Source organism: Fistularia commersonii, chromosome 28 (genome assembly GCF_037954325.1).
Source record: "Fistularia commersonii isolate RoL2024-O1a breed Wild chromosome 28, RoL_Fcom_v1.0, whole genome shotgun sequence".
Taxonomy (NCBI): domain Eukaryota; kingdom Metazoa; phylum Chordata; class Actinopteri; order Syngnathiformes; family Fistulariidae; genus Fistularia; species Fistularia commersonii.
In genome coordinates this window covers 9836132-9976073 of record NC_141311.1, presented here as the reverse complement: position 1 = coordinate 9976073, position 139942 = coordinate 9836132, and the positions used below count along the sequence as shown (strand labels likewise).

Genomic DNA, 139942 nt, shown 5'->3' with positions numbered 1-139942 from the left:
AATCACCTCCGCCTCACTCCTCGCCGCTTTGTCTCACCCCACATGACAGCTAAGGGGGGGGGGGGGGCGTTGGAGATTTCCGAAATGTGTAATAGTTACCTCAGGTGATTGTTCGCGACGTGTTGTAAGCAAAATGCGCCCTAAGACGATGTGACAGAATGATATTTATGCAGTGAATAACGTAAGAAACTGATTTGACAGCGAAGTTCATTGAGAATATTTCAACGACTTTATCGATTTGAAAAAATACGCTGATTTTGAAAATTGGACCGAACCATCTCGATGGGTGGACGGGGGTTGTAGTGAGGAATATTTCCACGCAGTAAAGTACAACCGCAAGGACACGTACTTACTTTCTGAGGTAATAAGGACCCGGGAACAAGACGCAGCTCAGACTTGCATTCTTTAAATGTCCAGCAGGGGGTGGGGTGGGTTCCCCGGTCTGGTGGGGTTTAGACATAAGGCTAAAGTCGTAACTTTCGTGGGTCTTTTTTGTCCCAGTTCGTGCCTTCGTCCGCGAGTGAAGCCATGAAATCGTTATTGTGTCAGCTTTTATTTTGAAAATCCAGAATTCCGCACCTTTGAAATCCTACCGGTAACATTTAAGGTTGAAAATCAGGAACTAGGAGGTTTTCTGTCCTGTGTTTCGGCCGCCAGCATCAGGATTTGCTGGGTTTTTCTGCGTTTGTTTTTATTTTTAATAGCATAACTTAAATCCCCACTGCTGTGAAGCGGCAGGCGACCCAGGTTTGCTCTCTGCTATATTTTTTCCACACATTCTGCCAGGACTTTCGAACCATAAAGCTGCGGGCCGGCAGTAAAAACCCTCCTTACCTTTTAATTGAGGTACTTAGTGCAACTGTATAAACCCCATTCTGCACTATATTAAATAACACTGTGGTTCTGTGTCCCCCCCCCCCCCCCCCCTCCTGCTGTCACGCACCAGCTGATACGCCCTGGGAGTGATGCACTGGCTTCCCCTGGTTGCCATGGTGATTGCCTCGGCCCTGCCCTTCCCTCACAGCCCCGCGTCCAGGATCGCGACGAAGGAGTCCGGCTCGGACGGCCAGCATGGCCCGCGCCCCCGCCTCGCAGCTCCTAGCGGTTCCCCCGGATTTTCCCCGCAGGCGGAACGCAGCACGGCCGCCGCTCCCGGTCATCGCGAAGGAACGGGACGTCTCCAGACCCGCAGGGATTACGTGAACTCCTCCGCCGACTATGAGACTTCAGCGTTCAGAGTGGAGACTAAAAGAACCTCCTCATCGAACCGCAGGCCGGACGGAGGAGGAACCTTTAGGACTGAGGGCACTTTCGGGACGAGTCCCCTATCGGAGGGCCTGGAGGACAACGGCCGCCAACGAAACTCCCCGATGGAAGTTCCTGATAGGAGCCAAGTTCAGGATCCTCTTCTTAGACCTTTCCAGGTTCTCGCCGCGGAACCCCTCAGAACTGCCGATTCGCAAGGAACGAAGGACGTGGAAGGGACGGCTCGCTCTGAGCGCTTAAGGGACGGCACGCGGGTCGCGAGCGTGGAAGCCGGGCTGGACATCCCGGGAGCGGAAGAGATGTTCCTGGACGTCCATCCGCGGGTTCTTTTCTCCCCCTCGCCGTCCCCCCCCGAGCACCCCCCGCTCCTGCTCATGTCGGAGAGCGGCCCGCCGGAGGACGAGGGGGACGGGGAGGAGCAGGAGGACGCGGACGGACGCTTCGAGGGCCACGGGGACCGGGCCATCGACAGGACCGCGGCCCCGGGCTGGGCCGAGCCGTCGGGTCACGGCGACCCCCGCGGCAGACGGGACAAACGCTCGCAATCCCTGGACAAACGGCGAGGGGAGAAGTCGGTGTGCGAGTCGGAGAGCTACTGGGTCAACGACAAGAAGACGGCCATCGACTCTCACGGGAAGACCGTCACCATCGTGCAGGAGATCCAGACCCAGATCGGCCCGCTCAAGCAGTACTTCTACGAGACGCGCTGCCGTCAGGCCGAGCGGCCCAGCGGCCCGCAGGGGGATCCTCCCAGGTCCCCCGCCATGGGCGTGGATGGCGCGAGCTGCCTAGGCGTGGACAAAAAGCAGTGGGTGAGCGAGTGCAAGGTGAAGCAGTCGTACGTTCGCGCGCTCACCAAGGACAGCAACAACAGGGCGGGCTGGAGGTGGATCCGCATCGACTCGTCGTGCGTCTGCGTGCTGCTGTCGCGGGCCAGTCAGACGTTCCCCCGGGAGGTCCTGATGAGGCGGGGGCGATCGGGGGGGACGTAGGGAGCCAAAGTCCGAGGGGGAGGTTCGGACTGCTAGGAGCGGGGCGAGGGGGGGGGCCTCCTGTTCGTCAAAAAAAAAGATTCTTCCGAAAGCCCGTTTCTACCTTACAACTACAGCTAATGTGAGGTTTAAATAAATATACATATATAAGAAAGTTTATGATGACTGAAAAAACCTCCGTCTTTAAATCCTGGATCCTGGAAACCCCTCCCCTTTGCCTCCTCACTCATCGACTCCGGACCTCTCAACAAAAAAAAAGACACAAACACACGTAAACCTCAGTTGAAGACCCAAAAAGGGAAAAAAAAAGGACAGTAATAGAGATTTTACATTAAGAAATGCTGTTTTTTTTTATGGTTTAGCTTTCATAATCTAAATTATTTTGATTAGTATGTCAGCATGTTGGACTGATATTAATATATTCCTTTATCTTCCATATGACTCCACTATAGGTTCATATATGAAGCTCTGTGTATCTGCCTCTATAGAAGATGCCCTCCTCTCTGCGTCTCTCCGACCCGTTGCTGGCAGAGGGAGGGGGAGGAGGCGCCGCATGGCGTCCCGGCATCGGGACACGATTTTTGTTAACCGTGTGTTTTGTACGAACCTTTCGTCCGCCCTTGAGACCGTCGTTTATGTAAGGCGCGCTGAAACACCTGCGGGTTTCAAACTTTATATTTCGATGAGTTCAGTTTCCGTCTGAACGGAGGGACATTTAAATCCCCGTCCTTGAAAATAAAGAGATATTAATACAGTCGCGCCTCTGTTTCTGAAAGTGTCGCTCTTAAGCCCCGCCTTCTCACGTCAATCGCAATCCGAAAAGCGCTACGAATATTTCTCGGAAACCTGCTCGTAGCGCTAAGCGTTGGGTTTGTCGTCTTTCGACAAATCCAGTGATTTACAGGTGACTTGTTCAGCAGACCCGTCACCCTGAGGGCAGGATCAGCGGTTTAAACAATAAATGAATATACGTAATAATTCCAGACGGACGAAGCCAAGTTAACGACCCTCGTCTCACGTGTCGAAGCTCCGGGCACTTTCTCTTGAGAACCTCAAGAAAAATCTCAATAAAAGAACCGGCAAAGTCAAAGGAGCTGAACCAGGGATCAGAGTTCACCCAATGGGAGGTTCTCATCCGTGCACGCCACACTGGGCCGAGGGGCGGGGCATAACCCCGGCTGTCAATCACACACGTCCAACCATTCCCCTTCTCATTCATATCTGGCGGGAACCAAAAATCGCCGCGTGCAGAAACCCTTCCTGTCTCGGCCCGATCACAGCAACATGGCTACCACAGCAGGCGTAAACATCCGCGATGGCGAGCAATCGAGTATTTGTATGGATTAATGATGATGTGGACGCTCACTCTTCAAGTGACCCTGAACTCCAAGGGGGCAGGGGGTCAATTCTAAGAGACCGGGACTTCTCCAGACCACAGTGGAAGCGCTCTGGAGTCGGCCATTGTTGTTTTGGTCGATCGCAACCTTCGTAAGCATGCCTGTTTCCAAAGTGTCACTTTTTCAAATCTTTCCACTCTGGAGCCCATTTCTGTATTTTCTTGCTTCCAAGCACGTTCTCGTGTAGATGGACGACCGCGATGGCTTTTTCCCCCCCAAAAACGTGGTCACGGAAACATGCCTTTAGGCTCATTGTTGCTCGCTTAAAGTACGTAAACAGGTACATCCGTTTCGACTGCTTCAAACGTCACCGCCCACGTACTTCCCAAATGTTACATTGTCATGGCTGCTTTGCGATACACCCACTAGAGGGCAGTGCAGAGTTCGGCGTTCACTTCCAACGTAAAGCGACAGAGCGACAGTCTGAGCATCGAGTTCTCCTGTCTACCAATGCCATGTTTTCTTCCCTGTTTGAACATACGACGCAACACTGCCCCCTCACCGCTTCCGGTGGTGCACAGGGAATTACGCACGTAGGGGAAAAACACGGGAATTTTCTCGCCGTTGCGGCCCCCGTCCAACAACATCCCTTCCCTTCCCCCAAATATTTTGTTAAGTTCCTCACAGAAACGATAATCACGTCTGACAATATGAAGGGTTTTCTCCTCGACCCGCCGCGGAATCCCTCGCCGTACCGGATCCAGATCCGGATTACATGTCCATTATTGTTTGTATAATCCAGCCGGCGGACAGGATCGCAGCAGAACGGCTTAATTGACCTCGGAGGGCAATTAAAGGATGGGGGGGCAAATAAAGACAGGCGGCCGTGATCCGCAGCGGATCCACACGGAACGCTTTATTTTATTGATTTAACATCACCATTCTCAGCATCATCGTCAGTACTGTTCATTATCCATACAGTATTATTTTTTCTTTTGTAGTACTATCACTTCATCATGGAAATCTGTTGAGTTGTTGCAGTTTAGTTCTCAAAATGTACACACACGCATCCACATACACACACACACACGCACGCACGCACGCACACACACAGATCAGCGCGTTGACCGGGTTTTCATGTTTTCACTCTTTTTTTAAAACTGAAATCAGGATCCGTTTTTTTTTTTTGTTTGTTTGTTTGTTTGTTTTTGTCTTTTTTTTTTTTAACGCACATTTATCCGACACGTACTTAAAGAAAAATAAATAGTTATCGTAAAAAATAAAAAAATACAACTGAAAAAAATACACACGTTTTACAAATTGATGCCCTCCCCTCCCTCCCTCCTCCCCCGCCCGCCCCCCATAGGTTTATCATACAGATACATGTTTTTTTTTTTTTTTTAATCATTTTAATTTTTTTAACAACACCTCATAGCTTCACCACCAGGAAGGAAAGAAAGAATTAAGAGAATTAAAAAAAAAAAAAATTAAAAAAAAAAAAAAGACTCGGGTTGTTGTCGCTTGTTTGACATGCATCGTAAACACAGAGGCTAAAGGTTGGTTTCCTGGGGCTCCTTCCTCCTCCTCCCCCCTGCACTCACCCCGGAGAGCTCTTGGTTTTGTTATGGCTTGTTTGTGCGGTAGAATGACCAGGTTCTGCCCACCCGTCGACCCCCCCGATGCCCCTCGAGTGGCTGTTTTGTCTCTCTGACACCCCCCACCAGGTAAAAAGTGGCGAGCGCTCCAGGACTTTCGTTCGGTCTGGCTTCAATTACCGGTCGCTCTCTTTTTTTCATGCGTATTTCTGACCTTGTGGCGTCGCGTGTGTCCCAGCATCCCATTCATGCTTTATAGATCAGTAATAAGTGCCTTTTACCAAACTCAGGAAGAAGTCATTCTTAAAATGAACTCACAATTAACAGAAAACCAGGGAGATAAAACTCACTAAAATATATATATCATATATCTGTCAATGTATTTGATTTGATCCATTTTTATACGAAAGCTATGAGAACCCCCCTTTGTTAAGTGCTGACTGGTTTCAATAAAATCTTTAAAGTTATTTTTATGATCATGAATCACTTCAAGACCAAGATCTGGGGGTTCATGTTCATTCATGTGCTCACTGGCGTTAATAACGGGGTGTCAGAACGGCAGTCTGCCGGAACGAGCCTTTCCTGTACGTGACGCACATTTTCAACCTCAATGAGAGGCTCCGCCCACTTCCGACTGGCTCCGCCCACAATGGGTCCCTTCAGAATAGACAGCGTCAAACGGCGACTTTGCTAACCTTCCTGTTGCTATGGTTACACCCTTGTTAAACACACCTGTCAGACGGAGGGGGGGGGCCGTTCCCGTCGCTTTTGTCGACGTGGCCGCTTGACGGGACGAGGGGACGACAGAGAGAGAAAAAAAAGCCGATCCCGCTCCTGTTCCGCCTTTCTCAAAGTACATTCTTCACCCTCCCCTCCCATTCTCCCCGGTTATTGCAGGATGGTCAGAACGATTTATTTAAATTGTAAAGTTAAATGTTTTGTCCATTGCTTCTTTCTCCGCGGATGAGCGAGAGGGTCCTCTAGTCCCGATCCAGTTTCTGTCCTGGGGGGGGTGAGACAGTGTTATTCCTGCACCACCGGCTCCGTCGCCCACACCAGACCCGATTTTAAACGACGACGACGACAAACAGTGGCTGGCAGGGGCGGGGCGGCGGTCTCACCTGGGCCCCTTCAACAGGAGTACGTCCTCACTGAGGCCGATTCACCACGGGAACCGGCTGGGGAGACACAGAGGGTATTTTAGCGTTAATGCGACCGTCCCGTGAAAAAAAAAAATTCCTCCCCTCCACTTTGAAGTGTCCGCTCCTTGTTATTTCCAGTTCCTCCACCAAAGGAAACACTAAATTCCAAACCAAAAATACTAGCAGAGTAGTGCGCTAAGTAGGGCTAAGCAGCCAGACGGTCTGAACGGCACGGCTTTGACCGAGGCTTTACAAAATACAGAGCGGCGCGGCGCAGAAAAAAATCCCTTATTTAGTCATCTGACCGGCAGACTCGGATTTCGGTGGTTCCACGCAGGGGGTAACGTGAAAAGAGTTCCTCGTAAAGTGGCCTCTGGGGGGGCGGGTTGGGAAGACGGACCGAGCGCGGCCAGATGTGGCGGGCGGCGCCGCCAGGGAAATCGGTTCTCGGCATCTGGAGGCGAATCAAATAAGACTTTTATATCGTGTCTTTGATAGGTTGGATTTCGTAACGCGGAACACGTGTTCCACCTGGACCTGGACGTCTTCCCGATTTGGACGGATCCCGCCCGTCGAAACGCGAGAAACCGATCGGCGGCGGCGGCTTCGTGAAACAGGGAAGCCAAAAGGAACGTCTTGTATTTAACGCCTCGAGAATATGAGGTCGGAGGTCGCGGGCGAGGGCGAGGACTCACCATCACTCTGGACCTTTCTTAGCGTAACAGAGGGCGTGGCGATGGCTGAGGCACGGAAGTTTGCGGGCAGGGTCTCGGCGGAGTCGGAGGTCACGCCCCGGAGGTCCTTCTCCCGGAACATCTTCCTCCAGGAGGGCGAGCGGGTGAAGGTCTTTGCTCCGTCCTGGGCGGAGAGGAGGAAGGGAGGAAGAGAGGATGACAAAGTGAAAACACCACGCGGTGCAATCGTGTCTCCGCTCTCCTCCCACTGTCCGGCCTGCTGACCTCATCGGGTCGTCTCTCGGTTCCCAAAGAGATGAGGGAGTTGTACTCTTGCTCCAGGAGCTGTCGGGCCTGGAGGGGGGGGGGCAGAGGGTGGCAGTGAGTTTGGAAATTTTTCCGGCACAGGTCTGTTCATGTTTGCAGGCATTAAATCGGGATTAAAAAAATAAATCGACGGGATCCGGTGAACCCTTCAGTTAAAGCCAACGTAATGACTATGTAATAACAAGTAATAACACAGTTATTATAAGGGATGTTTTAGCTTCAGTTTCCAACGATATATTAAATGGTTTGCATGATTTAGTGTGTGTTTGAGGATTTAAGACTTTAAACACCTTTGTCAAACGGAAGTTTCTGCTGCAGCACCACCAGCAGCAGAAGCGTGTACGGTCGAAGTGCAGGATTACTACCGGCAAGAAATACCGGAGTAATAAAGTACACAAAATGATGAAGGCCCGGGTTTTAGCTTTATTTCAGTCACCTTTGACTTGGGAACAGGAAGGGAACAATGGTGCGAGAACATAAATCAAAAACGTATCAACTCCTGTTCCACGGGTAATACCCAATAATAACCCTGTAATTAACCCAGTATGACGCTGAACTTTATGGAATTGAGCAGGGGAGGCCAAACAGGTTCCCGGTTTGCCGTTGGAGATGTGAAGATCCGAACTCCCGCTCACTCACTCTCACTCGGGTGAGAAAAGCACCAAAGCGTTCGAGACTTTTAATTAGCGGGTTTTATTTCTCAGCTACAGTGTAAAAGTAGCGTGTCTGGCACCCCCATCTGGTCAGCAAGGATGGGGGCATGGGGGGGGGGGGGGGGGGGGGGGGGGGGGATGCAGGTGGAGGTCGTTTTTTTTGTTTTGTTTTTATAAAGCAGAGAAGGAGGAGGATAAAATAAAACGATAAAAAAAAAAAGATAAATAAATAAACGGTAATAATCCATTTTATTAAAGTCGCTTACTCGACACTCAGTGTCACCGCACAGACATAGAGCCCATACAAAATACAGATTTAAAAGAAACAATGAAATTGACAAAATGTTAAAAAAAAAATAAATCAGAGAATAAAAGTTACGCACGAGTTGGCGTCAGATGGAATAGGATATAAATACGAGGGATATTTTTTTTTGGGGGGGGGGGGGCGCGTACCTGCGTGTTCTGGTTGGGGATCTGCAGCAGCAGGGCCAGGTCGGTGTAGTCGAAGGTGTCGTCCAGGGCCAGCAGGGCGCCGTGCACGCCGCTCTCCCGCAGGTTGTCGGCGTACTCCTTCAGCCCGACGGTCTGCACCCAGCACATCACGCGCTCGTTGGACCACACCATCACATCTAAGGGGGAAGGAGGGAGGGAGGGAGGGGTGAGAGAGTCCGCGGGTCGTCCGCTCGCAGGGTTTTCCGAGGTGGCTCCCGCGTCCCCGGGAGAACCCCGGGGGGAAAGCGAAAGCCACAAACCGCGGCGAGGAAGACGACGGTAAATACGCTCCATGTGTGTCCCCTGAGGCGAGGGCTTGTTTAACAGCCGCGCTGACATTTATTTTGTTATTACCCGGCCAAAAGTTGGACAGAAAAGTGGCTTGTAACGTCCTGTGCGGCTCGGGGTGGTCTGGAACCTCTTCCAGAAATGTGGGAGACATCAGGACTCGGAGGAGATGAAGGGAAGTTGTTTTTTCTTTACCATTGTTTTTTTTTTTTTTTTCTTTTTTCTTTTTTTTTTTTTCTTTTTACAAAGCCGGAGTCGCATATTTCTTTTATGCTCGACTATTAGCTGAGCACGATTCCCAGGGGTGTTTCATTAGGCTTTCAGCTTTGCCATTATAAACACTATTAAAAAAAAAAAAAATCAAAATAAAATCACATTTCCTCAAAGGCTTGTTGCGCCCTGCGTTTAGGCTCCTCTCGCTGGCCCAGGAAATATAAATCTTCCTTTTTTCCAAAAAAAAAAGCCCTTTTTAACTATTTTGAGATATTCGTGCTATTTTGGTCCAAATTTACTGAAAAAATATACAGGTTGCAGGAACTTACGAAAAAAGCAACGATCTTTATAAATATTTGACTGATCCATTACTTCACAGATTTTTTAAAGTGTCAGGTCAGTGACAGGGTTCATCATTCATTGATAAAACACGATGATGAGGGGTAATAGGGGGGTAAATCCTTAGAGTCAATATCTGTGTAATAACAGTGTAATTATTACCGCCACAGCTGGAGGTGATGTCAAGCCTGGCTTCGGACCCAGCACGAATGAGGCACACCTCGGGGGAGGCCGGGGATACGACAGAACAGGGGTGGGGGGTCGAGGCCGGGGTCGGCAGAGGTGACATCACACCTCCAGCAGGTAAACGCTCACCTTTGTTGTGATGGGCGCTCTCCTCTCTCCTCCGCTCCAGCTCCTTACGGTCATAGTTCAGGCGCTTCAGGCACATGATGCCATAGTGGAGGCTGACCCTGCGGGAAGGAGGGGAGGACAGCAGGGCAGGTCAGCAAAAACCATTGTCCAACACACACACACACACACACTAACATCAAGTCTTTTCAGAGCTAACTGAGGGCATGGCGCTGTGAGGGTCATGACTCCTAACACCTTCATAACTCACCCCAAAACACACACACACACACACACACACACACACACACACACACACACACACACACACACACACACACACACACACACACACACACACACACACACACACACACACACACACACAGAGTGGAGAAGATTAACAGGCCTGATAGAGGCAAGCCCGAGTACGTGCACGGAAACCTCCAGCAGGGAACGCTTCTGTGAGATCCCGGGTAAACAGATAAATAGATCCTTCCTAATCTATGAAAATATGAATAGTATGATGATTTATATAGTGTGTGTGTGTGTGTACCGATGGAAGCTGTCCACCATTTTGAGCTGTCCTCGCAGCTCCTTCTTGGTCAGGTGGTCCAGCATGCGCGCGTCCACCAGCGACTCCATGAAGTAGCTACGGTACTGAGGCAGCCCCAGGCTGGGGAGCCAGTCGTTGCCCACCCACTCGTGGTTCATGTCGCCGTAGGCCAGGATCTGGATGGGGGGGGGAGGGGGGGGGGCGGAGCGGAGACGACTCACCGCCGGTTCCGTCCGCAAACGTCTGGACGGAAAAGGCGGGGGCGGAGACTCACCTGATCCCAGCTGAACTCCTTTAGCTCCTGGAAGAGCGAGAGAAGAGAGGAGGGCAGGAAGAGACAGAGCGAGCGACGCGGGGGCGGCCGGGGGAAAGGAAGGCCGGAGCGGAGGTCAGGAGCGGGAGGTTCGGGCGACGGGGGAGGCGGGGAGGAGGGAGAAGCGGAGGAGCCGGGTGCAGCGGTAACAGCGGTGAGAGAGGACAAAGGGTGGAAGAGTGTGTTAGTGAACGGGTCATTAGTTGGAAGCAGTTCACACCGAAACAGCAACCGGAGGGAGAGAAGAAGATGGTGGAGGCTACGGCCTGGACCCACACACAAATACCATATATACAGAGACGGGAGTACAGAGGGAGACAGCGAGGGAGGAGGAGGAGGAGGAGGAGGGGGAGGAAGGGGAGAGACTCATCAACGTGATTCGGACCGGGCCGGACGCAGTTATAAATAAAGTAAACTGAGTGAAAAAGAGACAGAGGCGGGACGTCCCGGTACTGACCGGAGGCTTGGTGGCGGCGTTCAAGGACTCCATCTCGGCGTGGGTCATCCAGACGTTACTGGTGGACTGGGGGAAAGGGAGGAAGGTGAAAGGTAAACGTGTGAATCGTCCGCTGGTGTGATTGACAGATCGGCGGCTGACCCGCCTCCGACCCCTCCCATTACACCCCACATGGTACGGTCCCGATCGCACCGAACATCAAAATAATAAATTTTGTAATTTGGTCAAACTGCTTCACTTCAATCCATTCCCCATGTGTTTGACTTATGTTGTTATTTCATCCTCTTGTTTATCCAACACTTACATTTTTTAGATTATTGTTGTTTATGTTTTCCAGTGACCTCCTGCCTTCACAAAGAAGTTTCCCCCTCCGAGGGGAAAACAAGGGGAAATCTCCTCTTCCCTTACCTTAATTATTAATACAAGTTTTCTTAACATGAATAAAATGTTGTTTTTTTTTGTTGCGCAGTGTTGATGATTTTGTTTTCCTCTCGCTGTTCGATCGTCATTTCGCACCAGGCCATCACCAGCTGAGTAGCACACGGCCATTTCGTTTATTTTGACATTTATTTGACTTGATTGGCGTGTGTGATATCATGGGCCTTTCAACACACACACACACACACACACACACACACCAGTACCCAGCGCGTCAGAATGATGGAACCTGGTTACTTCACTTCCTGCACTGGATCCTAGTCCGGTTCAGTCAAAATAATTACACTTAATAGGAGGAATTACAGGAGTTAGCGCAAGTGTGTTAAATGGTGTCTGTGTGTGTGTGTGTGTGGGGGGGGGGGGGGGGTGCCACTCACCGAGCGCGTGCTCGCCGGTGCTGAGGGACTTGTGAGGGACACCATCTCCTGGATGGCGAGCCGCAGCTTGAGGCGGTGCAGCGGGTTACTGATGCCGATCTCCCTCTGGATCTCCGTGTCCGACAGGTTGGCCATGATGGCGCCGCTCTTCACGTTGGCGCGGCAGGCCGCCACGTACCAGGCCGGCATTCCCACCCACAGCTGGAGGTGGAGAGGGGGGGGTTAAAAAAAAATCTTTACTTATTTTTTAAAGAATGCGATTGCCTGGGAACACGGACACGGCTCCGTGACACGCTCCTCTCCCGAACCGGTCTGAGAAGGTTTATCCTCTGGATCCAATTTGGTTTCTTTCCGAGAAGCGCAGCCTTAACTGGGAGCATGAACAGCAGCTCTGCATCTTTCTCCCCGATGCTCTCATTAAATCCAGGGGTATTTGGAGCGACGTGGCGTCCGGGTCACATGACTCCTCGCATTAAGGCAACCCGTCCGAGTGCCTCAAATGTGGGGTTCGGACTCCTCGCTCGAGCTAAAGCCCTCAGAAATGAACTTTCTGCATCCTGACAACTTGCCAGGCTACAGCAGGGGTCTCGGACTCGCGGCCCGCGGGCCAATTGCGGCCCACGGAGCAATATTTTGTGGCCCCCTGCCTGAAATCTAATCAAATTTCCTGAAATCAAATCCAAAACCGGGCAAGGAAAAAATGAAAAATTAACTTTGCAATGTATTTTTTGCTTCAAAATTTGAAAACAAAATTATTTTTTTAATGAAAAAAACATTTTAACAAGTGACATCGCTAAAAACAATCTTTTCTGTTCTTATTTCTATAAAAAACACAAAAAAAAATAGCAAAAAAAAAAAAAAATACAGACAAAATCAAAAAATAAGATTTAATAACCAGAATAGCCACCATTGTAAATATCATACTTCTAACAATCAATTTTCTACTAAATTCTAGTGCTGAATTTTCCCACAGTGGCAAGATTTTCTCTTTTAACTCAACAATATTTTTAGGGTGTCATCAATTCTTCTCTAATATTCATTTTGAATATTAATTTGTCCTTTTTTTTTTAGAGGAACAGTTCATTACATATAAAGATTTTTATAATTTACCTGTTTACCCCCTTAACACTTAAAAAAAAGGAAAAATTTGGACTTAGTGTTACTTCTAGGAAATGATTTTACTGGTGAGTTTGACACCCCTGACTTACAGGTTTAATGCCTTTACTTTAGCAATAATATAATAATTTAATAATAATACTGATTGTATGTAAATGAAAAATGATTTATAGTAATAGTAATACATAATAAAAGGAAATGTAAAGAAAATATATAATAAGTCTATTTACCTTGAAGATCGAACATGTATTGCTAAATTTAACTTGCACATTATGCCACAACTAATTGCTAAATTTAGCTTTCCACTTTCACGCTCTCAGTCACGGTATCTCACCGACAGCGATTTCTCCATCCCTAAATGGACACGCGCACTTCAAAGATGTTTTTTTGTCCAACTTCTTTTTCAACAACACCACTTCAGTGAGATAAAAAAAAAAAAAAAAAATCAATAAATCGACCGTGCGACCGCTTATATCTCGAAAAATCTGTATGTTGATGCACTGGAAAGTTAATGTTTCGCGGTATTTTGAATTTGGTTCTGAGGCTTAAATTTTGTTTCCTTTTTTTTTTTTTTTTAAGTTTTTTTAAATGTCATGTTACCTCCAGCCAAGACACGACGGTGGGTCCGTCCCAGGAGGCGAAGGGAAGTCCCTGGCGACAGGCTTCCTCCAGCAGCTCGTGTCTGGATGGGCAGAAGAAGAGTTTTTTTTTCTTTTAATTGATTTGAAAAATGTGAGAAATAAAATAAAAAAAATAAAAATAAGCATCCTCTGGACGCCCACTTCTTCTTGCTGCGACGGTCCTTGTCTGCTGGACCCAAGGTCCCGGTCTTGTTCATCCCCATGGCGTCTCCGGAGGCCAGGTCTTCGGAGGGCGTGGAAGCTGCGGGAGACACACCGAGGGATGAGAACCACAGGACAGCGGCGCTGCGGAGCATCGGATCAGGCGGGTTCGGGACGTTCACCCAGGGAGGCGGCTCCGTCCCGCCCGGGCTGACCCATCCTGCCCTTCTCCTTCTTCCCGAAGAGCCGGCCGATGGAAGACTTGATGCTCTTCTTCTTGCTGGATTTGTGGAGAGAATCCTGGCTGCTGTTGGAGCTGCTGCCATCTGCTGACAGGCTGCAGGAGGCAGGCGGTCAGCGACGGGCGGGGGAGGGGGGGGGGGGGGGCGAATCAGTTTGAATCGAGATTCTACCTGCGGAACTCCCGGGGGTCGTCCAGCATGGCCCCCGGGTGGGTGAGGGTCATCCTGTCCAGTCGCAAGGCTCGAGGAGTCGGAGGAGGCGTGGCGTCGAGGAGAGCGAGGGAGCGGTCGTCTTCTTTGTTGTTCTGAAGTGCGGAGCGGATGATGAAACGCTACAACGGCACTCCTTGTTTTCACCAAGAGATGTATTTTTGTTTTGTTTTTTTCCCCTTGGAACCTTCGGGACCTCGACCTTGTAATCCTACCTCTTAGCGAGTGGGAGTGCGGCTATTACACATCTATTAAAGATCTATTACACATGTATTACATTGTAATCAAGGTACTGTGACGAGGGTGGAGCTGGGCTCCAGAGAACCAAACATCTGTTCTGACAAGGAATTTCAGCCTATTCCCTTTTTTTTTTTTAATTGCAGCAGAATGGTGGCTATATTTGGATGGGAGAATGGAGCCGACCCCCCCCCCCCCCCCCCCCCCTTCTCCCCAAAAACAGCGGCGGACAATTCGTCGCCGATGAGGTCACCGTTCAATTTAAAAACATTAACAATTAAAGATGCTCCATTATGGCCCCAATTCTTATCAGCGTGTTCCCTCGGGATTTATAAATACTTATTACTGCTTGATTACACGTCTGGTTGATTGCACGCAATAACAGCTCTCTGTGGTTTACCTGTCTGTCGGTCTCGCGGGCCGGGGAGTGGGGCAGCCGAGGGGTGGAGTGCCCGGAGCTGGGGGGCGAGGGGGAGGCCAGGGTGGAGGAGGTGATGGAGGAGGGGATGAAGCCTCGCCCGGTGCCGTCTCTGCCCAGGGAGGAGGGAGGGACCGGCGGGCTGTCCAGCGCCACGCTGCTGACCCGACTCTCGATCTCCTCCGCCCGCAGCTCCGTGTTCTCCTTCTCCTCCTGAATCAACCTGATGGGAGAGAGGGCCGGAGGACGTCATCGGGCCGGACCGGAGAGGTGCGGCTTCTGGAAGGGGAAATGTCCGAGAACCTCCGGGCCTCTTACTTGATCTCCTTGTTGATGGCCTCCAGCTGCTCCTGCAACATGATGGCCAGGGTCTGGACGTCGGTCTGGCCGCTGGGGGAGAGCAGCTCCGAGCCGAAGCGGTGGTCGCCTTCGTCCTCTTCGTCGGAGCAGCCCACGTCCACGCTCCGGTCGAACCCGGTCCCCAGCAGGGCCCCGCTCTCCCAGTCTGGGTACTGCACGCAGGGGCAACGCCCAGATGAAGCCGCGGCCATCACAGATTTTAAATGGCCTACAGAAAACTCTCACCTTGGTGGAATCCTCGCGGGCTGAGCTCCAGCGGGCCCGGTGGCTCCGCCTGACCACGCCCCCGGCGGAGGCGTTGCCGAAAGGATCCAGGTGAGTGGTGGAGCCCGCCGAGAGAGAGCAGCCCCCGTGGGAGTACCTGAGCTCCAAGGCGCTGCCTGGCAGGGAGCGGCTGCGCGAGGGACCGAGAGATGAGATAAGAGATGGGGTGGAGAGGACAGCATCCCGGAGGCCCGGCCCCGAGGCGGTACCACCAAAAGTACATACTCAGACAGGAGGGAAGTACAAATGAGGCTGTCGGGCCACGTGTGTGTAAGGGGGGGGGTCCAGTACAGGAATGTTGACATGTACGGCATGTACGGTTTGGTTGGTGTGAGTTTGAATCATGTCCGACACACAGCCGGCAGCAGGAAAGTCCCTGAAGGCAACACGGGGAGCCCACGTGGGGAACCGCAACCCACCTGGAGTAAGAGCCGCCGGGCCTGGCTCTCAGCTGATCCAGCTCCAGCTGAAGCCTCTCCAGCTCTGCTATCAGCTGGTCCTGCAGACACACACACACACATACACACACGCAACATGAGCGTCACATTACCCCCCACCCCAGTCTGACAGAGGCATGGTAGGAAGAGGTTGGGTCACCTTGTTAGCCAGCAGGTCATCCTGGAGCTTCTTCATGTTGGACAGCTCCTCGGACAAAGCGTTCTGTGTGAGGGGGACGTGAGAGGGGGGTGAGACGCACTCGTGCACGCTATTTACGAACACGTATAGTGCACATACATACCCCAAAAAATTTTAAATAAAATAAATATACCCTTGCCACAAAATAAAAATCCTGTAAATAAGTGAATCAATTATAATAGTATTAATCATTAAATAATACAAAGTTATTGATTAGCAGGAGGGGGGCTATTTGCTGTTATCATTTGTAGTATTATTAATAGGGCATTGCTTTACATTCGAATCAATGGGAGCTCATTAAGACAATCAATTAAGATAATCATATGAAGGTGAATTTTTTTTTTCTATTTCGGATCGGCCAGCTCCGTGCACGTCTGATACTAGGCGAAGGCTCAGCCTGTGCACTACAGGTGGAGCACCACGGGAATACAACCTTCTCCTCCAGCGCGGCCATCCTCTCCTTCAGGTGGAGCTGCAGCCTCTCGTTGGACTCGGACAGCAGCTTGTCCACCGTGTCGGAGAGACGCTTGTTGTGTTCATCGTTCATCCGCTCCCTCTGCCTCGCCTGCCGGGGGGGGCGACCGGAGGAGGAACCACAGGAGAGTTGGATCGCGCGACGATCGGGGGAACAAAAACGACGGGGGAGCCGACGTGACTCACTCTCTGCAGCTCCTGGTTCTTCTCCTCCAGTTGCGCCTCCATCTGCCGCAGCCGCTCCTCGAAGTTGCCGTGGCGCTCCTCGGCCTGGTTGAGGGCACGGGAGGAGCGGGGTTAGTGTGTGTCAGGGAAGCCGTTCTTGGACAGGAAGACGCCCTGCCCCGACACGCAGCCCCGGCCGAGATGCTCCGAAAACCCCGCAGGGGCCCTGAAAGCAGAGTGTGTCAGATTCTGGCGCCGAGCGGAGAGTGCTCGCCGAACCGCCGAACCAGCGTTCGGTTCTCGACGTGTCGGAGGGCCTGAGGGGTCCCGGGGCTGTTACCAATCAGCCAGAGGATCCGGTTTTTCACCCTCTTGTGCGGGTGTTTTTGAAGACGCCAAAAGACACACACACACACACATACACGTCTGTACCGCAGTTGTTTTCTTCAAAGTTGGATCCGGGCATTTATCTCGGCGTGGGACGAGGTGTTTGTTCGACGGAACAGGATCAACAACAACAGCCACTTCGCTGGAATTAATTTGCACATTCATGTACCAGATGTTCTGACACTGAGGAAAGGGGCGGGGCTTCACCTGGACGGGTAAGCTGCCAATCATTCGCTCTCTCTCATTCACACCTGTGGACATTTTAGGGTCTTCGATGAACCTTTTGACTGTTTTTGGACTGTGGGAGGCAGACGGAGAACCTGGAGAAAACCCGGGCAGGAGAAAGCGCAGAGAATGGAGGCTCTATACAGAGAGTACACACACACACACGCACACACACACACCTTATTGAGCGCTGCCACTCTCTGGGCGAGCTGCGCCTCGATCTCTGGCAGCGTCTCGGCCCGCTGCAGGGTCTGCTGCAGCTTCTGCTTGGCGTCGTCCAGCCGCTCCTGAAGCTGCCGGTTCTTCTCCTCACTCTGGTTGGGGGGTTGGGAAGGGTCATGATCAGAAATCAACAGTGTGTGTTTCACACCGGAGGGTGTCGAGGAGAAGCACTCCCACCTGTCTGTGCAGAGACTCCTTGCTGGCCAGCTCATTCTCCAGCTTATCCTTAATGTCGTGGAGAGACGTTGCCTCCCGCTGGGCGCTGAGGTACCTGAACACAACACGGCCCTCAAAAACACGCAGCAAAGCGTCTCTCTGCAATGCGTTTTGGTTGGACCATTGACCGACTTTGGTAAAGTTTCAGCCAAGGAAGTCGGATTTCATCCATTTTCTTCGTCGAATCGGGGCGTTAGAGACGACAAACCTGCGCTCCAAGGTGGTGATCCTCTCCTCCATGTCCTCCCGCTGGCACAGCGCCTGGATGAGTCACGGGAGAAAGAAAACGTTGGAGATCGGGAGTGCTCCTCCGCTCACAGGGAGGAAGATCGAGACCAGGGTGGGCGCGCTGATCAAAGAAGACGCTCTTAACCTGGTAATAACTAGTTAACATATGAGGGGAGGGGGTCATCTCAGGGGTGCCCCTGAGGTTCAATAGGTGAAAGAGAAAAGGTCAAATTAACTGGGATGTAGCCAGGCGTGGATTAGCGATCAGGGCCTCCGGGGTGAGGGGCCCCGGGGGTCTCCAGCGCCGCCACCGCCTCACCCTTTCATCTACCCATATTCAAAACAAAAAAAAAAAAAAGGCCTCTTTAAATGAATATGTTGTGTATTTTCTTCTTTCTGGTGATTTCCAATCCAGCCTCCATTCATGTGTATTTATATTCATCAATCATCATAATTTCATTTAAACGTCCTCATCCTTTAAGGCATCGTTTTGTTTTCTTCTTTGTTTTCTTGACATTTACTATGATTACGACAAGTAAATACTTAAAACAATGTGTGTGTGTGTTTGCACGCAGAGGCAACTCTGTGCTTCTCAAAACTCCATCCCTGCCTCATCCATGTGAAAATGGCCCCGTCGTCATGGCTACAGTCTGTGCTGCCAAGTAGGCGAATCACTTTGTTTCCACAGCAGAGCGTGACATAGTTTTGTCATTTAGAGCCAAATGCAGTCCAGGCACGCACGCACGCACACACACACACACACACACGCACACAGGCGCTCACGCTCACACACCCAGCCTCACCTCCTTTACGTCCCTCTGTAGTTTCTGGTTTGCCTCCTCGGATCGGGCCAGCTCTCTCCGGGCCGATGTCAGCTGCTCCTCGATCTCGCCGACCTGCGAGTCAGGACCTCAGTCAGTAGTGCAGGCGTCGCGTTCTGTCCGAAAACTGCGTCCCGCGCATGTGTTTGCGCGTGTGTTTTTATTTTTTCCCGATGACGACGGTACCTGTCTGCACATGAGGGCCAGTCTCTCCTTCAGCTGTCCCAGCTCCGACCTCTGGCGCTCAATCTCGCCCTCCCGCTGCCTGTCCACCTCGCCGTCATTCAGGACCGACGACGGCCCGTTGGGGAGACGCTGAACACAGAACCGCCAGAGTCAAAATGGCCGGCGTCACGTCAGAACAGAAATCTCAATCGTCCCGCTGTCGGGGCAGACGGGTTTGACCTGGATGGGACAGCTGTCAATCACGGGGCCACATACATATAGAAGAGACATTCCTAAGGCTTCCAAGTATGTGTGTGTGTGTGTGTGTTCTCCCGGCTTGGTTCTCTCCTGGTTCTCCATCTTCCTCCCACAGTCCAAAATGGTCAGTGGTTCACTGAGGACTGGAAATTGTCCGTAAAAAGAGAGGCCAGATGGTTGGAATGTCTCTATATGTGGCCCTGTGATTGACAGCGCCTCCGGGTTAAGCCCCGCCTCCCGCCCCAGTGTCGGCCATGATTGGCTCCAGCCCCTTGCCGATCTATGAGAATGATTAGTGTAAATACATCTGCAGGGGCAGCTGGGGCTACATTGCTAGAGCCAGGCGTCCCCTCCAATTCTAAGGTTGAGGAGTTCAATTCCTAGCCACTTTGTCCCCACGAGCCCTTGTGCATGACACTAGAAGATCCTGGAACAACTGCTTATTTCAGAACATCCTGGTTTCACCTCCGTAGCTGCAAACTGAACTAAAATCCCAGCGTCACCCTCAATCGTGAGAAAAGCTCAGGCGGGGATACCTCCTTCCCGGCGTCGAGCCCGAGCTGCCGCCGCTTGATTTGCTCCCGTAGAGACAAAACCTAAGAGAACGGAGAGAAGAGGGATGAGGAAACAACAGTGATTCCAGAGATCACTTTGAGGAGCCGCGGCAGAAACAGACGTTCCACAAAACCTTTTTCATCGGGAGTTAGAACCCGAATTGACTCCCATAGGAACCCTGCGGCTGAGACTCACCTCCTGAGAGGACGACTGCAGCTCCTCCTCCAGCACCCCCACGCGCTCCAGGGCCACCCGCAGCCGCTCACGCACCTTCTCGTCCAGCGCTTTGTGGTGCTCGAACAGCGATTTGAGGGCTTTCAGGACCTCCACCTCGCTGGACACGCCGGCCGGGGACTGGGCCTGCCTCTTCACCACCGTCATCCTCAGGCTGCGCTCGTGACGGGACACCAGGCACTCCAGATGTTCCAGCAGCAGCTGGGAGACACGGTTATCCGTTACAAATGTCCTCGGAGCGAGTGAACGGCGATGAATGTGGAGACGGAGAGCACCACTGACTCGCGTGTTGTTCCGCTCGGCCTTGAGCTCCGCGATCTCCTCCTCCCTCTCCAGCAGCTGCTCCCGGCAAAGGTTCAGCTCCTTGGTCAGGACCGCAAACTCCTGCAGGGCCACGAGAGGGCGGTGTGATCGACTTCTGTCGTCGCATAAGACTTTCTTTCCTGTTCCATCCCTCCAGGTTAACAGTCAAATAAGTGTCGCCATTTTTCGGTTGACATTTCATTTTTTTATTCTTTCTAATGGGCTTTTATGTCATTTATGCATTTTTCCCATTTAAAAATATACAGATATGATATACATAAATATGTGTGTGTACATATACATTCATATAGAATAAGAATTCACCTCTGATGTTATCAATATTTTGATGTTTATATTCATTCAATTATCAAATTTTTATTTGAATCTGTATCTTTTAATCCAACTAAAAATTCAAACATTCAGCAAACCTTGTGCTCAATCGATTTTATAATGAAGCCCCAAATTTTCCTGCCGTTCTTTAAAACTCCCAGATCCAGGTTGTTCGTCCCATTTTCACTGAATTTTGTGATCAATATATTTATTCTATTTTCTGCTCCTTTGTCTTTAAACTCTGCTAGCATTTAGCCGTTCGCCCATTGGATCTGTGTTGTTTATTTGCCCCTGCATCCCCCCAGTCACCACCAGAACGGTTCGGTCCAGACTCACATCACAAGTGTGACCGAAACCTTTCAAATTTGTCCTTGAGGTTTTGATCGGGGTCCGTTTTACTTCCAGCTCCTCAGACTGGGTTCTTCGCTTCCCATTTCAGGTGAAAGAGATGCTACAGTACCCGGTCACACCACCGGGGGGCGCTGCAATTCCAGCAGCCCAGGTTCAGTCCTGAGCAGATCAGGCTTCACATGAACTACATTTGGTTTTATCTGACGGAGCTTTCTTCCACAGGTTTTTTGTTTGACTTGACTTTGTCCTTGTTAGGCCACATAGCCGGGGGTCACTATCACCGGAGGAGAAAAATAAAAAAAGGCTGCATTTAAAAGAGAACTTAAATTAGCATTGTTTAGGGTTGAGGGGGCACTTTGTGCCCGAAGGCCATGAAAGTTCTTGTTCCGCACCTGCTACCTCCAGAAAGCCCAAAAAGCAACAACAGTCTTCTCGAATATTTTCTTCCATAGAAACCAGCCCTGAAATATCTGGGGATGATGTAATGTCTCCCGACTCTGGCGCCAGTCCAACTGATATTACATAAAACCTCTGCCGCCGCCGGCGACTCCCACGACCCCCCCATGGAACTGCCGAACCGCCGCGCACAGCTTGAACAAAAGCTGAGCTCATTAGCACAACCTGCGCGAGTCAAGCCCCGCCCCCCTCCCCTTCCCGCCCGCCACAAGAGGAGACGACTTGGTAAAATACATTTGTACCCAGGCGATGCCCTCCACGGCTTCAGGTTGCAACCGCCGCTGGGGCCCTTAGATAAAACCTGAGCAGTCAGCTTCGCTTGCACACCTCGCACCTGAAATTGGTTTAATTGCTCGATGAGCGAGACGAACCCTCACCCGCCCGCCGCGAGGAAGAAAACGCCCGCAGGTTAAAACATCAGGAGTGTGCGAGGAAGCGGGGCGGCGTGGAAGAACGTCTCCGGTCTCCAGCGGCGGTTCTACCCCACTGTTGTGATTTTCTGTAATTTTCCCCAATTATGTGCAATTGTGGGGTTTGATGTCTGATGGGAAACGACTGGGATCGGCTGCCTTGACGTTGAATGGTATCCATAGCAACAGATCAACAAAGACAGAACGGCCGACGCTGAGCGCGGGTCGAACGTTTCTCGTCCGACTGGCTTGCGTTACTAGAACCCGACCGAAGGCCCAGGACCCCCCGGGGGAAGAGACACAGACTTTAAGAACAATCTCGTCATTTTGTTTGTTTGGATTTCGGCGGCTTGGAGAAACGCCGGGGTCTGAGGTCAAACATACGATCAAGCCAGGAAAAATATGAGCGGGACCTGAGCAAACTCAGATTATCCACAGATTAACTCTGAAATCTGCTAGAGATTTCGAATAAAATCAATCTGGGATTGTTTGTTTAAAAGCAAAAACAATCAATGAACCCAAATGATCTCATCCATTCCAGGAGGAGAGTGAGGAACCTTTGAGGAACCTATGCAGAACCTGGAGGGAAACCAAGCAGGCAGGGGGACAACATGGAGACTCCACAAAGAGAGAACCAAGGAGTACCAAGGCAGGAGAACATGGAACATCCAAACATAGAAGACCTCTGAGTCAGACCCTAGAACCCTCCTGGTCTGAGGTGTTGGACCTTCTAAAGGTCCCTTCTGAAAGTCTTCCCGACTCATCTGAGGATTCAAACTGCCGCTGTTGGACAGCTTTGAGGGGGTCCCTGTCCAGGAAGAAAGGTGCTCTTCACCCCGAGGATGTCACAATCCACTGATCAATTCAAGTGAAAGATGTTGGAAGTGTTGGAGCTCCAGGTCAGATGCTGGGCCTCCTGCATGCTGGACCGGTGACGGCTCCCTGTGAGGAAGCTGAAGGAAGCAAATGGCCTGGATTTCTCAGACTGTGTGTTTCTCTGTGTTGCCATGTTTGTCACTCTGTCTTCTCTCTGCCTCCCGTCTATCTCTCCTGGCAACGTCCACACACACACATAAACTCGGTGAACTCCTCCGTCGTAGGCTGTATCACAACCCTGCGTGTTCCTCTTCCTGTACAATACTTGAATCCAACCCGTTTATTTCCCCCTGCACCCCCCAGTCACCACCAGAACGGTTCGGTCCAGACTCACATCACAAGTGTGACCGAAACCTTTCAAATTTGTCCGTGAGGTTTCGATCGGGGTCCGTTTTACTTCCAGCTCCTCAGACTGGGTTCTCCGCTTCCCATTTCAGGTGAAAGAGATGCTGCAGTACCCGGTCACACCACCGGGGGGCGCTGCAATTCCAGCAGCTCAGGTTCAGTCCTGAGCAGATCAGGCTTCACATGAACTACATTTGGTTTTATCTGACGGAGCTTCGAGCAAATTTGAGCAGACAAATCAAATCTCCACTCTCTGATAACCCAAACCAGGTTCTACTGGACAACCACACTTGAGGAATCATAACCAATCAATCAGGACTAGTATCGACAAAAGGAAAAGAAAAAAAATCAATCTCACCTTCAACTTGGTTCAAGTTGAAGGTGTGATTGATTTGTTTTTTTTCCTTGTTCATTTTGTTAACCTCTTATCCTGCAAACAGACCCAGGGGGCGGGGCGTAACCTGAACAGATCACCTGTCAATCATTCAGCCACTCACGCTCTCATTCACATCCACAGAAAACCCTTAGTGGAGCTGCTGTTTTTGGACTGCAGAAAGAAGACAGGGAACCTGGAGAGAACCCAGGCAGGGGAACATGTAGAGAACCCACAGAAAAAAACAGACAGGAATAAGGAAACTGTGACCCCCCCTTGACAAAATGAGCCAGTCACACTCAGGAAGGCTTCCCTTACATGTCTCTTAAAGCAAATATCACCTGATCAAAATCACCTGTCAATAAAATCAAGTGGATGACAATCAGCTGCTCTTGAACCACCACAGCAGAAATCCGGTGCGAACAATTCAGAAGTGAGAAAGCTAAAAAACCTCATATATATTCAATTAAATCTAGAAAAGAAAGGATCGGGGACGGGAAACATCAAACTCGGTTCTATCATCTGGTCCCCGAGCCAACCAGATTGGTGTTCTAGATCATCAAAAGTCAAGAAGAACAAATCTGGAGATGATGAAAATGAAGCGAGAAAGTACCGGGAAATATTAATCCTAATGTTTCAGCAAGTGGGTTCCGTGTTGCCGCGTAGAAACTGAGCGGGCCGCCTCCGCCGGACCTGCTAACCGGTTGCAGGCATCAATAATTCAGCATTTCCTGCGCCGCCGCGTCCGGCCGACCATGACTCAGGTCCGACGCCGTGCCTCCCGCTACTCCTGCAGAAGACTCCTACGTTCTGTTCTGAGGGAGGTTCTACTTGAACCCACCTGCTGGATGTTACCGAACCCGGGTTCTCCGCGTCGCAAAGTCATTTTCCAAAGTTTTGCTTATCGAGTTGTTATCTAGATGTTGTTCTGCTTATTTATCTGGATTTTTTTTTACGTGAGAATGATAAAGCCGTTATTCAAACTGAGACGGACACGTTCTTGTCGACAGGACAACAGGAGCCAGACGGAGAACCGGCGGAACCGACCGGAGAACGTTTCCAGCTGTTATGACCCCCAGAGGGACGGGGGTATTCGCTTCCTTCACATCGACACCGTGACAGATTGGGTGTCCTACAGCAATCCTGAAGACCATTACCCAGGCGTTCTCAATAGAACCCGGTGGTTCTCCTCATGGATCTTTTAAAGCGAGCCTTGCCTACAGCTAACAGTCAGTGTTTGGCCGCAGGCAAAACAGGCTTTAAAAAACTGCAAATAAGAACAAAATAATAATAAATCAAGAGCCCGGGGCGGGGAAGGTGGGGATACTTGGATGAAGATAATAACTATCAGTTTTTTTTTCACCCTGCCTTCAGATGAATCTGTTTCCTGTCACAAAACTCAAACCTCCAAGTTTGATGTTTTATCATTGACATTCGGGACTTTTTCTTGCAGTCATTCCTCTGAAGCCTGAGTCATTCCAAGTCCTTCCGGGTCACTTCCCGTTACGGTCCTCATCGTTCTAGCAACTTCTTAATTTAGAATGCGGGGGTGGACGGTAAGTCCAGATTCCGCTCACACTAAATGACCTGTTGGTTTACTTGGAGCGGAGGCGGAGCCTGAAAACCTCCTTCCCCGCTCCGCTCCCACCTGAATCAGACCTTCAGGTTCCCTCCGACCCCGGCGGGCCTACCTGCGGCAGGGCGATGGATAACTGCCTCTGGAGGGACTCCTTCTCGTGGCCGAGCTCCCGTAGGCGGAGGTGGGCGGTGCCCAGGCTGTCCTGCGTCTCCCTCAGGCTCTCCAGGAGCCGCTCCCTCTCGGTCAGCATGTTCACCATCAGCGACTCCAGGTTGCCCGTGCTGCCGCCTTCGTCGCCGCCGCCGCGGAGGTCCCTGTAGCCCCCGACGCCGCCCATTCCTCCGGCCATTCCACCGCCGCCCCCCGCCGGGGAGGATGAGCCGCCTCCTCCGCCTCGCCCATCTTCGGAGATCGTGGGCATCACCTCGCACATCATCTTGACGCTACAGGACGGATGCTCTGCTTCTCGTGTAAGGGTCGCCCGTGGGTTTTTTGGAGTGAGGAGGGGGAAGTGCAGGTGTGGCGGGTGACCTTTGACCCCCGGACACACGCTTCACCGTGACCAGAGAGGAACCTGGAGAGATGAAGGCGGCGGGTGGGGGGGGGGTCAGTTCAGGTGATGGTCCTTATGAGAAATGAAGACACCCGCGCAGCAAGCTCACGCCTGGTATCGCGATACTTGTAAAATAACGATCCGTCAGAGTAGCGACCTCACGCGTGCGTGCGTGCGTGCGTGTGCCCGCGACGGTGCCGCCGGTGAATGCGGAAATGACACCGAGCGAAGGAGAGAGAGAAAAAAAAAAAGAAAAGGGAGGAAAAAAAAAAGGGACAATTAGCGGGGCTGCGGGTTTACGGCAGGAAGATGCGGCGCTGTTTCCTCCGTGTGCGTGACGAGGAAGAAGAGGGTGTCATCGTGAATTGTAATCGCGTGTCGTTTCCACGGGGCTCGTCGTTAAAAACACTCACACCGGGAGCCTTTTTTTATGAACGTTATTCGACCGTTAAGGCCGAACCGGAGGAGGCGGGAGGGGGGGGGGGAGGCTGACGCTGCCCCTGACAGCTGTCAATCATCCCGCGGGCCGCGAGGACCTTCATTAGCACATTTCACGCATCCGCGTGTTTATACGTTATTTCACGTGGAAGCTGGAAAAAAAAAACGACGCGTCTCTCCGGCTTGATTCCGTCGCCGACCCCCCCCCCCCCCCTTTCCCTCCACCCCTCCATCAACACTCCACTGCCCCCCCCCTCCTCCAGCTTCCCCATCCACCCATTAAAAACAGCTGGACGCTCCAGATCCGCGGCAGATCCGTGTCGTCGCGGATGCTTACCCGAACCATCGCCGGCGGAGAGTGGGACGTGACCGCGCACCGACGCCCGGTTCACTCCATGGGAGCGCCGGAGAGGCGGAGGCTGCAGGTTATCCCCGTTCCAGCCCGGTTGCCAGCCGCCCCATCCCCTCCCTCCGTCCGCGGTGGAAGAGACGCTCCGGCTCTGCCGCTGCTGCCTCAAAGCCGTGCGTGCTGAGCGCGTCCCACTTCCGCTCCACACTTTCATAATAAAAGCCGAGCCGGTTTACGAACTAAAAAGCTACACCCCAAATTCGGTGATACCTTGATTTACGAGTGTCATTCGTCCCGTGACCGAGCTCGTAACTCAGTTTGCTGGTACATCAAGTTCAATTCCCCCATTAAAATGAATGGAAGGGCTACTAATCCATCATCCCCCATGTTTGTTTTAAATAAGAATAATGTATTTAGAAATAAGTAATGTAGAATTTTAGTCAGGGAAACACCAGTGTGACGGTAAAACGTCTGTTTAATGAGTTTTACAGTATTACAGCCTGTAATATAACTAACTGTTCCCACTCAATTCCAGGGAATAAAACAGAATTCATTGTACCCCAAACCAGACACAAAATTCCAGCAACCCTAAAGTCACACAGAAAACAAGCAAACCCCAACATTCGTGACTCGCTAGAGTATAAAAAAAATACTTAAAGAGAATGTAAAAAAAAAAGTGGTTCATTTTAAGGATATTTACCTTCCGGACGATGGTTTTTTTTTTCATTTCATGATCCATCGCTTAATTTAATATTTACTCTTAATGCTGCAATGTATTGCTAAATTTAACTTCCATACTATACTATGCCTCATTGCTAAACTTCATTTTGCAACACCAGGTCTCTTGTTATAATGATCAGACCATCCCTGACTGGCTTTGAGTAACTCTTCCAATGCTTCATCTGTTGATTTTCCCACTGTCTGTAGCGCCAAATCCCTCTGAGTGTGTCGTGCCTTCCCATATATGATACTCTCCATCACGATATCTCAACTTCCCCCCCCCGCTCGGCTGTAACTTTGTCTAAACTGAACAATGGTTCATGTTTTGAAAATTAAAAAGTTAAGGCACTCGGAAGTCAAGGTTCCACCAGCTTGCATGGTTGCAGAGTGAGTTCAACAATGTTCCAAGAATATTTATGCCAATTACTGAAGCACTTGTATTACTTTTTGCCAGTTTCCTCACCAAGGAACCATCTCTGGGGTGGGGTGGTCTTCAACACAACCGCTCAGCCACATACCGTTCAGATCTCAGTTCAGTCCTCAGGTGAACAGCTACCGACCTCTGGAAACACAGGTGAACTTAGAAAGCCACATGATGGGGACAGGTCAACCAACTCACAGGTGATCCTGAAAATCCCCATTCAAATCCATCAGTCTGTTAGAAACTCTCAGCTGGGAAATTTACATTTGATGGCATCTTTTTTAAGGTTACACATTCTGAATGATGTTGTCTCTACCTCCACCAATATAATCGATAGCTGATATCCAGAGTGAGGCACATAAAATAAATGAGTCATGGTTTAAAAAAGTACATCTCTAAACACGCCTCAGTGAGTGTCATTTGTACCTTGGACCTTTATTTTGAAGGGAGAGACAGATACTTCCGAATCTCCTTCCATGCATCCGTGCAATTTCGCGACTTGCCATAGTTTATCTTCCTTCATCTCCGCCGCTGAAAGATGCTGCCTCTTAAAGAAACAAGACTCCCTCCCCCTCCCCCTCCTTCCGGCGCCCACCCCTACCCTTCAGTCCTTTTGGATCAATTCGGCCCCCCATCCACGAAATAATAATAACAATAATAACGGGAAAAAGTAAAGCGCACCGTGCTCACGGGAGACAGACGGAACTGCACGAAGAGGGGCAATGGCGCCCTCTAGTGTCCACCGAGGGGAACTACAGCGACTGGTGACGCGGAGACGTCAGTCATCTAGCGGTGAGACTTCAAGATGCTGCAGAATCAGAACCCTCTACTTAGTCTTTTCATTTTAAAGCCAAATACCTCTTGTTTCGCGTAGAAGACGAATTCGAGTGTTTCCCAAAATAATCAAATAAATTTAAGAACGACCGAATCAATAGCCGTCGTCTCGAGTCGACAGACGCCAGTAAATCTGAGGAGTCACCAGGTGTAGAAAAGTTCAATCAGCCAATCGTAGAAAAGTTCGATCAGCCAATCAGAGCCGATGGAAGGCGGAGCTTAAGGTTCAGGTCTGGGAGGGGGGATGAGGAGGAGGAGGTGATGTAATGTCCTCTTCAACCCAGACCCACAGTGTATCATTATTAAATTCTCCTCATTATTATTGTTGCTGTTGTTTTTGTTATTAGGTAAATGAATTGTTCTTGTTCCTGCAGCGAGATGTGAACATTTTCTGGTTTTGACCCATTTCAGCATGGTAATGTTGACTTGTTTCAGAAACAAAGTTTTGGATTAAGACTAATTCATGTATGTTAAGATTATTTGATTTTTTTTTTCTTTTTTTCTTTTTTGGCAAAGAGACATTCTCAGTTCGGCGACTGTTTATTTTGATTTTGCAAGGTCAAGGTGAAGATCGGGGAAATATCTCATGAACGTCCAAAAGTTCTTGTTCAAAAAGATGTCGGCCATTGGTGATGTTACCACAGCCAAAGGGAGAAGGTTCCAGGTTCCATCCCCATGGCTACCTGGGTTCTCTGTGTGGTTCTCTTCTCGCCCACTTCCACTCCACGGTCCAAAATAGTCAGTAGGTCGGATGGTTCTATATTATTGACATCTGAACCGTCCAGGTTAAACCCCACCTTTTGGCCCATCCCCTTCCCTGTATGCAGGATAAGCAGTGTAGAATATGAATGAGTGAATCTTCATTCAGGTCCCAGGGTTCAGGCCCGTATTTGTTGAGAACATACATTTTGTGTTTGAATACTGAAGAACCAGGTTGTTTGTTCGTCATCTGGACACCAAGCGTGACAGACGGCTCCATTGGGCAATGATGACAGGATGACAGACAGGAGGCAGCTGCTGTGACACCAGGAGGGGCCGCCACAGGTCAGCGGCTCGGAGGAATGCCGATAGGAATGTCAGAGGGGGAGGCACTTCGCACATGGGGGTCCCCAAGGAGCTGCTGAGGTGACAGGGGGCCGACTGACCCCTGAGCCCCCCCGGCATGAAAAGCAGACAGGTTCATACCAGTGTTTTATGCAGAATTCAAAGGAGCAAAATAGATCTTCATTACAAAATTGAACTGAATAAAGGAAAACATAATTTTTACCTGATGTAGTCATATTTATATTATACAATTAATGTTTTTGTATATGTACATTTTCCTCTATATTTACACCACAAAGTCAACATTCATGTAAGCACAGCATTATCAACATGTAATAATGGCCTCCACTTAGATGTTTTATATTTTCATTCATATTGTGATGACTTCATAACCAGAAAGCATCTGGAAATAAACATCTTGATTTCACCACTTTAAAAAAAACAACAACATGCAACTCAACACTGAGGCCCATTATATGTAGCTATTTAATAATTCCACTGAAATTAATAGACATTCCTGTCATCGGCTGCTGCTGTCAGTCTCCGCGGCGGTTCCACCGCTTTTCCCCTGCAACAAGACCAGTCATCCGTTCTCTTGAGATCCACTCATCCGTTTGGATTTTTTCTTTCCGTCAAGAACAAACACCGGTGATTTTTCTTTATAAAAGTCTTGGTGACGTTTTCCAAGATAAATGTCTGAAATGTTGGCTTCCAGCTCTTTATGACAAATAACATTTAAAAAAAGACAAAAAAGGAAATATACTAAAAGATATCCTTCCCCAGTCCGGACCTGAGCCCCTCGGTTCTCCAGTGAATTTGGGTGAAAGCCCATCTGTAAACTGTTGGCGGAAAGACGAACAGGAACTGCTGATGAGGAAAACTTCCAAAATAAGAGTGAAGGAGAACCTCACTCCAAGGTCCGAGCCTTTCAGTCTCAAGCTGAGGAACACGGGACTAGACGTCCTGCAGCAGACCCCAACCCCCCGTGCACGCACGCACACACACACACGCACGCACGCACGCACACACGCACACACAAACACACACACACACCACAAATCAGTGTGAAAAACCTGTCCGGACGTCGGTGCCAGTGCAAATCAGTGTGTGTGTGTGTGCATTTCAAGGCGATCTGGTTGTGCTGTGTCTAAGTGTGTGAAGGCAGGTTCTGCGGAGGCTCGGCAGGCAGGTTACTGGGTGCTCCTGCTTGATGTTGGTCCGGGGCCTTGCCTTCTGCGGGGAGGGGGGGAGAGGATGAGGAGTCACTCTGGGCGAAAACGATAAATGGAGAGGCGCGACGCTCCGTTGCCCTGCAGCAGTCTTACCTTCCTCCACCTGCTTCTGTGCCGCCGGCTGAAACTGCAGTTCCCCATTTGGCCCTGCGGGGGGCGGCGCCCCGTCAGCCGGCTGCTCCTGCCTTTGGGACATCTCTAACACAGCCTACAAGCAGGACAACCACCGGAGGTCTCGTCAGATAATTGGGTTGAAGAGAGAGTGAGAGAGAGAGCACCCAACAGGCCAGACACTTCATAATGAGTTGATTACTTTGACATTACAAAGTCCAGCCTCGGGTTCTTCATCCTGTCGGGATTTTATTCCATCTCTCAGCTGCTTACTGACATATTTTGAAGTTTTAAACTGGGAGATGACAACTACCCTCACACAACCCCGAGCTGGAGGACCCTAAACTGTAGCTCCCCTGCAGGGGGATGTGATTGTTACATGGTGATACCGCTTCCGTATTATAAGCACTCAGGGAGGCAGAGCTACCTGCTGGTACTCCCTCCTCTGGGCCTCCAGGGCTTTGCCCCGCTCCTTCAGCAGCTCCTGTTCCTGGCGCAGGGTCTCCGCCCTCCTCTTCAGCTCCTCCTCTTTGTCCCGCAACTCGGCCTCGAAGCGCTGCAGCTCCTCCTCCGTGTACACGGGCTTGGTGTCCAGAGTCTAGGGGCGGCAGCGGAACGTTACTGAGGTTCAGGAGGCGAAGAGGGTGGAGAACCTCTGTTCTTGAACAGAGGTTCTGATCTCCCGCTGGCTAATTTTGAAGTATTACTCCCAGAATTTAAGAGGACAGCGGGGCGTCAGTTGCCTATGGTCTTCTCCTAAACTTTACCTCCCACTCCTTAGGGTTGTTGAACTCCTTCTTCTCAGTGGACTTGAGGAACTCCTCCAGGCTGACCAGGCGGTCCTTGTTGGCATCGACCTTCAGTGCAGGGGGAGGGGGACATCCGCCAGTCAGAGAACATCAGAGGGACGTCTCACTTAAAAAAAAAAAGAAAAGAAAGGAGAGCAAAACTCACGTTCTTCATGACATGCTCTCTCATCCTCAGCCGCTCTTCTTCCATCTCAACCATGTCGTCCTCTTCATTCTTCGGGTCGTAAACCTTCTCCAGCTGGAAGAGAAGATCCTCATGTCATCTGGGTACGAAAGAAGGAAGGAACATCTGGGTCTTTTACCTCTTTAGTAAAAAGCGACTCCAGCTCCTGCTCGTCCAAAACCCCATCTTCATTGGTATCTAGGGAGAAAAGACGAGGGGGGGGGGGGAATACATGGCAAGTCACATAAGTCATTAGTTTTAATCATTATCTCTGACAAGAGGCAAGCGTCTCTCCTCCTGGAAGCTCTGCTGTTCTCATGCTGAAAATCCCGCCTCTTGAGAGGCCGTGAAAGCATCGGTGTCGCCTGTGTCACTTGTGAAAACGGGTCATCTCCCCGGTAACTGGGCTATCTGTGGTGTTGTCATGACAACCCCACACCTGGATGCTTCTACCCCCGCCACCACTCTGACGACACAGACTCCAGACTCACCGTGGAGCTTGAAGAAGGTTTTGGGGTTAAACTCCTGAGGATCCAGCCCGTCCGTCTCCTCCCACACTTCACGCAGCTGGGCCACACTTCCCTGCGTCAGGAGAGACAGCGGAGTGAGAGCTGAGACCTCCTCCCTCCGGGTACCACCACACAGCACCATAGAGGAGCGGTCACTTACAGGAGCGTTGACCTTGGGGTGCTGCCGGTGTTTCTCCTTCAGCTCTTGCAGTCTCCGCTCCTCACGCTCCCTCTTCTCCTGGTCCAGGCCCTTCAGGTACTCCCGCCGCTCGTGCTCCTTCAGCATCTCGTAGCGCTTGAACTCCTCGTGCCTCTCGGCGTCATAGTTCTCCAGGTCCTTGGTGGCCTGCACAGAGACAGCGGGGTCACGCCCAGCGGCTCGGAGGAGCCTGGGAGTGGATCGCAAACAGTCCTACCGTGGAGATGAGCAGCTCCAGGTCTTTGGCCTCAAAGGTGTTCTGATTATGTGGATCCAGGTGTTCAAACTGCTTCAGTAGTGAGGCGTGGTCCATCTGCAGACCTGAAAAGCGCATGTGTATGCACACACACACACACACACTCTTAAGTATTGGCATTTGATGGAAAAATGTTCTAGCAGACATTCAATTAGCCCACTGCTGCTCACAACAATCCATTAGATGTTTGGGGGGTAAATATCAGTTATCAAAACATGTTTTTTTTTCCAGGAATTTGATATTTTTCTGGTTAACACGCCACTAAAATTTCCCAAAGAATTAAGGAGGAAAAGATTCTTGAAGAAATAAAGACATTATTTCAAAGCTGCAGTGAGTGTTTTCCTTGGTTGATTATATTCAGTGTATTTAATTACGAGTGTACGTGTATGCCTGTGAATCAGGAGGAGGAGTCTAAGGCGGTTGTGGGACATGAGAACTGTCCACAGATGAACCCAACATCCTGGGTCTAGCAGTCAGCAGAATTGAACCCCCGTTGCACTCACTCTGTGTGTTGGTGCTGTCCAGCTTGGCCTTCAGCAGCATCCTGAGGCGAGAGACCTCCTGCCGCTTCAGCTCGTCCAGCCGGGTTCTGACGTTGTGGCCAACCAGGTCCAGCTCTTTGCTCAGACGGCCATTCTGGGCAGAGAAGGAGGGGCGAGTCAGGGGGTCGCCAGGTAGATATATGAGGCTGAGTCAGACAAGAAGACATTACGGCTCACCTTGATGTCCTCTGTGTTTGCTGTCTGCAGCTTCTCCCTGAAGTGAGGGTCGGTCTCTAGAACCTCGATCACCTCCCGCAGATAGCGGTCATAGTACAGCCCAGTGTCCTGTGATCCCGTTTCACACAAAATCTAAATAACCACTCTCAAGAGGCAGCAGAGTCAAGCAGTCCAACAGGTGACTCAAGATGTTACCATGTTCTCCTCCTGTGCCTCATCCTTCACCTCCGGCTGGACTTCGTTGCGATCAATTGGCACCGACCAGGCGCCAGTGGCGAGCAACACCAGGAACAGCCACCAGGTCATCAGCGCCATCCTCTTTCAGCACTGACAAGAAGCACCACACAGACTAAAAGACAGACCGCCTGAGACAGGGCGGCATATCAGCCCCCCAGAGGTTCAATGGGTTTATATATATATATACACACACACACACACACACACACACACACACACACAAGCGATCCATTGGGTCTTTCACATTATTCAGGAGTTTGTGATTTGTTGATGGAAGGTAATTTTAAGTATAATCACAGACGCGTTTCTATAACAGAACAGGTTTGGACTATTAATCTGACAACGAACTGAAAACCTTATCCTTGTTTTGAATGACATTCATATCTATAATTAACGTTTCGTACAATAATAAACGGACTAATTTAGCCGCTGAGTGGGACTATGACAGGAACGCTAATCAGACATCTGGTGGAGCTGGACTCTCGAGGCAAAACACTATTTTTCATTGTAAATAAAAAAAGTGAATTAATACAGAACCTGAATGTTCCTCTTAATTCTGACAACATGTGAGGTTGTTTAAATTTATAGAGGAACCGCTTTTGTCCCGTCGCTACCATTAGCTCCCGTTAGCCGGCTAGCTTGAGTAGCGGAGACGCGGGGACGAGCTGAGGGTGTCCCGGGCAACGGTGCCGGGATTTCCGCTCTAAAATGTTTCCTCCACACAGAAAGCGAAGCCGTTCAAATGTCTAAAACACTCTTAGAACAATTTCCTTTCTCTTTCCTTTCTCTTACCGTGGGTGAGCTGTTGCTGTCAGTGCCGAGACGCAGACATCCGTCTGTGTCACGGGTACTATGACGTCACCAGACTGCGGCAGTGTTTCCGCAAGCTGCCTTCAGGGACTATTGGAAATATTAGCTCCCGACCGCATGTCTCGTTATTAAAGGATATTATAACAAAAATAAAGCATAAAACCCAATACTTTTGATTCTGGTCCTTGTTAAATCATTTAATATCTGTTTCGTAATTCATCTTGTAAGAATGTTTAGGCTCACAAGTAACTATATGACATGTTGCTGATTTATTTTATTACTTATAAATAATTATAATTCATTTAGACAGAACTGAGATTTCCCTCAGCTGTTTTTATTTTTATTTTTTGAAGATTTTTGAATTTTTTTCACGACCCGAAGTCATTTTAAAAAAGAATCAGAAATGGTGAAAAATTTGATTAACAAATGACAGAAAACAAAATGAATTAAATAACACATTTATTCAATAAAAGATAACACAAAGTACTTGTGAATGTTTTTATTGCTTTTAAAAATAGATTTCTGGCATATTATATTCAGTAAACAAACAGGATGGCACAGCAGATTGGAATAAATAAATATTAAGTGTTAAAATTGCACACGATAATAAATAAAAAGTATAAATATTGAGGATAAAAATAAAATTTAAACCTACAAATAATATCGAATAAAATAGGTAATAAAATATGGCACATATAGGAAAAAGTACAGGCTTAGAAAATGGCTCTTAATAAATAAAATCGAAAATAAATTAACATGCAATTTCAAGATATAAAAATATGTGGGATCCCTCTGAGGTCGGTTTCATGCCAGTTTGACTGACGAGCTTTGAGAGTCCGGACCCTGTCTGGAGAACCGGAATCGGTTCCGTGCTCAGAAGTCCACGTCCCTCATGTCGGTGGGTGTCCCGGCCCTCTCACTCTCCACTTCCTCCCCTTTCTCCGCGGGGCCCTGCTGGAGCCCTTCCCTCAGCCGCTGCTGGAGGGCCCGCTCCATCAGCTCACTGTAGAACTCCAGCACCACCTGCAAGGGAGAGGAAGCATCAACACACACACATTGTCTTATGCATATGTATCCTAAAAAGCATCTGGAGATAACAGTGTAAGGGGATGTGGGTCATGATGAAGATCGCAAAGAGGAACTGCTAGGAAGAGTTTATATCTTGCGAGTTCCCCCCAGAAGAGACCCGAACCAGGGAGGGATGCCCACTCACCGGGTCAGCGTGGCAGAGGTCGGCCAGCGCCTGACTGGTGCGGGTCAGCTCTGCGGGGTTCCTGCTGGCCAGGCCCCGCAGCGCACAGTCCAGTGACGCCGCGGCGACGAGCGACGGCGGTGCACCCAGGAAGCGGGAGTCGCACACGCACATGGCGGCCAGCGTGTCGCAGTGTCGCCGCAGCGTGGACAGCAGCTCCGCGGAGTCTCCCCTTTCCTCCACGGATGCCACGAGGTGCGGGAGGAAGTCCTGAGGGGTCACCGCCGCCGTGTCCCAGCGCAGCGTGGCGAGGATGATGCGTTCCACGTCCTGATGAAGCCACGGGAGAGGAAGGGGAGGAATTAGTACCGAGAGGCAGTGGAGCACTGAGTCTGCCCCACGAAAGTTCAGAAAGTGTTTCCACGCGGGTCTGTTTCCACTGGTTCTTCTATGAATTAAAGCCTGATAGAGGGAAAAAGTTCTTAAATCATTGTTTACGAGCTGTTTGTAGTATTTTTCTTCTTTTTATTGTTATTATCATTATCATTATTATTATTGTTATTATTATTATTATTATTATTATTATTAGTAGTAGTAGTAGTAGTATAATTAGTATTGTAGTTCTTTATTATTACATTATCATCATCATACATTTAATAAGTTAAAGGATATTCAAAATATATGGTTTAATCACTTTTCGTAAGTCGCTTTGGATAAAAGCGTCTGCCAAATTATTGTAATGTAATGTAATGTAATGTAATTTTATGTAAGATTCACGTATTTAACAAAATAATAGTAGCATGTCTACTTCGTCTCCTACTAGTACCCATAATAATAATAAGAAGAAGAATGATAATGCTTTTCTCGACATCACATAATATAAAGGACAGTAATAATAGAAGTACTGCTGCTACTACTACTACTACTACTACTGCTACTACTTCTACAAATAATAATAGTAATAATAATAATAATAATAATAATAAATGATCGCCATCATTTTATTTTATTTTATTTTATTTTATTTTATTTTATTTTATTTTCCCAAGTTTTTCCCCAACGTCCGAGTCTGTCGGCCGACTCACCCGCAGGTCACACGGCTGGAAGCAGTAGTCCGCGGCGGCGCAGAGCGAGTCGGCGCTCACCGTGTCGCACTCGGCGAGCTTGGAGGCGATGAGGACGCAGGAGGCGGCCAGGCAGCGCGGGGGGGCCGGCGTGGCGAGCGAGGCGGACAGGAACCGGTCCAGCAGGGACATGGCGAGTGGGAAGACGGCTTCGGCGCAGCCGCAGTCACAGCACACCTGAAGGAGGATGGAGAGGATAAGACATCTGCGTGTGTGTGTGTGTGTGTGTGTGTGTGTGTGTGTGTGTGTGTGTGTGTGTGTGTGTGTGTGTGTGTGTGTGTGTGTGTGCATGGGGGGGGCCTACCTCCAGGGTCCACTTGGCGAGCTCCTCCCGGCGCGCCGGTTCCCGCTGGATGAGCGCAACATAGAGCGGCGATGGCGCGTAGCGTTCCTGCAGCTGCAGCAACCTCCGGACCACGCGGAGCCCGGACACCGAGGGGTCCCAGGCGGCGCGCACCGGGGACGAGCCCCCCTCAGCGGCGTCCGTGAGCGGCGGCTCCCCTTCCACCTCCTCACACCAAAGGGATTCGACCCCCCCTCTGTTCATCTCTTATGTAGTAAACAGAGAGACGCAGCAACCGGTGCGGCCCCTCCCCTCCTCTCACCTGAGGCCTCTTGCGAGCGTTTGCATCCGCTGACCGCTCTCTGCTCGACTTATATACCCCCTGGAGGAGGAGGATGGGTGGGGGGGGTCACATAAAAATAATAAGACAATACGGCTGCACGACAATTGATTCAACAGGTGGGAACGGGGAGGGAGAAGGGGGGCGCAGGGGAGGAGCGGAGCGGGGTAGACAAGAGAGGGAGTGGCTCAATGGGACGGAGCAACAGCTTGTGATCGACAGTGAAAAGGAGGTAAGGGGTGGAGGGAGAGGGGGGAGAGAGAGAAAAGGTCATCTCCACACTCTGACAATGGGAATGGATGACAATAAGAGGAGGGTGTTTGTTTACAACGGCGGGGTTTGTCTAAATAAGTGCAGGAGAGGCGGATCCTGCAGGGCAAGGCCCGTATCTTGTTTTTTTTTGTCATTTTATATACAATTACACATACATATATAAATATTTATCAAAGTCAGCATTATCTTCCATTTCTCCACGTGTAGCAGACATACAGATGAATCTAGAAAACATTTCTCATGTTCCCACGGTGACATGAAATAAAAAATAAAAAAAAACAAAGTGCACAGTAAATATGAATCTATAAAGTGCATGAAGATACCATATTTTTATTTTTATATTTATCTTTATTATTAGAATTACACATAGCTCTGCTCTCCATAGACCTCTTTTCATTAATTCATTCATTCATTCATTTATTCATTCATTCATTCACTCATCCATCCATCCAAAGGTGTTGCTGCTGTTAGCATCTTTTTATGCTGCCAGTTGCTGCTTTTGCACATTCTTATACTGTTCTCATTCTTTAATGTTATTTATTTTTTATTTATTTATCTTCGTATTTTTCAGATATTTATATATTTTAGTGGTTGTACATCATTAGTTATTAAAATAATTTAAATTTCCCTACTATGGGATGATTAACAGAGTATTTTATTCTCTTCTATTTGTGTATTTTCGAGACACGAGCACTGAGGAAAAGATTTAAAGAGTGGCATTGAGGAAAAAATACAGGAAGCAGAGCTGAAGGTAGCAAAGATGATGATGTTGAGGTTCTCTTTAGGAGTCAGGAGGATGGATAAGATCAGGAATAAGTTCATCAGAGGGGCAGTACATTTTAGATGTTTTCGGAGATAAGGTCATATACAGAGGCGGGATAATGAAAATATTGGTAGACTGACACTAGTGTTGGAACTACTGGACAGGGGGACCAGAGAAAGTCTGAAGAGAAGATTTATGGATGTAGTGAAAAAGGACCTGAAGTTAGTTGACGTGAGAGAAGAAGATACAGAAAACAGAATTACATGGATGAGGTTGATTCACTCCGGTGAAAGGAAAAGAAGACAAAGATATATATTTATATATGTTCTTCAAAGGTTTCTTTTATGTATATTTTTCTTATGTATATTCATATACATATTCATGTACATATGTACAGGACTGTCTCAGAAAATTTGAATATTGTGATAAAGTTCTTTATCTTCTGTAACGCAATTAAAAAAAAAAAAAATTTTCATGATAGCAATATTTTGAGATAGGATTTTTGAGTTTTCTTGAGATGTAAGCCATAATCAGCAATATTAAAATAATAAAAGGCTTGCAATATTTCAGTTGATTTGTAATGAATCCAGAATGTATGACATTTTTGTTTTTGTAATTGTATTGCAGATGATAAAGAACTTTATCAAAATATTTTATTTTCTGAGACAGTCCTGTATATACATATATATATATATGTTCTATTTTGAATTAAAATAATTGAAAAATCAGAGCGTGTGAGCTTTAACGCCCTCCTCAGGCAAACTCATATAACGACAACCGAGAGCCTCCCAGCCCGTGAAACGCTCAGAAAACTTAATTCAGACTATCAGGCCAAGAATAATGAATTTTGATATATTCTAATAAAATCGGAGGGATTTTGTTGGTCATTACTAATGGATCAGGGCTCCATTAATCGCTTTAATGAGATTAAAATGTTTCAAAGATGACACACATTTTGAGTTATAATAATTAGAAGGATTATAAAAGTTGACATTTCCAGTGTTTTTCTATTGGGCTGATCCTGTTTTGTGTTTTTCCTCTGGGGCTTAAACTGTGGCAGATTAAATGTGCTCACACTAAAGAGAGATAATCCGAGATTATCGGAATAAAAGCCAAAATATTGCACAGAAAACTTTCACTTTTTTCCTCTGTCTTTTCTTGTTCTTTTCAGTTGCACACCAGCACAATTTCCACTTCTTCAAGAAGTGCTTGATGTAACGATGACCCGACGTCAGTCACAGAGACAGGAAATTTGAAAAAGAATTAGAAATCAAGAAAAAATTTATATCAGGTTTTGTGGTCAATTTCTCTCTTTTTTTAACCTTTATTGAACTGATAGTATAAATAAACAAACATATGAACGAACAAACATGGCTAAATTCAATCGTACATCAATAACATTTAACAGGCATGAGGAAACGTAAAGGCATTTATTTTGTATATAATCAATTAACTGTAAGAGTAAACAAGAGTAGAGCTGTGTGAGAAACAATGCATAATTTGAGAAACAAAAAATACAATGTGTATTTAGCTCAATGGATCTAAGGGAATATCGTTAATATTTTTGGGTTTGGGGATTCTTATATATTTCAAAATTGTTTTTAGAGAAGGTAAAAAATGTTTGCATTCTGTGTTTGTTTACGAAGAACTTGACTAAGCCTAAAATAACATTGACACAGAGTTCATCTCTTTCGTTTCCTAAAAGTAAACCAAACGTTATATCATCTCTTGAGAAACTGGTAATGATAGAATTTTTTCTTTAATCCATTTTAGAGTTTTAGCCCAAAAACAAAGTACTTTTTCACATGAAAAAAATATATTTTGGTCAAATTCCCATCAGAGCTCCTCTCAGGGGATTCTCATTGTCAAAGCAGCCCCCCCTCAGGGGTCAAGCTGCTGCTCGTGTGTGTGTCACGGGTGTGTGTGTGTGTGTGTGTGTGTGTGTGTGTGTGTGTGTGTGTAGCAGACAGTGGAGCCTCGGCAGGTCAATGAGCCGGATTCCACCCCCTTTACAAATCAGTGTCAGACAGCAGCCTTCTGCCTGCTCCGCACTCACGCGCACACACACACACGAGCACTTCACACATTGATGCGGGCAGACACACTGTTATTCTCCGGGGACCCCTCGGATGGTCACAATGGGGTCGCCGTCACCGGTGGGTTGGGGTTGAGGGATGGGGAGGCGTGGGGGTCGGATTGTATTTGACAGTCATTACAGGTGGCGTTCACGCCTCGCGCCCGTGGCGGGATCTCACGTTTCACACGGGACTTGAAATGGGCACGCGACCATCGCGAGATTTGACCGGAGAAAGAAAGAGAAGGTCGTGGATCCGAGTGGAGATTCTGGCTCATGGAGAAACAAGAATTTAATAGTAGAAATCAATTATCGATCAATAAATCAGTCATCCATTGGTTTTCAAACAGTGGGGTAGACCATTTAATATTTCATCAGACAAGTATTACGGCTGCCAAAAAACAGCTACTACACTTAGAGTAGTGTTTTTTCTTGGTTTCTCTGCGACGATTGCGTTATTTTTGTGTTTTACTGAACAAAGGCCCCAGCACACAGCACAGCTAAATGTCGCAGTAAAAGACCACTACCACGTGTATTGTCTTTGTAATTGCAGTGTAATGCTGCAATTAATTACACAGTGTAACCTCGCCTTAATGTAATTACAGCCGGCCCCCTCAGTTCGGCTGTAACCGCACTGAAACACAGTAGATTGCCGAGGGGGGGTCACAGTTCAAACCTGGCTGAAGGGAATGGGAGCTCCACACCCACACACTAACACACACACACACCAGCTGATCTTCGGTGCATCGGTGTCACTTCCCATCTCCTTGATCTGCCATAAGCCGCTGTAAAATGACCCAAAAAGCTGTCTGATCTGGTGTTCTCTTGTCCTGCTACTGAAAACTTGTTAAGAAGGAGGATTTCAGAGGAACTAATCATGATCAATATATATTCTTTGGAGCGGCGGGTCAGTCTTAAACCTTGTTATTTAATTATATTTAGTGATCCAGGGCTCAAGGGTCCAGGATTGTGGGGTCCAGGACCCAGAGCCCCCCATCCCCACCCCATGTAGAGAACGGTTCAGACTCGTGGCCTGATGTGAAACTAACGAGAAAAGAATCCTCCGCTGATTGCAGATTTAGGGAGGGAATCCAAAGGTTAAAGACCCCCAACCCACCCGTCAAGTGAGGTCGCTTTGGGGGTGGGGGGGGCCCGATCGGTGACAGACCGCCAGGCTGTTTAAGTGCACCACTACATTCATACATTGCAGCTGTATTCAAACAACACAGACGAGTGTGTGTGTGTGTGTTATGTGTGTGAATGCAGGGGACAGCGACCATCCAGAAAGTGGGGTCCAAGAGGGAGGCGTGGCTCCCCGCCCCTCATTTTCCACCTCATTTCCCGGGACAGTGAGGAACAGAGGTCCTATTTTCCTCACCGCCATTCACCTCACACAGACACCTGCTAACCATGGGAGGGGAGGGCGGGTGTGTTGGGGGGGAATTGAGGGTGTGGTGGAGGACTGGGGCAAAGTTTAACCAGTTCACAAGGGCAGACGCGACATTAACAAGTGATTTTTGTTGTGCCAGGATGGGGGACAAGGAGCAGCGGAAGGATAGTCAGGTCTGGGCAGACGGACGGTTTAATAAAGATAAAAAAGAAGGTGTAAAATAAACAAAATATTTAAGATTCTAGTTGTGCCTCCACCATATTAATCCAACTTTGCTAAATCAATTACAGATGATGGGTTTTTAAGTAATTTTCATTAAAAAAGCTACAACACCAAAGTAGTAATTTTGAGAGATTTGACAAAATCCCATGTTTAAATAAATGTCTGATATAAGAATTTCCCCTTTGGGGATCCATTAAGTTTACGTTATCTTATTATGAAAGTATGTTTTTTTCTGTAATTCAAAAAAATGCTCAGAACTGAAAAAAAAAGCCGACTGAGTGGAAAGTGACATAGTTCCGTTAAATGACATCAGAACCGGGTCAGGGGCCACCGGTCCCCATCACATCAGGTTTCAGGAGCCACTCTGGACCCTGTTCTGTCCCCCCCTTGCAGAACGAGTTTCAAAAAACCTGAGAACCAAGAGGGTTCCCCCGTGTGGACGAGAAGCACATTTCGCTCCCTGCACTGCTCATGGTCGTGAGCTCTCAAATCTATCGAAACACGGACAACTCTGAACCACTTCCTGCGGACCTTTATGGTGAAAATAATTTTTGTTGCGGTTCAGTAACCACCCTCTTATTTGTCTCAAGGAATTAATAATATTGAGACTTTCAAAAACAGTGCCAGCAGGTGTGAATGATCGGATGTCACTGCCTGACGCCTTGATTGACAGCGGAGTGGTTAAACCCCGCCTCTCAAACCAATGACAGCTGTGGTTGGCTCCAGTCCCCTACCAAACCTGAAAGCAGGTTAAAGTTCAGATGACGAATGGATGTGTGAATGAGTTCCATGTCCATGTGAATAAAATGTATGTAAACGACATTAGATGAATACAATCTGAAGGGGTAAAATGCGAAACCATCGAGGCCTGCTTTGCCCGCCGCATTATTAATTTATTTGGTAATGATCAGTTATCGGACATGATACAGAAAATTACAAACCGTTAACGCTGAAGAATGAGGAGACATGCAGAAACCTCAGACAAGGCTGTGTGTAGTCCAACGGTGGGGAGAGTCCACTGCTGGCGAGAAAGGGTATCGTCACCTTATCCCTTTTATCAGTAATGGTTTCCCTCGGCGACAAAGGTCACGGCCCCCCGAGTCCACGGGGAACACCGGTGGAGACACTCAGCTGTGCAATGGCGGTCAGGCGATTGTAAGAAACAGCAGCAGATATGGGAAGAGGGATGGAGGGTGGGCAGCGTGAGCAGGCGTGCAAACATACACACACCAGATGTGAACTCTCCCATGAAAGTCTAAAAGGTGCCGTCTGGTCCAACGAGGGATTAAAACTGGTTTGAAGGCTGCACGGCGGCTGCGGGGGGAGTAGACCGACAGATTCAGGCGTCCTTGATTATTTGGGGGGTGAGGTGTGCCAACATACACACAGGAACACACGGCAGCACACTTTCCCTGGTCCATGTAATTGCCACCACTGAAGAGTCAGTGGTTGTCATCTTGTCCGTAAGGGATGGGATTGAAGGGTGGCGAGTCCGACGGGAAAGAGAGGACTCCAGGGGAGCCACCTGTATTACCCGTCTCTTCGGGGAAACAGGGAGATGACAATCTGATGGCATCCATGTTAAACCCGAACACACCTCCGCTTAAAGGCTAGCGGCAGCCCCGGAGTACAGTGCCTCCTGTCCAGATTTGCCACTGTGTGAGTGAGTGGAAAAAAATTCAACACGCCCCAAAAGGCACTTGTGCCGTGTTCGCCGTGGATCCGCAGGCCGGGGCTCACATCATGGTGTGACGGGAAAGGACAGGCTGTGGTGTGGCCGTGGGCAATAATACTAAGGAGGATTCATTAAAAGAAAAAAGACCCGACACCACCACCTAATGCTAATATACCGTAGTGGCAGTAAAAATCTCTTACAGCGTGATTTACAGTTTTTGTTCCTTTTCAGGTGGAGAGAACCTTCATGGTCTCCTCTGACACTCGCTGGCCTTCATTTTTTTTGAGAAAAGGTGGGAGAGGGGCAACAGGCACTGGCGGGGGCGGCGGCTCCTGCCTGGGACTGCTCCCAGGGGCGCTGTGTCTCTACAGCCGGGTGGAGCTCGGGGCTCTCGTCTTCAGAGCTGGACGGGACATAAAGGCCCAGGACCTCCTGCACCTTGAGGGGGAGGTCCTGGGGAAGGAAGGGGAGAGGAGGACATCAGTTTAAACACCCACTGTCTAAATGTCAATGACTTTGGAGTTAGAGTTAATGTTTAATGCGAATCATCAATAACAATAACAATAAAAGAGCTGGAAGACAGATTTGGAGTCAGCGGTTCTTACTTGGCAGAGGGCAAGCTGCTGGTAGATGGCTTCTGCCCCTTTCAGAACACTCTGAAGGTCCAACTTCATCGTCAGTTCGTTAATGTGCTGCAAACAAATCGGGGAGGGGGGTGTCATGATCGGATGACGGGCATGTTTACCGATTTCCTGTCTGACATGTGCACAGACACCAACCTTCAAGATGGTGTTGAAGTCGTGGTCAGAGCCGATCAGCTCTCCGCGCTGTGACTGGAGGATGGAGCAGGCGATCAGCAGGTGGAAGTTCTCACAGGGGAGGCGAGTCCAGAGGACCTGGGGAGGCGGCAGGACTCGGTCAGAAACACCATTTCCCTCAAATCCTGAGCTTTTATTTTCTGTCAGCAACACCAATGACAGGAACCCATTTCGATCACCCAACCATTCACTCTCATTCATAACTGAGGACCATTCAGTCTTCAATGAACGTAGGATTGAATGTTTTTGTGGACTGTGGGAGTGGGATAGAGAACCCAGAGGAAACCCAGGCTTGAGAACATGAAGACAGAGAGCCCTGTCCACCACTAGTTGAGTCACTAATACATGTACATGTGGCAATTTTGCGGTGATCCCACGGGGAATTCAGAACCTCCTGGATGGAGATCGGAGACATCGGTCATAACGAAGGATGCTTTGCACTCACCTCCCATAGGATCAGGATGTCCTCAAAAGAGAACTCCCTCTTGAACCAGATGAGTAGCCAGCGAAAGCAGAAGCACAGAGAGCCGCTGTCCTGGGAGTCTATCAGAAAAGAATATCTACTCAGTGACTGGTTCGGCTGGAGACACACGCCCGTATCTGTCATTACAGTTCACACTAAGGAAAGCTGGCCTTTTCATTTTCAGAGCCACAGCTCCCGTTCTCATTTTGTTCAGTCAAATGGAGAGAAAAATTTAAAATGCCCCACCCAGGAAGTCACATAGCTCCGGGTCCAGAGCCCTCAGCAGCACACTGAGCTGCAGGAGCTGCTGCTTCATGGCCTCCTGAGACTCCTCAAAGTTCTGATGCTGCAGCAGGAGAAAGTACGACACTGAGAATCCTACTAATCCACCCCTACCTCCATACTGATGACAGATGGGGGGAAAAAAAACGAGTCTTTCAACCGGAGGGGGCGCTCCTTCTTACCACTAGCTCCATGAAGCCGGTCAGACACCAGAAAGACTCCACCTCGTTCTGAGTGACGAAGAGCAGTGGGGAGAGCAGGTCACTCATTCCCTGGACGTAACCTGTGGGGAGGAGAGGAAACATGTCAGAGGGGGGCACCTTTGGGAGAAGGCCTGAGAAGGGGAGGAGCAAAAAGCAAGGAAAAGAAAGCTGAGGAGGGAAACTGGTATCTGATGGAAAAGTCGGGGTGAAATAAACCGTACCCAGATCAAAGTTGTACATGCAGTACGTCATCAAGACATCGTGAAGGAGCGTCAGTCCCGGGTTGTCATTCCCAGAGAAGAAGGTGTTGTGCCGGTCTGTCCGGCTGACATCCCGCTCTGTCACGGCACAACAAAGACCATTTCAGAGTCAAACACCGAAGGCGAGGGTGGATCTTCTGTTAGCGCACTGACCAATCAGACTTCTGTATCCTCTGAGGAGAGAGTTTCTCATCTCCTGCTCCTCGCTGACGGACTTCCACTGGACCTTCATCCTGAAGTACTGGTCCCTGCAGACAGAGTGGGGCGGTGAGGACGTGTCTGCAAAGATCTGCTGTCTGGCTCTATATTTTTAAAATTTTAAATTTGTCCATTTTCGTAACTCCTTGAATGTCTTTTGCAAACAAATTTTTGCATTCAGAGCAAATAATGCAAGTTTTGTTGATACATTCAAGCATAATCCCTAGGGATTTGTGGTTGCCGAGCAGGAATATCCACCAGTCTGTCTTCTGAGTTTTATACAGCCAGACCTGAACTGAGGGAGAGCGGTGGTGAGGCTGGCATACTCACGTTTTCATCCGCAATATCTCCTCCCTCTCTGTGGTGGTGCTGTTCCACGGATAGAAGCCTAGCAGAAACTTCCACACCTCCTTCCTCAGTGGGGGCGCGATGCCCTGCAACCAGGTAAGAAAAGAAACGGGCTGGTTTAGAGAGACGAGTCTGAGAGTCTTCCCTGCGTGACTTGAACTGAGTTCCTACCCCTCGGAACACCAGTTCCTTGACTCTGTCTGGGTTTTTCACCCGTCCCTCAGAGTCCAGGAACTTCTCCCAGTCATCCATAATGGGTCCCCTTGTGACCTCTGGCCTGGGGCCCAGCTCCACGCCCTTCATGGAGTGAATAAAAATAATCAGCGTGCACACAGCACACACGTACCCCTACACCAGACAGCACCGCCGAGTCTTACACAGGTGATGAGCTCAAAGCCAGGCTCCTCGTCCAGCTGGTGGGGCAAGCTGGGGTCTCGAGCGGAACGTGAGTGGAGGGGGCTGTCTGGCGGGCGGAGAGCAGCCTTGAAGAAGTTAGTGACTTTTGAGAACCCGCCAAACGTGGTTGCATAGGGGTCCTGGATGAATCTCTGCAGGAACAGACAGAAAACAGGGCTTGGAGTCGAAATAGAGCAGGCCGCATTTTAGCTTTGACGTTCAAGGTGCACCCGCTGCATCAAGCGACGCTGCCGGGCTTCGTCTGCTAATTGGAGCATTTCTTACAGTAAACTAACAAAGGCAGGACCAGAGGAGCCTTAAGACAGGAATGCATCAACAATAGGAGAGATGACAGCTATGTCCTACACACCCATGGGTCCTTATTGGGTAGCACTGACACAGTCATACTAAGAATCTGGGTGTGAAAATGACGTCAGCACAAAACGACCAAACTCATTGTGCTGAGCATCATCACTAAGTGGATGAAATGAGCAGTAGCTCTGATTAGCAGGAATTTGTTGTGCGCTTTTAATCCAAAACAGAATGCAGATGAAGATCCCCTGACTTTACTGATGAAAGAAAGACTCCATTACCAATTTATGAGACTGATTATAATAAAACACGATCACTTTTTATTCATAAACACAAATATATGATAATTGTTTAGATAAATAGCAATTTTACAGAGTTTAATCACTGGTTTATAACAATCCTGATAGCTTCTTTTGAGGTCAAAAGTGCTGCAATTGTAAATATATATTGCAGGAAACAGAGGACTAACTATCACATGAACATCGTTTTTTATTGAGTGTTAAAATTCCATTACCGAAAATATGTCAGCGCCTCCGTCTTCCAGGAGCTGCAGCCTGTCAAAGGATTCGGACAGAGCCCCAGAGTCATGTGGGTAGGCCAGGAAGAGTCGCCCATCCACAGGTGACCTGATCAGAAGGAGACATGTGATGTTTTGTTCCAAATGTGTGTTGCGTCAACAAAGGCTTGGAGGGGAGCAGGGCGGGGGTCAGCAGGACACAGCGGATCAATCGCAGTCATGAGATTCACCATCATCACCACGTCAGAGAGAAAGTTGACATGAGGTCAAGATCCTTACGGGACCAGGCTTATGTAACGACTCAGCGCTCGGAGCAGCTCCCTGGTCCCTCCACGATGAAAGTGCAGGGGGGGTAGGGGGTGGCCTCCGCGACTAGTCAACACCAGAAAGTTCCGACCCAGGGAGAAGCGGGCCCTCCGAAGGGAGTACAGCTCGGAGAGTGGCAGTGAAAAGGACCACTGGCCTGAGGGGGACGAACAGGGATGTTTGTGCTTTTGTTAATTACATTTGTAGGGTATGCACGTTAAGTGACAGAAAATACAAGCCGTACCTGAATCCTTGACGGGCACGTGCTCCCGATCTTTGGCAACTGTGCTGATGACTGCCCAGTCTGGTTCGTAGCCAGGATCAAAGTTTGTGTCCTCCTCCCCTCCTTCCCCATCCTAGGAAAACGATGGGTGCTTGATGAGATATCTGTCTATATAACTGCATCCTATACAAGTATATGCATGAAAGGACCAATCATTTTTACATCCTTGAGAGTTACGACAATAATACCTCCCTTACTCAGAAATACAGATGAGATGTTTTCAAAAACTTTCATCAGAATTCCCTATTTTTTAGTTGAAACAGATGCAGAGCCTTTGGGTGAAATAAAATGATTAATGATCACAGACCTTTTTAGAAAAGAGCACCGTGGGTGCACTGCGGCCCTGGTCTTCCAGGGGGCTCCACTCTAAAGCTGCCACTCCAGCCTGCAATGAATTCATGATTGAACATCTACAATTTTTTTTAGATTCTTCACACTCCTGACCCACACAGGCCGTCCTACCCGCTCCACGATACGTATGAAGCCTGGGATGGTGGTGTCCTGGTTACTCCTCTTGGCATTGGTGTGCAGATAAACCCCCTCCTTCTCAAAAATCAGCTGAAGAGAAACAAAAAACAGAATAATACAAGTGATGAAATTAGTAAACACTAATATCAAGCTACATGCTGTATTTCTGTTCATGACCACAAACGATTGAGGAGCAAACAGAAATGGCTTCATGGTGCAAAGACAGTGAAAATCACAATCATGATGATTTGGATTGGTCATTAGATATCCAGCATTTATTGTACTTTTAATTACAAGAGGTAAACAATGGTAATTTACCATGCCTCGACACGCCAACAGAGAAGCAGCTTGGTAAGAGCTGTAGCTCGTCTTGAATTTTGTGATTGGTAGAAGAAAATATCTGAAAACTGAAATGCCGCATTGGCGGCCCTGCAGAGGTCCCCTTTTAGGGGAGCAGTTCTGGTCAAGAAGTGGCTGATGCAACTGCAGCCAATCTGGGATGTAATATTTTCACCTTCACAAAAGTCAACATATATTGCAGTTACTTCTGCTTTATTTTCGCTCAGGGTAAATAGGCACCTTGGGAGGGAAAAATTATACTTTGGCGTTTTGCAAAACGTTCCATTGAAACTTTAAGCTGATTTTTCAAACTATGCAGTAGCTATACTCCTCAGTATTAGACACTTCGTTTCCCCAAACATCTGAATTCTTTCACTGTCTTTACAGGGTGAGTAGGCCTTCCAAAAGCTCTTTTTCTGTGACTTTCCACTTCAATCGAAACGAGTTAAGGAACCGACCTCGGGCTTGTATGCCGGTGGCCTCGGGCGTCACGTGACCTCGGAACCGACCGGAAGACATTGGCCACAAATTGGCCGAACCTTTATTTTTGTCCGCCTAAGTTTGCCAACTAGTTCGCTTTTATGGTAACAGAGTTAAGTGTCCGCTCGCAAAAAGACACCGGAGCTCAGAGTGTAACTTTCATGGACTCTCGTTCGACCCATTCGCTTTCGTCCGAAATGACGCGACGACTAGCTTGACCTGTTCGCGTAAGCTAGCACGACTGTAGCACGACGCCAAGCTAACGTTGTATTTTTTAGCTCCTGCGACGTCACAGCAAATCGTTGGTGTTCACTCTCCCGGGGTTCACAACGCGTCCGTTACCCGCAATGAGAAAGGAAAATTCGAATACTTACCTTTGAATCTTCATCGCTCGGCTCCATCCTGTCGTCGCTGCGTATCTCCATCGCTGCTCCAAAACAAACGTTACGTCACACTTCCTGCTTGCGGAAGCCCCGCCTCTACATGTTGACGTCATAAAAACCAGCAGGTCGGATTAACAACAGAATATTAATCACTCAAATACTCCAAGACATTTTTGTGCCGTGTATTAGTAAGATGTGTTTACTTCGCGAAAGTGCACTTTACTGGGATTAACTAGTTACTAAAATAACTGATTTATGAGAACATGACCAGTCTTTTTAATGTATTTCGGAAAATAACTCAGAAACACTAATGTCCCAAGGGGAAATTGAGTCATCCCATTTATAGTAAAGAAATAAAAATAAATGATATAAAATGATCAGAAATTAATAAATAAGGGCAATAAAATGTAACTTATGTAAAGAAGACAGATAATAACATTTAAATAAGATAAGATTAGATTCTTTTGGGAAAACATTCAGCCTTTGTGTACCACAGACAGGTGGTATGCAGGTCAGATGGTGATGTCATGTCCGTCTGGTTAGTCCTATTTTGGTTTTCCCATAGTCACGATGCACACCTCCGGATTGTACCAGCATTGAGAAGGCGCCAAGGGCTTTTTTTAAGGGTGTGTTCCTCTTCATCGTCGTCTTTATTGGCTTGCAGTGACGTCAATCTCTGGGTGCACAGCCCAGCGCTGGGCTCTTGGAAAAAAACGTGCCCTCCAAATCTCTACATTTGGAGCCTGTGGTCTGGGCGGCCTTTTTTGACGACAGCCATCGCTTCACCTATCTGATGTCAGCATGGCAAACGGCCCCCGCTGTGACATCACAAAAGGGACGCACGCCGCTCGGTGATAAAGCCGCTGCCTGGATAGCCCCCTGTCAATGCTACTGATATCCCGTCGGCGGCAGCAGTTCGGCACTTTGTCGAGCACAGGTAAGGTGATTTGACTTAAAAATGACCATAAACATCCCTTTAGAGTTATAAAGAAAAGCACCAAGCATTTATCCAACCTTTTCCTAAAGATATCCCCAATAATAATAATAACAATAATAATAGTAGTAGTAGTATTTTTGTCGAAATATTCTTGTCTTGGCAACTGGACTTTAATTTCTTTGTCCAGTTGTCAAGACAAGAAGATTTTAACAAGATTTTACCATAATCTGTATGACTGAGAACCTCCACAGATAGTAGTGGACAATAATAATAATGCATTTTATTTGAAGGCGCTTTTAACAATAAGAGCTTAAAGTGAGAAGGAGCAGAACAAAGGGGCTACAATTCGCTGCCAAGTAAACCCTGCTCAGATCATCTAAATCACCATTTACTTTAATTAAACTATTGCTAATTTGAGTTTTGCACAAGCATCTGTGTAGATATAAATCCAGACTACCGCTACGTGCAAGATTGGCTTTACACATTATGAATCATTGATTTAAAAAGAAAAAAAAGGCTGCAGATCTTACAGTTCAAGAGGCAAATGCCTGGAAGTGACACAGTCATTCATCAGAATTTTTTCTACAAGCAGGAAAAATAGATTTTTGTTATATTACTTGCTTGCATCATTCCACTCTGCTTCCTGTTTGGGTGGGAGCAGACTTGTAGGTTTTGTGCTGCATTGCATTAATGGACTGACTCTGTGGAACCGTCCGCCTCAGGATATCAAGCAGGCCTGCTATGTGGACATTTCTGAAGCAACCTGGTTGCTGTTGATAATCAGCCATGGATTGTGTTGAATTTTGATTGTTTTATGGTAAATATTTTTTTTATTTTCCCTTTCGGATGGCTAGCACCTCTGCCTGACAGCTAGAAGCCTCCTGCCTTCATCCCGACCGGGGGGCCTTTCTGTGTGGCATCAGCATGAGTTTCCTCACTGCATCCCTGACAAAAATGAATGACTTTCATTTGTGTCCTTCTCATATCACCTCTCATTTGCACAGCACTTTGATGGAAAGTGCTTTATATATATTTATCATTATTATACATGTTGCTTTCCAACTCAGATAGCTCAATTAATTTTTGGCCACTGAGTCTAATACATCCAAACAGTATTAGAAAAGTTTATCCGTTCAGGTTTTCGTGTCCAATTGTCCAAAATGTTGGATTGACCAACGGTACCTGGGTTGGTTTCTCCTCCCTCAAATCTCAATAAGCAGTTGAGTGTTAAACACTCAAAATCATCAGTGATTTAATAATAATTAAGGTATATATTTCATCAATGTGGTCCAGTAGTCACTTTCACTTCATTAAATCAGCTGTTTCCATTTAAACTGGAGTTTAACCCTAGTCCACATGCACGCGCTCGCCAGCAGCTGCGACGTAAACGTGCCCGCGACACCCACGAGGACGAGCACGGCCGCGCGGGTCACGTGTACAACGTGCGTTCGACTGGAAGTCAGTAAACAGGTGACGTCAGAGCCCGATCAAGCTCCGTGGAGGCAGCATGACCGGAAGTGCTGAGAGCCCGATGCCGCTTTTCACAATAAGAGCACGGTGTGGCGAAATCCCTCGGCGTTTCACGATTGCAGAAGTCGAATCTGTTGAAAAGTCGATAATCGGTGACTTTAAAAAATATTTCACACCACTATATCACACGGCTGAATACGGGTATGTACTTTCCTAAGAGGCAATCGCACAGAAGACGGTCGTCGACTTTGATTTTATTTTGAAAATCTCACCAGGAATCACTATATTAAGCCTCGCTAGCTTTCCGCTGCTGAGGAGCCCTAGCTAAGGGGAGAGAAGCAGTGGGTGAAGGCTGAAGACTGAAGACGTGTGATCGCAAGAAGTCACGTCAACATCGACAAACAAGTGACAACGTGAAGGAAGGAACCCGAGCAGGTAGGCGAAGACCCCCTCCTGCCGCCCTTGTCGTCCTCTCTTTCCCCGCCGCCGCACCGGCGTCCGCAAAAAGCCCGAAAAATGGAGGTGAAATGTGGTTCCATCCTCGGGAGGCTGCACACAACACTGAATAAACAAGATCAACAACAACAGCTGCAGCCCCGCAGAGACGGGGAGGAACCGATCGCCGTTTCAAAGCGACCCCCTACCCTAGCCCCCCCACCCCCCTAGCCCCCCTCCAACCGCCCGGTTAAAGGGCCGCGGGTCCGAAAGGGGACGCGGCGTCTGTGGGTGTCATGAAGTTGCAAAGCTACAGCGGGTTAGCATCGGCTGCTGAGCAGCTGCCCCATTGAGGCGCTGCGGCAGCAGGCAGATTTGGATAATCCATGCTGCGTTCAATGTCTAAATGCACGGATTTTTATACATTTATACGCGCCCTGTCACGGCCAGCGTTCACATAGCGTGTCTGACTTGCAGAATAACTGCAAAGCACCATGGCGATCCTCCTAGATGTCCCCCCCCTCTTTCTTTTGACCTAAAATTTCCGTGTGCACACTTTTTCCCGTTTCTCTAAGTCGCTCGCCGGGATCAGGTTCAAACCTGCAAAGTGACTTTTTTGCACCGAACCGACGACACAACAATCTTATTAGACGCACCCCCACCTCTTCCACTAGTGTTCCGAGCAGAAAATCCTCTCGGGAAATTGGGCTCGGATCGTGTAGTTTTTGGAGGACGGGAGAATTGCTTTGGCTGCAAGTCTAACAACCTGTTGAGTTGTTTTGACAAGGTGAACTCCTAGATACCATTAGGGTGATCGTGACCCAGAGGCCTCACTTTTTTGCAGTGACCGACCTGGCTGCTCCGCCGCCTCTGAAGATATTGGAGTCCAGATGAAATAAACTTGGTTACATTATTTCCGCAAAAATGCCCGATAGCCCACTATGACTCGATTTCAAAGGAAAACCAGGATATCAAAGCTTAGAAATGGAGGTCCCCGGACACAAGAGGGCACTGTGGGCCTCTGACCCGGCCTTGACCCCAGAGGTCAGGGTTGAAAGTGGAAGATGAGAGGCTGCAACTTTATTTAGTTTTCCAGCAGAAGGAGCGTAAAAGTGGGAATGAAGCTGCTTTTTTTTTTTTTGTAATTTCCCCGAGATATGTTTTTCAAACTGCAGGCCTGTCAGTCTGATTTTATATGAAATGTTTAAATAATTAGTTCAGTGTCAAGCACAAAGTGTATGCAGCTATCATAAGAAATAGCTCATTGCGAAGGAATTTTTAAATTATTCTAATGTAGGCCAAAAGCCCCAAAATGACAGAACTGGAGTTAGAAGGAAGAAGTTTGGTAAATTTGAAAGCAAATCCCAGATTTGATTAAACTGACTTGGCACAATAGAGCAGTGGTTCCCCTCACAGCAAGAGGGTTCGAATCTGACAGGGGCGCTTCCTTTGTTGAGTGTACCCCTTTGTCTGCGTGGGTGTCCATCGGGTTCTCCGGTTTCCTCCGGCAGTCAGAAAACATGCAGAAAGTTATTTTGAAAAAATTGCCAAAGTGCCCAACGACAGCTTGGAATGAGAGTAACTGGTTGTATGTCTCTATGTGATGTCTGAATGGTTGTCTGCCTCCATATGTGGCCCTGTGATTGACTTAATTACTGCCGACAGAGGCTCTAGCACCCCCACAACTCTGAGTGCAGGCTAGACGGTGTAGATGATGAATGAATGAAAGGACTTTGGACTTGACTATCAAGTAGAGCGTTCCCTGGTGTTGGACTCAATACGCGTCACGTCATTCTGACGCTCTCTGAAAGACACCAAATTCAACTTGCTGTTCATCCAGAGTCACGATCCAGTTTTCCAGCTACCATTGAGGTTGGTTTTTTTTTCCTCTTAACTTCTCAGGTTAACAGCAGCATCTTGGCGCCGTCTCTCCCCTGGCTCCCTCCAGCGTCGAAGGAAGTCGCCCGGCCCGTCACGTCGCGAGGTCACCCAGTGCCTCCACCCCTTCGTCCTCAGCTGCACGGACGCCACACGCCGGCAAGACGGCACCCCGCCCCTGAAGAACGTCTGCTGAAGCCGCTCGCGCCTCCCGGCTACCGCCATGGCCTCCATCACCCAGTCGTCCGAGCCCGAGATCCCGGACAACCACAGAGACAGCTGGCTGGTGCTTCTCGCCGCCGCCGAGGCGTACTGTCAAAAGTCCGGCTGCGACCTGGCCATCCTCACGGCGTGCAAGAAGTTCCGGCCATCGGGCGCCGTAGAGGGCGAAGGGGTGAGGAAACGGGAAAGCGGCGGCGCCTTTCCCCGGGAGTGCGACTTCTCCTACAGCGTGTGGGGTCAGGGGTTCCTGGCCGAGTCCGCCCGCCGCTACGTGGACGACATCGGGGTGCTGCACTCGACGACCTTGCTAACGGCTCACCGGCACACACGCCAGGTGGGGGTAGAGGGAGGAGCCAAGCTGGCAGTTGACATGACCTCTGACCCCGGACACAGAGGGGTGAGTTGTGAGTTGCGCTTCACTCAGGCCCCTCCCCCTCCCGCAGCCGCCTCACAGGTTCTTTAAACGTGTGTCGTTTCAGAACCCGTCAGTAGATGGCGTGGTGGGAGGAGTCAGCCCCAATGGGAGGCTGTTCTCCCAAAGTTACCCCTCCATCTACACCCCGGGGGCTGTCCCCGGCCAGGGGGGCGGGCAGGGCGGCAACGGGGAGAGGGAGCAGGAGAAGGAGGCGGCCAAGCAGGGGAGGCAGAGGTCCGGGATCGTGGACGTGGAGGAAGAATGCGAGGACGAGGACGAGGAGGAGGAGGAGGAGGAGGACATGGACGACAGGAGAACCTACGGGAATGAAAGTGCCGGTGAGGGCGTGATCGCGGTCGAGCAGCAAACTCTTCATTTTGTTTTAATTTCTCAAATTGGAACATGTACCAGCCGGCGCGGCAACACGGGGGTGGCCGACAGGAAATGATGTCGACATCCCCACGGCTCACAACACGCCAAGAAATTCAGTGAACGAATGAAAGGAGAATGGTTAATTCTTAAACTGACTCGGACTCAGTAATAGAAACACACCCTTTGAATTTAGCAACATCACACTCCTAGAGGTTCGAGACCATTTAAATCTGATCAAGGTTGACATTTCATGAATAATTAAAAAAAAAAAAACTGTCAGTGTTATCCACGTGTCCCCCGCAGCAAGAAGGGTCCCACTTCAATCTGCCTGGGTTGTGTGTGTGTGTGTGTGTGTGTGTGTGTGTGTTCTCTCCATGTTCTCCCATCTGGGTTCCTTCCATGTTCTGTAGATGTGAAAAATATCTCAGTCGTCCAGGTTAAACCATGCAGTGCAGTTGATTTCGGAGCTTGTTTGTGTATTTGCTCTCCGGACGTCCCCCCGGCCGCGTCTGTGAGGAATGAGCTGCTCTTTGGTTTCCAGGTGTGTTTTCGATGGATGAGGACTCCTTGTCCCGGGACTGCGAGCCCTTCTTCGAGTCAGACGGCGAGGAGGAGAGCACTGACGGTAAGGGGGGAGGAGGGGCTTCCACCTGTCGATCAATGCACCGTGATCACCCTTACACCACACCTCGTGTGTGTGTGTTTGTGTCGCAGGCTCGCTGAGTGAGGACGCCCCTCCGCCCTCGCGGGGCATGGCTATGGGTCACTCGTCCCGACATGCCCACCCCATGGCGCTGGCCCGCTCTCTGCCCGTGTCCGTGCCCGTTTGGGGCTGCAGGGGCGGCAGGGCAGCTCCGGGGGACAGCAGCAGCGGAGAACGGGTGAGACTCCACCCTCGATCACATGGTTTAACGGACTGTCAGTTTCACAGTCAGTCACCACTGCTCTCATTTAAATCCATTTATTGTTTGAATGCATTGTTTTAGGTGGGCTGAAACAATACTATGTCTTAAATTCCAAGACATAGTATCTTCCCCAATACTACTCATAATTCCGAAGATGGCTAATCAAAATAAATTGTACAATATTTAGTAATATAGTATTTTAGAACATTATTTTTGGACTATTTAATATTAATTTATGATGTAGACTTGACCATCAAGTATTAGGTTTCTGAGAACACTGACTGTGACAAACGCTGGTTTCATTGTTTTTTAATGGTTAATTAGGCAATATATTGTTAATTTACATTAACGCCACCGTGACCTTCCTCCTCACTCCCCGTCCCCGGGTGTTGTCCAATCATTTGTCCAAGAAATTGGGAACGTAAACCCATGTCATCTTTTCACGACAGCTTCTGCTTTTTCTTCCTGGAGGTATTTTTCAGACCCTGACTCTCTGACAACTTTACACTTGAGGATTTCTTCTTTTTTTTTTTAAGCTTTTGCACATCCCATTCACCAGTCATTTGATCTCCACGATAACGGCCGACCTTCTCATTTGTAGAAGATGCAAGAGCTTCTTAGAACCCTGTGTGTGTGTGTGTGTGTGTGTGTGTGTGCGAGCGTGACGTCAAACTGTTCCCCCTTGGTGATTCCTGTCCTCTGTGCTAATGTGTACGATATGACGGGATTTAATTGACGATGCTAACGGTAGCCGCTAACCATCATGTCTGTGGGTTGAATTAGAAGTAGAACTGTGAGTGGATTTCCTTCGTTTCAGGTGGGCTGCGCTGACCTGGAGCACATCGCCGCCAGCATGAAGGCCCTGCTGGTCCCCGGCGCCACCGATGGTACGGAAATGTTCGGGGCCCTCCCTCGTCCCCGCCTCAACACCGGGGACTTCTCTCTCAAGCACTGAGGAGAGGGGTGAGGGAGGGGAGGGGTGGGGAGAGGGCCTGGGTAGCGACTTAGAGAGAAAGAGAGAGAAGGAGCGAATCAGTGTGAAGGAAACATGGCTGGGTTGCTATGGCGATGAGCCAGCAGATGCAACGTCACCGCAGCGTGAAGCATCGGTTTTATTCCTTATTACCCCCCCATCACACACACACAAAAAAATTTCACGGCATCTACTTTGTGGAGTGACTTTCAAGAGGAACACTAACACCGTCAACACTATTATACCACCCACCGTATCACTACACCTTACGCATTAATGAATACTACACCCCTCCACACCCCCACACGACACTCTGTTTGGACCGGACAGATGCACACGTGAATTTCAAATCACACCCCCGACACCTCGGATACCGGGCGGGGTCCGGCGGCGCTGCACGCTAATCCGCCTAGTGTTTCCAATGCTAACAGCGGGGAGGTTTTACAGGACGCAATCGGGCGACCCTCAATCCGCCCCTTCACGTCGGCAGTAAAAGAACCCGATTGCAGCATTTTGACTGTGAATGTCATCTGTTTAACTGAAAATCCCGCAGTGGTTTGGGGTGTGCACATCATCGCCACTGATGCTTTTCCACCCCCAACACTTCTTTTTTTTTTAAACCTACACAAAACAACATGCAGATTTAAAGCTGCAGCTTCATTTATCAGACTTCCCAAAACAAACTATAAAACCCAGTCATACATTTCGACTGCTGGTGGCAGCGACCTTCTGACAACCTCCCCTGTGTTCCCTCACTTCCTGCTACCGAGCCTCTCCTGAAACTGTAAGCGGCCCCTTTGACGAGGCCCCGCCCCCTTTCATAATGTTTACCGGCTGTTAGCTAAACCAAGCTAGTTGCGTTTTAGTAATTTGGGGTTGGGGCCAGGGTAGGGGCCCCTGGAGCTGAAACTGAACTTGACTCTACAGTGCGACTCCAGAACCTCGCTGACTCGCTTAGCCTGGCGTCTTGACCCGAAAATAGGTCAACCAGCCCAGTAAGAACACATTTTAAGCCGTTACCTGCACGTTAAGCCGTTTTTCTTCTTCTTTTTTTTTTTTTTTTTTTTTGACGCCACCCCCCCCCTGCAAAATTTCAATTGAGTCTTTGGTTGTCACCGCGGGTAACCGTCTCAAATGCGGTTGCAGCCAACAGGTTGGGTCACGGGGTCGGGGTGGGGGGGGTTAACAGTTCGCATGGCTGCAATAGACTCTTAAACGCCACTGTGAGGAAATGGCAGTTACAAACTTTGGACACTAGATGGCAAGTTCACCTTTCTCTTTTCACAAAATACTTGTTCGGAGGAGCATGTGACAACGCGTTTTTTTTTTTTTTTTTTTGAAACAATTATTATGGGGATCATTTTTGAGCTTCACGGTGCTTTTACTTTGCATCAGAATAGCCCTCAACTTCCACTCCCCACCCCTGCACATTTACAGTCCCAATGGAATCAGCAGTTTTTTCACCTGAGCCGGGCGATAGCTAGATTTTTAAAAAAATATTTCATAATTCGGAAAGAGTCACAGCTGCTAAGCGAAACCCTGCCCCCCCCCCCCCCCAACCCCCTTGCCAAACCCTCATCTCCTCATCAGGCGGTGTGGGTTGTCTAAGCCGAACTTGTGATGGCAAACCTCCGTCGTTGTCGATCTCGTGGCTCAACGCATTGTTGGTATCACTTCCAGGCGATCGTAATTCTCCCGTTATTTTACAAGCGGCCGACCCCCCCCGCCACCCCCCCTCAATATGACTCTGATCCTCATTGGGTTATATTTTCAAATTGTGAGTTGGGGGGGATGCAGGGACACCAGCAAGATACTAATCATGCCTCTTTGTACTTTTATTTTCTTTGCCAATGAATGACTGACTGATGGAATGATTGTAAACCAATATCCAATTAAACAATTTTTTTTTTTTTTTTGCTCCAAATATCTTGGTTGAATGAATGTGAAAGTGGTTGAAAGAAAGAAAGAGAGAGAGAGAAAGTGAGAGCGTGAGAGAGATGGCTTGATTTTAAAAGGAAAAATATCCATCTCTGACTTTTTTTGGGAAAACAACCATGTTGTGTTCAGTACTTTTATGTTTCAAATAAAGGAGCAACAACGAGACCAACGCCTCGCCTCGTGTTGTGGATGTCAGAAGTGCAGTGGCCCCCCGTGGCCTCTCGGGGCACCATTTTCACGTGAAATATCACACGAGGATTCATGTGTTATTACATAACAGCTGTATTTATTGACTACGTAATCTCACGCAGGAAAGTGTAGAAGCTATAAAGTGAAACAGGCAGAAAAACAGGAAAGACTTTGCTCAACTTTTAAAATAGAATGACACAAAATAAATAAACAGGGTCTTTTGACTCGATACGAAAGATCTTTTCATGCAACGGACGAACCATCTAAACTCCCGGCCTCTTGTTCCCCGAACCTCCTGACACCTACAATTTATACAAGGTCACCCCCCCCCCACCCAGACCCACCCAGACCCCCAAGCAATCCTCTCCGCCTGGTCACTGATCTTTTTTCCGAATGAGGCAGAAGGAGTTTGTACCGACCCAGATGCCCGGGAAAAGCTTCTCCTGGGTGTTTGTTTTGAATTTGTGAATGAGCCGCACCTCCTTCTCGGCCTCCCCCTCCACCACCAGGAACTTGATGATGCCGGCGGGTTGGTCGACGTAAACCCCCAGGGTGGGGGTCAGCGGGAGCTGGACGTCCACGTTCTCGCCGTTGTGCCACACCTGATAGCAAGAGCCCGCCCAGCCGACGCCCCAGGAGCTGCTGTTCTCCCCGAGGCCGCAGGGCCCATCCTGTCCCTTCCGGGGGGCGCTCTCCCCGACCACTCCGATCACCACCCAGCCGTCGTAGTCCACCTCCCAGTACCCTCGAGAGCCCTGCAGGGACTCCTTGCAGAGGACCTGTGAGAGCGGAGGAGGACGCTGTCACATGATCATGTAAAACACGGAAGCCCGGGGTTAATGCAGCATGCTCAGCAGTGACCCTTTGTGACCATGCTACTACATTAACTTAAATACCTATAACCTGAAACAAAATAATTCCCCCCTGGGGAAGGTTAGTGTTTGTCTTATTTGGAATCGCCTGATCCGAGTGAACCTGCCACCAGAGGGCAGTCCGTTCAAGATAATTACAGGTACTATTCCCTAGTATTCGGATTTTTTGTCGTTCTCATGCAGCCTCCTGCGGGTGGGTGGGGGTATGGGAGGGTGTGCCTACCTGTGGGGAGTGCTCGTATCTCTCGGGCCTGGTGGGGTACGGGCAGACGGCGTCTGAGGTGCGAGCCACCTTGGCCCCGGCCTCTGATATCCATAGCAGTTTCTGTGCAGTTTTATCGTCCAGAGAGACGGGAAGCCAGTCTGTGTAAGGGAGCGGGGATGGGGGGCAGATAGGGGGAAGAAATGCTATCAGGGTAATCTGGTTTTTTAAGCATCAGGAACAGTTACTGTATGTCCGGACTCCAAGTATTTTTTTTTTTTGTAGTTTGATTTCCATAGACTCCAGTGCTCTGTTGGAGTCACTTGTTAACCCATGGAGACATGGCTGATTTCACCTGCTTGTTTTTTTTTCTCAGTTGTTGCCTTGGTTATGCTTTCAAATTCAGATATCAATGTGGGTTGATTTTAATAGATCGCTTCCCCAATGCTGTTTTTGCTTCTCCGGGGCGCAAAATGTGGATTTTTTTTTTTCTGCCAAGCACCACTTTTCTTTAAAGAGGTAACAGTTACAGAACATTTGGGAGGTCCAAGACTTGGAAATGCTGACTCTTACTCAAGCCCTGTATTTGTATCGCTGTATTTGTCCCTTCAGGGCACAGCGGGAGGATGCACGGTCCCCCCACTCCAAACGTCCAACCGGCAAAGTGTGTCACTTACGCTTCATGAAGTCGGCCCTGGCGGTGGGTTCGGGGATGTTCGGCTCATAGGGCGGCAGCTTCACTGTGAGCGTAAATTGGTTTAGTTAGCATCGCCCGTTCGATTGATCAGCGAGCGTTATTGACAGATGAAGAAGGTGCTCACCCTCCTCGGCCGCGGCGTTCCTCTTTCCTGCAGAGGGTTAGAGAAAGAGGGTGTGAGTCCCACAGCATGTTAATCGGTGAGCATTACACAGGTGGAACAAGCTCTTGCTGTAAACAAGCCAAATACTTTGGCCCCTGTCAAGCCCCCCCAACACACACACCTAAGGCGTCTCCTGTTTCTGCGCCCCATCGTCGACAGCAACCGGCGGCCCCAGTAAATAATCTGTTCCCGACATGCTGCAGATCAGAGGGAGGCATGCAGCTCGGGCAGCGTCGCACTGATTCAAGAGGTTCCGGTTTCTGCATCAGGGGCCCCTGACAGCAGGAATCTCCGTCTAAGTATAAAATGTTCGAAAGGAGACGCGTCTCTCGCCCGGCCGACGAAGCCCTCCGCCGTGACCCAACCCCGCATCAATCCCCCGCGATCGAGCCGGTGCGTCGTCTTGCATTCTTAGAAAAATTGCGAGCCAACACCGACCGGCCCTTGTCAGGGACCCCCCCCCCTCGCCCGCCTGCCCCCCAGAGCCCCTCTGTGCCCCCTGTTTTCCCTGCGAAGGTCATTGCTGCTCTGGTTACTGTTTCTCCAATTTCACACGCCTGGGCGCTCATCACTCTTCCTCACCTATCAGACCGTTACATCAATGCGTCCCGCCGCGCCAGGATTAGACAACCCCCCCATCCTTGTACGGAGGTTTATTTATCCCTGTTTTTAACTCTGATTTTCTCCGTCGCTAGCGGCGGCGTGCTAAAAATGCTAGCTGGCAGGAGAACACGGTAGCAGGCGGAACCTCATTAATCTCACCGGAGGCCGCGGGGGTCCGTAAACAAACACACCTGCGGCCTTGTGGATTAAAAACAAATAAATAGGCAGAGACGTACGTGAGTAAACTTTGCGGAGGAACTGCATTTTAAGCACAATCCCCCTCAAAACAACATTTTGTTCCACCGCCTGTCTCTGCTGCGAGGATGTAACCTCTATAATCCAGGGTCTAAACTCATGTATAATCCAATACTTTTGTAATCCTAGAAATTTGAAAACACAAGATGTAATTTCGCAGTCATTTACATTCAGACAAATTCAAAAACAGCAGTGTTATTTGTGCAGATTATTGCTGCACTAATAACCATTTACAAGTTAATGTATGCAATTTCTACTGACGACCAATAAAAGAGGGTTTCGGGGTTTGAAAGACGTAAAAGTCCTTAAATTCCAAAATATAGTATACCTTCCCCGATACTAATCATAATTCCGAAGATGGCTAATCAAAATAAATTGTACAATATTTAGTAATAAAGTATTTTAGAACATTATTTTTTGATTTGGACCACTTATTATCAATTTATGATGTAGACTTGACCATCAAGTATTAGGTTTCTGAGAACACTGACTGTGACAAATGCTGGTTTCATTGTTTGTTAATGGTTAATTAGGCAATATATTGTTAATTTACATTAACGCCACCGTGACCCCCCTCCCCACTCCACCGTCCCCGGGTGTTGTCCAATCATTTGTCCAAGAAATGGGGAACGTAAACCCATGTCATCTTTTCACGACAGCTTCTGCTTTTTCTTCCTGGAGGTATTTTTTTAGACCCCGACCCTCTGACAACTTTACCCTTAAGGATTTCTTTTTTTTAAGCTTTTGCACATCCCATTCACCAGCCATTAGGTTAGATCTCCATGTTAACGACCGACCTTCTAATTTATAGAAGATGCTTCTTAGAACCCCATGTGTGTGTGCGAGCGTGACGTCAAACCGTTCCCCCTTGGTGATTCCTGTCCTCTGTGCTAATGTAGACGATATGATGTGATTTAAATGACGACGCTAACGGTAGCTGCTAACCATCCTGTCTGTGAGTTGAATTAGAAGTAGAACTGAGTGGATTTCCTTCCTTCGGCCGCTGATCTGAAAGGGATTCCCCGCTGTGATGATCCCATTTAATCCCACAATTAAGTCATGAGGATAGCTATAATCGACCACCTCTTCACCCATCCAACAATGGAATTTGGTAGGTGGACTTCCATGTGCGCACTTACGATGTTTATAATGCTATGACCCGAATGCCCCCCCCCCCCCCAATTGAATCATAGGCTAGCTGTCGTGGTGACGATGCTGATGGGCTTATCTTTTAATTAATGAATCAGTTTGGTGAAAAAATAAACCGAGGTCTGATGGTGTTTCCAGAGAGAGCGAGGGGAGCGCAGGAATATTAATCCGACCCGCTCGGGCTCCGGGATCCAATTACGCTTCAGATCTGAATTTGGATCTTCTGCGCTCGCCCTCGAAGGCACCATGCCGATCTACCCTCTCCGACCTCCCCGGGTCTTGTCAGAGAGACCTACTCGGCATAAAATCGTCTCCAATTTATAGGACGGTTCTGGCATCCATGCAGGGGAGAAGCAATCGAACACCTGGAACCCCCGGGGTGAGATATTCGGTGGTCGGCGAGGGGTGAGGTGAGGTAAAACCCACAGGGGAGGGGGAGGGAAGGGGGCAAACCATGATTAGCAGCATCGACAGGAAAGGCTCAGGGGAATAGACAGATAGTTGGAAAGATTGATGAGCTGACATTGCGGCCATCAAGAAGTGAGAGTCCTGAGGGGTAACGGGGGGGGGGCTATAAATAATACACCGTGTCATCAATCAAATGATACCGTGATGAAGTTGCTCGGCAGGAGGTGGAACATCTGGCGGGTGCTGAATTTGACTTCAAACATACCCCGGGGTGGCGGGGGGCTACCGGGCGCTAAACCTGAGCCCCCCTCCCCTGCTGAGAGCCAAACAGCTGAAAAGGACGCCGCCAACGGGGGAGCATCGAATCCCCGATACCTCGCCAACGCTGTTTGCTTTGGCGGCGTGCTTAGTGGACTCCCGCGCCCTCCTCTCACCCAACCTGGACCCACAGGCAGAAGAGAATTATTATCCCCGGAGATCATGTTTAATGAGCAGGGGAGCTGAATGGAGGTGGTGGCGAAGGCTCAGAGTTGACTTTCCCGGTCCGATGTTGCTGATGAGGAGGAAAGGCGGGAGGCCGCGTGCAAGTGGGTGTGACGAGAAAACCGAAAAAGGTGATCCGAAGGAGGTTCGGTAAGGGGAAAATTACACTGTGAAGTCCGGTAGGGAACGGCCAATCACAGCTGACACTGGAACGAGAGGCGGGGTTTAACCTGGACGGGGCCGCCGTCGATCATCTCACCCTCTCTTTTGCACTCTTATGGATGATTTAGTCGACTTCACTGAAAGTATTAAAAGTACCTCGATCTGCAGTACTTCACCCGGTAAATTCAGAGTAAATTCAAGAGTAATGATAGATTAAATTAAAAATTAAAAAGCTGTCAAACTAAAAGCCCTCCTTGGCCGCTGCCTCGACTCCAGCCGCCTCCATCGGCAGGGGGGCACCTTCTCCGCCCACTCATGTTAAATTTTCTTTCTTCCTTTTTTGGAAAATTTGTCTTCTTCGTTGACGCAGCGACGAACCCAGGATGCTACAGGTTATATAATGTTACATAACTCACACACACGCTTGTAATACGCCAATATTCTCCGTAGATTACATCAATCCCGTCAGAAGTGGTTTAGAAAACACGCTCGAGAAAAAAACGGTTATTGATTATTGAATCCTTCCCCGACAGTGACGGGGAAAGGAAAATTGGTACATTTTTTCTCCTGTCTTGAGGTCAGAGTGCATGTCTGACACACAACAGGGAAAATTATTGGCCGGTCGACACCGACGCGCCGCCGATCCAGTATCAATACCATCAACTCAACTACGGAAAAGAGAGAAGTGATCGATTGGAAACCGATCCAGTTAATGGTTGCATCTGGGTCGAAGAGGCGGCGCGGCAACCGGCGGCAGGAAGATTAAGAGCGAGGCGGTGACTTCAGGGTGCGGCGGTGCTCCCACCTTCGAACCCTGGAGAGGGGAGCGATCCTACCTGCTTTCTTGGGCACGGGCATGGCTTCCCCACTCGGCGTTGGCACGGCTGGGCAGAATTCAGCAGGTCTGGAGTTTATAACCACCAAACGTCTCCTGGGGATCCCTCTTATTAACTCCTGGATGGGGGGAGGAGGAGGCGGGAGGAGGGAGTTTGCATGGGTTTTGGGTGGGAAGGGGAAGGTCCCGTCACATGACACTGCTGATCCTTTCTAGGGATCAGCAGGAGACGAGCAAATACCCAGTATATTTCAAGTATGTGTGCACACACATGGACCGAGCATGTGTATGTGTGTGTGTGTGTGTGTGTGTGTGTGTGAGGGAGAAGCACTTACTCTCTCCGACTGACAAACACCCCTTTAAAAGGACATCAAGGGAATTAAGCATCCATGACACCACGTTTGGGGCCCCGAGGATTTCTGAAGTATTTCTGAAATATATTCAAAAGCTAGGATTGAGGGGGCTGTATTTTGTTTTTTTCCTGAGGGGGCATCAGGATGAAGGCACCTCTGAAAATTGTCATTTCCCACTAAATGTTTGTTTGTTTGTTTAGAAGTTTACAATTACAAGTGTACAATTACATTAAGCACGGAAGCAGAGATGTTTGTACCAGATTGTAGCTCATAGCTAATTTCCATCTGTAGTCCTGGACAATACAAATATAGAACTGAACAAAATAGACAATATATTTAAAATATACAGATAGGCAATAAAATAACTATACAATACATAAACAGGCTATAAAATATGTATTTTGCAAGTTGGAAACAATGGAAACATTTCTGTAGTTTTTCCTAGACACCTTTAAATCCAAATATGGTTGAATGGTTACCAATCTGATACATGCTTGCTCTTTTTTTTTTTTTTTTTTAATTTAACATTTATTTATCTTTTAGTCAATCATTTTTGATTTTTTGGGACTAAAACATCTTAATATAAATCTTAAAATGATACCGAAAATGACATCCAGTTACTATGGTGTCCTCGAGTGTCAAGTAAGATGCTTTAATGCTAAATAAAACGCATTATTATTATTATTATTATTACTACCTCTGCCACTAATAATAATAACATGGATAGCCAATATGTTTTTTGACAGTATGATGACATGCTTACCGATAAAAGCTGCAGTGTTACTTCAGTGAGACATTATCGGCGACCTGCTGGGTGTGTTTGTGTGCAGACTATACGATACTGCAAACCCCACTTGCACTTCTGCTCACAATCACTGGGAGGCCTGGTGAGCTCCTCGAACTGGAGAAAGTTGGTGTTAGATAAGCGGAGTGTCTGCATCCCTTTCTGCATTTGTGTGTGTGTGTGTGAGAGAGAGAGAGGGAAAAAAATAATAGAAGAAAAGACAAAGAAAACTCCAGTCGAGAGAAGCTTCTCGGCACACAGGAAATTAACAATCTATCAAATGTCCAAAGCCGCTGTCTCCTGGTGAGCAGAGATTTCATTCACATTTCTATCCCATAATACTGGAAACTCTGTGAGAGCGTCACGCATTGATAACGGGACTGGTTCTCTGTCTGTTCATGAACGTTGAAGATTTAAATCTTCATCTCTATCAAAATCAAATTCAAAAGATACGGACCAGAATCACCCTACGAATTTACAAAGACCGGCGTTTCCGTGGAAACAAAGGATCCTTCGGTATCAAACTGCACAGACATTGGAAAACTGTCTAGCGATATAATAATCCCCCTCCTGGTGGATTTTTCTCTGAGGTTTCAGAGCCCTGAGGAGTCACTTCCTGTCTGCACGTTGCACGCCGGGAGGCGGGAGAGTGGGGGTGGTGGAGGGATCTCGGAGACCAAAGTGCACGATTGTGAAACCGAACAAAAGACGGCGTTCAGAACCTGTCAAAATATTTAAGGAGTAACTTCCCTGGAGGAAACCCCAAATCCCCAACTACTTCTTCTTCTTCTTCTCTAATTGGCTTGTCCGTCGATACAACTTAATAGGAAATAACTCCCTGTCAGGAGCGAGGCGGCGGCGGGGGGTGGGGGCGGGGGCCGGCGGGGGGGCGTGGGGTTGAGTGGGGGTCCGGGTGGACTTCTTGGATCTGGAAAGCTCAGCTATTAGGAGGAGAATTCAAATGAAGTGTAATTGAACTCTTAGCGCCGGCGCCTCTAATACCAGATATGCTCGGTGTGAAGCATGAAAACAAATTTCAACACCTCCCCCCTCCCGCCGCCCCTCCCCCTGTGAGTGCTGTTTATATAGTATTGTCGGTGACCTTTTGAGGCTGTTTAGGGGCTATTTGCACAACGGTCCACAATCACTATGTAATACCTGTGGTATTACATAGTGATACCTGTGGTATTACATAGCCAGCGAGGGATATAATCTTACGTCACCACATGTTGGCGTGCTAAGGGCTGCGGTGACATGTCGAGTATGATTGGTTGCCTCCAGAGCGGGGAAGGGGGGTACAATCGGGACTGTAACCTTGGGTGGCTGTTCAAGATGCTTTTTTTCGCCAAGTGACCCCCCCCCCCCCTCGCCGCCCCGGGTTGATTGACGTGGCAGGTGGCTCCTCCTTCTCACTTCCCCGCCGGTGGTGTTCGTCCACGTGAGAATCACAGGTTTCCAGAAACCAGCGCAGTTCTGGGATTCGTCAGATTTGTCCAACCTCCACAACGTGATTTTTTTAAAAATGAATTAAAGGAGATTAATTTGACCCTTTCACCCGTCACATGGTCGACCTTTGACCCCCACCTCCTATTTAAGGGGAGTTTTCCCCGAACAGCCAAAACTCTCAGAGACCGATCGGTCGCATCCGAGACCATCAGCTGTGTCGTGTTGATTTCTTTCGGTTGTCCATCCCGTCGGTTTTTAATGGCTGACCTCCAGGACCTAGACAGGAATCTCCCCACCATCCTCATCCATCAGCAGCTTCGTGAAACAAGGTGATTACTGTCAGGCTGACAGAGGTGAGGAACGTCCCGAATTTGATGGACAGAGACGCCCCCCCCCACCCCGCCTTGGTGTCTGGCCGGAGGAAGCACAACTCCGCCGGATGGGTCAGAGATCACGGCAGAGAAATTCGGCAACCCCAAGGCCGGGTTTGTGCCCGACGGTCGGAAATGAGCCACGACCGCAGTTGGAGGAAAGGTTTATAATAAACCCTTGGGGGTTTGAGCTTTCAGATTTACAACGTGCAAACGACAGGCTAGAATCACCGGGCCCTTACAGCTTTACTGCAACACAAACCTTGTAAATGCCCCTAAATCACTTGTTGTGGGCTCTGTGTGTGTGTGTGTGTGTGTGTGTGTTTGCATGGGGGGGGGGTGCACATAGTGTCATGCTGTTGGTCGCCCAGCGACATAGACACCAAATACTTGTGCTGCTATGTAAGTGGCAGTTTCATGTGTATAACATCCCTCCTTCCCCTGCTTGCTACTACTACTGCCACGGTTCCCCCCGCCTCTCCACCCACCCCTGACATTATACAGTTAATATTTGTATATGGGGTTAATTCTCTTAAGATTTATGACCTCAGTAAAAGTGGAGGCTTTAGATATTTCACAGCCATCATTTCTAAAATACTGGGCGTAAACACAACGTTCATGTCAATCCAATATCAACATGTTGTCCAATACGGCTGCCACGGGAAATTCAGATTCAAATCCCGAAAAACTTTATCAGGGGGCAATTTTTAGCAATTGGGACGAGAGCGCAGAAAGAAATCCATTCATTCATTCATTCATTCATTCACTCATTCATTGACTGTTTACGCTGCCTTGCTAGTGGTACTAGCCTGGAGCTATTTGTTCTGCCTGAACTGTGGATGTTTATCTGAGTCAATGTTTGTAAATAGCTCAAGAAGCGAGGATACACACACACACACACACACACACACACACACACACACACACACACACACACACGCCGCTTATCTAACACCAACATGCTCTGGTTCGAGGAGCTCAGCGAGCCCCCTAGTGGTCATGAGCAGAAGTTGCTTGTGGGATTTGCAGTATAGATTTTTGTATATAAATATATATAAGTCTATGAAAATATATTTATATGTGTCTATAAATGTAGCTATGTAATATGAAAAGTGGCCACAATGGTATTCTTAAAACAATCACATGAAGAGAGGCTTGATATCTTTTGTTTCTTTATCATACCTGTAGGAAATTAAACACTTTTCAACAGGCTTGGAGGAGGACGGGGATCAAACCAGGAATGTTCGGCTCCAAGGATGACCTCACCGCCCCCTAATTTGAGAGTGCCGTTGGCGCTCAAGGGCAAACTTTCAAAATAATTGAATATATTTTTCCGTCGGCCCTCATCGCCTGTTGCAACACCCCGCCCTCCTCCCACGCACCCCGAAAATCACAGCTCTGCCACATTTAGAAACCGAACGTATTTGACCTGGACCGCTCCGTCTATTTATTATTCACCTGATGAGAGCAGCACATGTCTCGGAGGCGTGGTCTCGCTGTGCGTATCCCCCCCCTCCCTTCCCACAACAACCACCTCTTGGGAGCGTCAAGGACTCTCAAATATTCCCGGAAGACGCACGTCAGTCACGCTCGGCGCTGAAAGGTCTCCCATGAACCGTTAATGTTAGCGGCGAGTGTCAAATCGGATGATAAATGTATGAGAAAACAGAGCGGTGGGTGCCTCCTCCCTCCGCTTCACCTCCTTCTCACCTGCTCTGTACTCACACCTCACCCTGTTTAAACCCCTGTTTACCTCAGCTGTTCTTATCACCTTCAGGCAGCAAGAGTTGGTGTCTGAGAAGGCTGAGGGGCCGCCGCAGCATTTTGGCAGACATTCTAAGAAAGGCCCTGCCCAGTGATTGGACCGGCCAGAGGGCGCTGAGGTGTTGAAGCCCGGCGCTGAGCCTCCTGAAATAAGAGGATGGCCCTCACAGCTGGACGCCGCGACTAAAAACAGCCTGGGTGACAGACATAAGGAGGAGGACGGGCGATGTTGACATCGGGATTTTTTGGACACACCGTTTCCGAGCGACACTGTGAATTTGTCATCTCTTTCTTACCGCCCGCGATTATAAATACGCCGCAGAGTGTCAAGATGATGGAGAAAAGACACATGGGTACGTTCATTTGAGCTCGGCCGAAATCGCCCGCCGCCGAGGCCCTCGAGCCGAGCGAACGCCCCCCCCCTGCAGATTTGGACCGCCTTTGGGAAACTCCTCTAAGTTCCCGTTTACTCTTGCTGGATTTTAAATTTCAAAACGGGAAGGGCAGCCTACGAGCCGCCATGTCGAGAGATGGCCCTTACTCTGAGGGTTTATTTTGTTGCTTTCGTTCATTTTCACAAGAACTTGTCGTTTGACCGTGTAATCTTTGTTTCAGGTTCAGTCAGGTGACCACCATCCGATCTTGATCGCGGCACCCTGAAATGCCTCTGGCGCAGGCGAGACTCATGGCGTCATGGGAAATCCTGAACAGTGTCATTTTCAGGTCCTTCATTTTTGTTTGATTTGATCTATCTCTTTCCTCTGTGAGTCTTCAGGCTAAATCCCCCGGCTCGGATGGGAGAGGATTTATTTTATCGTCTCCCAGATGGTTTTGCCGTTGACTCTGTTTCACAGACATCCATCACATTACACATCCTCTTCCCCAAAACCGTGAGCAGCTCCGGTTTTCGGTTTCTTCCATGACCCTGGTCAGGAAGCTGCACGTACCGTAGGTGCCATGTGACCCTTTTCAACCAGATCCAGACAGACAGTCCCTTATATTTTCCCAACCAGTGACGATATCTGGATGAGCCCGCTACCTACAGCGACACCAGAAGATGGCGCTAGGGTCCCATATGTGGGCTTAAACTAGACTGTAAAAGTCTAGATCTCAACACACACACCGATTACTGTTGGCTCAATAATGGCTCCACATGTATTGCTGATTCGTTGGTTCGATTGAGATCATCCCCAGGCAGGCAACTTGAACAGGTGTCAGTGCTGGAGATGTATTTCCACATGTGATGGCCATCACCCCTGGCGCTTCATGGTGGACAGAAGCACCTGGCTCATTCTGCTTCTGAACCATAAACCCGCTGATTCTCGGGTTGGGGTTAGGGTGACTGGAAATCCGACCGGTCTCCAGGTCAATTTGACGTCCGTCTGTCCGATGACGGACCGGATGATGGTTCTTCCTTATTCTACTGTGAATTTCTTAAGAATCTTGGGAACTTCCTACATTTCTTCTGATGGCGGATCTACCTGCGATTGCCCCACAGCCTAGAGGCCATCCGGTGTCAGGCGTGATGGAACAAACAAAACACAGAATGGGACGCTTTCACCACCAGACACTGTCTATCCAGACGCTGTCTGTGGCTGTGAGTGACTGAGTGAACGTTTGGATGTCTGTGATTGACAGGTGACCCACAAGTTCCCGCCCCTGGGTCAGCTGGGGTTACCAGGATTTTATCAATTTTCTTGTTGAAAAAAAAATTAAGACCAAAAAAAAAAAACCAAAACAACGAAAATCACATTAACATTTTATTAGAATTGACTTTGACACCAGTTAAGGTGATAAATACCTTAATTTCACAGTGGTTTTAAGAAATAGAATAATCTGCGACACATGTTGGGTGACAGACCTTGAATTTTCTTAAATAGCATTATTTACAGCTTTTAAAACTACTCAGGACAACCGATTCTCTGCTGGCAGTCAATCACCGTCCGCCCCCGTTCGCCGCTCCGCCACCGGCGCCTCCTCCCGACTGGTCCTGAGCGCCGGACATCATCAGGAAGAGGACGAGAGGCACGATGTACATCCACTGGAAGAGAGGAGGAGAGAATGGGGTAAGAACGGCATCTTCTGTTTGCCGCCTTGAACAAACTGAATCAGATGCGTTCTATAGATCCAGATTCGGTCCCAGATTAGGTGAAGGAATTCTCCAAACAGAAGAAGAAGAGAGGGTGGTTGTGGAAATCTGAGTAACATAAAAAGTCTCAATCAGAAACCAAACACCTGCTGCACGTCGTCATGGCAGCGATCCCATTTCGTTTTCTGTTTGGAAGGTGCTGCTTTGAGGCCGCCAGGTATTTCCTGTCGTTCATGACGGACATTGGCGCTTTGGTGAGTGTTTGGTTTCAAATCAGAGGAAAAAAAAAGTATATTTAATAGGAGTTAAAAAAGAGGAGGGAAAGAGCAGGAAACAGGAAGCGGGGTTTAGTTATGCTGCTTTAGGAGTTTAATTCAGAACACAAGGGTCGATAGGGGAAGGGGGGGGCAGAACAAGCCACAAATAAGAACAGTACTTCGATGGGAATCAGCTCTGCTCTCTGCCTCCCCCTGCTGGGGGCTGTGCTGAATTGGTGGCCACGAGGAAGATTGCACCTCCCAGAATCAAATACCACTGGAACACAGCACAGCACTGGGTCAACAACGTTCACTGAGCACAACACACACACACACACACACACACACACACACACACACACGCAAGCACGCACGCACGTCGGGACCAGGGCTTTTCAACTGTCACGTGTGCTCAAATTATCAAACTATCAAATGTGTTTGACCGCTGGAATTAAACACTGTGTGGGTTCTCTGAAGGATTGGCTTCAAACATACGTAATTTGCTGTATCAAAGAGTTAGTTCAATTTATCAATGTGCTGATCAATGCTTATACTAAAAAGAAAAGTATCACACCATTTCTCAAGTTTTTCAAGGACTTTTGGACCTCTCTTTTTTTTTTGTTGTTTCTTTTAGGTCTTCCGGGATCTGGCTTGGGAGTCTTGATGGGTTTGCCAGCTCAAAGACAGGCTAGACCTTCACACTTCACAAAGGGCATCTCTCAGTCAGAAATGGGGGGGGGGGGGGGGTCTTTGGAAGGAAGTGACACATCTCTGTCTCTCTCTCTTTCTTGCTCTCACATTCACATGCACGGACGCACGCAAACAAACTCACACAAATGAAGCCACTACCTCTGCGCTCAAGGCACTGATGGGGTCACACCGCCCCCTGGCAGTGAAGAGCAGAACTGGAGCCACAGAGAGCAAAAGTGTCACTCAGCCAAACCTTGGACTGGGTATGCTAGACACACATCAGCTGTGAGTGTGTGTGTGTATATGTATCAAGGCAGATACCCTTGGTGAGCTTCGATCCTGACCTTCCATAAAACCACTGGAGGAGCAGCCGATGAAAAGGGCACATTTTGTCTGAACCTCTAAGTTCCACAGACAACAATCCAATAGAAGCCACCTAGTGGCTACAGGATGCAAAAAGAAGTCCTTTGTGATGACAGTGGAACCAGCTTTCATAAAGAAAAAATATGAACCAAGAGGCCTCTTTACTAATTCAGTGATTATGTGGACCAATGCATTCATCAGATCCCGGGAGCTGGAGGGGATGGGGGCGGAGGGTTGCCTGGAGGCAGTGGTGGGCAGTCGGAGCCAATAGGCTGCTTAATATGTGTCATCTCAAAAAGACATAATGTTACTGTGCACCTGGAGAGTCAACACGGGTAGCTTTTTCAAGCAGCACTGGAAAAGGGTGCCTCAACATATCAATCTCCCTGCATTGTGAACCCTGTTTTTTGAAGGCCGTGGCACCAAACCAGCTGGCTTTATCGTCAGCCAATCAAATTTTGATGCGTTATTAGAGAGCGCTCCCGGAAGGGCTGCCGTGCACCCTCCATGCAACCGCGCTGGCATGCAATCTTAACACTGGTTTCAGCGCGAGGGCTGAACCTTGAGCAGGTTGTGAGCGCATGGCAGCGACACACACAGCTTAAGCTATGGCTACGGATGGTTTGCTCCTCGTCATGTTCGGGGTGGTAAAAGGTTCTCTCTGGCACCCGACGGAGAATGATTTCAACGTGGTGACCAATATATAAATAAAAAAAGAAGATCTTTTTGGCCAAGACGGACCATCTTTTATCCATGCTTGTATTGATGTGAACTGTGTTTGACTACTGAACGTGCTACTGATGCCGTCCAGCTAATTAGGCTAACATCCCCCGCCCCCCACCTGGCCCCATTTACAGGTTCTGTATCCATGCTGGTAACGGACTGGGGACATCATGGCTACAAACTTGTTTTATTTTTTTGCGAGTGGCATGTGAACACATCACCCAGGGTACCTCAACTGGTTTGCGCAATTTTACCATACAGGGTTGAATCTGGATTAAAAATCAGATCTGTATGTGTGTGTGTGTGTTTGTGTGTGTGTGTGTGTGTGTGTGTGTGCACGCACAGTCTGTTGGCTGTATCTGCTGCCTCCAGCACGAGCACTTACATATTTTGCGAAGAAAGACTTCTGCTCCTGTGGATTCTTTCCTTTCTTCTCAAACTCCTGCTCCAATCGTTCGAGGAACAGAGCTGTCTCGGGCCTGCGAGGAGAAACTGGCAATTAGCATTCAAACAAATGCTAAAAACTGAGACCAGAGAAGAGTGCTGGGGGACTCCTTCCACCTTTGGGGAAATGTTGTGAGGCTGCGGTGCCAAAGCAAATACGAGTGAATTAAATATTTCTGGTGAAACCCTGCTCATACACGGGAGGAGTTATTGCTAATGTGCAGTTGAGACGGGGGCGGTTGCAATACACTCTCAACAGCGGCAAAGATTTCACTACAAGGCTAAGAGAGAGGGGGGTGGAGAGGGAGAGCAAAAGTCAAGCCGTAGCTACCGACCCCGGAGCGTTGACGGGAGCCATGATGCTCAGTGTGGTGTTGAAAACCTCAAGATCAACTTCGTCTTCAACCTCTGTTCCTCTGCAGGCCCCCGGGAGCGTCACTATGGAGACGCCGATGAGGTATCCAGACACGTCGGTGTGAAGGGTTATCACATCACTAAGGTGGGACTCAACCATGGCACACTGGGGAGTTGGAAGTCAAGAAACATATAATAGTGTTATATCACACATAAATCCATTCCCTGAATCCAATAATATAATTATAGAATAAATGTGAGTGAATGATAGCACTCAGTGTGAACCTAGCAGCCAACGATGGAGACTGAAAGTCAAAAGTCATTCTCATCGAGATTTTGAGGGAGTCATTCACTTAAGTCAGGCATTCCCATTTTAACAGTGATTGAAAGCAGTGATTTAAAAACTTGAGTAACCTGTAGCGCACCTTGTGCCCTGAGGCTGTAACATGAACAACTTTGTCAAGAGACATCTTAATATTATAACAATAATAATGCTGTACTATGGGATTTGGGCCCTGTTTTGTGACTTTCAGGGCAACCTCATGGGACGACAGCGCTCTCCTGCTGAAACAGTGGCATTGATGGAAAAACGTACTGCTCTGACAAACGCCGTGAGGTAACCGTCCATCTGCCGCTCAGTCTGCCTGTCCGCCTGCAGAAACACACGAGGCACTCTGATCCGGTACAGGCCGTCCACTGCGGCCACTTCCTGTCGGGTTCACAAAAAAACATCGAACACATCAAGAGTCATTCCTCGCCGCCTGCTGTCTGTCTCAAACCGCCGTGTTCCAGATATCGAACATTACCTTGAGTTTGAGTCTGTCCTCCTCTGACAGTTGGTTCTGGCTCAGCGAGATGCCCGGCTCCCGTCCGGCTTTCAGCGCCAGGGATCCGCGGATGCGGAACCGAGCAACATCGTCTGCATAGACACAGACGGTCAGCGTAATCATCGATTCAGGATAAACAAAAGCATTATTCCCTGCTTCCTGTTGTATGGACTTTTTCAGCCTCTATGGAGATTCTGGAGTTACTGATTGTGAAGAAACAGATACCTCAAACAGAATAACATATCATTCTATTGATTCAAATCACAATTTCCTTCATTTCACACACTACCTGTCTTTGGCTTACTTTTCACATCAGCTTAGTGAAAGAACATATCTGCTGGATTTGTTATTGCCACTATACAATTAGACTGACAAGTCAATTATTTACTTAGATACCTTTATCGGCGGGTGTTCGAGTCAGTCCCTCGGTCGTCAAGGGACAAATTTATCACTAAGTCTAACGAGGCAATTTTTGTATTTTATCGGAGATTATCAGTTAATTGAACTTTAGACTCTTCACATAATTAAACGTTAAAATACCTCAGGCAAAAGTGTATGTTTAGTTTACGACACAGCTAGTGGTTCTGACAGCGGCTCACTTCGGGTTTATTTCCCAGCTCGGATCCGCAACACAAACATGGCGATGCCGGGGGAGCACCGGGCTGCCGTCGCGCTTAACCGGAGACTACGCGGACACGACGGTAGGATTTTTCTGCTCACCGACTTCGAAGGAATGTTCGAGAGGCACGGAGAAGCCGGTGTGTTCGGTGTCCAAGGCGTCGCCAACCTGGGGCGGGGGGGACGACATTAGCTGTTAGCAAGCATTAGCTGTTAGCTGTTAGCAAGCACGGCTAACGCTAACCACCTGCTAATATGCGTAGCTTACGGCAAAATTAATCCAGTTTAGTTTTTTTTTTAATTTGCATTTTACACTTACCCTCCTGCCGTTGTTACAGCGAACGTAAGGAACGCAAACGACGAAGTAAATGGTACAAATGACAGAAATTTGAAATGGTAATAGACGAGCCATAGTGTGACGGGCTGTACGGGTACCGGCTTGGGACAAACGACACCGTGGTTTACCCTTTCAAAATAAGAGCCTCTCGAAAATAAAAATGACTAAAGATTTAGATGTGTCAGCAGAGATGAAGCCACCGGAGCTGAAGGAACAGCAGATATCGATTCGGCTATCAAACCTTCTGCAGCTTCTAAAATGGGGAATTAAAGAACGTTTCTAAAAGGTTTCTCACAGATTGGCAGAACTGTCAGTGTGTGACCAGAACGCTGCATTCTGGCTCACATAGGATATTCTGCAGAGTGGCTTAACTCCCTTAAATTGAATTTAACATCTGGCAGAAGTAAGAAAATAGCTTTTAATTTATTTGTAAATCTGATTCTATTTTGAGGAATTTAGTTCTATGTGCTCTGTGGAGGTTCATGTCACATGGGAATGCTTGTTTGTGTGTGTGTGAGCTCTGACATGCACTTAATATCTGGCAGTTAAGGGTTAAGTTTTGAAAACATATTTTAATGTCTCAATGTAAAGTGACATTTTATGGAAAATGAATAATGCCTCTTGAACTGTCCGACCCTTATCTATGACTGTTTTAAGTCAATGCCTGGCACACCATCAGATCATTTCTAGTTTTTAATAATTTTACTTTGTTTATTTTTTGCCATGAGGTGCTCTTAGGTTTTCAACCCAAAGCATTTGGTATTCCGATCCATCTTTCAGAGCAAAACAAAGGGAAATCAGAAGAAAATTACAAAACTGGATGGAAAAAAATGTCCATTAGGGCTAATAAATACTTTTATTTTGAAAAGCCTCTGACAACTTCCCTGGTCAGGTAGCTGAAACTGAGCCAAGTGAAGACTGAGGTCATCTAGGACCACCAGAGGCCGCTAAAGTACTAGAAAACCCCCTTAGCCTCCTCTTCCTCCCCCTCCAACCCCCACCTTTCGTCTGCATCACAGCTATTTGTTGGCTGAGACTGAGACGGCGGCTTGTGATACCGAATCCTTCCAGAAGCATCCGACCCGGGCCCTGTTGATCACCACCTTGCCCTCCTGAGGGGTCCAATCCACTGTCAGTCATGCGGACAAAGGCGCCCCCGCTGCATGACCTCCTCTCTTGTCTGTGCCGTGTCTCCCGTCCAGGCGGAATGGAGGACGGCTGGCACCGCAGCGACGCGTCTCCGGCGACCTGCTGGGATCAGATGTCACTTCTATGAAACAGACCTGGGAACAGAGGGCACTGTAAAAATACTTGCCGGGGGGGTAAGGAGCCTGCGGGGGCCGAGTGACGGCCGGCCTCCCACTCCACACCCGAGTGGAGGTATCTTTATTTACCCTGAGAGAGGAAGGAGAACCTACGGGGAACTCACGGCCTGTGTAGATTAACGACAGATAACTTAAGATCTAAGAAAATATAGATACAGGCGAATATGTTCAGTACAAGTCTAAAAATATTCAAATGAAACCACACACACACACACTGAATCTACTGATGTGTGCTGGTTCAGTGACAAGTGAGAGAGATGATGAAACAGGGCCCTCTGAGGCCTTCTCAAGGGGGCGGTGGGGGAAGTTTCAGAAACCGAATCAAGTCAGAAATATGAGTTCAGATAGGCTATTTTAGCCACAGCTGCTATAAAAAAAGAACAACATTATCAATCCAGTATCTGCCAAATGCCACCCATACGTCTAAAGACTGAAAAGATTTGGAACAGACTTGTGTAAAACTATCATCTCACTCCAGCTCACATCTAATAACTACTTTTAGAGTTTTAAGTCTCAGCCTAGCCTCTTAAAGGACTCGTGTAAAACTATAACTAGATTCTTTCAACAATTTTCTCACCATGCAGTGTTTTCATCGGGGATTTGCAGAGTCTCCGCTCTTTCAGTCCATCGCTTTTTCTTCTCCACTCGGTTTCGATACATTGGTGAGTTGACATTGTGCAAGCTGGGCTCTTCTGCCGACAGCTCTTTCTGAGCGCTTCATATCGATCAGTACGTTCTTCGGTGTTACCGTTCATCTGTACTGCAAAAAAATACCAACAGCCCCCACTACTGCTCTGGTGAACGTTAGCCTACCATGTTTCCTTTTTCTGGTTTTGTAGAGCTCATCCATTGGTTGTTGATTGTGGTATGTCACGGTAAAGACTGAAAGACTTGCGATAATATTGTTGTAAGCCCAAGACTAGCAAAAGACTGACCTACGACTGCTCTAGGACTGTAAGATTACCACCTTACAAATGGCCAAGAAGGCTGGAGAGCGCTGCGACTCCACTAAGACTCTTCAGATTTCCAGCTGACTCAGTTCTAAGTCTGCGACTGTGTAAGGTGTATGTCTGGCATAAAACTTCCAGAAATCGCCAAGAATTACAGTCCAGTTTGGATGAAATTGCAGAGATTAGCAACAGATCAAAACAAGTGATAAGCAAACAGAAATATCAACAAGTGGCAGATGTGGTCTAGAGTCCATGGAGCCTTAGAGCAGTTGATCATGCTGCGAAAATGTTCCTTCAAGGGATCCTTGAAGAGGGTTCCCCAGACCCACCCTAAAGAGGACACTGTCCTTAACCCCCCCCAGAGGGCACTTTAGCACTGTTGTTTCAGCCACGGGGTGGTGGTGGGGTATTTGCTTTAAAGATGGCAGGTTGATGTTCATGATTGTAAATGAAACACAGTTAAACCGTCCCAACGCTTCACTCGCCACTCGTCACGCTCTCTTCTGGGCAACCGGGAAATGAAATTGCACCTCTGAAAGAAGGTATTAGTAGTCCACCCATGCTGGTATCCATGGACGGGACAAAGATCGCTGTGTTTGACCTTGTTTTTAGCGTTCGGGCTCTTTGACCAGCAAGTAAATATTTTGGAATAAGTTCAAACACATTTACCAAAGTTGAACACAGTATATATATTATAACCACATTTTTATACTGACATTATATTATTCTCATTATCCTCCATCCTCATATGGATTTTGTGCCATTTAATCAAATTGAATTTGTTCCTTGTCCACCCGGACAGTTTGGGGCAGAGCCCATCTCAGTACAGCGTCATGCTGGAGCGGCCGCACCCCCTCTGCCAAATGTGGTTGATGTGATTTATTTCTCCAAACGTGAGGTTCTGCTGACGCGCGGCGAAACCTGTGTGGAACCTATGCACGAGGTCGCAGCCATCACTTTTGGACACTTCGGCGTCAAAGCTGTTGCAAACAGGAATCCCTGATTAAAAACAGGCATTAATTCCGGAAAGCTTGGAGAATCAGGAAGTCAGACGTAAGGGCACCGGGAATATTTCGGGAATCTTGACACAGCCAGGGAGCCCGGTGTGGGTCCTGACTTGGACGGGCCCGATTAGGGGCCAAATATGAGGACGTGAAATCACATGACCTGAGCTTCACGGCCCTGCAGTGTGCACGCCAGGTTGACGTGCTCGTTTTTCTTCTCCCTCTAGAAAGAGACAAGAACCTTTTCCACCCCCTCACCCCCCCAGATGAACAAAACAAACTATAGAGGAGACGCGCTGTGCTTTCTGATCGACCACTGGTTCCTACTGGACTGTACAGTGAACCATGTGTTTGTTGGACCGCATCAATTGAATCTGCATTGAGATCGTAAACAACATTTTAATTAATTTTCACAGTTGCAATTTGAGGCCCTCACCCCCTACAACAATAATATGAAATATTGTTTTTTGCTCTTTGATTTTCGAATGCCATTAGTTAACGCCGTGACGTCATCAATATTTATTGTGGGTGTTTTCTCAGATGCGCGAGTGGATCTCACAGAGCATTAAGGAAAAACGGGGACGTCTGGTCTGTGTGGTGAACCGGTCATGCAGGTCAGACTTCGAGGCTGGCCCCCCAACACGTCACCTTACTATTCCCAGTCAAATATGAGAATATTTGACTAATATTTGAATATATGAGAATATGAATGGAAGTACGCACATAGAAACACAAACACTCGCTCTGTGATTATATAAACATCTACGTTAGGTTGTTTTTTAGGATAATAAGAGCGGCGTTGACTTCTACAGACTAAATCCTTGATGTCGAGTGCTTTTATTTTGGTGAGGAAGCATCCTGTGAATTTTTTTTTTTTTTTGTAGTTATCTGTAAAATATTGTAAAAATCAGGGAGTTTGAGTCTGTAGCCAGAAGGTTACATCTGCCTCTTCAGGTAAAATAAGATTTTTATTCTCATTATGTTTTTTTTCTTTTCTTTGAAAATCCGTAAGATCCTCTAATTAGTCCCACAGGAGGTAAATCGTAATTGTACTTATATAACGATGCCAATATTCTAAAACTCATTGGTGAAATATTAGAAATAAATTTTTTGAAATTATCTAAAAAAAATGCATGGGTACTTTGAGTTATAAACCTGACTGCGTGACATTGTGGCATCACGTCCCATGCTGCTAAGCGAGGAGAAGCCCGGCGTCCCCGGTTTCTCCCGTGTTCAGGAACGAGCGGCATCCGATGGCTAGTCGACAAATTGGGAAACACTTCATCTCCAGCTCCGGAGGACAAACATCACTGAGGTCTTGTTGTATCATCTGCAGACGACACTCTTGTTTACACCACAGAAGAAACCATGTTAGGTCCTGTTTTTTTGATTTCTTGTATGTTTCCTATAGCCTTAATTTTTCCAGGAAATTCGCGTTATTTCTAGGGAACTCCCAATCCGAATGACTGCGTTGCACACGTTGAAAAAGAGAACCCAACAGTGTCAAGTAAAGGAGTGGGTAGGAAACCTGGAAGCTTGTCAAGAGATGAGTAATAGAACCGTCCCAGAGTGGTCGTTAGCATACCGCCCTCACAGAAGGCTCGTAAAGGACCTATTACTGTAATAACAGGAGAGAACCCGGAGTTCTTGAGTTCCGTCCAAACGGCATGGATGTTTAAAAAAATCTGGTTGGTAGAACTTCAATCACTCCCGCACCAGCAGGAGTAATATAAAAAGGGACACGAGGATGTCTTCTTGCAGCAGAGAAGCTGCGAGTGTTGGTTCTCTCCATGTTCTCCAACCGGGTTCTCCCTGCGTGGAGTCTACATGTACTCTTGCCCGCGTCCTCTCTGTTCTTCCCAGCTTTTAACGGAAACATTTTCATGAATATAGAAGAATAGTCTTATTCAAAGATCATAATTAAACTGATCAGAATTCAAGGAAAGCCGCCGTGATGAGGCCCAAAGCTGAGGAACATTAGGGAGAACGCTCTTCATCTGCATGTGTCTGGAACTAGCGGCTCCTTAGAGAGAAGGAGTGAAGCGTGCCTTTTTTTTCCTTCTCTTCATCAAGGAGTTTTATTTTTAAAGATGGAAACTGCTGCGGTTTCATATTCTTCTCCCACATGAGGCGTGATGCAATGATTGTGCGTCTGACGATGAGAGGAGCTCCTTATTGGTTATTAATTGATCGGTTCCGGGTTCCGGGTTCCGGGTTCCATGTTCTCTGGGCTGCTCATCGGCTGCTGACGATGTCGCCTCTTCTGTTGCCTCCTTGTCTCTGGAGGTCCTCAGTCTTTCCAGGTCATGGTGAATTCTAGTCAAAATCTTCATGTCGTGGCAACTGGACTTAAATTTTTTCACTTGAAGACGTTTCACTCCCCTTATCAAAGAGGCTTCCTCAGTTCTAATGAGTTCTAGGGAGTTACCCCTTCTCTTTTCCCCTTCCTTAGTGTTCCCCTTTTACAACCAGCAACCTGAACAGCGTCCGGTTTGAAAGACTGTTAGGATGAAGTGAAGATCTGGAAGCTGATTACTTCCTCAGTCCCCTGAGACTGAAGCCCCGTTCATTTCCAAACGTCAACTTCAAGCTCAGCGAGGACCGGCCCCCTCTCATCTGAGGCCTGTGATGGGCTTTTGTTAACTTGGATTTAGGGAATGAATCTTAAAATCAGTCGGTTAGTTCATTGAAGACCGTAAATTTACCGGAGCTGTGAACCAGATAGCGAATGGTGGTTTGGATGATTTGCAGCTGACCCGTCCAAGTTAAGCCACCCCGCTGTGTCGCCTGGGACTCCCCCGCCCCTGAACCCTGTAGGCAGGATATAGATACTGAATGGATAAAAGTGTTGCAGTATATTGATCATCCTCCTTGCAAATTTATAATTGCCCGAATGCACTTCGATTAAATCCGATTTATTCAATGCATATTTATTAAATTGATAAAGTAGACATTCTCCTCTGTGGCTAAAACCGTTTGGGGCTGGTGGGGTGAGGGTGAAGGGTCGGGGGCGGCGGATTCTCAGACAAACCGCTTCGAACTTACACAGCATAAATAATTTAAACTGATCCAAGTACAATCAGTATGAATCAACAATGTGAGCGGGGGCTGTTTTGAAAAATATGTATTAAAGTGATATTACACTGGACTCAAGGACACTTAATGCCCCACACAAACTACCCACAATAATACAATACCCCCAGGGGTATTTTGTTCTCCTTGAACATCTGAATATCAAGTTGCACTCGCCTTAAATAGCTCTTCTTCAGCCTCTGCCTGCCGTCTGCACCAAGGTTCCCTTCCCTAAATTTAAGTGCCGAACAATGTATTGTTCCTCAGCAGGAAAGAGCTAGACTGAGCCGGGTTGTGAGACAAGAATCTCTCCTGCTTTTTTATGCATATTTCCCTGCTTCACTGAGAAGACTTCTTCTTTTCCTTTTCTTTTTTCAGTCGCCTCAAACTAACCCCATCCTCTGTATCGTCCGCTTAACTGAGAAGACGGTGGGATGGATTTCGGCAGAACAAACATCTGATTGCCAGAACAAACACTTGAAACATTAAAACTGAATTCCAGAATTGTCTCCTCAAGTAGAAAGGACGCTCTTTAGAAGCATTGTGGAGATGACAGAACTCTCCCGGGTTAGTCCTGATGAGCTCTGGTTCCTTTTTACCTGTTTCAGTTTTCCCAGGAGTCATTAGCTTCAGGGAGTCATAACGGATGAATGGAAAGAGCTGGGTCCAGAAAACAGGAAAACTCACCTGGGATGCAGGTGTAGAACCAGAAGGCTTGTGTTTTTTTAATCTACAAACTGGACAGTTGTTTTCAGAGCCAGCGCCCAGTGAAATTTTCCTTTTTGAAAAAATCCTTCAATGGTTCAAAATACCTGCAGCTATAACTTCAGCTTTTACCGGAACTATAGGGACTCGTGTGTGTGTGTGTGTGTGCGAATTTGAATTCATGCACCTGAAGTACAATCAGCAATCCTCTTCATCCGCTAATGACCTATTTTCCTCACATTTTTGGGGGGGGGGGGGCGAGGACAAGATCTCCATTATATAACAGCCAGTGTGGGAAAGGCACATCTCACCAGAACCACAGTATAAACACTGTTAAAATGGCCTTCACGCTAAACGCAGATCCCCTCCTCACCCTACATCTTAGCCGAGGCCAAGATTGTGGCCACCACATCGTCAAACCCGGCCAAAAGGTGGACGTTACCCGAGTCCCGCGGTGAGCAGGACTCACAGAGTTGACGGGCATGGAGATTGTTGCCGTGCCCCTCATCAGAGACTCATCAGGTCGGCAGCCCCTTGGTTTGTCTGACCTCTGCCATCTGTAAAATACACCCTGCTGACGTTTGCTGGACAAGTGTGATGGTTCTGGGCCCATAGAAGCACCACATCTGATGACCCCTCACACCACCCGCCTCATTTTTCAGCCTTTTCATTATGTATCTGGCCGTCCTGGACAGGCCGAGTTCTTTTTTTGGGGAGTCAGACGGGTAACGTATCCGAGCGGCCGGTTCACGAACGAGCCACTCAGTCAAGCTGTCAGTAACCCCGTGTGTTAATGTTCCACTGCTCCGGGTCCCAGAAGGTGAATCAACTGGCAGGTTGTCCTTCGTCGCGGGTCGGACCCACCCTCTGCCATGATTCTGATCTGACCCCCCCCTCCTGCGTGTTCTCTCTCCTCCTTTAAGCTCCCCGGATACTGCCAAGGTTTCCAGTTACAACCATTCTGTCACTCAGTTCCTTCCTTGTTCCACGGGTTTGGGGGGGGGGGGATGAAATGACGGGCAGCGGTAGTGAAAGTGTGTGTGTGTGTGTGTGTGTGTTTGGTAGGGGGGGGCGCTGAGGTGATAAAAAGCGATGAAGAGGGAATAGCAGGCAGATCCTCAGACAACGAAAGAGGAAGACGTCTTGAGAGGAGTCGTGGTTACCGAATGCAGACATGCCTGAGCCCACGAAGCCAGGTAAGGTACTCCGAACCCCTCCACATTAGCGACGCAAACTCCCTGACCCAAAACAGATGGACTGGGTCGTGGTTTCCATGACAACTGGGGAAAAGAGGGTGTGACTAGCCAAAGAATTAAAAAAAAAAGACTATAAGTGAAAAGGAAGGAGGGAATTTTTCCTTTTTTTTTAATCCCCATCTTCCTTTTTATTGAGGGGGGGGAGGGCATTCCTTTAATATTAATTTCACCGGTGAGCACATGAGTCAGATTTGTCCGGGATTACTCCCTAATCCCCGCCATCAGTTTTAGCTTTCATGTGCTGTACCCACATGTCTGACCAAGCTCCTGCCTAGCGTTCCCCCGTTAATGTGAGCCGGGAATGCTAACCCCGTTAGCCTCCTCATTAGCGGGCAGCGCCAGTCGCCGTCCGGGGTGCCTTTAATCGGTGCCGGACGATTGATGAACATATGATAGGAAGATAGGATGGAACCTGGACTTGGAGCCGCAAGGCAGCAGAAACGCTGATGGAGCCTCCTTCTTGATGTCATGGTTAAAGTTAGACACGCCGCGGCCAGCTGTTGTAGCATCGGAAAGCAAATATTCACCGCGACGTGCCGACATTTTCGGTGAAAATAACCTCTTCTTAGTTTGCAGAAACTGAAACCCCTCGTATTCAAGTCATCAAATCTAACAAACTCTTTTTTTATTACCAGTTTTAAGCAATGCTTTACAAATTGATCAAACGGGCTGGGCAAAATAACAAAAAATTTATTCTTCACGGCTTTTTATGCCTTCATACGGGTCATCGTTTCTGTGTCATTTTTATTCTCTTCATCTTTCTATTCCTTTTTTGTGTCTCCGGGTTTGAAGTTGTTGCCATTGCGTTTTAGATTCCTCCGTCCTGCTCCGGTATGTCTTTAGCAAAACAGATTCATTGGGATCATAAAAATAAGGGCTAAATCAAGAACCCAAAGTCAGAGAACATGACAAACGCAGCACAAATAGCAGTGATGGGGTTGAGGGGGTGATGGGGAGGCAGAGGCATCAGGGTGATACAAGTTCGGGGCCTTAATTTAATGATGACAGAGCTGATTACTGACTGGCCTATGCGGCGCAACATTTTATAACACCCCGCCGCTGAAACATTAACCCACACTTGATGCCGCGTTGTAATGTGACATTAAATTGTGTGTCTGTGTGTGTTTGTGGGGGGGGAGTCGTTGTCATGTTTGTGCACGTCGCGGAGTCCGAAATATGCCCCGCGGGCTCGGCCGGCGACAGCCTCGGGGAGCTGTAAATCAGGCGGCTGCTTTAAACCCGAGCAGGCTTGCGTGGGATGATGGAGTGGAGGGGCAGGTGAGCCAGGTGTGAGGGCGGTGACACCCTCCGGCCCCCCCACAACCTGATGGAAGATCCCGGTATCGCTGTCACCGTGTAAAATCATAAAAACCTGGCCGAAAACGTCACCCGCACTCCAGATTTAAACCAGAAAAGAGACGGCGTTCCTCTCGGCGCCTTATTTGGTCTCATGTCCTTTTACTGATTTGGAAAACGACCTCCCGTTTCCCTCTTCAGGGGGAGTGTGCCGGCATTTCTTTTTTTATTCTTCACAGTGAAGTAATGCCCCCCCCCCAACCCTCGACCGCAGTGTGTCACCGGTCCAGTGTTCACACATCGCCGGTATCAGATGACCAACACCACATCGGTATCTTCTCCCCGGCTCCTCCTGTTCAAGTGTGTTCTTCCCTGTCCCCAAATCCTACGTCCTCTCTTAAATTTCATAGTGCCATCTAAATGTTGAACCCGTCGCCCCTGTCCATAAGACGGTCGCAGTTCATGTGACTCCCCGCGCCGCGCGATTAAGGCCGTCTAAGAGCTGCGGGTCGACGGGGAGGTGGAGGGAGCACGCCTCCCCATAAACAGCCACCAGAATAGTCCCCTGATGCACCGTCAGGGGCAGTGGCCTTGTGGCCTTGTGAAGGGAGAGGCGCCTTGGGTGATGGTGGCGGTGGGTTGTGTGTGTGGCGGGGGGGATACGCACCCTCACCTGCTGCAATTACTCTGTTGGTCTGATTAACCCTTTGGCTCTCTGACCCAAAATGGCCACGTAAAAAAAACCCGACCTCCATCTCACCGACGTTCAGGGTGGTATTTCTTCGCCTTGAGGTGTGATTGCGCAACTGCGCACATAAGGATAAAAGCGAAACCCATGATTGAGTAAGTCGGGGTTCGCGTGGGAGTACGGTACCCGAGCAGCCCCCTCCACTCCGTGAAGACGGGAAACTCTCAGAAAATTAGTTTGACGGAAGAACATCTTGGCCGGGTTCCCACTCGGATGGCGGGAAAAGCGGTGGGATCCGCTGGCATGCCGGTGCCGCCGCTCCCTGAAGGTTACAGCGGTGGCATTGGGTTCTGGTGTGGAGGACACTCACCTGCAGCCACAACCTGTACTGTTTTTTTTTTGGGTTGGGGATTGTTGTTCAGTCAACTTATCATTAGCAGTTAAGTCATTGTATTACTAAACTTTAACCTTTATAGGTCAGGGTGTAGAAGAAGAGCAACGTCCTGTCGTCCACTGACCCCTACCCCACCCCTCGCCCCGCCAGCTGCACATCTCCAAAACCCTTGGCGTGTAGCGTTACCTCATTCCGCGGCCATGGTCGAGTTCCCGCAGGTATGCAAGCAGCTGCTTGACGGATGGCGGGCAGATGCAGAGTCAGGAGGCCGCGGCCCCGGGTCCCTCAAAAACAGAGCGGGAAGCTAACGCGGCATAGCGTTAGCAAGCCCTCTGTGAATCACCGCACCGCCGCGGTTCTAATTCCTGGTCCTGAAAGGCCTCCTGTGTGGTTCTGAACAGGGCGTCTGGATTGGAGGAGGTGCTGAAGTGAGCCGGCAGACAAAGGGAGAATTAATGGAGGGCTGGAGAGGATGGCGGCTTAGCGCGGTATTTAAAGGCGCTTTTGTTTACTGAACGCCTGGATTCCTCGTCCCTAAATTAAGAGTGACAATAATTTTGTTATGCTTCTTCATTTACACACACGCACACACACATACGCAGACAGACGTTCACACCAACACCATTCAAATCATCAGGAAAGTTTACAATGGTGCCATAAAATCTAATCTTCCATTTCGCAGCCCCCCCCAACCCTCCTTTTATTCCTCTCCCAACACCATAACCTTCCCCTTCTCCTCCCTTGTTCACCCATAAATCTCTATCCTCCCGCGTGGCTGGGACGAGGGGGGCAACTGGAGAAGGAGGGTGGGGAGAGAGACATCAAAAGTGGAATCCAAACAAGCCATAATTCTTTTCATCATGACCATATCCTGGGCGTTATATACAGCACCCCCGGCCTGCCCCTCGCCCCCCCCTGCATTCCCTCCACGGGCCGGTGGGTCTAACATGTCAGTCGTTGGCAGCACCACACTAAGGCCCACTGAGGAAGAGCAAAAAAAAAAAACCACAAAAGATATGAATATGACAGATTTGATCCAACAGATTCACCCGCTAATGCTGAATTATAAAAATTATCATATCGTGCTTTTTTTTTTTTTAAATGAAAATTAAATTCATGCAATGTGACCGTGATTACAGATTTATTGTGCATCAATTAAAGAGTAATAGAATATTTGTGTTTGTGTGAATACACTAAAATGTGTTTTTTTTCGGCTGAAGCCCTGCAGGGAGGTCTTCTGGGTTATCTTGGTGGATTCTCTCCATGTTCTCTGTCTTCCTTCTACTTTACGCGGCTTGAATGAAGACTATATTGTCTATAGGAGTGAATGGCACCGTGAATGGTTGGTTGTTGCTATATTATTGAAAGTTAAGCCCCGCCTCTTTCCCCAGTGTCAGCTGGGATTGGCTGCAGCCTCCTTTCCCCTACCTTGTGAATGCATGAATGAATGAATGAATTAATGAATGAAGTATGCGTATTATGCAGTCTTATTTTGGCAGTAATGCAATCTGGAGGTAGAGCCTGACATTTTGTGAATGTCATTGGATGGAATTAAAACCCGCCTTAATCTCGTTTTGCTTCGAGTTTGTTGAATAACGGTAAAACAAACGGAAAAAAAAAAAAAAGATTTCCATAAAATACATATTTAGAGTTACATATGTTGGGGATCTATCCAGCGGGGAGGCAGAGGTGGCGGTTAATTGCTCCCGAGCAGATCCTTTTAAAGTTTCTGCGTAATCTCGTTTCTAAACGTGGCAAGATGCTCGCATCACATGTGACAATTGCGACACAGATGCCCGCCGGAATTACCGGAATATCTCCCCTCTGATGTTAGCTTCTTGGCATCCATCACTAATGCGCACGTCAAGCTGCTATTCAGCCACCTCCCCCCCTGAGTTTATCCTCCCCGGGCGGAAGGTGAGGGTCTATTCAGAGCCCCAAACAGCAGTAAGTCAGATTATCCTGAACGTCAAATTAACCTGGCAAATGACAAGGAGCGGAGGCTTAAGTGCGGCCCGGTTCCGCCGTCAGCGTCACCCTCTCCCTGCGTCGTAAAAATGCTGAAACGCCATCAGTCACGCTCTGCCCCCGATGTGGAGGCGAGCCAAGTGCCAATAATACCATTGATGCTCATCTGCACACTCCGCGTCCCAAATAGATCCTCTGAATATTAATCTGTGATTTGTGCTCTGACGCGCCGCTATTCACCGTTATCTACGCACAAAGACACGCCGCAGTCACGGTGTCCCGTAGTTAAAGAACAGTGGTACCGCCGCTGTTCGGGCCGGGCGTGATGGAAGAGGGGGTTGATGGAATGAGTTGCTTATAAAGCGGGATTAAGGTGCTTTAAAAGCGCGGAGGAATTCCCCGCTGAATGGCTGAGGCAGCGGCTCTGAATCTGAGCAGATTGGGAGTTTTAGCCGCCTGAGCAGAGTTCTTACCGCAGGAGATGATTGGTTGGTTCCATTTTAATGTTGGAGACAAAGATTAAGGAAGTTAGAGGTTTTAAGTTGGAAAAATGTGAAATGTCAGTACCGCTGAGCCCAGTATGTATGCTTATCATCTGCAGTACACACCGCACAAAGACATCAGTTAGCGCTACGTGTTATAGCTGCATGCTATGTGACGGTGAACATTCTACGCTACGTGCTAGCAAGATGGCTGTCTCACGTCCGGTAAATATTTTGGGTTTAACAGTCAACAAAGTGCAGCATTTAGTGTGTTTGCCTGGAGTCGAACTGACCTGGATCTCCTCGGGTCATTCAGGCTTCCAGTGGGACCTAACAAACCCTCGGACCAATCAGAATAAGTGGCAGGGCAGTCAATCTGAGTGACAGAACACGTTTTTGAAAATGCCAAATTTCAGTTGCCTCCTGGCTTCCCATCTACTCAAGAACGACATTGCGATGCTTGAGAATGGGACCAATATGGAAAAAGGTTCCGGAGCAGACAGATTTTAAAAACATCTCCATCTGTCTCCATGGCGATGGGGGAAAAGCAACCCTTTGAAATCAGGCATGTGCACTAAGGTTGCTGTTAATTGACCATGACAACAATGGCAACAAGAAAGCGTCTCATCGCATATTCGTGTTTTAGTCCACCACAGAATCACAGCGCCAACTGCTGGCCACAACAGTGTTTCTGGTGTTTTCTATTGTCTTATGTACAAAACATTGCTGTCTGCAAATGGAACTGTCTGAAAACGGTGACGGAAAACAAAATGTGTCATGTAAATGGAGGCGTCAGTAAACGGACGACAGCTAGCGGTTAGCTTCTTTCATGTTCACTCCTCACTGATGGATTTATGTGTCGTCTTTGAGGGCGCAAAAAAAAAAAAAAAACACGCCAGCAATGTGGTTAAAAACCAAAAAATATATATATTTTTGCAGTTTTTACTCCACCCCTCCCCCGGGACTGTTTGCAGCCGAAAGATGCTTTCCATGTTACCACTTTAGGGGGCAGTGTTACAGCTCACCTGTCAATCGCAGGCTTCTCTGTGTCAACACCAAAATTGAAGTTCCGCATGAATCACTTTCATTTAAAAAAAAAAAAAAAAAAAGAAAGTTTTACAAACTTTTTTTTATTTATAAAACTTCCAAGCTTTTATAAAACGTCCGTGGCTGAAGCAGAAACATCTCAGATCTAGCTTCTGAGTGGGCGTTTTGAAAAGACAGTTTCAAGGAAAAAAAAAAAAAGGGGAAACAAACCAGCTGGTGGTGGTTTATGTGAAAATGTTAGCAGGAAAAATACGCGATACAAGGATCAGTCGTTTTGTTTTTTTTTCATTCATGTAAATTCCACCGAACAGCCCTCTGGCATGGAATTCTAGCAGCAGATCGGCAGAGATCCGACGACGGGGTTAAGGAGACACCCTACTGATCAAGGTTGAGCCCCGGCCTCTTGCTATGAACCAGCTGGAATTATGATTGACGCAAACTCACCTGTAGCGACGGACGGGTTCCAAGATGTTCTCGAAAACAGTCCGGAAACTCCGCTTAACTTCATGGCTTGCGGAAGAAGATTCAAAAAACCTAGCGTCGAGATGGTGGATGAACTTATATGTTCTGAACCCAAGAGTGTGAAGGTGAACTAGACCAGCGGGACCAATTGGATTTGGCGTCTGAGGCGTTGCGGCGCTCCTAGTGGAAGTTAATGGAAGTGCACATTAATCCCACATGAAAAGACCACAATGACTGTTATTTTTTCCACCGCTCTCCGTCTCCGATAAACAATTTGTGAAGATCGGGCAGCTGGTTCAGGTTACCCCTCGTGCCAGGGAACCAGATCCCGATGTCACGGCCGCAGTGGTTCCCTGACATTTCCTGAAATGGCTGACAGAGTGAGGCGGAGGGAGGATGAGGAGGGAAAACAGGACTGGCGTCACACTGAAGGACACCGCAGTGGAGGCGAGAGAAAGAGGAGACGCGGTTATTAAGGCAGACGTTAAGATACGTGATTGTTAATTAAGAATGAAAGCGGTCCAACGCACAACTAAAAATACACGTGTGGCCTTGGAGCCCGTTGGGAGTGGAAGGAGCGCTAGTGCCAGGTGCAGTAAGAGGACTTTGGAGCAAAGAGCTGGAGCACAGAGGTGGAGTGCAGGTCAGTACAACCAGCAGGTTCATTGAAGACTCCAAATTGTCCGAATGAGAGAGTGAAAAGACAGGTGTCTGTAGGTGATTGACAGCTCACCGTCCAGGTTAAGCCCCGCCTCTTTCTATGAACCAGCTGGAATTGGATAATCTGTGTAACCTGATAAGTAACCATGTGACCTTTTGAGTACAGCGCGTTTAGATTTAAGTTGATAAATTGGTTGTTGGTGTCCTGACTTTCGCTGTTTTGTCCCTCACCGGAGCCACCTGGTTTCCGGTGTGATCTAGGAGGTGCCCGCCCGCGCCAAAGCAACGCCGACGCCAAAATCTGGTCCTTTTGAAATCTGAAAAAAAAAAAAAAAAAAAAAAAAAAACACATGCATTAGGAGGATCCTGACGAATGAAGAGAACATCCATCTTTTAGTATCTGTGGTCGGAAACAAATCCCCGACTCGTTAAAGTTCTGCTCCACCAAGGAGCTTTAAAAGCCCATGTGCGCAAACACACACACACACTCACACATACACACACACACATACATCACACACCTATTTTAAACAGGCGTCCCCTCCCTCTATATTTAGTATAATTAGATTGATTTAATATTAATCAGTTTATGTTGGGAACCATAATGGAAAGGATTAGGACCCTCCACAGTTTAACGCCGCTTCAGGAAATATAGGAGTCTATTACTGTCGATGTGAATTACAGCCACGCTGCGAAGGAAGTGAAGGAGAGATCGGCTGGGGAAAACAGAGAAAGTAATCCCTGCTTTTTCAGATAGTCCTTGAAATGAATGGCATGCGTTCACCCAGAGAACCCAATCCTGGCGCTCTTTAGAGCCTCCTCAACTGTGGGCTTCTTCTCCTCCTTCTTCTTTCCTTGCCCCATCTCCATACCTCTCCCTCGCCTCCTTTTTTTTCTCTTTCTTTGTCTTTTTTTTTTTTAAGTAAAGTGGTATCAGATGGAAGTAGGACAGGGAAGGCGGTACGGCCGAATGTGCTGAGCGGAGATTTTCTTCGCGCGGAGTGAAAGGAGGAGCATGGAGCAAGACATTATCCATTTAGCAGATCGCTGGGAGACACGGAGCAGGCGGTGGTTGGGGGTTGTGGGGTGGTGCGGGGAGTTATCTAGGCCGGGGAGGGGCCGCGACGGGAGCGGGCGGCGTCGGAGCAGGAGCGCAGGGGCTCCGGGGGTCGGCGTCGGCCATGTTTTCCACAGCGATCCCTCTTTGCACCGCGGAACGACGTGAAGGACGAACGGGTCGTATTTTCCGCACGATGACACTTCCGAAGTAGAACCGTCACATCTTTGCTAATTAAGATGCTACCGATTTGCTCAAATTAAATATCGTAGGCTGCAGGGGGGAGGGGGGGAGATGAAGCCACTATTCAACCTCTCTTTCTTTTAAAAAAAAAAAAAAAAAAAAGCTTTCTTACGAGCCGTACTCGTACCGTCGGCGAGGCTCCAGGGAAGGGAAATGACAATCTGTCAGCGAGGATGTTGCTCCACTTTCGTCCAGACTGGGACGTCTGAGCGGCCATTTGACGCTTTTCACAATTAAAATTTGGTGTTTTTATATATTCATGGTCTTGGATGCATGCATCCCAGCGTCTTTGCAGATCTCCCTGCAGTTCCCCCTCCCTCCACCAGGGGGCGGCTAGATCAGGGATATGTCTCAATGTCCGCAAAGGCAGTGGCGCCTCTGTGGAAATCTTAAATCTTGACAAGTGCGTCCAAGATCACGCACAGGTTTGCTGTCACGGCAGAGAATTGTGCCGCGTAACCTCATCACCCTGCAGTCCCGTCATCACCAGGGGGCGCCGCGGAGACGGCTGACGATTGTCCCTACCATTCACCCACAGGTGGGGGAGAACTTCTAGAGAGGTTCTTCCCTATCTCAACCTGACATATTTTTTTAGATAGAAAAAAAAAAGAACATCCCTCGAACATCATCTCGATTAGCCTTATGAAGTTAGCCCGTCAGAGAGGGGGACGGGAGCACCACCCGCCTCCTGAAGTCCATCAAGTTAGAAACACAGAGGACACGTGACAACAGGGTCGTTAAAAAAAAACATCCCAGAATGTCTGAGAACATCCCGACTACCAAAAGGACCCCGTCCGGTAACGTGTCTTGTTTTCTGTATATGCTCCTTGACGGAGCCGGTCTCACGAGGGGGCGGGACGTGACTTGATTGGCATTCCAGATCCCTCACCAGGCCGGATTATCGGCTTCGCGGTTCTCAGATGGGAAACCTCGAGATCGTTTTTTGTGGCTTTTGAGCTAAATGTCCCATCTTCCCGCTTCGCTTGAAATTACCAGCCTGCATTCATGCTCTCGGGTCCCCCGCCCCCCACGCAACTAAACCCCCATCCCGTGTCTTAGCCGCTTCCTGCCTGTGAGGAAGCAGGCGGGCTAATCAAAGAGGTAATACATTAGCATTTAGCTCCGCGCCCTCCCCATGATGCCCGCAGACTCTAATGAGGCTCTCGCTGTATGGAATTACGTCCTCGTATGTGGACGCGAAGGAGCTGCCGGTGCTCGGAAAAGGTCGGAACGCGCACGCCATATCGGGTTTCACTCTGTTAACTGTAACGTGTGTGTGCGCGGACTCCACCCCCCTCGGAAAAATACACAAAACAACTGAAGCCTCTGGGTCTGCAACTTTAGCAGGTGTAACAGCTCATCCTGCGTGTTTCCTGCTTTATACTGTTTTTATGTATTTATATTTATGCATATACATTTTTTTTTTTTATAAATACGCTTTCACCATTCATTCGGGACAAGCAGAATGCACCGGCCAGAAAAATAATTAAATGGCAGTAAAAAGAATTGCGAATAGCAGGCGGCGAGCAGCTTATGAATTAAATATAAAAGGATGATCCCGTAAAGCGTACAAACTGGCTGTGTAATCATCCGTGGAGGAGGCAGCGGTGACCTTGACGGTCGAAAAAATGCTTTTTTCTCGGGGAGTCAATCTGCCTCGCGCGGAGTCGCTGGGATTCGTGGAAAATGCAAAGCGGATGGCAAGGATCTCGCCTTCTTGCACGCTTTGCGGCGAGGAGGCACTCGGGCGACGGGCGAAAAAAATCCGACGCCGTTACCCGGTAACGAGCGTTTGGCGTAGCCTAGGGCGCCTGGAGAACGAGAAGAGAGAACTAAAATAGAGGTGCTGATATTTATGCAGACATGATCATTCTCTAGATCTTCTTTTCCAAGAGCGAATGGTTGACCGTCTCTATACGCGACCCTGGGATCGAAAGCTCAGCCATCCAGGTTAAGCCCCGCCCCTTGGCTTAGGGACAAATATAACTGGCTACCTATAGATCCTACTGATCTGTTTTACATTTTTATATTTTGCTTCTTAAAAGTCTTATTATATGAGATAACCGAATACTTATATAGAGATATTTAGATAAAGTATTTTCGTACTTTTGACCAATGCTTACAGTTGCGTCATTCAGCCAATGGGTGGCAGCGCACTCACCTGAAGGCATGCGTAGGTAAATAATCAGGGCAGAAATAAACACCTTCTATTATTCAGTCACCCCTTCCAGCAGAGAGTGGGACTGTCCGGGGATTTAAACCCACAGTTTCACCTCTCAGGGTCTAGAAGTGCTCTAGCTTCGTTTGGAGAACATTTGATTTTACCCCATATGGAGGGATTTGGGTTTTTTTGTTGGTACCTTTAAACATCTGGCCTCTTCTTCCGGACGGTGGAGGTGATGGTTGCGTCCTGCTTTGAACCATTATGTAACAATCATAACATCCAGGTTAGAACAAGGAACTGAGGGAACCTCTGAGGAGTCATTGATTCTAGTGAACTCCCTCTCGCACACACACACACACACACACACACACACACACACACACACACACACACACTTCCCCCTCAGACAGAAGTGCTGTGGGAAGCACTAACAGACCACGTCTTCTGAAATACACCACCCCGGCCCACCACCAGCAGACACCAAAATCCATGTGCCCCCCCCCCCCCCCCACCTCTCCACCCCCTCGGGCTGGGCTCCGCCACCGTGCACGGGCATCCCCTTGTTGGAAGGGTGGAGGAGAGCTGGAGCCGTCTGGAGGACGTCCTGGCTCCTTGGAACAATTTGACGCTCCTGATCTGCCTCCCGTGAGGGACGGGGGGGGGTTGGCGTGGAAGGGAGGGTGGTGTTGTAAAGACGTGATGGTGCCAAAGCTGAATCATTACTGCCTGTTTTAGTTTGTCTGGCAGACACAAACTATAATCTCTCATCTCATTAGACGCCTCTGAGCTTCTGAAGAAACCCAGATCTGGGATCCAGGAAGTCTGATCTTCTTATCCTATCAGAGGCAGTTTTGTCTCCAGGCAGCCTCTTTCAGGATCTTTAAGCCCAATTATTCCTCATGATCTTGAAAAAAAAAGAAGATGAAGAAGAAGAAACAGAAGAAGACAAAGAACAAACAGTCATTTTTATCTGGGCCCTCTGTGATTCCGTAAATCCCGCTTTATTTTGAATCTTCCGCCGGAATCTGGTGTTCTGTCGGTCACTGGGGGGATGGCGGTTGTGAGGAGGAGGAAAGGTTGCTACAGGGAGTAGAAGAGGGGGAGGAGCTTAATCTGCGGTGGAGTTTCTCAATCTGATCCTAAAAAGATCACTGTTTTACTTTCATTAATTATTATAACCAGACCCGCAGGTGAATTTTGTGCAGATCGCACAGAGGAAGACATCGGCCAATCAGTTGCGCCCCCCTTTGTGACATCGCAAGGGGAGCGGGAGCCAATCTTCCCTTCAGATTTGGAATAAAATGATATTAAAATGACATCATGTACACGTTTACACTTCAATACATATTTTTTCAATGTCCATTTTTTTTAAAAGGGTGGTAGATAAATACGCAGGGCCTTCAATGAGTACCCCCAGTGACGAACAGAAACCATCTCCAGTGCTCTTCAACGCATTACTGAGCGTCAGCTGTTCAAGCTGTGACTCTCTGAGCCGCCGCTGCCGCTGCTGCTGCTGCTGCTGGATGATATGAAGTAATGAGTATGTACTAATTAATTTGCATAATTGTGGTTTAATTGCAGGAGCCAAGGGCGATAAGGAGGCAGCAGCCCCTGCTGGTAAGAGCCTTCATGACATCTAATCTCGGTTTGGTGAGCGGGGCGCCGCAGAAATCCAATTTATTTCCCGGTCACACGCAGTAATCACGATACGGCTAAACTGCAATGGCCGGTGAAAAGCAAAAGAAATGTCACTGAAGTGGTGTGATGAAGATTGTTCCATTTTCCATCACCCCCCCTCCCCAACTTCTCTCGCCTCCTCTTTTGTTTTTCAGACGAGAAAGGTAAGAAAACACTCCCCTTTCCGTTTGTCCGTCCATCTCACATCACACCCCCATCCTTGTGGTGAGCCGCGGTTTCATTATCATCATCATCATCATCATCATCTCCATCTTCATCCATGCGTGTCTTTCCCCTCATTCAGAGATGCCCACAGAGGAGGAGGGTAAGACTCAGAAAGCGGTCAACACAAACACAGAAACAGAGTTTTCTGTGGTGGCAGGACTGAGTGTGGAGACGCATGGGCACTTATTATCCACACACACACACACACATACACACACTGGTTCCCATTGAGTGATTTTAACAGTGAGGCAGTTCTGAGTTTAATTGGAGGGAAGAAACACAGTGAGGTGTGGATGGATTTGAGTACACTGTGTGTGTGTGTGTGTGTGTGTGTACATTTTAGCTTAGCAAATGATCACGAATCCTTCCCCTGTCCTCGGGCAATCGCCGCCAACCCTCCGCTGGGGTCACGCTCGTCTTAAAACGCCTCCTCCGCGTGCGTGTTTTCCAATTGGAGGTGGAAAAAACTGGGGCGGCGCCGCAGATTTCGCTCGCCTACAGAAGCACAAAGGTCAGGACAGAATAAGGCTAATTTAATTAGCTTTAACAAGATTTTCAGTTTCTTGTATCAGACATGACAACAGTACTTTATGCATTCATTCAGATGAAATACAATATATAATAATAGTAGTGATGGAGGTTATCAGAGGTAGAGTGTTAAGTCAGCAGAGCCGGCCCCACCAAATTCGGCGCCCGAGGTGAGTTTACATGGTAGCCCCCCCCTCCGTCGGTGATTTTACATTTGCTTACAAATGAAACGGAACACACGTCACCCAATTTACATGCAAAAATCTGAAATATAATATAAATGCCCTCAAGTGCCCTTAGGAGTTGGGGGGGGGGTTATTATCATTTGTGGTAATATTAATTGGGTGTTACTTTACATTTGAATCAATGTGAGTTTTTCCATTTTAAGAGTTAAACATAATAACTAGCTTTAATATAATTATATTGAAGGTGATTTTTTTCCCAAATTTTGCGCGCCCTTAGCATTTGCCTACATTGCCTAATGGGCCAGCCCACTCTGTTTATAAGGCAGATAAAGCTACGAGCTAACAGAGGAAGGGATGGTCTGCAAGCAAATATTTCAAAATAAAAGCCCTGATACACAGTTCAGATTAAAAGGAGGGATAGAAGCAGATTTTCGGAGAGGACCGCCCGAGGTCCAGGTCAAACGGGCCCGTCACACACTCGGAGGCCAAACGGGTCAGTTCGACTTTGGCCTGCAAATTAATGATAAACTGCCGGCTAATAATTAGTCAGAACAGATATTAAAGAGGTCTAATTGGCCTCATTAGTGAAACCCATCCTGACAGATCGGGTCCATTTAAGTTTGATCCGACATGATTTACAGCCCGACGCGATCCGGAACCCGGGCCACAGGCAGGATGGATTATTAACAAGTCCCCACAGATGTTAACCGCTAACGTCATTAGCCATGCGCTTGTTGTTGCATCATCGCGACGTCAGTGCGACAAACTTGGACCGACTGGAGCGGCAGAGCGGGAACTCAGAACCGGATTCCCTTCTCACAAATCAAGGAAACCTTGATCAGAACCCCCCCTTATTTCAGATGATAGAAATTATAGATTATATCCATAAAAACAGAGAGGGAAATACCTTGACGGACGGATGAAGCGGTGATGACCGAATGACCGGTTGGTGAGGCTTTACTTTGACCTCGCCGGTCCGTTAACCACGACGAGCGGAGCGCCACCTTGTGCACGAGGAGGAGGAGGAGGAAGGTCGATCCCGTTCATTTCCTCCCGGTTTGCATGAAAACCCTGACCTTTTAGTTCCGACGCACAGCCGGGGAAGAAGAGGGGGGGCCAGCTAAAGGTTTGAAATGAAATGATTTTGTGCGACTGCGTATGTGTGTGTGTGTGTGTGCAGCGGACCGCAGCGGAGGGATTTGCATCGTTTATTGTACACACACGCACACACACACACACATACACGTACGTACGTGCAGAGAAATCATATTGCGCTTGGACGTGTGAGGTCGATGTTTATCTGGCAGCATGATGCAGCGTGTAGATTAGAGGCCCGGAGAGTGTCGGTTGGGGTGGAAGGGTCTGACGGTGGGTAGGTAATGAGTAACGACCACCCCCCCCAACACACACACACACACACACACACACACACACACACACACCTTCTGAGGGTGAAGCATGAGAAAATAATCCCCAAGAGAGAGAATTAGATGTGAAAATAATCTCAGGGTGCTGGATTACAAGTCCAATCAGATCATGTTATTGTGTGCTAACACGCGACGCCTTGTTCTAGCAGGTTCTCAGGGGTTCGGCTCGGTGATGCCCCCCCCCCCCCGCAAGAAATCACTTAACCGGGGTGTTTTAACCGCGTGTCATCGTCGTCAGTTCCCTCGTCCTGCGGCTGCGAGGGAGGAAGCCGCTTTCCGTTTGAAAAAAAAAAAAAAAAAATCCCTGAAAAGTTGTGAATGAAAGAATCTCCCCTCTAAAGGGGGGGAAAATCCAGGCGAAGCAAACAGAAATTGTAATCTAATCCGAGATTTAAAAGTCCGTGACTGGAAGTGAGTGCATGGCGTGAAGCAAAGAAAACACCTTGGCGTTCAGTTCAGCTCTCTGGCATGTTGTCGCATCTGGGAAACTGTTATCAACGGGACCGACCAGGAATGATGCAGCCGTGGCTGAGGGGTAGCGTGGTGGCGGCGGTGGTGGTGGTGGGCCGTTTTGTGTGCAGCGCGTTTTTGTGTGTTCTCTGCCCGTCACACGTGATAATCTGCACCACAACTCATCTCATCCTGTTAATCTGCTTAACCTCTGCTTATTCTCCATCAGCAGATGTGCAGGCTGACGTAGGTAAGAGCTTCGCTTGGCTCCGTCAACACGTTGGCATGGAGGTGCCGCAGATACACACCCGCTTTACCCCGCCCGCATTCCACGCACACACACACACACACACACATGCGTTTAGGGAAGTGTTTTCACTCTGACTTCCATGTGCTGCTTGTTTCTTGTCACTCAGAAAACACTGAGCCTAGAGATGGTAAGGATCCACAGCTTGCTGCTGTTCCCTGCTTGCTGCTTGCTTTCTGTGTGTGTCTGTGTGTGTGTGTGTGTGTGTGTGTGTGAGAGAGAGAGAGTGACTGAGGCCGGGGATTGCTCCCTATAACCATCACGGTTGTTAAAAATGACAGGTTTGTGCGTGGGGGTTGATTGTCGGTCACCACGTTCACCAGAACCCCGGAAAAACCTTTAATTCATTTCAGCACGAAGACCTTAATGGGTTTGAAAACTCGGGCAGTTTTTCAAAGGTCTGAAACACAACATTAGGATTTTACAGCTCTTTTTACGAGGCTGTGATTTGAAGCTCAAATTGGTCGCTAACATCTGTTTGTAATGATTATATTATTAATTTTCACGTTAAAAAAAGAAAAAAATCAGACCCATAGACGTCTCGCGGAATTTATTTTGAAATCCCGGGACTGGAACCAGCAGCTCCTCAAACATTTGACAACTAGGTGTTTTTACTAATTCAATATGTAATAAAATGCCTTAAATTTCAGTGTCATATTGAAAAGAATAAATGAATGAATTGATTTGAAAAAAATTGCAAACCACTGGCCTGCTGCTGATGAAACGCAGTGTTTTTGAACAAAAATGGCAATAATAATTATAATAATAATAGTAACAATAGTAATAATTATAATCATGATGGTAATAATACTAGTAAAAAAAACATCGAATTGTAGACGTCTCGCTTGCAGAAATCGTGGAAGAACAGGCTTTTATTTTGAAATCCCGGGACTGGAACCAGCAGCTCCTCACACATTTGACGACTAGGTGTTTTTACTAATTTTAATATGTAATAAAATGCCTTAAATTTCAGTGTTGTATTGAAAAGAATAAATAAATTAATGAATTGATTTGAAAAAAGTTGCAGGACCACTGGCCTGCTGCTGATGAAATGCAGTGATTTTGAACAAAAATTGTAATAATAATTATAATAACAATAGTAACAGTAGTAATGATTACAATAATGATGGTAATAATACTAGTAAAAAAAACCATCAAATTGTAGACGTCTCGCTTGCAGAAATCGTGGAAGAACAGGCTTTTATTTTGAAATCCCGGGACTGGTACCAGCAGCTCCTCAAACATTTGACAACTAGGTGTTTTTACTAATTTAATATGTAATAAAATGCCTTAAATTTCAGTGTCATATTGAAAAGAATAAATTAATAAATTGATTTGAAAAAAGTTGCAGGACCACTGGCCTGCTGCTGATGAAATGCAGTGTTTTTGAACAAAAATTGTAATAATAATTATAACAATAATAGTAACAGTAGTAATAATTATAATAATGATGGTAATAATACTAATATAAGTAGTTAATAATCAGGCCTCCGAGAGGTTCGAGGGTACTCTAACTGAAGCGGTGACTCCTGAGTTTTGCAGATCGATATATATCCCGTCCAGACCGGAGGGGGCGATATATCGCCTGAGAGTGTGAGGTGATGTCAACCTGCTGAGTGTTATTTTTAAAACCCCGCCGTTCTGCCCGGCGTCAAGGAGACGAGATTCAAGGAGATTGTCAGACTGATCAGGTGAATCCTGAGATGATTTACTTGGGAGGTAATAACAGTGTTATTACAGTAATATAGGACCCGTATGTCATCCTGCATGTCATTGATGGAACGGAGATTCGTTATTCGACCTTTGCAGCGTCTTGAAAACCTTTTGCGAGCCGAGAAACTTCTGCGAGAGGCTGTGTAAAAATGTCTGCCAAATCCCCTGAAACTATCCTTTCGATCCAGAGGATCTCGCCAGAGAAACTTCCCGGTGGAAATTATTTTGTGATAAAGACGGATCGGGAAAGTTCTCGAAGATTGAATATCACATCCCGAATTGTCTTATTTTCATCGATCAGCGGTTAGCGGCCGCAGCGCAACATCTGCTTTGTCACGGATGGAAATTTCTATTTTTCTGGTTAATATGTTCCTCCCTCGGCAGAATCATCTCGCGTCGAGCTCCGGGTTTTGCACCCTGTAGGGTAATCCCGCCCCCTGAACAGCTCGCACACGGCGAGCAACCAAAGCAGGAAGTGTGTGTGTGTGTGTGAACACGGAGAGTCCTCCACCCACTTAGCCCTCTGACCCAATCCCCTTAAATCATCCGCTGAGTCTGAGCTCAGGTCGTGAGGTGGGTGGCTGGGGGTGGGGGTGGGGGTTGGGGGATCCTTGATTAAAAGATCAAATTAACTCAGTCCATAAAAGCAGCGAGTGGGAGGGGGTTCGGACCGCTGGGTTCGCTCGCTGGATTTATGGAGGCGCATGACCCGTTTTGACACCGGACCCTGGATCCATTCACCCGTCCTTGAGATGGATGTCCACCAGGGGGCGCGCTATCTCCTCATGGGGGGGGTGGGGGGTGGTGGTCTCGGAGGCCGGACATGTAACACATTAACAGCTGTGTGTTTGTGGGAAAATAAACAGAATAAAAGTTTTTTTTTTACATTCATGAGTCTGGGAGGGGAAAGGGGAGGCGTGGATGTTCCAGACGCTCGTCATTTACGCTGCTGTTTAACTGTCCCAATCTGTGCAAAATGACTGGCTCTCTCTTTTTGCTCCCCCCCCCCTCCTCACCCCTCGCCTGCCGTGCAGAGTTGCCTCCTGATGGTAAGAAAAAACCAATGACATCGTCCACATCGACGCAAAACACACCTCACATCCATTGACCTGCCCAAAGAAAAAAAAAACAGTAGCCCTTCTTCTCCTCCTTCTTTCTCCTGGTATAGAGAGAGGTGTCCTGATTTTTGAGTCATTCTTTTGATTTTCCAAACTTGATGTTGGTTTCTCTCAGGTTGTGTATTCCGGTTACTCCGGAGATCTGTTTTTTGCCGGTGTTTTCTTGGGATTTTGGAAGCCAAAGCTAAAGCTAAAGCTGATGCTACTGCTGTGCTTTAAAAAATAAGATTTTTTTTCCCTCCATTGAGATTTTCTTCTTCACTGTAAAGAAATCAGATCCAACAGTTGTTTTAATTTTCGATTAAAAAAATCGGCTGGACCGGAGCAGAACCCCGGAAACAGAACCGTGGGCAAAAGAACGCCAGAGGTCGACATGGGATTTTGAACCCCGGACCTTCTGTGAAACGGATCGGGCTAAATCTCCAGAGATCAGTGTTTGTCGCGAAACTCAAAAATTAAGCCCCGGTTCTTGTTCTGAGGTCGGTTTGATTCCCGCATCCTCTCCCGGGGGTCCAAACCACGGTCCGGGCACATCTTCCCGACCTGATCCGTCCTTTCCCGCTCTGTCTGCAGACATCGTACCCGGCGAGGATCCCCAGCTGTCCGAGCTGACCGGCCTCTTCGTGCTGAGGCCGGAGAGCGTCACCGCCATAAAAGGTCCCGAATAATCTGAGCCTAAATCGGAATAGGAGGGAAGCGACCCGCTTAAGATTCCGTCTCTGTTTGACGGCAGGCAAGGACATCACGTTCGTGGCCAAGGTGGACTCGTCCAACCTGCTGAGGAAGCCCACCATGAAGTGGCTGAAGGGGAAGTGGCTGGACCTCGGCAGCAAAGCCGGGAAGCACCTGAAGTTCAAGGAGACCTACGATAGAAACACCAAGGTGGGCCGTCTGCTACTCACTCTGCACCGGGCCGCTCCAATCACGCTCCGATATCAATATATATTCCCAGATATTGATCCAGAAATTGATTTTCACATGTGACGGCAGCTACGGGCCAGCGTTTATCTCATCTATGATTCATTAATTCCTTATTTGTATTGTTTATCTCCGTGGTGTGGTCCCAAAGAGGCTGGAGCCAATCCCAGCTGTAACTTGGTAAAGGGGCGGAGCTTGGAAGGGTCGGCAGCCAATCATGGAGTTGTTAGTCTTGACTGAACACACTGACTGATTTGGGATAGAGGGAGGAAGGAGAGCCTGGAGACCTCATGTTGATTTGCTTTTTTTTTTTTTTGTTATCCTGTAAGTTCACGGCAGGTTTATGTATCCCGGGATAAAAGCAACGTCCCTCAGACTTCCTGAGGACGTCCCCGTCTGGACTCCATAAGGAGAAAATACCGAGCTGACTTTTATTGTAAGGGAGTTGAACATAACAGCGGGCTGTGTAGAATACGTGGCAATAAAAAGCACTTCCACACCCGCTTCGGCGGGACGCACAGCCTCGTAAATGTCCCGTTTCTCTCTCCCCTCCTATTGATCCGGGAGCGTTTTAAATCAGGCCGACGGCAGCGGAATGCTACAAATGGTAAACGCGCTCCCTCGGAGTGGACGCCGGCGTCCGACGCACTGGAAACAAGAACATGGGAATCAATAGGTTCCCCGGGAACACCTTGCAGGACGGACAAACAGCTGACGGCACGCACCCGTGATGCTTTCGCCCAGGGATATCCTTCTCGCTGGAGTCCTTTATCCAGAACCGCCCGGTGATCTGAGAACGCCAAGACGAGCCCTTGAGGTCATAGATTCTGAGCGGGTTCTCCTGCCAGGCTTCTTTCCAGATTATCTAGCCTGGGTTCCCTCCAGGATCTCCACCTTCCTCACACGGTCCACTTCGTTGAAGACTAGATTGTCTGTAGGCGTAAATGACAGAGTGAACTGATGGATGATTGACAGTTGACCTGTCCAGGGTAAGCCCCGCCTCTCAGCCCGGTGTCACCTAATACTGGCTCCGCCCCCCGACCTTGTAAGGATAGAAAATGAGCTCATGCACTTTCATTAAGTGGAATTTCGATGTATTTATCAATTTATGAATGGAAGAAATGGATAAAATATTTCAACCAAAGCGTTTTTTTTTTTTTCTCCTCTTTTTCTTTCCAAATGCCGCTGTTGCACGTCCGCGCGCGTGTGCGGGCGTGCAACCCCCGCGGCCCCTCTGTCAGGTCTACACTTACGAGATGAGCATCATCAAGGTGGTGGACGGAGACGCAGGTGGCTACCGCTGCGAGGTCACCTCCAAGGACAAGTGCGACAGCTGCACGTTCGAGGTCTCGGTGGAGGGTGGGTGCTGCCGACCGACTCTTCATCACATTATTGTCATCTTCCATTCCGCACGTCCGCACTCACTGTGTAACCGGCTTTGTCAGCCAATAACTCACAGAGCGCGCTGCACATCAGGGCCCCTATCATGTGGCGGCCCAGCGGGGTCGCCGGTCCATTATTCCTTTTGGCCGCGGCGCGGTGAATTACAGCTAGCCGGGCTCTCGGCGCTCCTCTCACCCCCCCCCCCTCGTCCCCATCTGTCTGGTTTCAGCCGTGCAAGAGGAGCAGCAGCACAACATCCTGGAGGCCTTCAAGCGATCGTGAGTGTCAGTGGCGGCCGGCGTCCACTCAACATGTCACCCGTCACTCCGTCTCCCAGACCTAGATGGCTGCCTGTGGGCACCTGTCGGTCTGAACAAGTATCTCCACCTCTGTGTCTGTCAACCCCCACCTCCACCTCAGCCCCCCCAGTAGTCCACTGTCTGTCACGTCTCCGTTTGTCTGTTGCCTCCCTGCTTCTGCGTCTTGTGTTTTTTTTTTTTTTGTCCGAGGCAGACAGAATGCGAGGGTGGGATTGCCCCCCCGCCTCCCATTCAAAGAGGCAGGGCCACCGAGATCCATCATTTCAATATGCTGACTATATTTACCCAGAGAGGATGTGGCCGTGGTCGCCTCCTGTTGGACACGTGTGTCAGTATGTCTAATGTGAAGCTGTATTTCCATTAATATTAGGCTACAATTTGGGGAATGGACAACGATGGCGGTTTAACAGAGGTCACTTCAGTATTTTCGTTTTTATCGCGGTTCCTGTCCCTGGTTGTGTTCTGGATCTGGTTCACGTTCCAGATGTGGTTCGTGACTCGTGATCTCTTGTTATCGAGGAACAAACGTGGCGGCAGCCAATAACCTGTCACCTGCACGTGTATTCTGATGTATCCGTGGTTTGGGACCTAGACCTAGACCTGGACCTGGACCTGGACCTAGGTCATCTGACGTGTCAATCACAACTCTGAACAAATATATATATATTTATGGCGATCTATCTGTTATCAATTTCAGTAGTATCTCCTTGCCAATATGAGATAGTTCTGTTGAAATTCACACAAAGTTCTGACAGGCTCTCATTTATTTTTTTTTTGTAATCATTATTTTTTTAAATATTTATTTGTATTTTTTTTGACATTTTTGGATAAATCTGTCATTTTTTTAATTCATTTTTTTTATTTTTATTTTTGTTTTCTTGCCCTTTTTTAACTTTTGATTTTTATGTTATTTATCGTTTTTGTCTGACGGACCAGCGTCCCAATGGTGGCTTGTTTTGCACCACAGAAGAATAAAAAGAGTGTGATCTCCTTCCTTCTGATCACTCGCTGCCGCCTCTCCTATTTTTTTTTTTCCCTCCTTCATTTATCGAGCTGTGTGTTTGATGTCTGAAAATAGCGGCCCCGCGCTCCACGCCCCGGGTGTGTCGGGCTATTTTTAACATCTTCATGTTGTCACTTCAGCGCCGGCGTGACGGAATAGGTGACCCACCGGCGCCGGAATAAAAAAGGAAAAAGATCTCGTGGGACACAGACGCTGCACACTGAGGTGTTTGTCGCGAATTGCAAGAACCTAAATAAAAGCTCCAATCGCCAGGTGGATCGGGATGGTGACCCGGGTCCAAGAGCAAACAACATGTAATCTCTTTCCTCACTGGGAGTCTGAGATTGAATGGCCAAATCTCCCTAAGCTCCATGGGTAATGTAGCTTCCATGCTAACCCAAGCATCGGGTGATCTTCCCCCTTGCCCCGGAGCTGAGGTCTTCATCACACCCGTGTTTGTCAATCAATCAGAACTGCTTTGGATTCATTAGCGGTTCTCATCTTCACACCCCCCAGGGGGCGTCGCCGCCCAGCGCCATCGATTGGCCGCCAAAACCTTTTACAGTGGAGAAGAAGCGGTGAGCAGCCAAGCCTGTAGGCATTTATTGACAAGGGACTTTTCACCTTTATCGGGTGTGTGTGTGTTATGTGTGTGTGTGTGTGTGTGTGTGTGTGTGTGTGGGGGGGTGTTGGGGGGGTGGACTGCTGACCCGAAGACGTGCAAATTTTTCCCTTCGCTTCCCACGAAAGTGCATGTTGGGGGTAATGAGGCGTGGATTCTCAGAAACAGCTTGACCCCTCCGGCCCCTGCACCCACCCTCCTGATATAAATCCTCTCTGGATCTATTTGTCTTGCTTTCACGCAGAAATCTCAGAAGTTAAATTACAGACGTCCGATATCCTTCGCGAAAGGAAACTAACCGTAAACTCCACCTCCTTGACCTTGTGGCCAACACGGCAGAGGTGAAACCCCGCCCCCGTTCTCCTTTGGGTTTCTCGCCGGGATCTCGGTCATCTTCCAAAAACTTGTACACTGCAGCCTCTGAATTGTCCGTAAGTGTGAATGAGAGAATGGATGCTTGGATGTCTGTATATGTGGGCCTGTGATTGACAGCTGACCCGTCCGTGTTAAGCCCCGCCTCTCAGCTCCTATCAGCTGGCACTGGCTCCGCCCCCTTGACCCTTTAATGGTTTAATTTGATTGACAGCTGACCCGTCCGTGTTAAGCCCCGCCTCTCAGCTCCTATCAGCTGGCACTGGCTCCACCCCCTTGACCCTATTAATGGTTTAATTGGAGTTCTTTCCATGGAAACTGACGCCATTTAGTGTATTAGCATAAACCGCAGGGTGCGCTGGCGGTCCCTTAAGGCGCAAACCAAAATATGATTTTTCAGTATATTCCTGTTTCTTCTGTATGGTACGATAAACGCAGTGCTGCTTGCTATGGTAGCTTTCCTTGTGTCTCGTCCAACCCCCTCATGTTCCCTCTTCTGCCGTGGCGGAAACCTACGTTTTCTAACGTTTATGCGCGTCAGTGTGAAAACGGGGGCCCCGGACCAGATCACCGTGGGGTTTTTTTGTTTTCTTACAGCGGAGACGCAGGCGAAGATGCCGGCGACCTGGATTTCAGCGCCCTGCTCAAGAAGAGGTGAGAGGCCGCCGTGCGTCCACTTCATTCGACGCCCTCCTCCGCCGGGTCTCACCTCGTTCCGCTCTTCCCTCCACAGGGAGAAAAAGCAGGACGAGCCAAAAGAGGAGGTGGACGTGTGGGAGATCCTGAAGGAGGCCAAGCCGTGCGACTATGAGAAAATCGCCTTCCAGTACGGTATCACCGACCTGAGGGGGATGCTGAAGAGGCTGAAGAAGATGAAGAAGGTGGAGCCGAAGAAGAGCGACGGTGAGCAAGTGACGGTGACAGTTATAGGCTAGATAATAAAAGAGGAAGCTGATGCGGTGAGTTGTAAGTACGGACGGTGCTGCAAGGCTTAGTGTTGGGGGACGTCACGGCGACGACTTATTGCGCGCCCGTTTCTGCAGTTTCCTAACGCCGCGCCCCTTCCCCCCCCGCAGCCTTCCTGCGGCGGCTGGACTCGGCCTACTCCGTGGACAAAGGTAAGAGGATCCAGCTGAGCGTGGAGGTGGCCGACCCCAACGCCGCCGTCAAGTGGCTGAAGAACGGACAGGAAATCAAGCCCTCCGCCAAGTGAGCCAATCAACATCCTGTGTGTGTGTGTGTGTGTGTGTGTGTGTGTGTGGTCTTAGGGAAGTAATAGAAAAAAACATTGGGTGGGTTCTCTCCATGTTCTCCTTTTTCCTACCGCAGCGCTAAAACAGCCAGTAGGTTTCCTCCCATGACCCTGGGAAGAAAAGCAATGTAGAAGATGTATGAATGAAAAAAATGAATGTAAAACTCTTCGCTGTGACTTCCTTTTATTCTCTCGTCCGCCCCTCCTCCTCCTCGCTCCTCCGTCAGAGGCTTCCTTTGGTGTCTCGGTGATGAGCGCACAGCCGCCGTCGGTGGTGACTTTTTAAATTTTTTCCAGCAGTCCCACCATCTGCCGTTTTGAAAAGCACCCGTGCTGTTCACGGTTCTCAGGTCACGCCGTTAGAATCCGGAGAACCCCATTCCTGTTTGAAAGGCTCGCTGCCTCCCACATCCTCACTTTAGCGTTCGCTTCATATAGAGACAATAAAATATTTGATCCCAGCTGTCACTTGGGCGAGAGGCGGGACTTAACCTGGAATGGTCACATGTCAATCACAGACATCCAACCATTCACTCTCTTATTTACACCTGGACAAATTTGAGTCTTACAGAACCTATTCGCACCTTGCGCTTTACACTCGCTAGCATTCACACACACACACTCACGCACGTGCAAGGTGCTAATCATAGCGAGCCTTCGGCGGCGGCTACTTGGGCTTCAGTGTCTTGCAGACAGGAAGAGCTGGGAACGGAACCGACAACTTTCAGATTGAAAAGACACCGAGCGACAGCTAATGCTAATGCTAATCCACTGCTGATGAACCTACAATTTTTGGACTGGTGGTGGAGGAAGACAGGGAAATGTGGAGAACCCAGTCTACCGCGGATTCGATTTTCTTCTCAATGGAAAAGAACTGAAAACCTTGAGCCGTACGCGTGTTGTCGTCACATTCCAGCGCGGGTCGAAAGGAGCGTGCGTGTTTGGCGGGGTGGGGGTGTCAGGCGATGTGGGATAGTTTGTGTCAAACCTTGGCTCGCTATGGCCTGCCGTCGTGGCCGCCGCCTCTGCACTCGCTTCATTGTCCTCTTTTTCCTTGTCTCGCCTTGTGTATTCTCCAATGCGCCCCCACCCCACTCCTCACCTCGTACGTCCAGATACGTGTTCGAGAGCGTGGGCAACAAGCGGACGCTGACTATCAACAAGTGCAACCTGTCGGATGACGCGGCTTATGAGTGCGTGGTCGGGGAAGAAAAGAGCTTCACCGAGGTTTTTGTCAAAGGTAGATGAGTCACTGTCTCAGGAGGAATCCTTCCTCCTGGAGGAAAAGGGAGTTTTTTTCCCCGCTCGCCGTAGCGGGCGCTGTCATTAGAGCGCGAACGTTGTCAGCTCTGTTCCTCCTCTCTGTTTTTACGTGCGTCTGTTTTGTCATCCCTTTCTCTTCGCTGTGTTTTTGTGCCACATATTCACGCGGCTTCATCGACTCTGCGCCCACTTTTAATTCCACAGTCGGCGGTTTGTTTGTCTTCGTGGACGATCAACCTGTCGTACGCACTCGCATCTCATACTACTGCATTTTTTACGAGTTACTCTGCTATTATATATCTATATATATATATATATATATGTCTATATTCATATATATATATATATATGCATCTGTATTGGAGTAATGTTGTAATGTTACCTTTGAAAGAAATGCCACAGAAGAGGCGTTGTCATTGATGTCATCTGTAAACAATCAAATATTTTTGGAAAAATCAAGAGGACAAAGAAATCGGGAAAAAAAAACTCTGAAATTTTACGTGTCACACCCAGAGCCTCCGATCACCATCACCAAGCTGCTGGACGACGTGCACACGGTGGTGGGTGAGAAGGTGGAGTTCGAGGTCGAGGTGTCCGAGGAGGGCGCCCATGTTATATGGTGAGCTTAAATTCACCCGGATGGAAACAGCACCAAGGAAAATTGCATGAATAATTGGGAATCAATCATTGAATTCAAATGGTGTTATGTGTTAAAGGATGAGGGACGGGGAGGAGCTGACCAAGGAAAACGCAGGCTCCAAGTACAGGTTCAAGAAAGACGGGAAGAGGCACGTTTTGATCATCAACGAGGCCACAAAGGAGGACATCGGGACATACTTTGCCTTCACCAACGGAGGCCATTCGGAGGCGGAGCTCGAGGTGGAAGGTGCGGTTCTCTCTCTGCTCTCTTCTAAAAGAAAAGCCGAATACTGATTCGATTTTGAATGTCAACGTCTATGTTCCGTCAGTGCCCTGGAACAATGTCACGGTTTGGAAACAAGCAAAATAAACGGAGTACTACAAAAGCAAAGTCTTGCAAAACTATCCCAAGTCTAAACATTTCGGGATCATTAACGGGGTAAAAGTATAGAATCTGATTTCATTCAAAAGATTGATCTTGTTTTGTGTGTTTTGGGGTGGGGGAGGTGAAATGATTGATGTTCTTTCTCATCCTCAAACATGCAGCTGCAGGTCAGCGCTGTAAAATGTAGCCGCAACCTGTTAGCTTAGCGACCTGCGACCAATTCTCGTGACGACAAAATTAGCTAACATATTAAAATGCACCGGCACGATTCAGAGTGCTATTTCTCCGATTCAGCTCGCAGCGTGGTGTTTAGTCGGCGATGTCTCAGACCTCTTCTTGCTTGCCGTCACATGACCCTGTTTGCGCCGCAGACAAGGAGCTACAGGTTCTCCAGAGCATAGCGGACCTGACGGTGAAGGCGAGCGACCAGGCTGTCTTCAAGTGCGAGGTGTCTGATGAAAAAGTGACGGGGCGGTGGTTCAAGGACGGCGTGGAGGTCAAACCCAGCGAACGCATCAAAATGACGCACATCGGAAGGTACGTTTGGACCACAAATATGGCGGAGACTTGTTCATCAGCGACACTAAATTGAACCCATCTGTCCATTAAACTGTTCATGAGATTTACCAACAAAAATGTGACTGTTACCTCATAGTAACCCAAATAATTAGCCTGCAAATTGTTTTTCGTAATGTTTCGCAAGAATGGCGTCAGCAAATGTGTTAGATTAAAAGCAACATCCCCAAATTACGGAGGATTTAGTAACCGGTAACATGAAAGTCTGCGGTAAATTAGCAAATAACAAAATAGGCACACCGCTGTTTGACCCACTTTTGAAACAGGCTGCAATCTGCAAAGCAAAAACCTCTCAGCACACACACACACACACACACACACACAAACACACACACACACACTCCCAAGGGTGCGGGTTACTCTCAGTAAATCCCTCCATCATGGCTGCCTGCGGCAGGAAACACGCCAAGGCGACAGCGGTCACACAAGGTGAAAGCCATTTAGGATGTTTCCCCGTCTGTGATATTGCCTCCTGGAGCAGGTTGCCCGGGCAACCGTTCTTTGATTAGCCGTAGCTCACCACCAGTTGCTGTCTCCTTGGTAACAACCGGTGACCCGTCCGTAGGATCCACAAGCTGACGATTAACGACGTGAAGCCGGGCGACGCCGGCGACTACACCTTCGTACCTGATGGTTACGCGCTTTCCCTGTCGGCCAAACTCAACTTCCTGGGTGAGAACGTCACCCGGAACGTTCAGGTTCTTCAGACAGTCAGGCACAAACCAACCCTAAATCGCTGACACGATTTCTTCCTTTTCCCCCACAGAAATCAAGATTGATTATGTTCCCCGACAAGGTGAGGATGGATTCCCCTGTAAAGTGTTTGTCTCCAATCACATGCGTCTAGAACTCCTTGCGCATCCTATTACATGCATTACTGCTCTCAGGCACGTCGACGCTCCCCGGGTCCAGATTGAGCGAAAGGAAAACCGGTATCAGTGAGGCACAGAGACGATCCCGTGGCGGTTCTTACATAAAAAAAAAAAAAAAAGATGTTATAAAACCTGCATGAAAACAGTGGCTCACGTTTTAGTGGAAGCTGATTTTTAAAAGGATTATTTTAATAATAAATGTTCAGCCAGAGTGAGGCCGCCTTTTCCGCTTGCTGTCGTTATCCAGCCAGAAAAGCACTGACGGGTGCAGGAAATGGGCTGCTGTGAAAACACTTACAACCCAAAAAACACCCCAAAAAGCAATAAATACAGGGAGTGAATTGTAGAGCGGCCACAAATATTGGGGTTTTTGCTGGATTTGAGTTGAAAATAGTTGGAACAGTTGGAAAATAAGTTGGATTGGATGTTTTCCCAGCGTCGCTCGTTTGGCCCACTTGGGTCAGAGGTCAAGGTTCTGGTCAACAGGGCTCACAGGGTCTTCTGATGTTCTCAATCGGCAGCTTCGTTAAGACTAAATAGTTTGTGGGTGTAAATAACAGTGATTGGTTGTATGTCTGTGATTGACAGATGACTCATCCGGGTTAAGCCCCGCCTTTCAACTCATTGTCAGCTGTGATTGTCTCCAGGCTGGAGCCGATCACAGGATATTGAGCATTGAAGGGTAAACCAATCACCGGACCCCCACCGTACAATTATGGTATGGTCCAATGTGATGAAAGTTCGATATCAGTCAATTTTGAGAAATCTGAGAAAAGAGAAAAAGAAGAAGAAACAAACATTCAGTTTCTTTATCATTTAATCGCTGGAGATGATTGTTTAGATGGATCAGTCACCAGGATGACGGCCGTTCCTGTCTGTAAACCTCGCTGTCGGAGCTTCGCTCCGCTCAGTCGAGGGACCTGCTGATTCTGAGCTTCGGAGAAAAATACTACCGCCGTGCATCTGGCTTCGCTCTCACCTGAAAAGCCGTCGGCGGCGTCGTGTTGGATCTGCGATCCCTGCGAGATGAAGAGCGCGTCGTTTCTGTCAGGCGGCGGCAATAACAATCCCTGGCTGTCAGTCAAAAAACAGGCACTTTCAGCAAACGGGCCGTACCATCCGCAGCCTCCCGCTGCAGTTGAACGTTCCTGCTCGCTTTTCAAACGGCCACAACCATTTATTCCTAAACAACCGCCTTCTGGATGCCCCTTTTTCTTCCCCTGATGGTGTGAAGAAGCTAAATTTCCTTCACCTGAATGACCTCTGGTCCTTTTTCTCCCTTCCCTCTGATGAAGATCCTCCTAAAATCCACCTGGACACCAGCAGCACCGGCAGCAAGAACGTCATCACGGTGGTGGCCGGGAACAAGCTGCGTCTGGACGTGGACATCACGGGGGACCCCACCCCCACCGTCTGCTGGATGAGGGGAGACAACGTGAGGGAACGCGATGCGTCCGGCCGATGCTCCGATCCCGGACCTTCCTCCCAGGCGGGGCGGGAGGGTCGGATCCGGCGAAACCTCCTCCTCCCTGAACGTCTGTGTTCCAGGTGGTGGAGCAGGACGAGGGGCGGGTCCGCGTAGAGACCAGGAAGACCCGCAGCAGCCTGGTGATCGAGGGGGCGGAGAAGGAGGACGAGGGCCACTATTCCATCACGGTGACCAACCCCGCCGGGGAGGACAAGGCCGAGCTCTTTGTCAAGATCGTGGGTCGGTGGACTTCTCCTGCTGCGTCCTTAACTCCTGATTTTATTTCTCAGCCGCAAAGTCTTCGGACATTACGAATTTATGTCGAGGTTGTGTTACTTCCTCTGGATGTTCACTTTAATTTTTCGAAATACAGTTTCACACTGGCAGGAATTGAAGCCTCAGAATTAGCATTTACTAGATTTTCAAAATAAATATACTTTTACTTCCACTCAACCCCTAGATGTCGGTTAAAAATGTATTGTAAGGAATTGTTATACTTTTCCAAAACAGTCTGAATAATTACTTTCGATTCAAAACATTACGTGTTTAAAATATGATGAAATTCTGTCTCACCCCCTCCCTCTCACTGTAACCTGTCTCTCCAGATGTGCCCAACCCTCCAGAGAACGTCAAGTGCACATCGGTTGGCGAGGACACCGCCATAATCACATGGGACCCCCCCGTGTTTGACGGCGGCGTGCCCGTCAAAGGTGCCGCACACAGCCTCGAACGCTCACATCTGAGCCCCGACCAACCCCCCGCCCCTCATGGGAGACCACAGCGATTCAGGGCATTTCTGCTGCACTGCCATGTTTTTGAACCGTTTCCCCGTTTGTATCCCCACCGGCTCCAGGGTATCTGATGGAGAGGAAGAAGAAGGGCTCATCGAGGTGGACGAAACTCAACTTCGACGTCTACGAGTCCACCACCTACGAGGCCAAGAAGATGATCGAAGGGGTCCTGTACGAGATGAGAGTGTTTGCCGTCAACGGCATCGGCGTCTCCCAGCCCAGCGCCAACTCCAAGCCCTTCATGCCCATCGGTGCGCGTCCGCCGTTTCTCATCAGCTCGGCTGTTATTTAGCAAAGGCTTTATTCTGAGGCGGCTTAATCTGCCGCCGATCCCATTGACTCCGAGTATTAAGGTGCTAATCGGCCCCCGCCTCTCCCAGCCCCCACGAGCGAGCCCGTACGCCTCACTGTGGAGGATGTGACCGACACCACCTGCTCCCTCAAGTGGCGCCCGCCAGAGAAAATCGGAGCCGGCGGCATTGACGGATACATCATTGAGTACTGCAAAGAAGGAAGTAAATATATGTTTACTTTACGATAAAACACAGGATTTCATCTGAAATAGAACTCAGTTCCATTCAGAGATTTTCAGCTTTTTGTCTCGGTCTTGAAATTTTTGAATATGTCAACTTGAGGCTGTTTCACTTGCACCTGTTGATAGTTTTCACGTCATGTCGTAAGTCAGCATTGCAGACAGGAAAGTGTTTCAACCGATGAGAGAGTTAAAATGGAAATATAAGTACATAACGTACATATGCATGGAACCGCAGGTAAACGAGCTCTGAGGAAAACTGTGAGCTTTGAAGGAAAGTGCAAGCTTTTAGGCAAACCTTTTACTTAAAGGGGTTCGGGTAGCTCTAAGGGACAATTTTAGCTTTGAGGGAAATAAGCAGCTTAGGAGGTTTCAGCTAGCTCTGAGGGCAACCGCGATAGCTAAGGGGTTCTGTTAGCTCTGAGGAAAAGTACTAGCTCTGAGTTAAAAAGCAAGCTTGAGAGAAGATGTTTGCTTTCAGGGAAACAAGTAATTTAGAGGGGTTAAGCTAGCATGCAGGCAAACTGCTACCTTTGAGGGACTTATTGCCAAGAGGAGTTCAGTTAGCTCTGAGGGAAACTTCTAGCTTTGACAAGGACACCTAGCTTACAGGAGTTCAACTAGCTCTGAGGGTAACTGCTAGCTCGGAGTTAAAAAGGGAGCTTTGGGGGAAACCGCTAGCTATGAGGGAAACTGTTAACTTTGCAGGATAGTTGCTGGAGTCTTCGAGTTTCAAATGATTTCACCCCATCCGCTAGCATAAATGTCGATCATGTCAAAGACGGTAGGGAGCGGCTCGGTAGCCACCTAAGAACTTTTAAGAATTCATCCTTTCCTGCAGGTGACGAGTGGGTGCAGGCCAACGAGGAACCCGTGGAGAGGAACCTGTACCGTGTGAAGGGTCTCCCGGTGGGGGAGAAGATGCTGTTCAGAGTGGTGGCCATGAACATGGCTGGACGCAGCCCCCCCGCAACCCTCTCCCAGGCTGTCACTATCAGGGAGATCATGGGTCAGACACCTCGAGAACATCACTTCCTGTAGACCTTTAGAAGGTCTCCCTCAGGTCACACTTAGAACCAACTTAAACCTCTCCTGGTCCTGTAAGAATACCATTTTTATGTACCGGGAACTATGTTCTGGTGCCTTGATTAGCTCCATCCCCACCTTTGACCCCAAAACAAAATCTATTTCAGGTTCAGATATTGATCCTTACCTCCGAAAACAAACCGGTGTCTTTCCGGACTGTTCTTCTCATCTGCTCTCCCCCTCAGAACACCCAAAGATCCGCCTGCCTCGTCAGCTGAGAACCAAACTCATCAAGTTGGTGGGCGATAAGGTGAACCTGGTCATCCCCTTCCAGGTGGGTCAGACACGACTCCAACCGGGTTTAGATCTGTTTGACCGACGGCAGCAGACGCAAAGCCTCTGTTCTGCCCTCTCGCCGTTCTTCTCGCTGCCCGTCGGGCGCTCGGTCAGCTCCGCTCCCCGTTTGTTTTGCTCACTGTCCGTTCTGCCGCCTGTCTGTCGGTCTCGCCATGTCTTCTACTCGCTGTCAGTTCTGCCTGCTGTCTGTTCCCCTTCATGTAGAAGTTGTTAGCAAACAGCAACACCAGACTGAAATATTTAGAACTTGCCGGGTTTATTCCGAGAGCGGAGAAAAGCTGCTCCGTGAACCACATGAAATGGGTCATGGGGGAGGGGGGCTCCGAGTGGGGGAAGGGGTCTTACCGGGGGGGGGGGTTCTTGGGAACCTCGGAGTGGTTCTATTTGAAGCGGAAAACTCAAGTGCACCCAAAAGACCGAAAAGGAACGTCAGAACCAGAACCGCTGATAAGCCAATTTTATGGCATCTCATTGTTTTGGTTGCCTCAAATGCATTTTGCTTGTACTTGGGCTAAGAGCTTGAGAGGCATGGGGGGGGGGGCTAACAATGTGACGCAAATTTTAGATTATTTCTGTTGTCAGAGGAGGTAACCAAAACAAGAAGCGCCCCGTCAAAGCCATGGCTGAGGTTCTGTTGCGGCAGAGGAAAAGTCCGTTCTGAGATGGAACATAGAGACCATGTAATGTTCTCTATGTTCAGGACAGTGCAGAACTGACTTTTGAGTAACATTTACAAAATTATATACAGACAGTCCTCAATTTACAATGCCCTCTACCTATGCAATTTGTGGTTACATCACCATCTCCCATGACTTTACTGAGACAGTCTTGTTCCATCATTCTGGCGTGCGGCGTTTGCAACAAAACAAATTTTGCATGGGAACTATTTGGTGAATGAATAAACTGTCCCGCGGCACTACAAAAGGACAGCTTTGTTTAGGATTGGCAATTGTATGCCATATTAGATTGTGCTACATTCAATTTCTTTCTTTTTGTGTAGGTTTTTGGGGAAACTTTTTGGCCTTCATTATGACTCCCGAGAATAATCGTTTTTTTATTTGTTTCTTAACTTTTCTGTGTTTTTATAAGGGAGCCTTTCTGTGTGGAGTTTGCGTGTTCCTCTTGTGTCTGCGTTGGTTTCCCCCCAAAAGTCCAACAACATACAGAAGGTTCATTGGAACAAATTGGAAAAATTGCCCCAATGTGTGAATGCGAGAGTGAATGGTTGTTTGTCTCTATTTGTGGTCCTGCGATCAACTGTCACCCAATGACAGATGAGATAGGCTCCAGCTTCCCCTGCGACCCTACGCGTAGGATAAGTGGTGGATAATAGAAGGATTACGATTTTACCGCCGTGTTAGCATAGATGTGTGACATAGGTACAGTTTGTTCCAAATGTATTCTTTGGTTAAACGGACAAATGGGTGGGAGCTAAGGCACGTTCCCCGTAGTTTCATTGGCCGTCATTGGTCGTTTCTCCTCTTGAACGTCCATCTGTCCCCTGACAAACTCCAGGGTAAGCCCCGCCCCGTGGTCACCTGGTTCAAAGATGGCGTCCCGCTGGAAGACAAGTCGGTGGGGACCCGCACCAGTGAGTTGGACACCATCCTCTTCATCCGCTCGGCAGAGAGGGCCCACTCCGGGACCTACACGTTGACGGTGCAGATCGAGAACATGCAGGACAGCGCCGACCTTCGCATCCAGGTTGTAGGTCAGTTCCCGTGGCGGCGCCGCCACCCCCCTGGCTTCACCTGTGGCCGCCGCCGGTGCTGCGGCGTGCTCTCTCATTAGGATTAGAACACCGTGCGCGGCTTAGACTCCACACCGCGCTCAGATAATAAGCTGTTCGCGGTTGGGGGGTCGGGTACCGAGCCTGTGACATGTCAGCTCTTTAATTTATTTATTTATTTGGAAATTGATGATAATTCCTAATTTCATACTCCGAGGGATCAGTGACTCAAAGCCGCGAATCATCAAAGCGCTGACCCCCCCGCCACGCCTCGCCTCGGTTTAATCCCACAGAGCTCACTCTTCATTGCAGGACTCGTCCTCCCAGGTCAGAACGGCGGGCGGATTATTTGGCTGCGACTCCCGGCAGCAATTAACGTACGCGGAACTGGATTGGATTGCCGAGGTTCTTCTCGGTCGCTCCGCCCGCCCGTCGAGGAGGTGGAGGTGAAAAAACAACACCGTGAAAGACAAACTCGGTGGCTGTAATCTGAGTATCATAATCCAGGGTGTAAACATCTGGATGTCATAATATAGGCATATATATCCAGACTCGATAATCCTCCTGGGGTAATCTGGGTTTCATAATCCAGGTATAAAAATCTGGGTGCATATTCTGGGTTTGATAATCAGATTTCTATAATCCCGGTGTTATAATCCAGTTTTTGTAATATGGTTTTCATAATCCTGGTGTTATAATGTGGGTGTCATAATCCGGGCGTGGAAAAGGTGTCATAATACAGGTGTAATAATCAAGTCTTCGTAATCCAGGGGTAAAAATCTGGATGTCGTTACCCAGGTGTCATAATCTGTTTTTCATAACGCTGGTGTTATCAGCCGGAAGTTATAATCCAGGTGTAAAAATCTGGACGTGATAATACCTATGTCACAATCCTGGAGTTAATAATCTGCACGTTAATTACGCCGGCCAGTCGGCTGTTGTCCAGGGATTGGGGTGTGGGGGATCAACCAAGATCATGTGCAATATACATCCCAGAATAAAACCAAAGTCACACTTTATTCACGTGATGAGCGCTAGGACACGGAACCCCTCGACCTACTGACCCAACAGCCTGTTCGCCTTCCTCTTCCTTATTGTGAGAATCCCCCCCCCCCCCCCCCCCCCCACACACACACACACACACACACACTCCCCACCACCTCCCTGCTTAAACAGAACAAAAACTACAACCGGTTATTTTTATTTTCTGTTTGTCAAGATGTTGACGTCTTTGCTCCACAGAACGTCTGTGCTCTGGATCTGACGTTCTGCCTTTACACAGACTGGGGAACGCTTTAAATGTACACACACCCGCCGTGTGTGTATATGTGTGTGTATGTTTGTACGCGTGTGTACGTGTGTGCATCCCCCCCCCGCCCTTGACTTTTTTGTTTCCCAAGCAGCTCGTCTTGTTTACAGTCTCGCAGAAAAAAAAAAAACACCGTCTTTATTTCCATGTCTTTAATTTTTTAAAACCTCCCGTGCACAGACAAGCCGGGCCCGCCGCTCAACGTGCATGTTGCAGACATCTGGGGATTCAACGCTGCGCTCGAGTGGAAGCCGCCGAAAGACGACGGCAACTCTGAGATCATCGGTTACACCATCCAGAAAGCCGACCTGAAGACCAAGGTGGGAAACGGACGCTTTGTCCCCAGATCCCTCGCTGGCAGCCATGTTGGATTTGTTAATCATGGCTGCAAAAATCAACACACACACACACACACATATATATCTCTCTATATATAGATATATATGTGATCTGCAATATGTATATATGTGATCCTCTCTCTCTCTATATATATACATACCGTGATTTCCGGACGATAAACCGTGACTTTTTTCACTTAAACAACGACGCTAACGAGCTAAAACATTCATCCTCGTCACATCAGACCAATGAAATGACCAGAAAATTCTGAGTCAGTTTTACTCCAACACTGAAGAAGACGACGTTGACGGTTTAAGTGCGCAGGAAGAACCCCAAGATAGCGATCGGCTAGCCCAGGGGTCGGCAACCTTTAACACCCAAAGAGCCCTTTGGACCCGGTTTCCATGGAAAGAAAACACTGGGAGTCGCAAATAATTTTGGACGTCTAAAATAAAGGTACCACTGTATATATTGCTTTTTATTACCTTTACACTTTGTATAAACAAGTGTGTAGTTTGTTGCTTATGAAATCCACAAAGTGCTACAGAGAAAATTAAATTTTATTTATGGAATGAACACATTTTGAGCTTTGGGCTTTCAGAGTGTGTAGCATAGCCTTGACCTGAATTTTAAAAATAAATTGGGAAAAAATCACTGTCAGTAAACAATAAAAAATAAATGTTTGGAAAATATCTTCATGAATATTTATTTTACCCGGTTAATGGGACTTCTGCTCCTGAACTTCTGCGCAAAGCAACTGCAAATCGGGACTTTACCGGCTGGCGGGAATACCGGTTTCCGCGAGTGTGACGTTTATTTTGAGCGGCGAAAAAATAATGAATACAATTTTAATTTAATATTTCAAGATCACAATAATCTTCCAACTTAGAACTAAAATTAAATTAATTAATTAAAAAAAGGAACCAACACGAATAAAATACACTTCAATTAAATATTTATAATCTATTTTCCCAAGAAATAGCTGCATGATGTTGCCGACCCCTGGGTTAGCCGGTGCGTCTTATATTGAGGTGCGCTCAATAGTCCGGAAATTACAGTGTATATATATATATATATACATATATAAACTATTTACCCAAGAAATAGCTGCATAGGGTTGCCGACCCCTGGGTTAGCTGGTGCGGTTTATATTGAGGTGCGCTCAATAGTCCAGAAATTACAGTGTATTTGAATTTATATATATATCGTAATATATAGTTATATATATATCGTAATATTGTAATACATATATATATATATATATATATATATAACTATGTATTACGAAAGTAGTCAGTTCCTGCTGTGCCACTGTCAAAAATAGCTTTTGTGAGTCTGTCAAATGACTGCAAACACCTTGGGTGTTGGTCTTGTTGCTGCACTGGGTGAAACCGGCCTAGGAGAGCGCAAACGACATGGACCGGAACCTCCTTGTCGGATCAGACCCCCCCGCAGTCAGTCGTGAGCCGATCCCAACCCCCCCTTCTTTGTCTCACCGACGTCAGGAGTGGTTCACGGTCTATGAGCACAACCGCAGGCCCAGCTGCACCGTGTCCGACCTGGTCATGGGGAACGAGTACTCCTTCCGAGTGTTCAGTGAAAACATCTGCGGCATCAGCGACGATCCCGGTGTCAGCAGCAACACGGCGACCATCACCAAGACAGGTAATGAAACTCCTTATTACACGGTGATAAGGCTTCACGCAAATGACTGTCAGATGAACGGCCAAACACGCACTCAGGCTGTCATGTTTCATTTAAAATTTGTTATCAGCCTCATGGATTTAGCCTAAAGGAGGAAGGCTTGGCAATTACAAGCTTGTAGATAAATAAATACGGGTCAATAACAGATTAGTAACAGCATAACTGCTCCTTGTCCGCTGCGGGTTATTACTTCGAAAGAGACTTTTTTTGATTTGTCAGGATTGAATAATATTTAATACTGAGCATCCTGAAAGCAGACTCTACCGCAACCTGAACCTTCATCTGGTGTGGACGGTGGCAAGGATTCTGAAGCTCCGGGTCAAGAGGAGGATTTAGACAAATGAAATTATTTCTGAAGTTCTTTTTGCAGAAAAAAGTTAAATTGAGAAATAAATAAAGCAATGTGATGACAGCTGATTATCAAGGAAAGCAAAGTTAGCTTCAAACCCGATGAAATATTAAAATAAACATTATTATTACTCAGTTTAATCAATCTGATAAAATAATAATCTGATAAAAAAAAGGTTATTCACCAGTGTGTGGTCATCCATTTAAATCACACAGACAATACTTTGTCTTAATTTTATTTAATTTTATTTAATTTTATTTAATTCTATTTAATTTTATTTAATTTTATTTAATTTTATTTAATTTTATTTTATTTAATTTTTCATCCCTCCATCTTCTAACAATAAATAATGTTTTAAATATATATCAAATATTAGATATATTTTATTATTCATATATTTATTTTTTAAACAACACTGGTTTCGTCACGTGATTGTCAGTTTTAGTCAACCTTCATCTTGATAGACTATCCATTGGTTCTTGATTAACAATCAATATTGTCATAATAATGACATAATAATAATGCGATTACTACTGCTACTACTACTACTAATAATAATAATGCATTTTATTTGAAGGTGCTTTTCTTGACCCACATATGTATTTTATTTGTGTAATAATAATACACAAACAAATAAAACACATATGTATACCGCTTAAGAAAGCCTCACTGGTTGTGTGGTTAAAAATTAAAAAATATGAAATGTGTAAATAGCTTTAACGTGTATCTGCTCTTGCACCCAACCAGGTCTGGACTACAACGCCCCGCCCTTCAAAGAAAAGGACAAGAGTGCTTCCCCCAAGTTCACAGCACCCCTGGTGGACAGGACTGTGGTCGCGGGCTACACAACAGCCATCAGCTGTGCCGTGCGCGGCCACCCCAAGGTCTTAACTCCCGGCCGATCGTTTCGTTTTGTGACGGTTTTAAACCGCGTGTTAGGTTAAAAGTTTAGTCACTTGGGGGGTTTTAGATTGCGAGATCAGTCGGTCAGAAGAGTCTCAGAATTAGTTATTTTTCTACCTGTGCAATGGGGGGGGATGAGAGGCCGCAAGAGGGCCGGCGAGTTGCTGCAGATGCGGCGGCTGATAATGGTGGCCGTGATGCAAAGATTTTCCTCCCAGAGCAGCTGTCACTCACAGATGCTCCCCAGGAAGGGATCCCTCCAATGCCCGCTCTCGGTCATCATCTGGGCTAATCCACTTATTCGCAGGGGTGCGAGCTCATCATGTGATAGCAAAAAAAAAAAAAAAATTCCAGATTAAAAATGGTTCTCCCAGCATCACCCCTCCCCCAATTTCAAAGTGCGTCGTATTTTTGTCCCTCCAAGCCGAAGATCGTCTGGATGAAGAACAACATGATCATCGGTGAAGACCCAAAGTTCCTGATGCAGAACAACCAGGGCGTCCTGACGCTCAACATCCGCAAGCCCAGCCTGTTCGACGGGGGCCGGTACTCCTGCAAGGCCATCAACGACCTGGGGGAGGACCTGGTGGAGTGCAGGCTGGAAGTCCGAGGTACGAGCGAGGGAGGAGCAGGTGGTGGGATTATAATCGCCTCCATCCAGGGCTAACGCAGTGTAAACGGAGCGGGATTATCATCTGAACTAAAACGTAATATTCAAATTTAATGATGAGTGTCGTTGTGAATTCCCTCCAGAACTTCTCACTTTTTCCTGGCTGACAGGATTTTAGGTTATCTCTCAATTTTTTATTTGCTAAAATAAACTATTAGTTATTTGATATATGTAAAAAAAAAAAAAAAAAAGCTGATCCTCTGAGCTCTCTTGCAAAAATGTAACTCTCCCCTTGTAGTTCACTGTTAAATCTGAATACTCTTTAATCTAGGTGGCCAGTTGCCCCCCCCAACACACACACACACAGACACACACACACTGATTTAACTATCTCCTCTGCCCCCCCCCTCCCCCAGTTGTACAGGAGAAAGGAGAAGAGGCGAAGAAATGAGCGACAGGGAGAATCAGCAGAGGATACGGCCGAAGAGGAGTAGTGATGGATTATGTGTAACAGGATAGTCATGAATAAATATGATTAAAATAGATGACCGGGCTGAAGTCGACCGGCCCCCGTCTGCTTTCCTTGCAACGCCGCTGCCGGTGCCACTTCAGTGACATCCCGAAGGGGTGGAGTGGCGGAGTGGCTCACTGTGACGGCTGCGCACGTGGATACCTCTTATCTGTGGAGTAGAGCTGTCGCTGAGCGCGCTCATAAACCCGCCTCCCATCCATCATGGCCTCTGTGTGGTCTGTGGCTGCGCCGGCGACGCTTTTATACAGACTGGGGGGGGAATTTACGATTGTGACATCGTTGTAGCATCGGGAACTGTGTGTGTGTGCGTGTGTGTGTGTGTGTGTGTGTTTGTGACCTGTCATCCACATGTGATGCTTGAGTGGAGGGATCACTATTCAGCCAAGCATGGCCGACATCATAGAGCTGCTAGGATTACAGAGGGTCTTATACACAGATATAGCTTGCACACACACACACACACACACACACACACCATCAACAGCCCATCCCTCAGACTCCCCACTGTGTTTGTCGAGTCTTGCGCGCTCACATTCTACATTTCTTGCGGCTTGACCTATAGTTGTTGGCCTGTGCAGATACATGGCTTGCACTTGTGCACATGCAAACACACACACACACTCACACACACACACACACATGCACACATTCAGAATAAGGGTCTCATTAGCATTGCACACCAGAGACTAATTAATGCACCCATCAACACTGCCCTAATTAGCTCTCCCACGTCATTACAGAGCAAACGAATTACTGCTAATTTACACACCCGCAAAACAAACACAGCAGCGTCTCTGCTGGGAGAGTCCGCATCCCCCCCACGCACACACACACACACACTCTCACACCCCTCCGCAACCCCGCTGCACCTCATCAAATTAAAACCTCGCCAACGTGCTGACGGACAGACAGACCCCCCTCCAGGTGACCCCCCCCCACCCCCCCCATACCTGGCTCTTCTGCCATTCAATTGGCGGAGATTTAAATTCAAAAGGAAAAAGTTGGAGAAAAAGGTTAGAGACAAAAGTCCGACGGGACTTCAGATGAAATAAAAGAACCAATAATCATTAATGATATTGCACAAATACCGTGTTGGCGAAATTTACCGCATATAATGGAACCTCGGCCAGCGAACGCCCCTAATCAAAAACAAATCGACCCACAAACAGAGTTTCTGAACTCCTTTTGAATCGACCCGTGAATAAGCCACGAACACACAAACTCGTGGGCTTTCCGCCGTGCGGCGTTATAACTTAGCGGTAAATGTGCATAATTCTCAACATTGTTTACATCGTTCACCGTTGTGTTCTCCACTTAGTACGCTTTTTTTGTGCTTTTTGCATTAAATTAGCCCTCATATTTGCTCCCAAGAAAGTGAAAAGTGCTGGCGATAGTGGGGGTTGAGAAGCCGAAGCGTATTACAGAAGATATGAGGAATTACATAAGAGCTAATGGTGAGAGTGATGCTGATCTCGCCAAGCATGACATGGCTAAGTTAACCATCTGTACTTTTCTAAGGAAGAAAGATGCGCTTAAGCAGGCTGGAGTAGCTAAAGGAGTGACGATGTCAACAAAGCAAAGGTCATTGGCCGTTTTAAATGACAATGTGATGTCCTATTTTATGAAAAATTCTCCAACAAAGAGCAAGAAAAATTTCTCTGGTTCGTCTTCTCGTTCGAAGAGCACCCACCAAACCAGCCATCGAACCACACAGTAATCATTAAAGTTATCTTTAAATCCTTTCTGTTGTTTTATCACACATAAACCTGTAAAAAGTATTTTATGGGTCAAAAAGTATGTTTTTGGGGCTGGAGATGGGATTTACATTGATTTCAATGGGATAAATTAATTTGGTGTCAAGTATTTCCAGTATAAAAGGTCTCCAACAACTGGGATGTGGACCATTTGTTATCAGGCCACAAAGAAAGAAGGAAGTTGCTTAAAATTACATGCAAATCTCCATTTCCGTCCGCGTGTCACTCCTGCACTTGACTCAGTCGTAGGGCTTTTCCATGCACCAGTAAGTCAACAAGCTAACCCTTACTAAAAAGGCCCGCAAACAAATGTCACAAGAGCCAATGATAAGACACCGAAGGGTCTCAGAGTGCCTGCAAAAGAAAAGCTGCATTTAAAAGTAAATATCAAGAGTCCTACTTAAACTGCGGGTTTATCGCAAACAGGGGACACCGCTAATATCTGGTGAATAAAACCCAAACTGGACTTAGGGAATACACTTCAAGCGTCACTGTCTAGCATCACCCCCATATGGGACCGCCTTGTTGCCGAGAAACAAGATGAGGGCTCCCACTGATTCTGCATTATAGTCAACGGTGTGATAATAGTTTAATAGTTCAAAAGTTTAATAGTTTAAAAGTGCTAATATAAGTAATATAAGGTGTGGAGGTTACATTTATGTTCTTATTTTTTTATTGCAACCTCTCGCAGGCCCACAAAAATGTTACTGCTTTAGGTGACACTTTTACATTTGAAAAATATTTAACTTTATTGAGCATTGAAGGGTTAATAAATCACAATTATGGTACGGTTCAATGTGGTGAAAGTCCAATATCGGTCAATCTGACCGATGAGCTGAAAAATCTGCGAAATTAGAGAAAAGGAGAGACAAACATTCGGTTTCTAGACAATGTCAGCTGTGATTGGCTTATCGAAACACGTGCAGGTTAAGATGTAGAGAATGGATGATAGATAACAAGAGGGGGAAACATCGAACCGACAGGTTTCAGATTTTATTTCTGTGCAGGCGTTGGGGTTGTATTTGTTAGCCGGGTGGGCCAATCAAAGCACAGCGTGCAGTAAGTGCACGGCTCAGCTCAGCCACCGTTTTGGTTTTTGCTCTATAACTTGGTAAAAGGTAAATGGGCCGGGTTTACGGTGCTTATCTTCTCCGCAGGCGTCCTTGCCGCAGACACATCTCTCGGGTCGTTAGTTGTTTCATTATGGCGAGCGCGGGTTTTCCCTTGCAGACGTTGCAGCTCCGGCGCTTTCCTCCATGCCTGGACTCGCATCATGACCAGGATGTAACAAACAAAATACAGACAGGATTGTAAAAATCCACTTCCACATCCATTTGAGTAGTTTTTTCATCACTGGTCTGAATTAAACATTTTTCATATATCTTATTTAATCATCTAGTTTCTAACATCGTGTTGCATTAAAAGAATATGATTAATGAAATAATTGATGTATTCAATACATACCATCAAAATAATAATTACAGTTTTAATTACTTTTATCATATGATTCTATATGTATATATCATTGTACAAATGACTGAAACAATGAATTAATTATTCATTTTGTAGCGACTTTTTACATGTGTTTTTGCAGGGGGGCAAAAGGACCTCAGAATATATAGTTACACGTAAGCGCAAAAGAATTCTCATTTCCAACTTTCAGAGAAGGTTGACGATGCATTCAAGTCCCCCGGATTTTGTCAGAAAAGGCCACGTCAGCGTGCAGATGCACGCTTGCACGTGTGCAACTGCTGATCTTGGTATCTCAGCATCAGTTGTCTTGGATGCTGGGAGTTTTTCTCTGTTGATGATTGACACATGAAAGCTGCACACACACACACACACACGGTGCATGGAAGCTTTGGCGGTAAGAACAACATGGCGGGCCACCTGGCGCCCTACCGGAGCTTCACCCTCCGTCAGCAGAAACGATTAACTGCCTCTGACGTCCAGGACTTTTCTGACGTCAAATGAAGTTTCTCGCTCGCCGTGACGTGACGTGACGAGCCTCAAGGCGCCTCGGGGTCGCGACATCTGATGGAATAATTGATGAGGGGTGGGACCGGCGGCTCCGCCCCCATACCAGGGGGAGGCGCCGCTCACAGAGCTGGCAGGCCTCAAACTGACAAGAAAGACAGACGGGTCTCCACCGGGGAGATGAGGAAGGGCTCTGAGAAGGGGGAGACAGGAAGGAGGACATCGGGGAGAGGCAGACAGGAAACTGCTGGGCGGGGGGGTTAAATGTGGTGGGACAATTATGCAAGAAATTATACATGAAGTCAGTCAGACTTGGAGGAAGTGGAGCAGAGGAAGACAGAGGCTTGTCATTCTTGTAATGTCTGGAAGAACCTAACGGAACGGGACACACACACACACATGCCAGGCAGGATCGCCCACTCTTATAAACATGTACATTTAAATGTGTGTGTGAATACACGGGTCAGTGAAATCACAGACTAACTGTAAATCCTAATCGGAGCTCGGCAGACGGTGCACGGGAGAGCGCCTGACGGCGCCCCGTTGACGCGCACGCGGCTGACAGACGGTCCTCCTTGGTTACCCAGACGGGCGCACACATGCACGAACCGCGTGGAGGTGTCGATGCCGCTCATGCACGTAATTGGACAACAAAGGGCCGGGAGCTGGCGGCACCATCTTTGGGGGGGGTTGTCTGGGAAAGGGATTACCTGGTGTTCTGTGACATGCGTGAGGAAAGGGAGGTTGAAAAGGATCGGTGCATTGGAGGGGCGACGGTGTGGAAAACCTCTGATTCGGTCACATTGAGGACACGATCTCCAAGTTCTCGTTTTACGTTAAGGAACTTGTAGCTGTGGAACGATGATGGCCGCCGCTGACGGTTCCTCCGGTGTCTACGGGGTTGCTGTCATTGCCACACAAAGCTGGCGAGGGTTCTAAGCTCCGCTCAAAGCCGAGCTGAAACCTCCCCACCTCCACCCCAACACCCCTGGCTTGACCCGGTTCCAGATCCACCTGAGGTGCTTCATTCAAGGCCCCCCCACCTTACTTTCCCCCTAATATTGAAATCTCCTGAAAACGATGTCCCGAACTGGCGAAGCTTCTTGTCATCACCTCCCCCAGAACAAAAAGGTGGACGTTTATCTCCTCGGTTGTGTTTCAGTAACCACCTCACCCGCCCCCCCATGCAAACACCCCCCCCCCCCCCCCTGCCCCGAGGACATGAAGCTGGCAGTGCCACCTCCTAATCTGTGTACGTTGGGCCCCCCGTGTAGCAGCAGGGCCGCCGCTGCATTGGATTTGCTTCCCGGCTCGCGTCCGTCTTCAAAGGCGGCCGATAACAGAACAGACCCTCCGTTCATTTCATGGCGCCGTAATTGTTTTTTTTTTTTCCCCCGCCGAGCGAATCCTGAGCGTACATGCCGCTTTCATCTGCATTATGTTCGGCAATAGTATTATTTTAAGGTTTGTGTTTGCCCCCCACTCATCCCCACCCCACCTCCACATTCATCCGTCGCCATGTTAATTGTTATGTTTTCTGCTGTTACAGTGCTTTTCTTCTTCTTCTTCTTCTTCTTCTCCGGACTTCCCGGCTGGTTTTTGGGGACAGCCTTGCGCTCTAGGTGAAAACGACTCATCTTCACGAGCGCGGGCTGGAGAGGAGAAGAAAAAAAAAAAAAAAAGGCGCCCCGAGGTCTTTTTCATTAAAACAATTACGCTAATTTTACTTTTACCTGTTAGAGAAGGAGAGAGAGAAAGCTTTATTTTGAAAGACTGGAATAAAAAGTGGAAGCTTCCAGTTTACAAAACTGGAGGTGAAGCAGGAGGCGGGGCGGGGGGAGGCGTTGGGGTGGAGGGAACGACTGCGGAGCGGAAAAATGGAAACGTTTGATGAACGTTAAAGGAGCGTCCTGGCATGTGATGTTATCGCGGCGGTTTTGCGCGGGGAGTGATGTGATTACCCCGCCGTCCTTTTGTGACCAGAGCTTTTACAATTAGATGTTTCAGATAAAATCAAAGCGACGCGGAAATATCAATTATTACTGACAGATCTAAAGTAGGACAGACTGGATTTCACACTTCTGGCACTTTTTCTTTTCACCCCACCTCCTCCTCCTCCTCGGTACACGGCTGTAGCTGCACGGCTGGTTTTTGGGTTGCGGAGGTTCCTCTCTCCCCTCTTTCTCCCCGTTTTTCTTCATCACACCGACACCTCAGGAACTCAGGTGTTAACGAACCCGTCTATTCGTTACCTGACTAAAAATAGACGGACGTGGCTCTCTCTCTCTCTCACACACACACACACACACATGCACTGAGGTGCTCCAGACACTCTTTTGCCTTGACAACCTTCCGTAATGCTCTCCTCTTGTGCTCCAAAAGACGGATCTGTTACCATCTCCAAATCAGATGGTTAATAAATCGTGAGGATGGCCCCCGTGTTTTTCGCTCCTCCGTCGTCCGGTGTTGATGGTCGGGGAGTTATGAGTTCAAATTAGAGTTGGTGTTGGGGCAGCTACTTCTTGAAAGTGATAGTCGTCGGGACTGATGTCACGGCTTAAGGTCAATGTTTACTTTCCTCCTCTCTCTCCGCCTCGCCTGTGGTTTCTCCGCCTGTGATTGGTCAGAGCTCTGCGGTCGTGATGATTCACTCTCGCTGCTTTGACAAGCTGCCATCAGGGAAGAAGGACTCAAGAACTTGCTGGCCTCTGGCGTGGAGACATTTACATGCTCACCTCTAATATGGACTCGTGTATATGCTAGCCTGTAGCATGGACTCATGAACATGTAAGCCTCTAGCATTGAGTCTTGTACATGCTAGCCTCTAGCATAGACTTATGTCAGGGAAACCTCTTGCATGGAGTCATGTACATATTAGCCTCTAGCATGGAGTCTTACACATCCTTGCTTCAAGCATGGAGTCATGTTCATGCTAGTCTCTTGCATGGACTCTTGTACATGCTAGCCCCTAGCATTGGCTCATGTCATGCAAAACTCTTACACTGAATCATGTACATGTTAGCCTCTGGCATGGAGTCACTTACATGCTTGCTCCTAGCATGGACTTATGTCATGCTAACTTCTGGCATGGCCGCTAGCATGGACTCTTGTATACGCTAGCCCCTAGCATTGACTCATGCCATGCAACACTCTTGCATGGAATCATGTGCATGTTAGCCAATGGAGTCAATTACATGCTAGCTCCTAGCATGGACTTATGTCATGATATTCTTTAACATGGACTCATGTACACACTGGCCTCTAGCATGGAGTCATGTTCATGCTAGTACCTTGCATGGACTCTTGTACATGCTAGCCCCTAGCATTGACTCATGTCTTGCAAAACTCTTGCATGGAATCATGTACATGTTAGCCTCTAGCATGGAGTCATTTACATGCTAGCTCCTAGCATGGACTTATGTCATGCTATTATCTAACATGGACTCATGTACATACTGGCCTCTGGCATGGACATATGTACATGCAAGCCTATAGCATGGAATCCTGTACATGCTAGCCTCTAGCATGAACTCATGTAGACGCTAGCCCACGGACTCCCAGCTTATACATGAGTCCCCATCTGTTTGGCATCAAAATAGCGTTTGAGATGTTCAGAGAAGGTTTGCCAAGGCTGGAGCATTAAAATACAACAGATACAAGCTGGAAAATAAACAAAAACATCTATAGCCTTGGACTCCAGTTCAGATTTGAAATTCACATTTTTTCGGGGTGAGACGTGACGCACTCAGATGAAGCCATTACGTATGAAAGTCTTTTTACATAACTGTTGACATAAATGCAAGCTGTCATAGTTGATGTCATCATGTGTTCCTTGTGGTTGAAAATATTTACACATATTTAGCTTCCCTGTCAAAACACTGAATTTTCGGGAGACTATTTATTATCTAAAGGATATTTCCAGGCTTATTGTGTTTCTTTCAAGCTGGGCTCGGTTTCCCTGGGTGTTTGAGGTCAGAAATGATAAATGAGGACCGGAAAGACCAGAGACCGGTATCAACCCAGGCCGCATAACTCAGCGGAATCTTTCAAAATAAAAGCTGTTTGTGTCGTCGAGACTCGTTGACGGACTCCGACGAGCCAAAGTGTCTTTTTTCAAAATCAAAACAAAACTCTGGGGCTTTTAATGATCCAGAGGCAGGTTCCCTTCCACTGCCTTACCTATCAGTATCAGGACCCTCGAGACCTTTCTTACCTCTGCAGAAAAACGAGGAGGCCTATCAATGAGTCACTCGCTCATGATCGTGTTTGGTCCTCATCGACGTTTGCGCGAGAAGAGGACGCAGACATGCGCACGCATTCTCCTCATATCCGTACACGTGCACAGTGAAGCGCGGTCGCACATTTGCAGAGACGACGCGTCGGGATGTGTGAAGAGTTCACCGCGCACTCTGTCACATTGATGCGCGCCAATGTGCAACAGTAATATTGTCTTTATTAAAGAGGAAGGGGAGATGGTAAAGCATTAGGGAGGTGGGGTAGGTGTGTGTGATGGGGAGTGAGGGGGGTGAAAGCCTTTGGCTTCATTCAAATAGTTGCCATGGTTTCAAGATGTTTCCATGGAAATGGTCTGTGCCAGTAAAATTAATTTGAGAGGGATCTTTGCAGCAGGTTGGCAGGAAGGTGAGGGGGGGGGGGCTGCTCCAGCCTTCCTAATGCACCATGTACTTGTAAGGGTGGATGACGTCGTGGAGGATGGGGGCGGGGGGGGGGGGTGTCAGGGTAACAACTGCTGTAAACAACGCCATGGGATGTAGACGGGTTCTGAGGCCGTTCCAACCTGGTTGCGTCGCCATGGCAACCTCCCCATCCCCTCCCCGGAACCCACGGCGCAGGTAAATACACGAGGAGCCCGGCTGGCAGCTGATTAACATGCGTGTGCACGCCGCCGCATCTGTGCGTGCGTGTCGGGGAGATCGCGGGGACAGTTTACAAGACACGGGGTTGTGTGTATGTGTGTGTGTGTGAGTGTCTGTGAGAGAGGAGGCAAGTGTGTGTGAGTGCATCACGCACGTAAAGCCACTCGAAAGACTCTGCGCTTCCTTCCCCGCACGCATTTGCGGAGGCTCACGCTGACGCACGCAGGTTTGCGTGTTTACACGCGTGTGTCGGCTTTCAAACTCGCGGTTCCTTCGAGGGCGAGTTTACAATGCGCACTCGGGCGGCGAGCGACGTCTTACCCGCCTTCCCCCGAGCGCACACACACACACACACACACACACACACACACACACACACACACACACACGCACACTTCCCTCGTTCCTTCTCTCCTTCCCTCTCTCTCTGAAGGACAGAGGTATTCCCACATTTCTCGGTCGCCAAGGCAACGCTGCAGCAAGACAGGAAGAGAGGCCGCAGGATGGGGAGGCAATGTGTGAACAATGCTAATGCTACTTCACCGATCATCGATTGCGTGAGCGTGCGTGTGTCCATCAGCCCATCTTCGTCGCCCTTACGTGTTTTTTCCAACCCTGTGTCACCGCCATCATCGCTATTATTATCGGGTCATTTGGCGGGAAACATCGGTTTCCACGGCAACGCTGAGAGGCGGCTCCGGTGAATACCAATATAGACAATCATCCATCAATATCCCCGGGGCTCATTATCGGTTCGGAGTGTGAGGCCGCTGACGTCACACCGGATAATGAATAGCGTGGCGGTGAGAAGGACCGGAAGTGGCTCTAAGCCCCGCCCACACCGGAAGAGACGCGACCCGCCGCCACCGGGGAGGTTGTACCGCCCGGAGGGCTGTCACGGTCGTTCGTGTCCGTGAGCTTAAAAACCGGAAAAATGGCAAAACGGGACAAAAGGCTGTTCGGATAGAGAAATCGGAGATGACGCGCAGAAAACGGGTTTATTCAGGTGCGGTTCAAGTCTTTTGACCGGAAGTAACCGGCGACGTACACGTCCATGACCGAGTTCTTCAGTAGTTTTCACTTAGCAGTTCGAAATTAGATTTTAGTTGTGTTGATGTCATCCTTTTGTTAACACAATGTATTATAATCATAACGGAATATTCTAACACTTTCCGGGGCCTAGATAAATAAATCAATTGAGATAGAACAGAAAGTTCTGTCACTTCAAAACAAATTAAGAGTTGTCTTTTTCTTGGTGTCTAGACTCCAGGTTTGATCACACTCGGCTAGCTGCTGAAGCTAAGCTAACCCCCAGAAACACCGGTCACCGGTATTGAAACGTCAGTAAGTATTTTTTCTTATGCTTTATATTTTCTGGTCCTTCATGATTTTTTTTTTTTTTTTAATATATCGTCACCCATTTACAGGGAAGAGGAGCTGAATATGATTCCACTTACACCAGACAAGCAGATTCAGTACGTGACAATAAATAAATTCATGAAATGCTATAAAACATAACAGAACAATATAAAGAAACATCGATACATGACTAAAACAAAGCATAGCTACAATAAATGATAATGTAAAATGTCAAAACCTAACATAACAAAATGAGGTTTTTAACCACCTTCCTTACTGTATTAAGGCTGAAGCTCATCGCTATAATGATCAAGATAAGTGTCTTGTCCTTTTGAAAATATACAAGATTAGAAGCAAGAGTCCAGATGACACTTTCTTGAAAAAAATCATTAAAAAATTGAAATTAAATTATTAATAAATAAAGTGCGAACGCATGCATGCAATAACATGGAAAAACCAAAATATTTGTAAAAGAGTGAAATAAAAGATACGATGGCTCAGGGTTTGGTTCTCTTGTGTTGGGTCTCCCATGTTCTACCTGGGTTTCCTCACAATGGTTCTCTGTGAGTGGAGTGGAACAGCTGTCCCTTGACTGTATAAAAGGGATGAGACTTATCTCCCTGGTGTAGAAGATGGAGTCATCTTTAATATTTACACATTTTTATCATTAATATTAATTTCCAACAAGCAGATGCATGTTGTGTCTTGAAAGAAATAGATTAAATAAATTGAATTTTTTAATGAATAAATGCATTTTGGTGAAACATAGAAAACAATAAAAACAATACATTATGTGGAAAGTGGAAATAGAATTAGCGCAATAAAAAATGTTTATTTTTCATCATCACCATTAGCACTTTGTGAAAATGCCTGTTTTCAACCATTGCCATGTTAGCACAACATGAAGCTAGGTGTGCTATAAGCATCCATAACAATGGCGACCCGGGAAGGGCTGGGGAATACTTGTCAACAGGTATTTACCAAGCCATTGAACAAACATGGAATTACGTGTTAAACCACACTGTTTGCATGATAACACACGGAAGCACGCACAGAGGCTAGGTGTGTTAGCTCCTCAGTTAACAGGGGACTGATGCGTTACCCCCCTCCCTGGCTCAGGTGCAACAGTCTGGGCATGCGCCTGTGCTCTCCTCATGTACTTAGACTTGTCAGCCGGTACAAACGTTGGTACTCCCAGTGGCGCCCAGCAAGGTTGGACTCCGGCCAAGGTGGCGGGCAGCTGGAGGAGGGTGGGTGGACTCAATAAACCTGGTAGTGGAGTAAATAAAGACCATGCACAATCGTGCACAAACTGCACACACGGTTCCCCTGTGTGTGTACATTTACAGATGCATTTACACACACACAAACACACATAGGGTTTCCTTCCAGACCACAGCAACACCCCCCTGTTGCTAATCGATGTATTGAAGATGCAGATGAGCCTGCAGATGGAGTCACCTCAGCCGTAACCTCCTTGCCGCCAGTCATGACTGCAAACACTCCAGTCGTTTGGTGCTGCAGCACGGAGGAGGAGTGTGTGTGTGTTGTGTGCTCGCGCTAGCACAGATTTTGAAATGCGCAACAAATTCTCAGTCAAATCTCAGCGCAACAAAAATCTGATCAGTTCACCTTGGAACAGGATGCAGCAGCCTTACATAAGAAGCTATGGGTGGGGGTGGGGCGGAGTAGGGGGTGCAGCTGCTGCCTGCACGTCGATCACCAACCAGAGGACAGTTACAAAGCCTGTCTGCCGGAAGCGTCATCATAAACCGTTGTGTTTGTTTTGTATTCCGGTTTATTCCGGAATAGTGAGATAATTATCCGAGAGGTTCTGATGAAGGAGGCGCTCTCGCTTTGAGGAGCGCGGACGCGGATCCTAAGGCCGGTCTCCAGAACGGAGCCCATGATAAGTGTTGAATCGTAAGAACAGAGGGGGTTTTTACTGCGCACACACACACACACACACACATTCCCACAGCGGTGTTCTGTTGCCTCCGCCAGTCTCTGACAGAACATATGCCTGCTCTCAGGGAAAAAAAGTCATCTCTTCACGGATAGCTGTGCATGAAATAGTGTCCCCGGGAAAATCCCGGTTATAAATTACATCTCGGGCTGTTTGCGGGATTTCTTTTTCTTTCTTTTTTTTTGACCTTCTTCCCGGGACGCAGTTCACTCCGCCCTCTTAAACCTGCCCTGGCTAAGGGGGTGTGTTGTAGTTTTATTGTTTAAGGATTAGGATCTCCTCAAATGTTTTGTGTTTCACGAAAGCATCGTCTGAAACTGTTAGCTTTGCCCGAGCGTCGCACTCCACCCTGTGCTTAGATGGATTCAAATCGAAGGTTTCGGAAAAAAAGACTACGCACTTTTGCTAGACATTGATCAAAATCATTCTGAAGGAAATGCAAACTCAAATACTATTTAATATAAGGAGGTTTATATCAGCCAATCACCTGCAGAGAAGGGGACTCAATCGTCACCATGGGGGTTTTTTTGTGTGCTGCTCGTATGCCGGTGGTTTTACATGATGTAAACAAGTATTGTTTAATGGCTGTTTCAAATGTACTATTAGTAGTAGGAGTAGAAGTAGTAAAGTTCAGTTTCTTGAAAAAGAGCTCTCTTCTGATCATTACTGAATGTTTCTCTGATTTTTCCATTTTAGGCCCTGTATGGGTAAACTGTCTGTCACGTCTCCTATTTTGAAAATCTCCCCTCACTGTGCTTGTAGTGTCCGACATCCTGATCTGCTCCGCCCGTCACTGCGGAATTTACTTTCGATGCATATTTACGCTGATTTCGTGTGATTTGTAGCATTTCGATGATGGGATCGGAAGTGATGTCCAGATGATGCCCTGTTGCGTTTCCCTCGTCGCTGTCGGTGGCTGAGATGACTCATCACTATGCAGCGTCAGCTGTCATTAATCCGTTCATCAGCCACGAATGATGACCGTCTTTGAAAAAAAAAAAGCCTTCGATTAAACTCAAACAGCAAAGCCAGTGGTTGGTGTCACCATTAATCACACACACACACACACGCCTGTTTCACACACCTCATGCCGCTGCCTCCCCCCCACCCCGCCCGCCCCAACCCCTGATACAGCGTGCAGGATGTCTCATAGGTTGTACCTGTCATCTACCCCACCACCACCAAACCCCCCCGAGTCGCATTACCTCTCCTCTGCAACCCGCTCTCTAATCGATAACTCATCTCTCAATGTCGATTCCCCTGCTCCCCCCACAGGAAAACAAACGTCCTTCCATAGGACAAACAAAGGGGGGGTTGTGAGCAGGATATGGGGGTGTGTGGGTAAAGGAGGGCGGGCAGATAATTGAGAAAATACTGTAAACCCATGAAATGGCTAAAGAGCCTGTTGTGGCAAAGAGAAGGGGAAAGCTTGGGGTGAAGGTGAAGGGGGTGATTAGCCCCTGTCTCCAAGGTTACAGTCCACAACTGTATTACAGCAGGGTGGGGAGATGGGATGGGTGTGAGGATGTGTGTGTGTGTGTGGAGGGGATCTTCATCACATGACCATAAAGTGAATAAAACAGAGGATCTTGCATTCCTTTCTTTGACCTTCACATCTATCCATGACCTCCAGACAGAAACCTCGCCACGGCAACGACCACGGGCCGCTGATGACACCAAGAGACAAATGGCAGAGGGGGTGAGAGTGATGTGTGTGTATGTGTGTGTGTGTGTTGGGGTTCGGGGAATTGGCCTTTTCATGGAAAGAAGCGAAACAAGATGTTTGCCTCACATCATTAACCCCGTTACACTCCCCCTCTTTCTCAGGTGCCCCCCCTCCTGTCAGCTCCTCCGCCAACCCTTACAGTCCCCCGACAAGTCACAAGTGTTTTAGTCGAAGAGCGGGTGAGATGGAAGCAGAGCCTAATGACCCGAGGAGGTTCACCCTGACCCCCCCCCATCGCTGCCCCCTCCCCGACACCCCCTGCCTCCCAAGACCACGAGGGTACTGAAAAAAAAAATTCCAGGTGCTTTCGTGTGATCGGCTGGCAGGCTCGGGGGAAATCGAGGTGGTGTGGCGTCAGCATTTCTGAGGACCCGGGTGGAAATACATGGAATATGGCGTGTGTGTGTGTGTGATCATGCTTGTGTGTGCTGTGGTACAAAAAAAAATATTACACTTAAACACGGACTGTGCGCAGGCCTAATTCAGTAGGGTCTTGTTTGAATCTCCTTAATTTATTTATTTTCATTTTTTTCCCGCTGCGTCTCGTGCCCACGCGCAGGCTGGAGGAGGAATGACATCATGCGTAAACTATATGACAAAAGAGTGATTATAGGATTTGAAGGATGTTTTTGATTAAAAAAAATAAAAAAAGGGGAGATGCTGGAAAATGGGCAGTGAAAATACTTTTGGTGCACGTGCAGATTTCAGGTTTGTGCATGTGCACATTAAAGGGAAAATGGAAGACATCAATTTTTACAAACAATCATGCATAGACGTCCGACCATGGAGATGAAGGCTGTCGTTTTTTGCCCATCAAATTACGGTCGATCCTGATGCGCTATGGCGAAGGATGTATAGCAATGGTATTTGAAAACGAGCATTTCTGGTTCGATTCCCGGCTCCTCCTAGTGCGTTGAAGTGTCGTTGAACCAGTCACTGAACCCTTAGCTGCTCCCCTGGCGCTGGTGGACATGGTTCATCCAAGATGAGTTAAATGCAGAGAACGATTGATAAAGTATAAATTATTATATTGGCATTGGGCGCGGGGGCTTAACCTAGACGTTTCAGCTGTCATTCACACCTTTCATAATTTCAATTTCATAACAATTTCATAAACCCACTGACTTTTTGGACTGTGGGAAGATGGAGATCCAGGAGGGAACCCAGGCAGGAGAACATGGAGAGGGCATATAGGGAGAACCGATTATAAAATAACAATATTAACATTACATGTTTTATATAATAATAATATTTTTCAAATGTTTAAAGGCTCTTATTAAGTTTTGTAAGTACATGGAGAAAACCCATTGCTGGAGTTAGAAGAAATTAAAAAAGTAATATACCCCCCCCCCCACACACACACATCATATTCATGCATATGTGTGTGTGTGTGTGTCAGTATGTGTATACATCAGTGACGTGCAGTCAGTTGAGGCAGGGGAGGCCGGGCCTCACCTGTTACCATGGAAAGAAAAAAATGCAAAATGAAAAAATAAATTAAATGGTTATATTTATTCGGTGAGTTGTACTATAAAGTTATTTTCCACTTCACCATTTTTTTTTTTTTTTCAAAATCGCTAGCAAAAATTCACATTTACCGTTCAAATATGAATAAGTGACGTGCGGTGACGCGGCAAACAGCTGAGCCCACTATGGATTGCGCAATGATGCTGCTAGCTGTGCTCGCATGCTATGCACTGAGACCGTATTGCTGTCTCTGTGGATGTCACTATTAAAAAAAACACTTTTAATATATGAACTAAATTTCCATACTTAAGCTGATGTGTCTAATGTTTTTCGTCAACAACTGTAACGTATTTCTCGTAATCATACAACGACTGCAAAGAGACATTAAGTGA

At 48.0% G+C, this 139942-nt stretch overlaps 9 protein-coding genes and 1 long non-coding RNA gene across 12 annotated transcripts in view; 4 read left to right on the top strand and 6 right to left on the bottom strand.

The window, feature by feature from the left end:
- The window catches only part of ntf4 (neurotrophin 4), a 5498-nt gene extending 2488 nt beyond the window's left edge, over positions 1 to 3010 (top strand). The window contains exon 3 of the mRNA XM_086175763.1: positions 947 to 3010. Within this exon, the coding sequence (XP_086031889.1) occupies positions 966 to 2258 (1293 nt within the window). The 5' untranslated portion in view covers positions 947 to 965 and the 3' untranslated portion in view covers positions 2259 to 3010. The remainder of the gene's footprint in view (positions 1 to 946) is intronic.
- Positions 3011 to 4482: 1472 nt separating this feature from the next.
- On the bottom strand, positions 4483 to 26467 carry ppfia3 (PTPRF interacting protein alpha 3). Of its 2 annotated transcripts, XM_086175875.1 has the most exons (31): positions 26317 to 26467; positions 25101 to 25562; positions 20248 to 20349; positions 19927 to 20166; positions 19713 to 19772; positions 18940 to 19068; positions 18736 to 18828; positions 17913 to 17965; positions 17666 to 17759; positions 17446 to 17580; positions 16676 to 16759; positions 16449 to 16580; positions 15977 to 16039; positions 15799 to 15878; positions 15341 to 15509; positions 15074 to 15267; positions 14738 to 14978; positions 14062 to 14195; positions 13831 to 13985; positions 13649 to 13748; positions 13467 to 13548; positions 11751 to 11951; positions 10936 to 11001; positions 10440 to 10466; positions 10166 to 10341; positions 9634 to 9731; positions 8440 to 8615; positions 7292 to 7360; positions 7028 to 7190; positions 6312 to 6368; positions 4483 to 6193 (listed from the first exon to the last, which is right to left on the bottom strand). In XM_086175875.1, the coding sequence occupies exons 2-30, from the start codon at positions 25422 to 25424 to the stop codon at positions 6322 to 6324; spliced, it is 3687 nt and encodes a 1228-aa protein (XP_086032001.1). In that variant the 5' UTR covers positions 25425 to 25562; positions 26317 to 26467; the 3' UTR covers positions 4483 to 6193; positions 6312 to 6321. The 2 variants fall into 2 exon arrangements, with proteins under 2 accessions (XP_086032001.1, XP_086032002.1); XM_086175876.1 differs by lacking the exons at positions 4483 to 6193; positions 6312 to 6368; positions 7028 to 7190; ... (1 more) ...; positions 8440 to 8615; positions 9634 to 9731 and having other exon boundaries at positions 10214 to 10341; positions 10440 to 10744.
- A 3096-nt stretch (positions 26468 to 29563) lies between these two features.
- Positions 29564 to 34456, bottom strand: nucb1 (nucleobindin 1). 2 transcript variants are annotated; one of them, XM_086175644.1, is made up of 13 exons: positions 34375 to 34456; positions 33541 to 33672; positions 33346 to 33453; positions 33130 to 33262; positions 32588 to 32691; positions 32332 to 32517; positions 32154 to 32244; positions 31802 to 31860; positions 31645 to 31737; positions 31458 to 31547; positions 31118 to 31288; positions 30673 to 30787; positions 29564 to 30580 (listed from the first exon to the last, which is right to left on the bottom strand). In XM_086175644.1, the coding sequence occupies exons 2-13, from the start codon at positions 33658 to 33660 to the stop codon at positions 30495 to 30497; spliced, it is 1356 nt and encodes a 451-aa protein (XP_086031770.1). In that variant the 5' UTR covers positions 33661 to 33672; positions 34375 to 34456; the 3' UTR covers positions 29564 to 30494. The 2 variants fall into 2 exon arrangements, with proteins under 2 accessions (XP_086031770.1, XP_086031771.1); XM_086175645.1 differs by having other exon boundaries at positions 33541 to 33694; positions 34375 to 34404.
- Positions 34457 to 35265: 809 nt separating this feature from the next.
- Positions 35266 to 37255, bottom strand: ccndx (cyclin Dx). Its single transcript, XM_086176444.1, has 4 exons — positions 37013 to 37255; positions 36670 to 36885; positions 35606 to 35914; positions 35266 to 35415 (listed from the first exon to the last, which is right to left on the bottom strand). The coding sequence occupies exons 1-4, from the start codon at positions 37253 to 37255 to the stop codon at positions 35266 to 35268; spliced, it is 918 nt and encodes a 305-aa protein (XP_086032570.1).
- A 5670-nt stretch (positions 37256 to 42925) lies between these two features.
- On the bottom strand, positions 42926 to 49880 carry tbc1d17 (TBC1 domain family, member 17). Its single transcript, XM_086175597.1, has 17 exons — positions 49776 to 49880; positions 48577 to 48672; positions 48422 to 48499; positions 48076 to 48187; positions 47805 to 47988; positions 47523 to 47634; positions 46678 to 46848; positions 46472 to 46597; positions 46283 to 46386; positions 45908 to 46002; positions 45716 to 45832; positions 45474 to 45574; positions 45256 to 45355; positions 44992 to 45089; positions 44508 to 44624; positions 44334 to 44420; positions 42926 to 44181 (listed from the first exon to the last, which is right to left on the bottom strand). Exons 1-17 carry the CDS (start codon positions 49824 to 49826, stop codon positions 44002 to 44004), a joined length of 1929 nt encoding a protein of 642 aa, XP_086031723.1. The 5' UTR covers positions 49827 to 49880; the 3' UTR covers positions 42926 to 44001.
- A 2592-nt stretch (positions 49881 to 52472) lies between these two features.
- akt1s1 (AKT1 substrate 1 (proline-rich)) lies at positions 52473 to 59494 on the top strand. Its single transcript, XM_086175571.1, has 6 exons — positions 52473 to 52626; positions 54529 to 55123; positions 55206 to 55479; positions 56055 to 56138; positions 56228 to 56394; positions 57236 to 59494. Exons 2-6 carry the CDS (start codon positions 54728 to 54730, stop codon positions 57371 to 57373), a joined length of 1059 nt encoding a protein of 352 aa, XP_086031697.1. The 5' UTR covers positions 52473 to 52626; positions 54529 to 54727; the 3' UTR covers positions 57374 to 59494.
- LOC147217520 (tripartite motif-containing protein 16) lies at positions 57392 to 65455 on the bottom strand. The gene is made up of 5 exons (XM_086175572.1): positions 65349 to 65455; positions 61414 to 61440; positions 61270 to 61332; positions 60614 to 60753; positions 57392 to 60297 (listed from the first exon to the last, which is right to left on the bottom strand). The coding sequence occupies exons 1-5, from the start codon at positions 65368 to 65370 to the stop codon at positions 59893 to 59895; spliced, it is 657 nt and encodes a 218-aa protein (XP_086031698.1). The 5' UTR covers positions 65371 to 65455; the 3' UTR covers positions 57392 to 59892.
- Positions 65456 to 71812: 6357 nt separating this feature from the next.
- emc10 (ER membrane protein complex subunit 10) lies at positions 71813 to 76869 on the bottom strand. The gene is made up of 7 exons (XM_086175669.1): positions 76750 to 76869; positions 76533 to 76599; positions 75792 to 75904; positions 75581 to 75694; positions 74967 to 75151; positions 74573 to 74666; positions 71813 to 72106 (listed from the first exon to the last, which is right to left on the bottom strand). The coding sequence occupies exons 1-7, from the start codon at positions 76840 to 76842 to the stop codon at positions 72002 to 72004; spliced, it is 771 nt and encodes a 256-aa protein (XP_086031795.1). The 5' UTR covers positions 76843 to 76869; the 3' UTR covers positions 71813 to 72001.
- An 8040-nt stretch (positions 76870 to 84909) lies between these two features.
- On the top strand, positions 84910 to 124435 carry mybpc2a (myosin binding protein Ca). Its single transcript, XM_086175444.1, has 28 exons — positions 84910 to 85019; positions 97122 to 97157; positions 103744 to 103827; positions 103904 to 104052; positions 105330 to 105447; positions 105701 to 105749; positions 108386 to 108442; positions 108522 to 108691; positions 108865 to 108997; positions 110156 to 110280; positions 110817 to 110922; positions 111020 to 111189; positions 111699 to 111864; positions 112469 to 112575; positions 112670 to 112699; positions 114071 to 114210; positions 114324 to 114483; positions 114849 to 114953; positions 115097 to 115285; positions 115415 to 115549; positions 116408 to 116575; positions 116838 to 116926; positions 118465 to 118660; positions 120168 to 120307; positions 121832 to 121991; positions 123127 to 123263; positions 123707 to 123893; positions 124309 to 124435. The coding sequence occupies exons 1-28, from the start codon at positions 84998 to 85000 to the stop codon at positions 124341 to 124343; spliced, it is 3363 nt and encodes a 1120-aa protein (XP_086031570.1). The 5' UTR covers positions 84910 to 84997; the 3' UTR covers positions 124344 to 124435.
- A 9464-nt stretch (positions 124436 to 133899) lies between these two features.
- LOC147217517 (uncharacterized) lies at positions 133900 to 134478 on the top strand. The gene is made up of 3 exons (XR_015108912.1): positions 133900 to 134038; positions 134296 to 134372; positions 134460 to 134478. It is a non-coding gene; the product is annotated as an uncharacterized LOC147217517 (long non-coding RNA).
- Positions 134479 to 139942: the final 5464 nt, after the last annotated feature.

Coding starts and splice junctions, on each gene's coding strand:
- ppfia3 (XM_086175875.1), bottom strand. CDS start 25,424: ATGATGTGCGAGGTGATGCCCACGATCTCCGAAGATGGGCGAGGCGGA. Junction 16,040..16,448: donor TGGCCGCGCTGGAGGAGAAG/GTTGTATTCCCG, acceptor CCCCTCACACAG/AACGCTTTGTCCGAGGAGCT. Junction 15,268..15,340: donor CCCGCGAGGATTCCACCAAG/GTGAGAGTTTTC, acceptor CCCTGCGTGCAG/TACCCAGACTGGGAGAGCGG.
- nucb1 (XM_086175644.1), bottom strand. CDS start 33,660: ATGGCGCTGATGACCTGGTGGCTGTTCCTGGTGTTGCTCGCCACTGGC. Junction 31,548..31,644: donor GAGAGCATGTCATGAAGAAC/GTGAGTTTTGCT, acceptor CCTGCACTGAAG/GTCGATGCCAACAAGGACCG. Junction 31,289..31,457: donor ACAACCCTAAGGAGTGGGAG/GTAAAGTTTAGG, acceptor TGCCGCCCCTAG/ACTCTGGACACCAAGCCCGT.
- ccndx (XM_086176444.1), bottom strand. CDS start 37,255: ATGAACAGAGGGGGGGTCGAATCCCTTTGGTGTGAGGAGGTGGAAGGG. Junction 36,886..37,012: donor TCGCCAAGTGGACCCTGGAG/GTAGGCCCCCCC, acceptor ATCCTCCTTCAG/GTGTGCTGTGACTGCGGCTG. Junction 35,915..36,669: donor TCCAGCCGTGTGACCTGCGG/GTGAGTCGGCCG, acceptor TGGCTTCATCAG/GACGTGGAACGCATCATCCT.
- tbc1d17 (XM_086175597.1), bottom strand. CDS start 49,826: ATGGAGATACGCAGCGACGACAGGATGGAGCCGAGCGATGAAGATTCA. Junction 45,356..45,473: donor CCGGCTTCATGGAGCTAGTG/GTAAGAAGGAGC, acceptor CTCCTGCTGCAG/CATCAGAACTTTGAGGAGTC. Junction 44,625..44,991: donor ACATCCTGATCCTATGGGAG/GTGAGTGCAAAG, acceptor CCGCCTCCCCAG/GTCCTCTGGACTCGCCTCCC.
- akt1s1 (XM_086175571.1), top strand. CDS start 54,728: ATGGCCTCCATCACCCAGTCGTCCGAGCCCGAGATCCCGGACAACCAC. Junction 55,480..56,054: donor CTACGGGAATGAAAGTGCCG/GTGAGGGCGTGA, acceptor TTTGGTTTCCAG/GTGTGTTTTCGATGGATGAG. Junction 56,139..56,227: donor CGAGGAGGAGAGCACTGACG/GTAAGGGGGGAG, acceptor TTTGTGTCGCAG/GCTCGCTGAGTGAGGACGCC.
- LOC147217520 (XM_086175572.1), bottom strand. CDS start 65,370: ATGCCCGTGCCCAAGAAAGCAG. Junction 61,333..61,413: donor GAACGCCGCGGCCGAGGAGG/GTGAGCACCTTC, acceptor TTACGCTCACAG/TGAAGCTGCCGCCCTATGAG. Junction 60,754..61,269: donor CAGGGCCGACTTCATGAAGC/GTAAGTGACACA, acceptor TCCCTTACACAG/ACTGGCTTCCCGTCTCTCTG.
- emc10 (XM_086175669.1), bottom strand. CDS start 76,842: ATGGCTCGTCTATTACCATTTCAAATTTCTGTCATTTGTACCATTTAC. Junction 76,600..76,749: donor GCTGTAACAACGGCAGGAGG/GTAAGTGTAAAA, acceptor CCCCCGCCCCAG/GTTGGCGACGCCTTGGACAC. Junction 75,695..75,791: donor AGGACAGACTCAAACTCAAG/GTAATGTTCGAT, acceptor TGAACCCGACAG/GAAGTGGCCGCAGTGGACGG.
- mybpc2a (XM_086175444.1), top strand. CDS start 84,998: ATGCCTGAGCCCACGAAGCCAG. Junction 85,020..97,121: donor GCCTGAGCCCACGAAGCCAG/GTAAGGTACTCC, acceptor GTTTAATTGCAG/GAGCCAAGGGCGATAAGGAG. Junction 108,443..108,521: donor AGCGCCCTGCTCAAGAAGAG/GTGAGAGGCCGC, acceptor TTCCCTCCACAG/GGAGAAAAAGCAGGACGAGC.